The following is a 144,179-nucleotide window of genomic DNA, read 5'->3' on the forward strand; positions in this document are numbered from 1 at the left end:
ACTCTGCATGGGAATGGCAACGGTGCACACGCCAACACACTCACGCCATCACATTCACTCACACACGCACTGACACAGACACATTTACTCACACAAACACACATGCACAATCTTGCACTTCATGTTCTGACGTGTATACATTTCGTGTTTGTCTCCTAGATGCTGCGGCCCTCCCTGCAGCCACCATACCTAGCTTGGGGACCGCAAACAGTATACCCGAGGGAGCGACAGTAGAGAATGGTGTGTTAGCAGATACACAGTAGAGTACCGAAGTGATGGTGTGGCATCTTGGGTTGGAACCAGGTGCAAGCATGGTTTGTAATGATAGCGTTCACAGATATTTGGGCCAGGTGAGGTTGTTTCGAACCAGTTTCCATGGCGATGAATGACATCACACTTTGGTACTCTGAAAGGAGAGGGCAGGGAGTGGTGTTTGCTAGGATGTGGGATAGCCACAGTTTAGGGTCCTGTCTAAATTCCTCAATGAGTTGGTCCAAGAACCATGTTAGGAAAGGGAGGGCAAAGTGAGAGTTTTGTCCTACTGTATGAGCTGAAATTTTCGCAGTGGTTTTCTTTTCGCGAATCGCCTTTGAACCGCGAAAATAACAACACGCGAATATAAAAACTCCCGTATAAGTACAATGTAAGTTCAGTTGGACTCTCGCAACCACGAAATTAACAACACGCAAAAATGTCCTCCAAGTAGCAATTCGCGAAAATATCTGTACACTAAATTTCAGCTCGTACAGTATTCATCAGTAAGGTGGTTCCAAAACGGAACTGTATCTGCCATACAAGGGATCAGCGAAATTAGAGTGTTGTCCAATTTCTCAGTGTGATGATCCAGGAACCCAACTGAGTTTACTACAATTAGGGATGGCAATGTCTGAGTTCTGTTTAAGTCCTCAATGGGGTGGTCGAAGAACCGAGCTGTGTTGGCTACAACGAGGAATGGGCCAAATTAGAGTTTTGTCTAATTCCTCATTGGATGGTCCAAGAGCCGAGCTGAGTTTACTATAATAATTCATAAGGGTTACATGGTTAGATTTCTGTTTATGATCTGTGAATGAAGCTGTATTTACTACTGTAATGGGAAGATGAGGTTTAGTGTTGTTTATAATTTCAGTTTATTTAACTCGTCAGTGGAATAGTCCAGTTACTAAAGGATATCTGAAGGTTTAGATCATTTCTCATTGGGATGGTTTGGGGCCTTACAGTTTTGGTTGAGACCTAATTTCAGGTTTCTAACATTTTTTGGTGACATGATGAGAAACCTCTTATTAAATATGAACGAGCATGTAATTCTACGAGGAATTCAACGTTTATTTGATGAAAATTGGTTTTGAAATGGCCGAGATATCTAAAAAAGAGCGATTCTAATAAAGTGTGGGACCCACACTTTATTATGATCGCTTTGTTTTACTTTGTTTTTGGATGTTTCAGTCATTCCAAACCCGAATTTCATCAAATAAACTTTGAATTCCTCTTAAAATGGTATGCTCTGTACTATATCGTAAGTGTTTTCTTGGTATCTCGCAAAAAGTTAAAAGCCCAATTCCCGTCTCCACCAATACTGTACTATCCCTTTAAGTTACATTTGCTCCAATAAGGTACACCTAGTTATGTTTGTTCCAATAAGGTACAGCTAGTTATGTTTCGTCCAATAAGGTACAGCTAGGTATGCTTCGTCCAATAAGGCATAGCTGTATGAGGTTTAAGATCTGTGTGTGATTGCAGGAAAAGGAACCGCGAAACAAGAATTTGTTCACCACAGTTAAGGATAGCAACAGTTACAAACCTCACAGAATTTGCAGCAGGATGATCCAAAAATCAAGTTATAGGCCTTTGTGCTATAAAGAGCAAAGTTGACACAACTATGGTATCTGAACTCTTGAGGTGATGGTACTGGAACCACAATATGTTTGCCATGATACTGGGAAGCCATGGTTACCATTTTTTTTTTCATCTAAATCTTCCGTAGGACACTTCAGGAGTCAAAGAGTTTTTCCACCATGATTTGGGAGAAAAAGTTAACAAAAATTTTGCCATATGAGCACTATGACCTGAGAATTGAGCTATGATGGGCTATAACCAAGGAGTAGCCATGGTTGTAAATCTGTTTGCATCCTTCGAGCATTAGTCCAGAAACCCAGTTACATTTTGCTATGATACAATGTCCATAATTCCAGATCTGTTTGCTTTCAAAGTAGTATTGTCTATGGCCCCTATTAAATCTTTGCACGATAGCTCTGTGTATCAAGTGTCAATGTTGATCTACCAACTTGTTCTGTTATATATCAAGCCTATTCTTTAGCATAAGTGTGAGTTCCAGATTTACGTATATATTCTTTGTGTATTTGTTTGTGTTTGGTCATTCGCAATGGAATAAAAAATGGAACCCAAGTTGCACGACAAGCATTCCATTAATAGTGCAACTCTTAGACCATATTTTTTAGTCAATGGATCACTGCGTATGGTACTATATTAACCATAGCCCCAAGGCTTCTTGGCAACTGCATCTAATTTTTGTCAGGAAGTGACTGAAAAATGTGTCACATTTGGTCAGATTTGGTCAGAAAATGGAAAGATTTCCTCTGCTGCTTGGCAACATCCACAACCTCCCCCTCTCCCTCCCCACCATTTGATTGCTTGGCACCCTAGCTCATTTCCTGGGGGGGGGGGGGGGGGGGGGGGGGGGGGGAGAAAAGAAAAAAAGGGGAGAGTGTTACTGTGTAAGTCTCCATTTTCTCTTTTGTGGATATGAAAGCATGCTTTAAAATAGCCATTGTTTGGTGTTTAAAAGTGTTCATTATTCTGAGATCAGAGCATTTTTGAGCCCAAATGGTATTTCGTTGATAACAATTGATTTAAAGTTTGTGAATCTGTTTACAACCCTAAAAATAAGATTCCTTTCATGAGCTGGTATAATGTAGAGGTAGGTAATTCAGACCTTACTTCAGAATAATAAAACTGAAAACTTCTTTATTATGGAGGAGGAATGATATTACAGTTTTCCAATGAATTTATTTGGACCCTGAAAAAATTGTAAGTGTCATTCTCGAAACAAAAAGGGAGGGTATTCTCGCATGACATGGTGTTAGTTTTTCCTTTTTTTAAAGACTCCATGGCATATTAATGTAAGATTTCATACACAATGTTGGGAGACGTTGCTCTTCAACCATGCAATATTGTGTGATGTTTGCAAAAGGAATATATGCCCTTTAAAAGCGTTGGTCTGAAGTTTCTACTTCATCTTTCGGGATGGCACGCACTCATCTTATGCTCTAGAGAAACACTGAGTGTTTTTTGTTACAGTGCCCTTTGATGCTGCAGTTTCATATCTCAGTCCCAAATATAGAGTTTCAGTGTACCCTTGTCATCAGGGAGACCACACAGTTGTAACTTCTCAGATATCGTCACATAGACTAGTCAGTGCCCTTGCACCCCATCCATCAATTTCCAATCAACCTCTTTGTTTTGTTTCATTTTTCTCTCCGTTTCGCTTCTTGTTCAAAAGATATTATTTCTATTTCCTCATTTGACTGTATTTCCCTTTCGTTATTTTCTTTCCCTACTTGAATTAAAACCTCAAGAGTGCCACTTCGTGTCTGTCTCATGTAAGTAGTTGCAATGGAATCCCCAGTTTTAAGTGCCATTCTCCACATACATTAGAAATATGTAGAGCAGAACTTTAAAGGCCTTCTGTTCTTTCTGTGTGAGAGGTGGGGAGGGGAGGGGAGGGGAGGGGATTAGTGTGCATTGAATAAAGAGCATCGTAAGAATACCCCATCTCAAAGAGCACATGGAAGATATGTGTCTTTAGCAACTTCATGATAGCAAGTATGGTGTATTGTTGGTTTGTTGTTGTTGTTGGGTCGGGGGGATTGTTTGGTTTGGTTTGGTTTGGTTTTGCATCTGACCGAAGACCGACCGTTCATACATTCAGAGGAGATGTCATGCATGTATGTGTATGTTTATATGTGTGCACTGTCCAGACACTTTACCAAATGTTGAGACATACATCATACATGAAGAAAGGATGTCGGAAGACTGGCTTATCTATTTGCATGTCCTTTTTTCATTAAAGAAACTCAATGGACCAAATCAACCGATAACAGAAATGACACTATCTGTATAGTAATTTCTTTGTTTTTGTCTTTGTTTTTCTCATGAGATGCACAGGCCTTCCTAATGGTGCAAAATAAAGAAAGAAACATTCTCTATTTCAATAAAATAGATGTCTGTTTGTTATCGGAATTTTTGTCCCATAAGTGTAACTTGCCATGACTTCAACCAGTCTGGAGTTGAGCATATCATTTGTTTTGCCCCCCTGTGTTTCTCAAGGCTTTTATTTGCTGTTCTTGTCAAACTTGTGTAGTTGTCACCAGTCAACTCTGTGTTCACCCATATATACTTCCAGAGTCCGATGTCATTGGTGTGTTATTCTACTCTTCAAAAGTAATGGATATATTTCATGTTTTATGAGCTTTCAAAACAGAGAGCACTATCTATACTGCTTTGCGTAAGGTTCTCGCAAGACAGATTCTTTCTTGTTTCTTTCAATTATGCTTGGTGCTGTTGCTCACCAGTTGTAAATTGTCTCTATCTTACATTTGGGGGAACATTTTCTTCAACCAAAGCTGCATGCTGCATAATAAGTTGGAAAGCATTTCATATCGTGTGGTATGATTTGTTCTCATTTTATTCTAACTGCTAAAAAAGGGAAAAGAAAAATCAGTGAATGTCAGTCACGTAAGAATACTGATATCAAATGAAAGCAAGAGATTATTAAGCAGAGGGGTGAAGATATGAGGTATGAGTTTTCTTGCTTTCATTGAATATATGCCTTGTCCACCGTGGACTACTGAACATAGCAGTGTCAGAATTTTGGAGCTTGGGTCTTTGATCCAAGTTCATTGTGTCGCTGCCTGCAGAGCAGTAGGTGACAGGTTCAATTCCCGCTGGTTCCTTTTTCCGACATGTTTGTTAAAAATGTAGATCAGCAGTTGCAATCTTACAAATTACAATGTGTATTTCTACCGAGGACAGACAAACTGAAGAAAACTCATACCTCAATACAAATATCTTGAGGTTAATATATATGTATGTATATATATATATATATATATATATTAACCCAGATAACATGAATTTTACCTCTGGCACAGTGCCATCTCAATATCATGACTATGAGTGCGATGTATTCAAGAGATCTATAGAGTGCTTTATGTGGGGTGCATCCCTGAATGCACATGTCAAGGTTATGTGACTTTGCCTTTCTTTCATCTGCCCCGTCGGTCTACGTTCTGCTCCAGCTCAAGATCAAAGTACTGAGTGCGTGTTGTGTGTTACAAAGACAACACGGGGCGAAACCAGATGCGACTGTTCCGAGAAGAAGAGAAAAAAAAGGAGACCGCAAAATCCTGATCATCAATGTGTGACATCAAATTGTGTGTTCTCTTTTTTTTTTTCTTGTTCTTTTTTGTAATGAGAGAAACTCAAATTTTTTTTTTCAGAGATAGTTGTTCCGTGAATTCTTTGGTTGGTATAGGTGTGTCATTTTTAAATGCTGCTTTCATGCTACAAACTTTCAGCCGTAAAAAAGACTAATCTTATAAGAGACACTGATAGTTGTCAGTGTGTATTGTAGATGTGTACATTTCCATTTAAAGTCGATTCTGTAAAGAACAGTTTCAGTAAAACTTTTAGTCAGTTTCAGTAGTAACAAGACAGCTTTTATGAACTGCATCAATTTCCAGTATATGTATTTTCTAATGGATGTAATTGTTACTGTCTTTTTTTTGTTGGTGGAAGGATTTGCATATTCTATGATTTTCAAACTTTACACTGTTACATATTATATACAATGATCTTGTCAGTTATTACCTCAGCCTGTTGTGTTACCCAACCTCAAATTGATATGTAGTGAAAAAGAAAATATCATAAAAATGTGCACTTGTAATGTTAGCAATTATGGTTATGGGCTGAACAGAAAGTGTTCAGAAATTAGCATTTTTTTTTCTCATCATGAGTAACTTTCGCTAAGAGAGTTTATACCAAAACCTCAGTGTATGGTAGAAATGGAAAACCCCTGAGTAATATTTGGAAGTACCTTGATTTGTGTATGTTGTATCCCTCTTCACACAACCACCACCTTTGATATGACCTTTAACCTGAAATATCATCATCAATACCTTAACCCTTTCTGTGCCAGGGACTTTGGGCAGTGTATACAGTGCTATGGGGTTTTCTGTTCCAAACAGCACTCCAAGCATGCAAAGGGTTAACCCAATAGAGAAGCTGCATCTAGGTCTTCATCTCCTCCTCCTCCTCCTCCTCCTTCTCCTCCTTCTCCTCCTTCTCTTCCTTTCCATGGAATGATTTCTGCCAGGGGCAGCATCTTTTTAGAAGCTGGCATCATCAGCTGACTACACTTTTATCTATTGATCAGGGATGCAGGAGCATCGATGATCAATGCATTCGGTTGTTACAGACAGAGACCTATGGCAAGCAAAAAAAAAAAAAAAATGAGCCAAGATATTGTGGACCAGTTCAAGTGTCAGTCACTCTTTCCTCTGAGTGATTTTGTATAGTAAAGTCAAAGGGCATATTACAAGCTACTCAATGGGTGGCCCAAGGTATGATTGTTACAAAGGACTGTGGGCTTTCAGTGTGGAGACATTATTCTTTGTGTGTGTGTGTGCTGCCCCCATACCTTCACTTGAAGACATGAAGATACTGTACAATGTCTACATGCAATAGGGCAGCCCTGTCAAATATGTCTGTCAGTTGTTGTTGTTTTTATTTTTTTTTCAAGAGTGTCAGATTGAGATGCACCAATGTGGGGCTGTTTTCATTCAGTGCTTGAGCAAGGTTGTGCATGTGTCAGGACAAGACTACAGAGGGAGCCCTTTTTATGTCACAAAGAGTGTTTTATTTACTCTTGCCCCCTGGGAAGTTTTTGTGCATTCCTTCTACTCTTTTCTTGTTTTGAGTTATTGGTGTTTGGGATTGGCCATTGGTTGCAGAGGGCTTGTATACTTAAGCTTATACTTGGGTAACTATACACAACCCTGTCGCTGTGCAGAGTACGCCTTGCTTTGCACAGCATCTTGTAGGGCTAATATTCGGGCTGTCATTGGCATATAAGTTCCCCCCCCCCCCCCCCCCCCCCCCCCCCCCCCCCCCCCCCCCCCCCCCCCCCGGCTGTAAAAAATATGGCCAGCTTTTCTCTCTGCCAAAGTTTATGATCTGAAGATTTCACCAATGTATATCAACATAATTCAAATTTTGGACCAAACTGCGCGTGACCAAGCTTTGTTCTTGTTACCTTGAATTTTCCTCATGGGCAATTGACTATTGCCCAGACCAAGATGGAATATGACTGGACAAGCCCTTGCACAAGAATTTTAGTGGTTATGATGACAATAGAATGTATGATAGTTTTATGAGTAAACGGCTGGACATTAATACAATATGAACAACAACAAAAAAACGGCCTCAAGCAATTTAGTGTAGTGAATGACAATGCAACATCTCGGCTTGGTCATTTGAAAGTAGTAATATGCATGGTTGTGTCCGTTTGGGCATCAAAATCATGTCACATTTAACAGAAGAAAATCAGGCCAAACGAGAATATGACATAACAGAGAGCAGAGGAGCATTAAAAAAAAAATATATATATATATATATGTATATTTTCATATATCGATTTACAGTTACATGCAGGCATTTCATTGTTTCACTATTGAGAAATGATTGTCTATGCAATTCTTTTTTCTACTCACACCCTGTAGTTCATTTTCAGTATCATCTTTGGATAACGACTGAAGATCAAGTGTTGTCAGACATCCATAATGTTAAAAAAATCTAAACTTTATACCCGTGTAAAAGGCACACCATTCTTTTTTGTTGTTGTTGTAAGTGTGCCATATAAAGAAGACTGTAATTCCTTCTGTAATTAACGGAGATGAGTAATTTGCCTTTATGTGCACATCCAGTAATTGTTAGCGTTTCTAAGCAAAATTTTGCATTTGATATGCCATAGTTGAAATTAGCCACTTTATGACATATATTATTTGAGAGTGATTATGAATATATGTAATGATTGAAAACCTGTTGACCTTTTTTTTTTATTTCCCTGGTGCTGTTATGCATATTGTTCATCTGTCACCAGGATTGATTTCAAATAACATGGTGATGGATTTTAGCGGTGCACGGTTTCATGATATTGTTCCGATAGCCATAATTTACTGTTAAGTGGCTGAATTATATCCAATATATCACTGTTTGTTGACGTGCATTGCATTCAAATGTACGTTAGCATATTTTGTACCGCTTCTTTGTACTATGTGCAGATGTGTTTAAGATGATTATGCTTGTGAGGAGCACACCAAATGTGGTACCATTTTTACAAATATGACAAAAAAAAGCATAAAAATTGTATCATGAGACTTAAGAGAAATTCTATTCATGTAAAAATGCTTCACTTTCAGTCAACTTAAAAAAAGAAAAAATCAAGAGAAGGCTTGAAGTAATACTAAAAGTCAATCTTGCCTCATAATTGCCGTCTTGTTTGTCATTCATTTTTACATTGTGTTCGATGCGTGTGTGTGTGTGTGTCTGTGTGTGTGTTTTACATTGTGTTGGATGTGTGTGTGTGTGTGTGTGTCTGTGTGTGTGTGTGTGTGCATGTGTGTGTGTGTTTGTGTAGCTTTACCACAGAGGACAGAAGTAAATTAAATGCCTCAGAACAAAGACTGCTGTGTAAAGTCATTTACATATTTGTTGCAGTATACCCAATTAAGTTTTATGGTTCACAGAAATGTATGTGTAAGTATGTATTACTAGTACGTATATCATGCATATGTATGTATATGTATATATATATATATATTTATATATATAAGTGCAAATTCTTAAATAGCGCATTTCAGATACATTATATATTACTCTACAATAACTATTTCTTATAGTCACATAAGCGGTCATATGTGTGTGTGTGTGTGTGTGTGTGTGTGTGTGTATATATATATATATATATATATATATATACACATGTATATGTATATATATATATATATATACATGTGTGTATGTGTATATATATATATATATATATGTATATATATATGTATATATATATATATATATATATATATATATATATATATATATATATATAAGTTGCTCACAATTTACTTCCTCTCCCTGTCTGTCTTTCTGTCATGTATAAATATAATTATACACATGTATGTGTGTCTTGTGAAGATTTCCAACAGCATTGTACATTCAACACAAAATACAAACAAACAAAAATATTACATCACACACTTTTAGGACATTGCATAGAACGTTGTTAATTGCACATTATGTATGTGTGATGACTGTCTTCATTGATAAATAGATATAAGCATATATATCATATAGGCCTATAATCATATTACTTCATTCATGAAAAAACAAAGGAAAAGCCAATGGGCATTTTGACTTTAAAATCATAGCAATCTGTCTATGCGGTGCACACTGAGATTGCTTGCTTGTAGAGAGGGCACCACTTTTTACAAAGTTCGAAGGTGAAGAGATAAATGTAACTAATTTAAAGCATAATTAGAGATTTTTATCATAAAAACACAGAGATGGAAAAAGATTGATGGGTGTGTAAAAAATAATATCAAATTTTCACTTGCAGAGATTTTATATTTTTCTGTGTTTATCTTGATTTTTCAACAAGATGAAAGTGTGAGTTGGCCAAATCGATACTGTCGCCAATTAGAAACTGATCATGTGATATGGATTTACAATATTTGAACTTGGATAATGACTCTTAGATGATCCCTGTCCATTTTGGCAGATTAATGTATAAAACTATCAGAGAAAAGGGAACAATTTATTATACTTAAAGAAGTAATCCACCCAAAAAATAAACTTCAAAAGAAAGAAAAATATTCCCTAAAAAATTAGACAAAAATTACAAAAATCAGATAAGAAATAAGGAAGATATGATAGTTTGATATTTCAATTTTTTTTTTTTGAAAACATTTCTTGACCAGTCCTTATGAATATTCAAATGAGCAAGTTGATAATGTCATACCCTCACAATTTTTCATGTACTGTAAAAGTGGAAATTTTCACGGTGTTGAAATTTTCGCGCATTTCGCGCAATCCGAAATCAAAATAAAAGCATGCGAATATTTTTGCTTGCCATATATTCTAGTAGTTCATGTCTGGATTCCGTGGAATTAAAAACACGCAAAACTCTTCTTACCCAGGTGAGCACAAAAAATTAGTTGTGCGAAAAAATCCACTTTTACAGTATGTGATACATGTATATGAAATTCAGAAAGAATGTTGTTTTTAGCTAGTACAAATAAAAACATGTTCCCATATACCAAGATAAATCCGAGTTAAATTTGTTCTTTTTTTTTATTTTGGGTGGGTTTAAGACAAGTTTTATATTTAGTACAGCTGAACTATGAGATTTTTGTCATTTCTGTGTATGAAATGAATAAGAAATTGTGAGAGCATTACAACTTGCTGATTTGAATATTCATAAGGACTCGTATTTAAGAAAGAATGTGAAATTTCAAAATGTCATATCTTCCTTATTTCTTCTCTGATTTTTGTCATTTTGTATAAGTTTGTAGCGAATATTTTTCTCTTTCTTTTGAAGTTTATTTTTTGGGTGGATTTCCTCTTTAACATGATCTTTAAAAAAAAAATACATGGAATTGTGATACCAACCATGCAAATGTTTTCCAATAAAAATGTAGACCTTATTCCCCTCGGGATACCAACCCTGGCCACTCAATTTTGCTTTCAGAATTATTCTAAACACAAAAGAGAGAGTCAGATATAGACACTACCATCAAGTAGTAAAGCAACCTTGAGTGTGAAACACACCATCTGATTGCTTATGTGTGTCATTCTAATCAACCAAGTTGTACACAGTAGGCCTTCACTAGCATATTTGATCTTTGATTGAGAGTGCATTGAACTATTGATGTAAACTCAGAGATGCAACAGTTTATGCATTTTTCTTGTAATATTGAGAATCAACAGACAATTAGTTGCTCGAGCAATGGTGTTTGATTTGTGTGTACGTGTGTGTGTTTGAAGCACAGTTATAAAAAAACAACAAAAAACAACAACAAAAAAAACTTGTTTTTCACGCCAGATTTTTATTGCAATATCCGGGCAGTCAAATTATAATGTATGGGGCAGTAATGGTTGCATTTTCTAGCTCAAAACATAAATTTTACAATATTTTTGTGAAAAAAAAACAAACAAACAAACATGGGAAAGTTGTGAGTGGGCATTGCCATCACACATAACCTCATCTGACTAATTCTTCTTCTTCTTCTATCCCTCTTCGGATCCTCTTCTTCTAGCTGGATAGATCTTCTTCATCTCCTCCTCAGTATCTACTCATCAGGGGCTGTCGTGAGGTGGCCTGTGAACTTTTTCTATAACTTGTACATCTGCCACTAATCAAATATCGCTGCTTCATGAAAACATTTGATGACATTACTTAATCATGTAAACTTCCATTATTTTCCTAAATGCCGGTCCGATTTAATGAAACCTCGGCTACTCCGCGTGATTTTACTTTCTTTAAGTTATCACCAAGTTGGTTTGGAATACTGTAGGCCTACTACACTTGAAAAGCATGATGATAGTTGTTGAGCTGTGTTTTTCCGATTCGACATTGCTTGTAGCATTAGTAGCATGTACCCATAGAGATATATACTAAGAACACTAGAGGGCGGACTCCGTAAAATCCCTGTGACCGATAGAAGGAGGCGTTCGCCATTTTGGTCCGGGCAAATTTCGACGAGCGACCGTACCGATAACGTGTAGCGCTAGCGGAGCATGCAGGGAGATCGACGACGGGATGCAACGGCAGTAGGCTAGCATCTATGCCAAGGTCTCCATCGGAGTTTGGAAATCGAAAATTTTCTTAAATTCGCAAATTCTACTTAAAGTAGCATAGATCTATGTTGCAAAATGCCTGGTTTATGTGCTGCTTTTGGATGTAGAAACAGGAGAAAAGAAGGGGAGCGGAGTTCCCTTTCACAAGTAACTAAAATTACATTTATAGTGTGTGTTAAACAGATTGATTCAAGACAAAAAAAAAAGAAAAAGAAAAGTAAAGGTCTTGCAAAATTCGTCAGGGGCACTCCGCCCTCCCTCAGCTATTCTCGATCTATTGCTACTATATAGAAAGCTAATACAGTACATAACTATATGCAAGGTCGGCGGAACGGGGGGGGGGGGGGTGGGGGGGGGGGGGCATTTGCCCCTTTCCAAAATAAAAACAAACACCTCCCCTTTTGAAAGTTTAAAAAGTGCTCTTTTCTAAGTGCCCTATTTGGCCCTTGAGCCCCCCCCCCCCCAAAAAAAAAAAAAAAAAAAAAAAATTGTTCTTCCACCCTTTGCTATACCAGCAGTTAATTTCACTATGGTGATAGTGTGAGAAAAGCTCAGAATAATATATAAAATTATGCCCGGTGACAGAACATATGCTCCGGCATTGATATCTTTCTGAAAATAGAATTAGCATCATGGGTCTGATTGGGCTTTTGGTTCAAGGCAGGGTGAGGATTTAGGGTTAGGTGTTATGATTTGGGTTAGGGTTTATATAAGCTTCAACATTTAATAGCTTTTCGAGCTTGAACATAATATGTCATGGAACCAATATGCCTACACGTACTTCCTATACTATAATACTCGAAGTTGTTGTTGTTGTCGCGGCCTTATGTATTTCCTGTTTTATTTCGGCGTTGCTGGTTTGTCTATCTCCTCCCGAGCCGTGGGCTCCGGGCAGCTGCGACCGGTGCCGTCGGCCGCAGGAGAGTATCCTACATCGAATGGCGCGGGTTTCGTCCCCTCTCCGCCTCCGTGTCGACGTCGAGGACGAAAAAGAAAAATTAATTAGCAATATGCATAATGCATTTTTGTGCGTGACGAAAGAGCCGAGCGTTTCAATATTCACGGTACCTGCGCTGGCCTCCTGCTTTCTCGATCTTCCATCTTTTAGCTTGCAGAGACACTGGGAGATACTAAAGATGATGGTGCAGCGAAATCTCTGACATCTTCCGGCGGACGCGCACGCACACACACAATGTACCTCGCAGAACTCTACACACTCTACACTGTGTGTATAGTTCTGTGATGTACCTTTGCCTCCGCCTGTTACGTGTACTGAATGTATTGACGATGGTTACACGAATCTGTGTGTGCGTGATGATATGAACTACAAGGGCATTTACGTACAGTTCGCCATTATTGGCGTCCCCAAATGAAAACAACGAACGTTGTTATGTAATTGTATTTTGCACAACTGCACAATACTATATGCAGCTCAGGTACGTCATTTAGTTTGCTCGCCGTTTGCTCTCAAGTCCGATGTCATTGTTCGCAGACTGTTTAGGACGCGGCTAAATATATTTGCCGATCGTACCCTTCCATATCAGATTACACTCGCAGCTGTGTCCATTCGTTTACTGCAGAGCTGCTGTAATCATACATATTCATAAGATGAGCGGACGTAGAGGAAAACCTCGCTTTGCCGACCGCCTATTTTTAAAATTGCAAGTGGAAATAGAATGTGTGGTTCTATGGTCTATCAAACCAAGTTTTGGTGACAAAAAAAAGAGGGAGCAAATGAAGACGAATGCAGTGATGTATATATTCTTCTTTCTTCCATAACATGGGAAAAATATTAAAGAAAAAAAATACGAGGTCGTGAGACCCTACTCCCACGGGTGCCTATTAAACCTGATGACTATGATCTCCCCCTCCCCAAATAATAACAATAATAATAATAATAATAATAATAATAATAATAATAATAATAATGATAATAATAATGTAATAGTAACTATAAAAGGAGCAATAATTGTAGGCCTAATATTGATTATGATAATGTACAGTCTGAAGCAGATGTAGTTCTATATGATATATCAAGCCAAGTTTTGGTGATTAAAAACAAGAAGGAGGGAGCAAAATTATGAAGACGAAAATATCTTATTTTTCTCTCATAACGTGGGGAAAAGAAACACGAAAAAAAAAAACCACAAAACAAACCGAGGCCTTGAGACCAGCCGTGGATTCCCGCGGGTGCCCGCGTGGATGCAAGAGCAGGGGGTAATCAAAGTCATAGTGTTAATATCTTCCCGTTTCGACGGGAACAACCTGTGGGCAGAACTTTCGGGGAATCTCATTTGCGTTTTTGGTAATTTTTCCCTGAATGTTTTTGTTTTTTGCCCTGCGGAGGTGGAAATGTGTGTGTGCGTGGGGGGGGGGGGGATGGGTGAGGGGCAACAAGACAACTGTTGGACTTCAACGGGTGCAAATAACCCCTCGAAACTCAAGTTCTATAATAAAAGCAAGTAGTGGCGGGAATGATCCCTACCAATGGACCGGATCGCCGGGCATATACTACAAAAATGCATTATAAAATTTCTGGGAAGGGTGGTCATTTAGAAGACAGCACAATTAACGAAAGAATGAGAAGACTTTTCTTTTTATTTCTTCAATAAAAATGTGCAAAATCGTATTATGAGAAAAAAAAATAAAACCCCTCAGACCCGTGGATTTCCACGGGTGCTGCTAGTACGAAATGATTTGTTATTTCATTTCCACCACCACCACCACCACCAAAAAAAAAAAAAAAAAAAATAGAAATACAATGAAACACTCGAATACACAGATAGGACTATAGAATGCAGTCCCCTCATACAGAAAAAATGTAATAGCAAAAAAATAAATAAAAAAATTGACGCAGTATACTGTATCACAAGGGGCATCCGGCTGTCTAGAGACCAAGAGAACCCTTTGTATTGCATGGACCATATTTCTGGTCGTGTTGGTCGGCTTGAAAGTATTACCTCGTTGAAAATAAACTAATTTTTTTTTATTTTCATTTTCTTTACCACTCATAAGAGATTGCTAGCAACTTAAAATTTTGAGTTGTTTCCTTCTCTCATCCGACCCCCTCATCTTCTTGCTGAAAGCCAATGGTGTTTGAGCGCTTGTTGTACGTGTTTACGTGTCTACCACTACTGCGCTGCCCGGACGCGATGTTTGTTTTTGCCCGGACAAAGATGGCGCGCGGCCTCTTCATCTCGGCACACGAGCACTGCGTACGCGCCATACGCAGTCCGCGCTCTAGTATATTATTAGTATACATCTCTATGCATGTACCACACACGCGCACGTACGTAACGCACCGACGATTTACGTACCACACGCATGTTTCGCGTTTATCGCGCACTCATCACGAGAAGTGAACCCATTTGTTGGACTGCATTTGCCATTAGGAGGATCGTGTGTTTGAATAGAATCTAAATCAAGATGAACGCCCCTCCAACATTTGAATCATTTATTCTCTTCGATGGAGAAAAGAAGTGAGTATATGTTTTGTACGTTGCTCCAGACTCATTTGATAGAGATTCAAGCTTATTTTGATAATGAAGCAATCAATCACTGCTGCTGATGAAATCCTGTTCGTGTTTACGATGCAACATACCATTCTATAGGTGGGACTGTGACAAACTGCCTGGGACTGGTATCCCACATGTTAAATGTTTGACTGTTTCAAAACAAATCGCGTTCATGTAGTTCACAAGGCTTTCCTTTGGCTTCATTTTTTTTTTGTCTTCTCAACTCGTTCTTAACTTCTCTTTGTCACTTCCTCATCAATAACTTAACTACATCGTAGGCGTAGCTGGAGTAAAAACCACCAGTGACCAGTTTTCGGCCACCCACCTTCCAGAATCTGGACACTTTAAATACATTTAAAATAGGCCTAGCTCTTGGTTGACTTTACTTGAAAGATATGTCACATACCAACCAATATTGGATGGCTAAACTTCAGTTCAGTTGTGCAAGCATCATGAGCCGCAGCGATCACTCGCTAAAAGCGAGTTGTTTTGAATGAAGGCATGAAAGTCGGCGTTGGTATCAACATTTCCCAACCACTGATTTGGTTCAAAGTTTTGTGAGTGACTGGAAATAAGCTATGAAGTATTTTCATTGATTTGATGCTATGGTCGAGTGGATTTTTGTAGAATTTAAGTTATGTACATGAATATGAAAATATATTACCACCACTTTTCCTAATCATACTACTGTTAAAGTTGAAGTAAGTGTTTATCAACAGACAAGAACACAGATCTAGAGTTGGGACACTAGATCGACGTCGACTCCTCCTCCTCCTCCTCTTCTTCTTCTTCTTCTTCTTCTTCTTCAAGTGCAGTCCACCATCTGGTGTATTTTCGCACCGTTTGGCGGGTCTGGTGTGGTGTAGTATGTACAGTGCCATGTAGAATAACTAATGCAGCTAAACAACAGCATTCCCCTTCTATTGGAGCTGGAGTTTCTGTACCTCCTGCCTGAAACTGTCAGCAGAGGTACATTTGATAAGGGCTTCTGGCAGAGAGTTCCAAAGCCTAATGGAGTCAGGAAAGAATGATTTCTGGTAGAGTAGGGTTCTTGCAAAGGGTGCTTGAAGCTGTAGTGTTGAGAGTGTCCACAGTTTGATGTTGTTACCAGAAATAGATTGGTATGAATGAGGGATGTCTGTGAGTTCTAGATCTCTAGACCATATTGCACAGAGATGATGACTGTATAATCCAAACAGTGATCAAGGCCACTGCATCATTTACACCCAGACACAGATTTGTAGAAAGTCCATGACTCCATTGAATTGTACTGGATCTACGGCACTAAAAGCCGAGAATTTTAATTGTGACAAATTATCCTATGCATATGACTAAAATTTCTCAGCAGCCTCTAGTACAGAGGCATGGTGTCCCGCTGGTCTAGGTTTCTTGTAAATGATCTCATTTGTTGTTGCACACCTGCTCAATATCTCTGTGTGTAAGAAGTTTGTTTGTTGTTGTTTTTTTATTGTTTTCATCCATTTTCCTCTTCATGTGCCACATACAATTCTTCAAATAGAATCACCATTGAAAAGGACACCAAGGTACCCAATGCAGCCATTTTCACCGTGAACAAAGAAGACCACACACTTGGCAATATTCTAAGAGCGTAAGTTCAAAACAACAACAGTGAGTGTTATGCTGTACTTACATTGTACAGTTACTTAGTAGGGAGGGGAGAATCTTCCAGCATTGTGTAAGAGTCAAGGTCAGTTAAGGTCAGCTAGTACATGGGCTTACCAGTCAACACCACTTAGACTATTCTAATTTGCTCACAAAGTGAATAAGTATTGTAACAACATTCAAGGGGGGGGGGGGGGCAACTCAAATATGCTTTGATCAAGATGAATTCGGGTTTTCCTCATATTTAGTGCAATGTGTCATCATTAGTGTGGAATGAGTGAATGCAGCAATAGTAATTGAATACATCAGTGAAAGTTTGATAAAAATTGTACAATCTGTTCAAAAGTTCTGGATTTTTACAGTTTCAGTGCTGCCATAGTTGGATGGCCTAAACAGTTTGTGATGTCACTGCAGGATGACGTTATGAAGGAAATACAAAGAAAATTCTAAATATTTTCATATATCTAGCAAAATGAAGGAGCACTTGACTTACCTCTGTCAGAAAGCAAGGGAAAAATATGTCGATAACAAGTTGAGGGAATGTGTACTTTTCATTTTGAAGAAAAAAAAATGAGGGGGGGTGTATTGGGGAAATGGTCTTGTTAAGTTTTGTTTCTTCTAGCTCTTCATCAGTAGATGTAGGGTCATGTTAAACAGTTGCAGCGGACGGGTGCAATTAACTCACTGTTTTCATTTTGACCTGACCTCGCTTTCCTCTTGAATGAACACTTTCGCACGAGAACCGCTAGGAAAGTGTCACAGCAAAACTGCTGTAACTTTACTATTTATTCATATTTTTTGATAATCCAAACGGTTATGAAAAGTAGAAACCTCATTTTAACCTGCCATTATGTTTTCTTTTTTATATAACGACGATAAGATATTCCAAAATGGAGCATAACTTCACTCTCAAAACGGAAAATAATTGTCAGAAATCGTTGCTAAAATTTCACATTTTGACTTCGTGAACAACAAAAAACTTAAAGTATGTTACTAAGTATGTATTTCTTTCCGGAACTCTAAAATATCACATTCGAGAAGTCATGCGTCCGGATATGTCTGGAAATAATCGAAAGTGGTGCACTTTCTATACCTTTGTTCCGAGCACGAAATTTCATAGTCATTCGCACACGGGAAGACCGGGTACAGTCCCACGTACCCACATCTTTGTCGCTCTCACGTCACCTGTACTTCAGTGCCGTACGGCACTGCTGTACTCTGATCGTAACTCTTACCGGGAATTCGTAGTTGTAATGTTACTTACTAGTGCAGTAAAATCTGCGTAAAGTCCGAATAATCCAATGTCATGAATTTGCAACTGCATAAATGGTATCATAGCTGATAGGTATTCAAATTTTTGCTACATTCTTTTTAATAGGCCGGTTCTGAAGTGCTCGTTTTTGAGGTGGCGAAGTCCCCAGCACACTGCTACATTGTACTTATCGACACCCCGCGTCCCACTCTCATAGCATGCATGTGCAGTTTACTAAGGCATCCGCAGCAGCCACCTCGCATCGCAAAGTAACAGTACGCTGCATTGCATAGCACAGTAACAGTACGCTGCATTGCATCGACCAATCAGCTCGCTGGATCGAAGCAGCATGGGAAAGTCCATTCATTGCGCAAGCGCAAATCAGTTTTTCTTAGAATATGACGTCATTATTCTGATTTGCTGCTCCTACATTTCTGACAAGATACCTCATTTATTTTCACTTGTAACTTCAAAAATAGGTCTTCGGCAAAGCGAACAGGGCTACTTTAACGTCCGCACATGTCTTCTGAATATGTATGTCAAGTTTCATGAATATTAAGTAGTGCGTACAGATATGTCTGGAAATAATCGGACGGTAGTTTTCCGAGACTGCAAAACATGAAATGTTGAATAACTTAAAAAGTTCTCAATCGTTTCTCGTGATTTTTCGTATGTAGATAGAAATTATGATTTTGCATTGATACTGAAAGTTTGAACGATTTTGGTTAATGTATAGCGGAAATATGAGAAGGTGAAATTTTGGTGAAAATGAGAACGCCCGATTCGCACTGCCTCGATGACGGTTGAAAATTCAAAACGTTTCGTGGGTTTCGGGGGAGTTAATTATAGTCGTCCGCTGCGACTGTAAAGATACATCCATTTTTTGGAACCATTTTTCAATCCCCCACTAGCAGGCCCTAAAATACAGCGTAGATACTGATATTTTCCTTTCACCATTGTGTTTGTGTTGTGAAATGGATTCTTCATCAGTCAGCTGCTGAAGGACCCCCAGGTGCTGTTTGCCGGCTACAAGGTGCCCCACCCGCTGGAGCACAAGTTCATCCTGAGGGTGCAGACCACGCCCGACTACAGCCCCCAGGAGGCCTTCACCAATGCCATCACTGACCTCATCTCAGAGATATCGCTCCTCGAGGAGAGATTCAATGTAAGAGACATACACTGAAAGTGATGAGGGTTTGGGCAGAGATGCCAGCTGTTACTACAATTTTACCTTGTCGCTGATTGACTGAGAATTTACCAGAAAATAAAATTTCTCTTTCATTGATGACTGCATGCAGTGAGCTGATGTTCTTCCTGTTATTTATGTTTTGACCTCAATCAAGAATATAGATACCTGCCTACTAGGTGGTGTTATGTTAATGATAATAGCAGGGTCCTCTGGTTGAACATTGCCAGAACTAATAACGTGATCACGGATGGAGAAGAGGATATTTGTGGTATTATTATCATTGTTAATGTGAATATTTTCCTTTGTAGAGTGGTGATGATGACAGTAATCATTGGAATTGTCATCACTATTATTGTTTCTACTACTATTATCATTATCATTATTTCTACTATTACTACTACTACGTACATCACCATCATCATCATCATCATTGTTATCATCTTCATCGTTGTTGTTACGGTACTGTTTATGTTGTTATCATAATCATCACTAATGTTATTCTTCCTTCCTTCCTTCCCCCCCCCCCCCCCCCCCCCCCCCCCCAGGCTGCTGTAAGGGACAAGAAAGAAGGCCAAGACTGATCCAAGTGGAATTTTTAGTCTCTCTCAAGGAGCAGTAGTGAACTGCTGGACAGTACTAAGTGCTGAAATGAACCTGTTTGGTGGTTTGTAACATGCTGAGACTGCTAAATCCATGACTCAGGAGTGGGGTCATTATGTAACCACCTGTGGATTCCAGACAATGGGAGTGTCCAATTTCTCCCTTTGGATGCCCTGCCATGGAGAGTTGGTGAAAGCGAGGACCATTCCCCCATCAGAGTTATGATGTCCAGAACTGACAGAGTTCCCTATGAATGAATATTTGTGGATTTCTTGTCATAAATATCTCTGATGTGACAAGCTTTCTCTATACAACACAAAGTTCAAAGTTTCTTTGTACTTTAATAATTGCTTTGCATACCATGATGTAACATAAGTTTAAAAAAGAAAAGTGATTCCACCAGTTCCATAGAGCTTGTTAGAACAAGAGGCCAGTTTGTGTGACTGTGGTCAAATGTTCTGTCCATGTTGCACACCATATTCATAGTTTTTATGCCAGGAATTCGGTGTGACTGTGCCATGTATACAAATCTTGGCAGTGCTTCATTTAAAAAAAGATAGCAGTTTGAAAGGATGGCTCTGCCTCAACCAGTCGAAAAGGAAAAAACATGACAGGATTTGTCCTTATGTATAGGTCAAAGGTCAGGTGCCATGGACTGAAACCTGCTTTGTGCCTGGGTCTGAACTAATGTTTTGCATCCACATGACAGTCTGCCTAGTGCCATCGTAAATAATGAGGACTGGTAGGGGAAATAGACTCACTCAAATCACGTCATTTGTTGCTTTTATTATGTTGATTCGTTTTGTTTTTGCAGTTGTTCTTGTACTGTATCTGTTCCTGAAACAACCATTTAATGTCTTGATTTGGTGCTTGTTTGTTTTGTGTCTTCTCCAGGGCGAATAATACTTTACAAATAAAGCTATGTGCAGGCGGGTCAAGGAAATAAAACATAGTCAAAGTCATTTTGTATTAGTAAGATGGAGCTACAGTGCCTGTAATCTGAGCGGTGAAGAATGGTCTTCCTTCTTCTCCAATTTCTGTCAGGACAAACTGTTTCCTTGTTGGAGGAATGGTGTGAGATTTGACACGAGTGCCATTTCAGAACTGCGAAGTATTTGATTTCTCTCCTGTACATGTGGCAAATTTGCAATACCAGACTTACAAGCATTCGCATATTTGTAGTGGGTTCTATACATGTGAGCATAATACATTGAAAGACCCAGAAGTATGGAGATACCATGGAGTGGAAGGCTGGCCTGGGTTAGATATATCTGAGAATCCCCATGGCAAACTGTATACAGTTTTACCACTGATCTCTATGTAAGTACGTGTAGACACATCCTAAGCCGAAGCATCTCAACTGGAGTCAACGGTTGCCCATATGCACATATTCGCTGACCAGTGCCATTTGGGGTTTTCGAATGTACCTCGGTGGGCAGCAAATGATTCATGCCACCCATGAGTCCCAAGGCTTCTTGGTGTTCAAAGCTAAAACGTACCCTGTAGTACTTGCAGGGGCTCAAAATTCATCTTCTACTAATTCAGATATGCTTGTAATATATCGGAAATCTCTGCCAAGAGACTTGTCTGGCTGATGCAGTTTGCCATGACAAGTTATTTTTTGTAGTATTTTGATATCCAAAGTGTAAAATAATTTAAGTCCGTATACCAACTTATATTCCAGAATCGCCCTCCTTGTTCAGCATTGTGGAGAAGTAGAATGTTGCATGTTGATCGATCTTGCCCTTATAATCGTAATCTGCATGTGACTCACGCTAGCTTGGAAGATTGATGGATGTTGCTGTGGTCTGATTTGTCAATTATTCATAATCATGAAAAATTAATTAGCAACTACGACTGGGTAAGTTTGGAGATTGTGGACTTCTTGTGAACCCTATCGGCTAATATTTCACATTTTTGTCATTACACAACTGGAATTTTCCACTTTCCACTATTTCACTCATTTTTTTTTTAAATGCATACAAGTACATTTTAGAGTAATAATCAACACTTCTGCAGGCATACGAGAACTATATTTTGGCGTCAAAGAGTAAATCACACAAAAATTTGTTCCTTAGGCAGCAATAGATAAGAGGATAGCAGAAGCACAATGGCGGAGTGAATGTGTCAAATCTTGCGTGGTGCTTTTATTGTTGACTAGTCCAGACTTTAGTACAAATCTGACTTTTGTGTCAAGTAATAAATATTTGTAAATAAATTTTCAAACTGAACAATGTGACCAGCAGGTGGCTGTTCCTGTGTTTGTAGTACAAATTTTATTTACATTAGATGCTCCTTTATTCTAACAGTTTGAAGAAAAAAAAAACTATTGAGGAACGGTCTTATGTTTGGCTGTGAAAAGATATTTATGACTTCAGTGTATTGAAGTCCTTTTAACAGGTATGTAGTTGAAGATCGATTTGAAGGCAGGATATTGTGTGAATGTGCGGGTGAAATCAAACATGTTAAGAGATGAGAGAGTTGATACTGAAATATCTTGCATGGATTTGTGGATACATTGCAGTTGTACTGCACAGTGTGTATCAGTTAATTTGTCAACACAGGTTAATGTTAGTGACACAATATGGTACACCCATCTGCAATTTTTGTGTACATTGTATTTTTTTTTTCTTTTTCATTTCTTTTTCCCCAAAATTATACTGGGGTTGTGATATTGCTGGTTTTTGTTAATAATTTGTTACATTAGCGAAGTTTTGTAAAATGAATCCTACACAAAGACTACACAAATTCTTTCTCACCATCCACCAGCATGACAATGACTCTTCCAGCACAGATCTACAATGTACACACGAGCACGCACAGTCACAGACACACACACACACACACACACACACACACACACACACACACATACACTCATACATGTACAGCTGTACAATGTGTAACAGACATGGACAAATTATACATGTTTTCTTGAACTGAATGGATCCAGTTTATTCTTCTCAAATTGAGAAAGAAAGAAAGAAAGAGCAAGAGAGAAACAAGAAATATGACGGACCACCTGTCCACAGTCCAAACAAGTTTATTTTACAAAATCAGTACAAGTAATGCTTCCCAGTTCTCTCATGTTGGCAAATGGTGAAAATGCACAAAAGTCTTGGCCAACCCAGCACCTATCGGAGGCCAAACACATTATTCTCCTCCTCCTTTTCGGGCTCAAAAAAACCTTTACCCTACCTGCAGTGTTATCCTCATCTCACAAAATTCTGTACAGTTTGTGAATTAAAAGGACATTCAGATATTACAAAAAATCACTTCTAACTACTTGAAGATACAGAAATTTGAAAAACCTTCTCCTTTTGACTTAAAGCACCATCACATAATGTGACGTGAAACAATGGGGACTTGTGAATTGTCGGCTATCATACACGGAAAGCTACAGACAATAACTAGCAGCAGCAATGGTTGATTCCACATGAACAATGCCGCTCTCTTGTGAGTTATTTTAAGCAAACCATCAGGTCAGAACAAGATTTGTATTAGGATGCTTAGCCACAGCATGTGCTTGAAATTGGCAACTGAGAAACAAAAATCAAATGATGGATGCAAACTCTCGGACTACATGCATCTCGAAGACGAAGAAAGCAACAAGATGTGTAAATAAAAATAAAAATGTGATCTTTTGCTTTGTTCACTGAAGCCAGGTTTGTAATCTACATCAAGCAATATGTACCAATCTCTACTACATGTACATAGTTTAAACTTATTATGGAAAGAAAACAAACTTAAAACGACTAACAGGACCATGTAATGTGCATGGCACAAATTAACCAAATTGACGGGATCAAAAGACAGAATTTCTTATTCTTTTTGAGGTAAAGAGTCCAGGTGGCATATCCCATTTTGTAACTGGTAGCACCTCAGAAAGTACTGTTCTAGCTTTCATATAACAGTGCAATATCTGAAAAAAAAAATAATAACAATAATAATATCACACACATTCGTAATTATATGTGTGAAAAAGTAGAAAAAGGTATTATACATAACTCCTGTCAAACAAGCCGAGTTATCTTTTTGCACAATGCTGCTCACTTATCGAGAGGATGATGACTTTCAGAAATCACAACCTTTTTCCTCTCTGGAATTCACATTTTTCACACTGACATTAGTACAAACAGAAGGCAATTAACATCCTCAGGTTTCAAAACATAATATATCTAGCAAAGGATATTTTAATCCTGATGCAAGAAAATATAGTGAGCCTCTCTTGGAAATCCTTTAATATCCATTTTTTTTTCCAAGTTGGGCATTATGTCTTACAAGAGCACACATTAATTCAGTACTTATCAGTTACCTTAGAAAATCAGATATCAAAAGCATTTCTAAAAAGTTTTTTTTTTTAATCATTTTCCTTTGTTAAGGGCATCTTTCAAACAAAGTTGTTAATGTCATAATCCTAAACTCATATCAGATATCATTACAGCCACTTTTTTGGAATGTAGTTACAAGTATATTACATTGAGACATCATATCCAATATACTTTGATTTCATGCACTGTCCAAGAGACCCTAACCTCTGGTAATTTTGTGACATTGATGGTTCACCCCCCCCCCCCCCCCCCCACCCCAACTGCTTTAAATGTGAATGTGTGTGTTTGTTTGTTTGCTGGTGGGGACATGGTTACACAAAAACACACATACTTAAAAAAAGATTTAGTTTTTATTTTACAATGCACTTCAGCAATTGTTGTTCCAACAGGCCTATAAAGAACTGGACAATCACATTTACAATTTGTAAGTGCTTCCATAACCTCTCATTCCCCCTTTGTAATGTCCATACAAATCAAAAAACTTTGTGTCAAAAATACACACAAAAAAAGTATAGAAACGACATTTTGTCGGACCTGGTATGTTCTTTGATCATTAACAATGCGTTCGTCATGTTTTCTCATAAAGCCCGCAGAAGCAGGCTGCCCGGGGGCAAAAATGTGCGATAGGACATGGATAGTATTGAAATACACATTGCACTGGATGGAAAAGGGAAAACTGCAAGGGGCTTAAAATTCTGACCTATGACCTCTATTTAAAGCTATACTTTAATGAATGACCATGTGACAGATGAGTCTCTTTTTCTACATGTATACCATTATGGTGCATTATCACTTAGTATGACACCACTTTGCAGTAATCTGGGTACCTGTCAAGGCTTTGAATGCTCCCTAAAATCATCCTTCAAAAAATGAATACACATTTCACAGTTATCCACCACCTAATTATTGCCGTTGTGCTGAAAAGTGCTCGGAGGCTAAAGCAGCTACGGTGAAGAAGTGTTTGGGATGTGAGCGTAAAGTACATTCAATTCGCGTCACTGAGCGTGCCCTTCTTCGCACATGTGAGGGAAATATGTGGTGGTGGGTGGCCATCCCACTCGAGTTTGACTCCCTTTACATGGAGGTTGGCAAAACTGACATTAGTTGTTGGTGGTCGGACATTGTTAGTTTATGTCTTTTTCATGGCTCTTTGATAGCTACACAGCCCCTAAGAGACACACGATTTGGAGGGCAATTGTACAACAATAACAAAAAAGGAAAGAAAAAAAAAGAAATCACTAAAGAAAAAATTACCAAAGGCAGTCAATTCATATAGGCTTTATGAGAATGGTGTGACTGCGTCAAAAAAACATATTCCATCTGTAAGAAAATGGTATGTACTTCCATATACATATACACATGTATTTATACACATTTCTTCTTTTTAAAAAAAAATATTTACAAACACTCAACAGGAGCACATCTTGACAAAAACAGAAAGAAAGTTAAGATGCACTTGCATCTGGTGCCAAAGTCGGTCTCCGATCAACACAAACGAAATCCTTGCAAGAACCCTTCCAAGAAGTATTGTATATACAATGCAGGGAATATCTAGCAGAAAATGAGCTGCAAGCTGCACAAGCCTGGCTCAGTTCTGGAAAATTTTTGCCAAGCAAACTGTTCATTCAGAGTGAAAAATACAAAACCCAATGCTGTGCCAATCAAGCACAAAATTACACGCCGTTATGACAACACGACTTCTTGGAGGCTTCCAGCAAATACCAGTATTGCTCTTTAATAAAAACAAACATAAAAACAGCACAGAGGTAATCGTATTTTCGGCAAATATTACTCTGAAAGCAAACTAACCCCGAACAATGGCACAGAGATGATTGTATTTGTTTATGCAGCAGATTGACATTGTTGCAGCAAATGATTAGTTTTGCCTTATTATGCCATGTTAAAAGTGGTCAGACCCTCCTTATCACTGAGTTTTCAGCACACGGAATAATACTGAGGGTTACGTTTGCCCTTACGCATGACATGATCTGTAAATTGCTCTGCAACACAGAACACAGTGCCAGTAGTGCACTAGCAAATGGCAACAACAACAAAATGATATACAATTTCTCATTCAAATGACTAACATCTACAAATAAGTTGCTGTAGATTTTGTACAATTTTTAAAGCTTGCAATGACCCCAATGATCCCTTCCCCTTTGTTTTGTCCAGTTGTATGCTTTATATATCTGTTCCTTTTTGGGGGGTGTTAGTTCGTCATATACAGGCTATAACTGTTGGCTTCTTTCTACCCTACGGATGACAGGTTCATACGGGAGTTGGGTATAAAAACACAAAACCTCTTCATAACACTCAATTTACACTGATGTCGCTTTCGTGACAAATTGACTTCATCAAAGAGTAAGAGATTCCACAGTTAAGGCCATCTCCCTTGGGGATTTTTGTAACAATTGTTCTCTTTTTCTGAACACCAAAACACTAGTGTATGAAAACATTTGCTTTGAATGACGTTCAACATAGATTTGTAATCTTTTGAAAAATTATTTCTTTTTAAACAACTAATTTACAACAGTCCCTCTTTATACATTTTATTTGAAACAATCCAATTTCTTGTAGAATCATGTACATGGAAAACCACACCAAAAAGTGACAAATTACTGGCGGTTGTAAAATTAAAACAAGTCTTAAAACATGGCTCTTTCTCCAGGAAATCTCCAATAGTCTATACTGCAGCAATATGTTTTACTGACGTCACAACACATCAAAATGGAATGGAACATATTGACTATTGACAGGGCCTAGCATATGGAATCTATGCAGCTATTTCCTAAATAATGTTACTTACGACCACACAGCTATTTCTCAGATGATGACAATACTATGATCTCAGAGGATTTGGAAGGGAAGAAATGTCTAGCACAAATGATAAAAATGGGCTAAAAAAGGAAACTTTTTTCAAGTATTTTCCCTTCCCCCCCCCCCCCCCTGAAAAAGAAGGAGAAAAAAAACAGTATGAACTATACCGATAGACCTTACTACACCTTTTCAACTCCAAGAGGCAGTCTACATTTGGACGTAGCTAATAACTATACACTTGTAATTTAATCCAGGGATAGGTATTCTTGCTTTAAATAGTTCTCACAAGCTCACACACACAAAATGCCTCTAAGTCTATTATTTTACTGTTTTTCTTTGACATCCTTTCGTTTACTTTAACTCTGATGATATTTGTTCCCTTTGGTTATCATTTTCATTTCCTAATCATATGAGGAGGCATAAAAAGAATTCCTTCTCTGTAAAAGAAAACAAAACATTTCTGAAGTCTTTTTTGCTGCCTCTTAGCAAAGGTTCTAGTTCCTGTATTTCTGTGCTTCTCTTCTAAAACAATAAAACTTTGGCATGGATACACTGATATCAAATTCAAGAGCAAATACTTTTTACACTTATATCAATATATATATATATACACATATATATCATACATATATTCACATACTCATGATATGTAAACAAAGGAAAGACATTAATGTAGCAGATCTGATTCACATGTCATTCATATAAACTGATACTCCACTGTCACACCATTGCAAAAAAGGCAATTTCACGGATATATATGATGAAAGGAGTCTTGCCCTGCAGTCTCCGTATAGAAACCATCGAAATTAAAAAAGAAAAAAACTATCACACCATACAACGATCACAAAGATTTAAGTTGACTCAGCTCTCTCTGTTTGATTTAAAAAAAAACATCTTTACACACAACCGTCTTTGATAGTTTTTTTGTCTAGCTTCAGGCTTTTTTCTTCTTTAGTTTTGGGTGCAATTTCTCCCAATTTTGTGTCCCACTGGCTCTTGATCACGTGATCTCCTCAACTTAACCTGGCATAATTCTACCAAAAATGCTCACAGACTCTTTGATCTCTGTCAGGGCATTCGTCCCCATATACCCCTTCCCTCTGCCCCACACTCTGCCCCACCAAAAGCCGGCAGAGAAACTCTCTGCACCCAAGCCCCTAAAAGATGGCAAACCAACGCATCTAGGAAACTTCCACAGGAACATACTGTGCTACTGGGTGTTTGTAACATCACAGAAACCTCCTCTATTGACAAATTATGCAGCATTTTGATCCTTTTGTTTGTTTTCTTTTTTACTTGGCTCTTCTGTTTTGTTTTGCTGTCAAAGCAGTAAGTTCATCAATCAATTAATCAACTGCAACAACAAAAGCAATTCTACTCTTTGGTTCCGCTGAAGACTTGTACTCGTGGCTCTATTTCAAAAGCTTGCTAATTGTACACTTGCTCTTTATGGCTTAAATTTTCTAACTATCTCTCTTTTTTTTCTCTCCCCCATGACAAACACGCTAATCCATGTCCGGTGACTATATACACTCTGGTATAATGCCCGGGCTGCAACATGAAAAGGAATGTTTGGGACTAAACCATTGAATACGCACTTTGTCAATGTTGAAAACACACACATTAGTGAGAGACAACCGATTTGACCTCTCTCTTGCACTTGTTGCACATACTATTTCTTGTCTTGTGTTATAGGAGTATAAACCTTTAGAAAAACATCACGAGCTTTCCTTCTTGTGAGAAAATATTCTCTCAGAATTCAAACATCTCTTCTTGTTTTTACTGTTTTCCAAGAAAGACAGCTATCTGGCTATCGAATACTTCTGCCCAGCAGCTAAAAAAGAATGCTTCTTTTTCTTGGTACAATGTACCTACAATGCACCTGCTCAAAACTCTGCACAATGCATAATACTCAAAGTATGCACCTGACACCTGACAAGAAAGCAAGTAGATGTCCATATATTGGTAAATGTAACCACTATGAAATAATACCTGCACGTACACTGGCTTCTTGTGACTGGATAGCGATTAGAGAGATTTCCAGGCTACAATGCAATTATGACCTGGAAATTGCTCGACATACTCTGATAAAAATCTGGATCTCTTAAAAGATGACTCTCTGGAATAAGGCATCTGCTGCTGATATTACCACCATCTTGTCGCAATTTCATCAAGAAAAAAAGAAAAATCTCTGAGTAATCTATGTCATCATAATCATCATAATCACCATCATCATTATCATGAGTAACTTGTATAAAAAAAAAATCCAGGAGACCCAACAAGCAGTGGTTACAATCACAGCGTCCCACCCTTGACATGGTGGCCTCGTTAATTCATCAGAATTACTGGGTACTGCATAATCAGACGCTTGATTACAATTCAATGGATATATCAAAAGCCATTTGCAAACAATAATCTCCAGTTATTGACTTAACTTCTCCTATCAGGCTGAGTAGAAGGGAAATTACTTCAAATGTGTTTAACAACAGAAAAATAAAGAAGAAATCAACATCATAAATATTTGCTCTGCAATGACTTTGTCACCATGGCAACTGTAAGCAAGCTGCAAAACAGAGGAGGAAGGACCCTGGAAAGACAGATAACGACCTCTATGGCAGCACATGCAATAAGATGGGAGAAGGTAATGTCATTTCTAAGAGCGGCTGGCTGCAGATATAACCCATTCCCCCCCCCCCCTCAAAAAAAAACAACAACCAAAAAGCAACTACAACTTGTTGCAAAGTCTCACTTATTCATTATTTGTTGATGTGCATTTTACTGCAAACTTGGAAAGTTTGTGGAAACTAACAAATGTTTTTGTTAAGGTTGACTGTTGTATCACATGACTGGGCAAATACACAGTGATCACAGACTAAAGACCTCCCAATAGATGATGATTGTGTTCTTTGTGGCTCCAAATGATTAATTGGTCTGTTGGACAATGAGTGTAAGATGACCCCCCCCCCCCCCCGTTCAAGTCGTAATTTGGCATGTTCCAGCTCGCTGCGAGCATCACGATGAGTTGCAAATTCACCCCTGCGTCACGTATCGCCAATTTGTATCGCAGAGACGGTATCATTCGTCTCTACAGAGTTGTCTCTCTTTGTGGTGCAACATCGCAAGATCCAGAGGAGGGAAGTGATCAAAGATGGCGCCACGCCTTCCAGTCCACCAGGACTCCTATCTCGTCGCGGATGCACAAATCAATGCAGCAGACGCTTTCCCTCGAGCAGATGTGCTCTTCACAAGAGCAAGTGGGAGGAGGGGGGCCGAGGTGGTAGGTACAGGTTCCCCGCAGGGTGTGGGGTAGGGAGCACAACTTTTGTCGCAGCACTTTGCTTGCCTGACTGTGGATGGTGCACGATCCATAGAGCAGGAAAATATCAAAGGAACAGTCTTCTTCTCTGATAGCGGCCTAAATGCCAGTACTTTCACAAGAGTCTTGGCGACCCGCCAAGCGACCAGCACGGAATGTCCCGATATTATTTCACAGTTGCCTCCGGTTTACTGTCACTACTTGACCTGGAGAGAACACAAAAATAGCAAGAAAGACAAATTTCAGCAATCACCACCTCACAAAGTACAGAGCAGTACTGAGAACATGACCTAGGAACATGAGTATACTGTACTTCCTCAGCATCAAATATATACTGAAATATATATAATTATTCTGTTCATCTTGAGTTATTGCACTCTTACACGATATAAATGTCAGACGCTGGAATCTTCTTCAATCTAATGCTCCTTGCCAACTGGCAATGCTTTAGCTTGTATTGTAATGAATCATTGTTGCAACAGATTTTCAGGCTCCGTGACGCAGATTACTTTCTCTCCAAATGTGCACAGAACAGACGGCACAATGAACTCAAATGGTGCCTACTTGTTTTGCATGTGAGAGGCACCTACAGTGCGCAACACGATCCCAAGCTGCGTGATCAAAAGAATTTCTGCTCATCTCTTCCGCAGCTACGTCTGCCCAATGGCCTAACTTCATACTACAGGAGTGATCAAGCTCTTTTACAAGTACCATTTCCACTTTGATGATAATGACAACAATGACGAGTCCCACTCACCCTAACGATGCCAGCGCAAACCTTCCTTTCCGTGATGATCGGTAGGGATTGTGAAACGACCTCGTCTTCAGCATGTTCTTCACCAAAATCTGTCGGAAAGAGCAGTAGAATATCAATACAAGTACAGAAGGGAATCAATATCCCACATTTCTTTCATTATCCCTTTATCTATTAAAGGGGTGGTACAGTTTTGGTTGAGATGGAGCTTGAGGTTTCCAATGTTTTTTGAGGATTATTTGTTGAGGTATTGAGAAGCTCTTACGAAATATAAAAGAGCTTATAATTCTAGGAGGAATTCAAAGTTTATTTGATGAAAATTGGTTCTGAAATGGCTGAGATATCCAAAACAAAGTGATCCTAATGACAGGGGGGACCCACTTTTTATTAGGACCAATTTGTTTTACTTTGTTTTTAGATACATGTATCTCGGCTGTTTCAAAACCAATTTTCATAAAATAAACTTTGAATTCCTCTAGAATTGTATGCTTTTCAACATTTCATACAGTAGTTTCTAAGCATCTCACAAATAGTTAAAAGCTGGATTCTCACCTCAACCAATACTATACCATCCCTTTAACTCACAAATAATCACTGTCATTACTTCAATAGTGTGTTTTACTGCATGACTAAAAAAAAACAAAAAAAAAACAAGAAACAAACAAGCAAATGAAAGAGACCCTTCCCTGGTTTGCGAATGGCTACATTTTATGTCCAATCTTTGGTGCACTCGGACGTGAAATCTAAACACACAGAGGATATATCAAGGAGTGACCTGATGGACACAAACTGTATTAATATATGTTAACTATACATCATACATTGTGTGAGCAAGGACCACAGACACAAACTCAGTGATAGTCATTAGAACCATCACTGGTCATCGTGTGGATGCTTGGTAGTCTAGTGGATATTACGTCTGCCTAGCAATCAGGAGATCACGGGTCCAAGTCCCACCTGAGTATGTATGCCTATGATTTTTTTATCATGGCTACAACTCAAACACTGAATGTTTTATTTATGTCAATGTACGGCAATTTGTCAGTCAGTTGCAACAAACTGGTTTGTGTGTTTGATCTGCCTCCATGTGTATGCATATCTTTGGATGTATATTCATCAAGAGTATGCAGAATTCATGAGTAGCAATTTATATCTTGCTAAAAATCTTAAGAGAAAAAAAACCCCTCAAAAACCAAAGAGCAAAAGCTGAAATGTGAAATCAAACCCCAAGTAAAGATATTGGTTTGAAGGACATTTGCACTCCAATTTGATTTTGACTGTGATAGAAGGGGAGGTAAATCAAACACACTGCACAATGAAATATGAATTTAAGGAAAAAACATAAGAAACCTGTGGAATTTAGGAATTTTCCATTTTAACACAATAGCAGTAGGAGCAAGAATAGAAGATGCACATCACTTTCTAAGGTGAAGATGTTGCCTCACTCATCTCCCATCAATTTGTACCATGGTTTTTTCGTTTATTTTTTTTTAATAATCCCTTATGAAATGGCAACTGCATTTCCATAGGAAAATCCTCCTCAATTTACATCAAGAAAGTTTTGATGCAGATGGACATCCCTTCTTCTTTTTAGATAAATTTTTAAATAATGCCTCCAGCAACACTTTGTGGCAGGGACATACAAATTCAGCATGAAACCTTGTGCACAAGGTTGTTGAAAACATGTGAGTCAAAGACATTCTAACCTCATCTCATATGCATCACAAGTAATTGTCACTGTTTTTGGAAACATGAAAACAAAGTTTTATTGTTCTGTGATCCGACAAAGGTGCACCATTAACTTTTCAGTGCCACATTGCTGTATCAAATGAAGTCAATTTAAAGACTCCAATATGATAATGCTGTACAGGACATTCCAGTAATGGACAAGAAAACTTTTGTTTTGTTTTGTTTTGTTTTTTTGCTTTTGGTGGTGGCATTGGTAGTGGTAGTGGTGGTGGTGGCAGCAATGGTGGTGGCGGGCTTGAAGTGTTCAATCTACTTGGTCGATGTTCAGGATTACAGCTTTGCTTGGAATGTGATTGGTAGTCTTGTCACCAGTCACGTTGCATTATGACCACCGCGTGGAAAATTCACCTCAAAGAGATCGTTGCCTCAAATGAAAGCACCCACATCAAAGTGGCAGATTTTGAGTGCCAGTCTCATGCAAGAGCAAGTCGCTTTTGCTGGAATGCCAGCAGCACCCTACCGATCATTTTTAAAACAAACTTTGTAGCTGTCTTTGTGACATCTAAAGTGTCCTTTGCACAGCCCTCTTGTATTCCCTTTAACTAAAACCTGAAGTGAATTTTCTCACACTTGCAAAAAACTAGCAATTTTCCTGCTTCTTCAAAAATCTAGATGTGAATAATATCCTTCAAAGATGCATGTTGAGGACACGAGTGAACAAAATGTCACCTTTTAAGATATAAAATTATACCACGCAGATTTTGAAACGTACATTAGACATAGAGTACCAAAAGCAATACTTCTACAGGTACGAAGGACTCACAATAAAATCCTAAACTGAAAACAGGAAAAACTCTTGCTTGAATACTGTAAAACATGATATATTCGCGGCACAAAATTTTCGCGATTAGAGCTGACGGCCTTTTTCGTGGCATGAAATTTTCGCGAATTGCCACTGGCGTTCAATGCATATTGTGTAGACAAGAAATTTCGCACGCATGTTAATTTCGCGCATCTTGGCGGTTGCGAAATTTGCGAAATTAAAATGCACGCAAACGTTTCTCGTTTTACAGCAGTTGATAATCTTTTCGTCTTATCTTTCTATAATATCAACAGTCCCATTTTATCGAAAATTTCACTATCTTGTTGCTTTTCTCTAAACACTTTCACTTGAATGTACAGTAGTATGTATGAATATATCTAGATTGTCTTCTATTTGAGGCACCTTCTCCTAATATCAGCAATGGAGGTCTTTGTCCAAGAATCTGAGATCATGAGATAAAAATTGAGCCAGCAGATAAATTATCAAAGCATCTGCTTTGGGCAAGGGAGGAACATGCATAATACATATGTGCGTCATCATGAGGCCTAGTCCATCATTTGTGACTACATGCCACATTGCTCCATCCTTTAATAACAATTGCACTGCAGCATACCTCCCCATTTTGTAGGGGGCCCCACTCCCATAATTTCCCAAATTTTCCCAGAAGTGGGGACCACTCCCCCAGACAAACGGCTGCAATCACTTTCGCCAGCGGTCGGCTGATTAAGGGTCACATATCCAGCAGACTAATCAGTGTCGCATCCTCGAGAGAACAGCCACTCCTTTGGAATCATTTAAAGGACACTCAACCGCGGAGCACCAATCAAACCTGACAAGCGGAGCCTATTTTAAATTGTACGCGCCACATCCGAGGGCCACATCAAATTGCTTGGCTTGCCAGATCTGGCGCTCTGCTTCAATTAAGAACCCAGCAACATCTTTCCTTCAGACCTAGCACTCTGCATCAATTAAGAACCTAGTAACATCTTCCTTTCTTAAAAAAAAAAAAAGGCTTCCTGCAACTGCAAGAGAAAAGTGTCACATGACTTTCGGCCAATCAGAGTCATGCGAAAATCTGTTTTCCTTTTTTTCTTCCCCTGCAGTAGTTGAACTTTTACAATAACAGCATGGCTGCCCAATTCTCAGCTAGACTCACCAGCGTTTCTATCTTTGGCAGCTGCTTGACGCAGCAGTCCACCTCATCCTGAGAAACTTCCACCAGCACACAGTTCTCCTCTTGGGATGGCATGGGCTCCTCCCCATGCTGGGTCACCCACGGATGTTGCTATGGAAACGAGATGGGAGAGAAGAAAGAAAGGACAGTGAGAAGGCGGGAAAGGAGCTACCACCACAGCGATGCAAGATGCAGCAAGTCACACTGGGCTCACCTCCGGTACCTACTCATGGAGGGGGAGGGGGGAGTAATTTAATTGAAATTTTTGTGTTTCCGATGATGACATTCCACCACTTATTTGTGTTGTCTGGGTGTTGAGGTACTTTTCTTTTAGGAGTAATTCTCAAATTCTGATGAGATAGATCACCAGGGCATAATGTAAACGTGGAAATTTTCGCGGTACATTAATTTTCGCGGATTTCGCGCTACGTTCGGCTAGCGCGAATTCAAAAACGCGCAAATATATCTTCGCAATTTTCTATGCACATTTTGAACGGCCTGAATTGTGTGCGCTTCGTCGATGATACAGCTACGTAGTACAGACATGTTTACGCATATAGCAGTATCATCGCACGCACCGCACGCACCGAGCCCATGGCCGATTGGTGTGCTACATCCCCGCGACTACAGTACTAGTACTAGTACTACAGTACATGTATCGAGTAAAATACACATGTACTACGTAGTTGAGCTCCTGTACTCGCACTCGCGCCGCTCGCTACGTCGCTTATCGTACGCTGGCATCGCTGGAGACTGTGTATTAACCCGCTGCGGAGCGCGAATTTAAGAACCCGCGAATATGTTTTCGAGCCGCTCAGCGCGAAAATATTGACGTTTACAGTATTATATATCGTGAAAATCTGTCACTGTTGCACACCACAACAGTCACACAATCCAAACAATTTGTTCCATTATGAGCTACACAAAATGCCAACCATCATATATTTCAGAAGATGCTGAACAATGAGCTTATAGTAAATGCAATGGGTACTGAGAGAGAATGAGTACTGTTTTCATGACAAGTTTAGATATAGATGTGTTGATAAGGGTGTAGATAGAGATGATAAAGATATAGCCATCATACTTTTCTTCAGAGAACAGACTTGGAGAACAATCTTTGATTATTTGTTTCTTTACTCATTCATTCATTCATTCATTCATTCATTCATTCATTCATTCATTCATTCATTCATTCATTCATTCATTCATTCATCTATTCATTCATTTCTTTACGTATATGTCTATTCATCTATTTCATCTATTTATTCACTTCTTTGTTTATTTGTTTGTTTGTTTATTTGTTTGAGGTAACAAAAAATCACAATGAGGATTTGGTCTCACCTTCATGTCGGGAAGTGTTATTCTCTTCTGCGGGTCCTTCTCCAGCGCCCTCGTAATGAGATCTTTCACCTCGTCTGATACCTCGATGCTACAGACAGACAGACAGACGGACAAAGAGAGAGAAAGAGAGAGAGGATGAAATAAAGAGGAAGATAGTGAGAAAGAGGGGAGGAGATGGAGAAAGAGAGAGAGAAGGAAAGAAAAACAACTTTGTAATCACTCCTCACAGCAAACCCTTTCCCTGCCAGGGACTTGGGACAGTGTGTGCAACAATATAGGGTTTTCTGTGCTAAGCACCACTTATAGTACACAGAGGGTTAACAGAGAAGTGGCATTCATTTGCATGAGAACTAAATAACCTAATCTGCCACCACATCAGATTGAATTACATCCTAGGACAAGAACACTGGCAAATTTTTTTCCTCGCAGCTATTCCGGGAATTTTGAGGAGCAAAAGAAAGGAGAATGCCCCGGAGTCAGGGAAAACATCAGTGTCCCGTTGTCGGGGCAACTTACTCTTCTGGGAATGTGACCGGCTGTGTCCTGATCTTGTTGTGGAGACCGAGGATGAAGTTGTCTTGAAATGGCACCTGTAAAAGTCAATGCAACACAACACCATGTAACCGAGACTGTGAATCAGCTCATGTTAACACTGCCAGCACCACTGGCAATTTCTTTGCACACTACGTCGCTGGTGTGTTTACACGTTAGTACCGAGCGGGTTAAATCAGAGATACAGTACCTGTAATCTCACAGGTTTGTTACACACAGGTGTTTTTTGTTCTTACAGATTTTTTTCCCTGCAAGTTTTCACATCAATCTCAGCATCTAGAATGCAGAAGCATTCTATATGCAACATGGAATGATTTGGGACAGCACAGGCTCATGGTGATGAAATATCTTTACTTCTCACTACTGAGCAATTAAACAGTTTGATAATAATTCTAATACAAAAATAAGCAAATATGGGGGAGGGGGGAGCCCATCTCCTGATGATAAAACAATCCAATAATCCTTCCAATAGCTTCCAAAGCACTCGCTCTGAATTTGAAAGTACATACTTGAGAAGTTGTTCAACATATTCACCATATCACATTGTTATAGCTCAGCTATCGTCACTTGCATTTCAAAATGGCTGATGAACATTAGATAGTAATAATAGCAACGTGTGCATGTGAGTATAATCATCTTTTCCCTTACAAATTTCCCCTTCACATTCCCTCTATTCTAAATACATTTCATAAGATACTATCTATTTACATCAAACTCTTCTAAGGTCCCTCTCTCTCCTTTTTTTTTTTAAATCTCAGACACAAGGTCAAAGGCTGCATGCTGCAGCTTAGACAGGTGTGGAGAGAAGCTCATTAGGGTTGGTTACAAGGATCTCCTGGGCCAGGCCTGGGAGAGAAGATTGCCATATCACAGCCACTTTGAAAGAAAATAAAAATGAAGACTCATAATAGCCTTCAGGCGTGACCACATAATGAGGGGGTACTGAGTGGGAGGTGGAGAGATGGGATGGAGAATTCCACATGCAAAATAAATGGGCTCTTGATTTATGAAGCTTCGTGCAGCAAATGGTCAGACTGACCCCCCACATATGACTGTAGCTCAAGTTTTTCACAGATAAATCAAGTATTTTAATGGATGAAGAATAACGTTACGAAATCTCAGCAACTTCACTTGATTTCGTTTCTGCTTGACTGTTCAACAAGTCTTGAGAATAGATTTGGCATTACTTTTTGTTTTCAAAGGGTATCTTTCAAATGGTTTAACTTTCTATGCTAAAGTACCGTAAAAGTGGATATTTTTGCATAACTAATTTTTTGCACTCAGCAGTGTAAAATGAGTTTCGCGTGTTTTCAATTCCAGGAATCAAGATATCAACTACTGGAACATATATCAAGTAAAAATATTTGCATGCTTTTATTTTCTTGCTAGTTTCTGGTTGCTTGAAATACGTGAAAATCTCAACATTGCGGAAATTTCCACTTTTACATTAGTATCCAGAATACTCCTACACAAATTTTCTGGTGATACGATCCTCAAATTAGCCACAGCAAGGAGCACGAACCTGTCCAAAGAGAAAGCAGTAGAGAGTGCAGCCCATGGCCCAGATGTCCAGGGCCCGGCCCCCATACTTGATGGAGTCTTCCAGGAGGGACTCTGGGGCCATGAAGGCCGGGGTACCCACGGTGTCAGACAGCAGGGCGTCAATCCCCTCAAACTTGTCGCTCACGCCAAAGTCAGCAATCTGAAAGACAACAAAAAATACAACGGATTAGTCTCATTTTTTTGTTTTTGATGATTAATAACTTAATGATTTTTTTATTATAAAGTTACATTGTTCTTTGTACATATATTCATATTTCTTTTATAAATTTTTGTAAATGTGTTCATGCATTTCAACAATTCTTAACGGCAGGTGACAAGATCAAAGGATTTGTGTCTTGTCTATTGGAAAAGCATGTCAAGTTTAAGGAACGGTCCTACCCACATTTTACATTACAATGCATGGTAATTTTGTTTGAGCATGGGGCAATATCAATATATATAGATTACAATGAAGTAAAAATTCAGGTCCCAAATTTATCATCTATATACCCTTTATATACTTTACTAATGTAGAAGTGGATATTTTGCGCGACTAATTTTTCACGCTCAGCTGGGTAAGATGAGTTTCGCGTGTTTTTAATTCAGCGGGATCAAGACATCAACTACTGGAACATATGGCAAGCAAAAGTATTTGCATGCTTTTATTTTTGCGCTAGTTTCTGGTTGCGCAAAATGCACAAATATTTCAACACCGCAAAAATTTCCACTTTTACAGTATTCTGCTATAATAAAATATCGACATGACGAAAGAAAAATGCCTGTCCCGAGGACTTTGTTACTACAGGAGCCGGTTGCATCTCTTCAAGATTCGGTGCATTTTTAATGACCTTATCCAGTTTCATTTCATCTTTTCAAATATATCATAACATGACATAAATTAAATGTGTTATAAGATATGAAGTGTAATTCAGAGTGGCGAATTTGAAGATGACACGACGGTAATATCTGCAGCAAGATCCCTTCGGGGACTGGATGGGTTAAAGCCATTACCACGGCAACCATCTCATCCTCACCTTGACGTGTGAGTCCTCATCTAGGAGGAGATTGGAAGGCTTAATGTCTCTATGGATCACTTTTTGATAGTGCACTGAAGAGGAGGAAGAAGAAATAGAAAATGAAAACATAATCTGGGGAACACATGAAATCCTTCATAAACAATTCAATCCGAATAAATTACAGACATCTGATGCTGCCAAACAATTAATCATAATACTTAGCAGTTTGTCTCATTTTTTTGTTTGTGATACCACATGACAGATTTATTATTGTTTTCAAGAGATTATGCAGACATTTGGTACTTCTCATAACAAGCAATCGTGAGCAAGACTGATTTCATTTTCTTTTTATGGACCTGTAACAAAGACTTCTGAGTTAGAATGTACCCAGCGCAAGGACAGCTACACATGGCTAGTAAAAATCATAATAAACAAACAAACAAAACACAACCTACCCCCCCCCCAATAAAAAAATTAAGTCATGCAATTCAGTAACATAATTGCCCATATTGAATATACCATTTACTATCGAAGAGTCACGTGTCATTAAACGTCAAATGTCACTGACTTGCCCTGGCCCGACCTCTTTTCCCTTCTCTCATGCAAGATTAATCCTTGACATTATCTCGGCAGTAATTACTAAAGAAACAACAGCAACAACATTATATCTATTGCCCCATGTGCATATATATGTCGGATCCCCATCAGAACAAGCTATATATTGTCTAAACATGATCAACAGCCAGTGTGGCGACAGCGAATGGCTAATTGGAGCCATTGATTCAAGGACTGAATCATTTCAGCCTAGCAGGATTTTCCCCCCACACGTCCCCTGTGACTAGCAAGTCCATGAATTATGTATGCACACCCTCAACCAGTGACACACACACAGACAACCCTGGGCCTTCTTGCTTTCACTATTAAGTTTAGAAGTAATATCCCCCGGAATTAGTCTACACGACAACGTGGTTACATTTACCGGAAGTCTATCTACAGAGAGCACAGATTAAACTCTTCAGCACATTTTAACATCAGCAAAAAAATAAATAAATAAAAAATGAATAAATAAATAAAACAATATAGGTGATGAATCAGAATTCAAAAGTACTATCCATGCATCCATCCAGCAAAATGACAATTCTTGGACATCACTTTAAAGATCACAGTACATCCCACTAAAACAAGCCTTTGTGATGATGCAGAACCACTAGGCAGATACTGATCCATATCAGGTTTTAAATTATCCCTCATGCTGAAGAATTGAAGAGTTTGTTTGCAAAAACCGATAAGTCCATTTTTGAAGATTTTGAAGTATAGTCTCTGTCATAAAGTACAAAATGATACCTTTTAAATGATATATTGGTCACTACATATAAAGGTACATTTTTTAAGTTATGGTCAAAAGAAGCAAAATTTTTCTTATTATTCTCTTTATTTTTCTTGACCTCTAATCGCAAATATCTCCATTTAGCAAATATGGACTTACCGGTTTTTGCAAACAAACTCTTCAATCGTACCAAAGAATCTCTACCCCAGTCATACTGTGCAAGGCAGGAAAATATGCACTTTTAGAGAATGGCCACATACAGAACCTTTCTTTATTCCTACAAACAGAGAACAACACACTATGACTTTACAACCTCCAGTACAAAATTTAGAATTCTGAGACAGTTTCAACACTTTACCAATAAAATTTCCTATAGGGCCTACATTACTTCAGAGTAATATTGAAAGGTTGAAAAGAGCTAATCAAACACATCACCATAAAGGCTGAATACCTTTAATGGTTATTGCTTATCAGGATTGCTGCTCTTAAAGTCCTCTTGCAGTACTGTTTTGTTCCAAGAATAAATCATCACTCTTTAGTATGGGAGGATTTCTTGCAAATTACGTACATGTCAATTATACAAATGACTTGACTTCCTTTCTTTTCTTTTTTGTGTCCCTGAATCGCTGCAGTGCATCACCAATGGGATACACCTACAAAGGGAAAACATTTCATACCCTGTATGCAATATGGAACTTAACTCACTGAGGATGAGTCCCGAGAATACTCGTGCAAGTGTCTACGGAAAATATGTGTTGTAGCGTAATCAGTCCGTTCGCAATGGGTTAAGGCATGAAAAAAAAAAAAAAGGGAAATTCCCCTCTCTTCCTCCAATTCTCATTCCCTTCCCGGAGGGGGAAAAAAAAGAAGGCTAGAGCAAAATTGCCACCCACTGGAAATGATTCATCCATTCTTGACAGATTTGGCAAAAGAAAACGCGAGATCTCACATCACCGCATAAAGTGGCCTTTCATGTCTGTGTGATGCCCAATTCAACCGACGCTTTTCATAACAAGAGCTCTCCATTCTACTTGACCATGGTGGCGTGCAAAATTCGATCTTTTGAGAAAAAAATGTCAGAGCCCAATTTTTTATGCTAAATAAAAGACAGAAGAGGTCTTCTCTCTTTTTTAATTTTTAATACTTTTTTTTGCAACAATTATGCCTTACTGAATAAAGTAACTGCATAAAGCATTCCTGTAGCATCTAAGGAAAGTAGTTTAAAAGGTATAGAAGAAACTCTCAGCCTCTTACTGGGCCCTGTTGCATAAAACTTTTTACTTGAGAAATATTCTGGTAAGAAGTGAAACTCAGGTTAGCACGATTCTGCAATGAACTTTAATATCACACTAGAAAAAGCTCTGTTAAAAGTAAGCTGAGTTTTCTCAGGTTAATAGCTTCATGCAATAGGTCCCTGGATCTGAATGATACGACAGAAAGAAGATAGACGACACAGCAGATAGAACAGCCTTGTCGCTAAACTGGCACTCACAGAATTCGATTCCTAGAATGATATCCCTGAAGTACGTCCAGGCCAGCATCTCACTGAGTGGGTTGTCTGAAGGCACCTCCATCACTGGCCTGCCAACCAATCAGAGGAGAGGTCACAGGTTAAAGTTTTATGACTCAAGTTCTCCCAAGAGGATATCACATTTTAGTAATACTGCCAGGAAACAACTTGGAATAATCACATACAACATGACTTCTGGAAGTCAAAATAAGAACCAGACATAGCAAACTTTTGCATTCTTACATTAAAAAAGAAAACAAAATCTGTTAGAAATACCACCACTGTAAACCAGCATGGTAACACAAAGCATGGATGGTGTCACTAGAAATCAAGTTTGAGGGCATGTTAGGATAAAGGAGAGATGGATTAAACATAACAAGAACAAGAACAGGAACAACGGAAATGAGCAGCAAATGAATTGAATATTTATTACGTAAGGACGTAGGGTTGGGAAATTTATCAGGACTATAACATAGGAGACCAGGGACAGCCCAGGAGAATAGCATCAATCTAATGCCAAAGGGGACACACAATCATTTTCCCCCTTTTCCTGGCATTGGGGCCCAGATTGGCTACAACATTCAGAGCGATAAGTTTAATTGACCAAATGCTCACTCCACATGCAATTGTACATGTAGCTCCAAGGTAATTTGCATTGGCCGATAGTCTAGCAAATCACCACACGTACAATATTTATTGGCGTACATGCCCAGGCTCCACATGGGTGAACAAATGTATAGCCTCCACTCAAGTCTTTATCTTATTTGAAGATAACAGACATTTTAGGCACTGATTTTGCTACATATATTGCTCAACTTCTATGAATCACCTAGCTGACTGTCGAAATATTTTTCCTAACTAATGAAATAAACAACCCATTCACCTGAGAACAGACTGCTGGTATCATACCACTATCACCACCATCACAAATCACCACTACAGTCATTTTTTATATCATTATTAGTATGATGATCATTATCATCAGCAGTACTGTTGTCAATACGTTCATCTTGGGGTGCATTTGAGCACTCAAAAACAAACCAAAGTGAAACGAACTGTACCTCCACCAGATTTGGAACGTTCGAGCACTCTGTGGAAAAAGCTTACATCATGAGTTATAATGTAGAAGTGGTCCACACATTTTGTAGCAACAGGGTCATCACCTGGCGTGCTTAAACTACTTACAAATGTCCCAAATACAGTACATTTTGGTACGCTTTTGGAGCACATCTTGAAGTGGTCAACTTTTCACTCCGTACACTCCGGCACGGTACACTTTAGGAGCGTTCGAGCACTCCTGTGGCACAGGTACAGTTCGGTTCGCTTCAGGAGAGCGCTCGAACACACCCTTATTTGCACCTGCATATATCAGTCCTCTTTCATGCTTTGAATCACTGGTCCTCTCAATCTCTTTTCTCTCTTTAGAAGTCATGCCCTTCTCTGCTCATAAACTTCACCCTTACATTTGTGTCAAGTCTATCTCTCCCCAATCCTCATCTTTCCTCTCCCTTTTACCATTCTTTCTCTTCAAAACAAAAACAAAAACAAAACTGTCTAAATTGTATATTGCTGTTCACAAAAGTTGTAGACATTCTGTGCCTATGTCTCTCTCACTCCCTCCCTTCCAAATCTGTAAAGCCTGAATCTATATTCTGGATTTTAACATCCCCCTCCCCCCTTCCTCAAAATCTTCCATCTCTTTTCCATTTTTTTTTTTTACTTCAGATCATGTACCTCCATTGATTCTCTCCAGCAGCCTTGCCCCCATGCCACATTAACAATGTCTGCACTTATTTCTGCCTCTCCCACAGCTAGTGTATGTTCCAACAACTTCCTGTCGGTTCATGCTTTCACATAATGGGAGTCACTCCCAACCCCCCTGGCAGACTAACCTCAAACTCGTTTTATCTATTCCTCTATTAAATATCTGTTTGGAAAGAAAAAAAAGAATGGCATAGCAGCTTTCAAGACTACGAAAAGAAAACAGAAAATGCAAGAACGGTAGAAAAGAAAGAGATAGAGCAGAGCAGCTTCCCAGACTATTACAAACAAACAAAAAATCTAATAGAAAATGCAAGAAAGGTAGAAAAAAACAGAGATAAAGAAAAAAAGAAATAGAGAAAGAGAAAAGAAAGAGATAGAAGGAGGAAGAGAAGTGATAGTTGGCCTCAATGATATTAGATTTCTCTTTTTCTATTTTGCTTCCAACCAAAGCAGGCATCTACGGCTGTGAGGCCCTGCTTTATAATACAGGGAGACACTTCTCGTCATCACAAAAGTCACACTTTGTGTTAGTACTTTTTAGTGCCCTTTGAGTGTGTGTGTCTGTCTGTCTCTGTGTGTGTGTGTGTGTGTGTGTGTGTGTGTGTGTGTGTGTGTGTGTGTGTGTGTGTGTGTGTGTGAGGGATGATGGCATGTAAGGTATTAACCTAGTTACAAAAGGGGACAGTGAAATCCTCGGAAGATGGCGACATAGATGTATCTAGACATAGCAACAAAAGCAAAAAAAAAAAAAAAATAGCGAAGGGAGAAACACGTTGAAGTGATGGATAGTGGGACAGCAAGCCAAGAGATGGCAATATGAAGAAAACAAAAGATGTCAGGAGATATCACTGTTTAGATTACGGGAAGGATGTCATGAGGGGAAGTGATTGTAAAACAATTGTGGAACAAAATGTAAAGTGACACCAACAAGCAGAAAGAAGGCATCAAAGAGCAAAGATGCCACTGATGTATCATAGTACATTGTATATGTATGGAGAGAGAGTATTAGGAAAGCTACAAAGTAAAACTGGAGAAGCCAAAACATTGTTCTTGTATCCCTACAGAACTGTTGATTATTGCTCCCAAATGTATGTATGCATTAGAAATGAGTGAAGTAACTCTGTAGTAACACAATTTCCGTTGTGTAGCGACGAAAATGTGAAATATTTGCCAAAAAATTTTGCCGAAAGACCACAATCTCGTAGCTAATACCCAATCATGGTTGCTACATAATTTTTCATAATCGATCATAAATACATCAAGAAACCGGACTACAGCATTATCCATCGATCTTGATTATGATCACAAGGGCATGCTCAATCATCACGTAACATTCTACATGGAGCCCCACAATGCTGAACAGGGATGGCCCTTCTGGAATAAAAGTTGTATACTTTGATCAAAATTATTCTACACTTTATGATCTCAAAATACTCCAGAACAATTCATCATCCTGGCATATATGGCATCAGCCAGGCATAAGAGTTTCTCAGTAGACCCTTTTGATACACTGCAAGTAAGCTCCAAATGGTGGAAAATAAATTTTGAGTGCTTCTGAGAACTAAGTTTTGGCTATAAAACATAGATGCTACTGTTGATACTGCAAGAAAGATGACTGGGTAGTACATGTTTGCTAAATAATGTTACAATTACAATGTAAAAGGAAAGTGGCCTAAAAGACTGTGTGAAAAGTAAAAGTGATACACATGCGTGGCAATGTAGTTTTATGTCTACAAGAGAAAATGAGCGAGAGGTATGGAGGCAATCAAGAGAATGAGTGTGACAGGGAAGATTAGAGCCTCTCAACTAATTGATGGGAAGGTCACTCGGACAGGACACTTATGAGGAGGTGTCCGGCGAATCACAAGGCCACACCCATCATACTTAATGAAGACAGGACACTCTTAGAGGGAATTATGTGGTATATGTGGGGGAAAAAATCCTTGAGCTGTGTTCGAGTAATTAGACCAGTTTATTTGGATATGTGACCCACCCTGCTCAAAACCCACAAAAAGTCGCAGTTTTGGATTCTCTGCGAATGGATCAAAACACATCATGTGGGTTGACCGACTCAGATTTTTAAACTTTGTCACATTACAAGGGAGAGTAACCTTCTCTCTATCCACTGTCAAAATTTGGCAGCTTAAAACCAAACAGAAATTCAGATATTCAGTTTTCCTGGACCATATTTTTTCCGATGTGAGCTCCTTTCACTGCCATATGGAGTATATTCTCATTGATGCTTCTGCACATCATGCCTGAGTGACCAGGCTTTCCTCTCTTTTCTATAAAACTGCATCTCCTAACTCTCTTTAAAATTTCAGTCACTTTTTGAATGGGTTTGGATGGTCCAATTTTAACTTCTACATCATTTTAAAGCTTAAACTTACTCTTTTAAATTATGTCGAAAAGAGAAAATTCATTTCGGCCGGCCTATGTTCTGTGGTTTTGAGCAGGAAGGTCACGTATACAAATTGCATACCTTCTTTTATAACAAAGGTTGTTCATAGCTACAAAAAAAAAAAAAAAAGCTGACCATAATCCCACTCAGCATGAACGTAAAGTGTGTCATAAGAACTGAAATGTAAAGGAGGTAAAATGACTACCCATACTTCACACTGATTTCTTGCAGTATGCACATCTGTGATCTTGAACAATCGTTTGAGGAGTATCAGACAATTTCACTTTGCTGACTTTACAAACTTTTAAAAAGGGACTGCTGGTGAACCCAACATTTCACTGCGTTGTCAACCAAATCTTACAATTACTCTCATCTCTGCAATTGCATCACTCACACACACAGACATACACAACTCAGACACACACACACACATACCAATACACATATGCATACACACACACTTACATACATACACACAAACACATACAAACACACAAATAGATACATACACACACATGCACAAGCACACAAATGTATACAAATGCACACAGAACACAGACATACATGATAATTTGACGATCATCTGTAACCAGAAAAAATGAAAGAAGAACAGGGTACTCTCAGCAAGCAGTGGTTGATGAGGATGAAATACCAAACAGAGACAGGGAATCGGAAATAGAGAGGAAATCCCATCTATGCTCTAATTGATTTCCTCCCAGGATGGATCGACCCAGAATTGCCCGCCACTGCGAAGCCTATTTATGAGAATTTTCGTCTCAAAAGTCAGAGCGCCATGACTTGAGAAGAAAATCAAATCAGCAAGATTTTTTTCTTCAAATCACATCTCCCATTTTGTTCTGAACATACACATGTTGCTATAACCCCCTCCCCCTTTCCCCACCCACTTTCACAGTATATATTTTTTTCCTCCTCTGGCAAAATGAAATGTATTTACCATATGCTCTTAATGCAATGTCTTTCCTGCATGTCTTTCATACATGCTGTTATCAGTATTTAGATTATCCCTCCCCCCATTTCTAATTTCCTGGCATACACGTATGTAATTCCTGAACAATACGCACTCAGAAGTCTGAATGATGTACACATGCCATATCATTCAAGAACCAGGCAAAATGAGGGAAAACGCACAACAGTAGTGACATCTTTTGGTTGCTGGCAACATAATTTTCAAATAAACCAGCTGAAGTGGTGACTACACGTGATTTTTTTTTTCTCTTTTTTTTTACTAAAAAAGTACAGTGACATATGACCTTTCAACACAGGTTTTTCATGTGATTTTTATTTTTTTTTTTTTTTTAGTAAAAAAGAACAGTGACATATGACCTTTCAACACAAGTTTTTCATGAAAATAATCAACTGTCCACTTATTTCTATCCTTCCAAACAAATCATACTACCACTACACCACTGGACATTCCTAGACAAAGTGACAGGTAAAAAATGTCATTTTCAACTGAAGATAAATGACCTTTTACCTTTCACCTTCTGAGATTTTTCCAAAAATATCATCAGTACATTGCATACTTGGGCCAGGTACAGTACCCCAAATAATCCATTATGCTTTTTTTTTCCTTAAATTGCAATAATAAGATATGACAAAAATTGGACAGACAGATGGATATCTTAAGAGCATTATTTTTACGTGGCCGAGGCATAAAAAACGAAGATAAATGAACCAAAACTGATACACAATCTTGTAACAGCCAACAGAGGGAAGGGGGGGGGGGGTTAATGTTTGTATGTGCATGGGTAGTGTCTGGGAATGCGGAAATGAAGACAATGAGCTGAATGGAGAGACTGACAATGCATTATGAACACAATGACACAGGAGTCCAGTACTGTCTGAACAAAATCCGACATATATTGCTAAAGTTACAGCCATTTTTCATGTACGTCACAGCATTCATAGGGTATCCCAAAACAGGTATTACGCTCACTCAATTTTGGTTTTACTTGTATGACTTCTTGAGTAACTTTAAGTGCCTTGAACATCTCTCTTTCTAAAGGCACGTTGTAGTCTATATCTACAGAGTAAGGTATGCTGTACAATCAAATATCTTACAAAATATGGTGAGTAGTTTCGATCACATATATTCAAAAAGGTATCATCTTGGCCTTGGTTGTGTATGCAGCAAAAGAAGATATCATCAAATTTCTTGTAGTGCAACTTTCTTTTTAAAGTTGACTACTCTGATTCTAGCTCATTCCTACTCATTTCAGCACTTGCATTGAAGGTCAAAGAGACTGAATGAGGATGCCACTCACCCCTTTTCTACCAGTTCAAACACCATGTAGAGATAGTCAGTTGAGGGATCATCCAGAACCTGCCAGGGAATTCAAAGAAGACAAGAAAAATGTCTTGAAGTTGTTCCTTCTTAAAAACTTAAAACTCATCAATATAAAACAATGAGAAGTAGATTAATAAGAGCACACCACTCTCATGCATTTCTCTTCAACAACAGTAATTCTCTACAACATGTCAAGTTTACTTATGATATTAATGAAGCGATCATTCCTCAAGATGATTTTTTTTTTTACTTCTGAATTTTATTTATTTTAATGATAAACACCAGCAGAGACTCCAACTCTCCCGATTTCGACAGGAGATCTCCCGCCGAAAGCCCATTTTTGCAAAATCTCCTGTTCTCCCGCTTGAGATTTCATTTCTCCCGCCCTGGCTCTGTGTCTCCCGCTTGAAATGATTTCTTACTTTAATATCATTGTTTGTTGAAAAATAAGCCTTAGATATCATGAGAGAGCATCTACATGTAGAACCGAGCTTCCAGGGCCCTTTAGCGGGCCCTGGACCCCGGCCGCTCATGATGTGCGCTTTGCGCACATCAAATTGGAGTCTCCCGTTTGATAGGGGTTTCAGGTGGGAGAATCTCCAGATCAGAAGGTGCTTGGGGTTGGAGTCTCTGCACCAGCTCATTTGCAGCAGATCAAAACTGAGATTTTTACGTGTCCCCGAAAATCCCCCACCCAAACTGCAAATTGCAAATGATAGCCGAAAGCTGTGTTTGAGTGAAGCTATATCTGCACATCCTTCCCATCCCAGCACAATCTAAACTTGGAAGAATAATCTGGCTATAAAAAGACTCCATGCAAGGTTACTGAGAGTTTATACAGATCAAACATCTCTACTTGTGGGAACTGCATTCATAAAGTATACATATATTCATAATCTGCATACATGCACAACTGTACCGTATGTCCCCCAAAAAATTACAATGGTACCCTCTGCTAAGATCACTTTAAAAATAGTGAATCAATCCACATACAATTTTAGGGTATGAAACTATGACTCTTTGCCACATCTTTCAGAAAACCCCATTCGATTTGCTTCAGTGGTCAAAGAGAAATGAGAAATTTTGTAGAGCATGTCAGGAATCTCTTCCCTCCAAGTTCTGTCCATTGTGTTCACACACTAATATGCAGTTCCAAGAGCATCCAAGTGCTAAACTTGGAAGAATCAGCCACATAACATGCTTTACAATAATCCACATTTCTCTGTGACTGCTTAACCAAATTGAATGGGGTTTTCTGCAAAATAGAGCTAAGATTATATATTTCACGACCCTGAAGTAGCATGTAGACGGACTAATCATATCGGATGTTATCGATGCGAAAATCCGTTGTAATTTTTTGGGGGGACATACTGTATGTACATCTATATCTTTAAGTTTGAAATACTTCAGCCACAAACATTTTTAGAGCAATGCAAAAGTGAAAGTGGCATACCAATATACATCTTAATGGTCTTTGTGGCATCGTAAAACTCTCAGATTCATTACAGGTATTACACAATTATACTTGTGACTTTTGATTTCACATCTATGGTCTCTCATATATATATATGATGGGAGGGAGAGAGGGGAAATAAAAAGCTGTAAAAAAAGAAAGGGAAAAAAAATCTCATCTGAGCATGGCAGCAGGCCATAGCAAGTTTCTTGTTACACTTTTAATGTAGGTTCAGCTGTAACATAAGTTGTACCCACAATATGCCGTGAACCCTCATACAACCACACACCGACATATCGCTAGCTGAGAACAAGAAGGGCGCTATCGCAATTTTGGGTGGTACTGAGTTATTGATATCGCGTTATTGAGCTCATTCTCCTCTACATTATGGTGTCAACTTTAAATCATTTTCAGTAAAATGTTAAAAATAAAAACCACAAGGGCACTATTTCAACTGATACTTGGAACAATACTTGTATAAATCTACCCACTTTTGATTAAATAAACACATACGTATATCACAAAAATCGATTGTTTCATTTTCATTTCAAATCTTAGAATGCCATAGCGTCCTTCTGATTATCAGCTGACGATATGTGACTGATATTGACAAAGGTGTGATACTCATCACTCCCTCTACCAAGGAAGGAGGTTATGTTTTTTGTCGGCATTGGTTTGTCTGTTTGCAAAGCAACTCAAATAGTTGTGAAGGGATTTGGACAAAACTTACAGGAAAGGTTGATAATGACACAAGTAACAGATGATTTAATTTTGGCAGTGATCTGGGAATTTTTATGAATTTTTAAAGTTTTTTTCTAATCTTTAGGCAAACAGGGTTGATGAACTTTGGAGTATAAGCTGGGCATATTTGAGGTTTGCATATGTACTAAAGCGGGTATTCTAATTGAGGAGCCGCGCAGCAGGAAGTTGAAGAGGTAAAACACTTTGTAGCTTTTTCTCTATGCTTTTTTCTTTTAGCTATCATTGGGAAATTACATGGATTTCAGCATGCATGTTTAATGGGTGGAAATGAGCTGCTTGGCGGAGGTCTGCACTCTCTGAGTGCTGTGGTAGTTACTATTATTACCTCTGCCAAGGGGGGGGGGGGGGGGGGTGGTTATGTTTTCGTTACCATTGGTTGGTTTGTTAGTTTGTTTGTCCCTGTGCAAAATAACTCGAAAAGTAGTTAACGGATTTGGATGAAACAGGAAAGGTTGAGAATGACACAAGTAACAAACGATTAAATTTTGGTAGTGATCCGAGAATTTGGGGGGAATTTATGCAGGAATTTTGATATTTTGACAGGTAGGGTCAATGAACTTGGGAGTTCAAGCTGCACATTTTTGAGGTTTTCAAACGCACACTAAAGTGCATGCTCAACTTTCTGCTAGGGCGAGGCGCGCTGTGCAGCTGAGGGTTTATGACGTAACAAAGGCTTTTATTGAGAAATCGGGTGATTTTTCAGCATGTATAACTATGGGTGGAAATCGCTGATCTCTATGGAAGAGCCCAAAGAGCTTTTCCCCAGGGGTGGAGAGGAGAAAAATCTCTTTGGGAAGAGCAAGGTCATCGGTGGAAAGTAGCTGCTTGGCGGAGGTCTGTGCTCTCAGAGTGCTTTTCTAGTTATTAATGTTATCAATCCATCAAGAACAACAATTTTAACCGCCCCCCCCCCAAAAAAAAAAAAAAAAATGGAGCTGTATAAAATGCTAACCAGTAATTCCTTCACTGTATAAACTTCTTTCAAAGCAGACCCCGACAAATCTTTCTCTTGTTTGATGTTTTTCATTTTTATGTGTGTCTGTGTGTACCAGCTTGGTTTAAAAACTGCAACTTCATATTTGAATTAAATTAAATATTTACTCCAAATAGTGCTTGCACCCTGCCATATAAGCACTTCCAATAATGGACCTGTAAAATGCAAACAGTGTAACTAATGAGCACCAGCTCTGCAGTGAAAATTAGTGCTGCATGATTAACATCCTAATGGCATCAATGTGATAGTCATTTTTCTCTCATTTTTTTTTCTGCTTTATACTGTTCAGGTTTGCAAAACAAGATGGCAACGAAACATGGTGGCTTTTAAAATAAAAGACTGTACTCAGTATTGAGAAACCATGACTATAAAAGAAGTGGTAAAGTTTAGCTTTGCTTAATAATCAAGTCCAAATAGAGAAAATGAAGTAACAAAAGCAGAAGTGCATTTTATGCCAAAATCTCATTGAATGACCACTGTTGCTGCAATCACTATGAGGATTTTCACTGCAAAGATAAAGTTCATTGGTCTAGTTTATCTTAGATAGCAGAAGTATGTAAACTCAGCATTTATGGTTTAATTTTGAGTGGAGAATGTGTCATTTATTCAACCTTTCCACGTCTAAAAAGGGCCATATATTTCATAATGCAATAAACGCTGACTGTGCAGATGCATGTATTCAATCAGAACTAGATTTGAAGAATATATGTCTGGACAATACCATACATTTATGGCAATAAACACTTGCAGTAAGTGTACAAATAGGAGCGAACTGCAATAAAAAAACATACAGTCATCATCTGGTGCCACACTTTGGGGCACTCTCTAGCGCACCGCAGCCACAAAACTCCCAGACCTACCTCGACAAGCTTGACGATGTTGGGATGGTCCAGTTTCTTGAGGATGGCAATTTCCTGGTATACTCTGTCCAGCGGAGTCTTGGGCTGTTTGCTGCCCTTGCCCCCTCTAGGCGGGGGCCGCTCTGGGGAGAGGAAGGGGGTGGGGGGGGGGGAGAGAGAACAAGAGAACACAGAGGATGAGAAAACAAGGCATACAATATTACATCATCACTCAAGCCTGGTACAGATGTCCAAACTACAATACCCTGATTTGGGTATTTTTAGTTTATCTAGACTCAAGAGACTTACAAGCTTGGCTTTATAGTGGAACACTGTTTTCCATCGCTATGATTATTTACTATTTTTGTTGCCATGACAAAGTGCATTGTTTCTTTTTATGACATCATTCGTGCATATACTTTATATTGTATTTGAAAAAAAAATGTCCTTATCAGACGAATGAAAGACAAATTGAAAAATTGTACCACTTTGGATCATGTTCCTTTTTGATGATGGAAATAAATAAATTATTGAATTGAATTCAATTCAATTCAATTGCTTTTCAATTAATTATACACTCCTCCAAAGAAAAAAAACAGTTTGGAAATCCGAGTTTCATCGATTATTTCTCCCTTCTCTCAATAAAAATCAATGCATGCTTGAGACCATCAGAAAGATTATTCAATTCTCTTTAAAATGATATCGTAATTGTTATGATTACCTATGCCATTGGGGATAACGGCAGTATTTTAAGATATGGGAAAAGGTCTATATTGAAGTTGTAAATTGAACATCAGTGGTCACAAAGACATGTTCCTTTGTACGGAGTTATGTCTTTTGTACTCAGCTGGTCGGCCATGAATGCCGATTTCAATAGGCACTTGGCACTTGGGTCATTCACTCAATACTAAGCCCCGATCATACCACAGAAATCAACGAATATTGATGAAGTCAAAGATACCTGTGACAATATAGATGAAAGCCCAGCCAAATCAAGCCCATGCCACTTCAATTGTCTATTACCGGTACTTCATCGTGTTATGCGGTGAAGATTCTGTGAGATTGAATAGTTTGAGTCCGGCATTTAAAAGGCCACATGTTTGTTTGTTTGTTGTTTGCTTGCTTGCACCACGTTTGTTTGTTGTTTGCTCATGCATGGGTTTGTTTGAATCCGTGTTAACGTTGATGTCAGAATGCGTAACAATCAAGAGAGACATTGCGAAACTCACTCACCAACAAGGAAAAAGAAAATGAGCGACTTACCAAACTTGGGTCATTTTGCAACTTTTCAAGTTTGACCTTACCCCACATTTCAAAGCAATGTACCTCCATGTAAAGCATAATCATAACAAGTATGGTATCATTTTACAGAAAATTGAACAATCTTTCTCAGGTTACCAAGCATGCGTCAATCATTACTGAGATAAGAGAACAATAATTGATCAAAGTCAGATTTCCAAATTTTTTTTGAGGAGTTTAGTTTGTCCCAGTTCATGTCTGAAAACTGATTGCAAAAAAGTTAAGGAAACCCATCTTCAGATTAATAATTGTGACAATATCAGCTTTACAGGTATATGAGCCATTTAGGTTGATTTTAAATACCACTGTCATATTCTTCATTAGAACTTATAATTTTCTCATTTAAAAACATTGCATGAAGACATTGATGCTCGAACAGGAGGGAAGCTAAGACATCAAACCTTGGATTTTCTACATAGACTACTTTGATAGATGTGAGCCAAATTTCCTGCGTTTTGCAATTTCCTCAGCTACAGTGTAAGTGACTTTATTGGGGCACTATGGTAATTGGACATATATGATCCATGCTAAACCAGGAAAGAATACTGAAGATGAATACATTAAGACATGTCAGTGCACTATACAGCAGCTATTAGCACACAAGTCTTTTATATTCAAGGTTTGGCTAACATCTCACAAAGTGCTATTTTGTAATCAGGGTCATACAGTGCTGCTGTGTAGCCCCCACCCTACCCCCCCCCCCCCTCCCTACCCCCAAGGCATGAAAATTAGCTCTCCCATAGATTCAAGGGACTCCTCCGCTTCTCTCGACGACGCTCAGTTCGAGATAACTGCATGAAGTGCATAAGTGAATCGTCGCATTAGGACCTTGATTACAGCGTCATGGCATATTTGGCCTGTTGCCGCCAAGATATGATAAGTCCCCCATAAATCTTTGACACACAAGAGCATCCGGTTCCCATAGCCAACAGGGTCGAACATGGCACTGGATACGTAATTGCAATGTTCCGGCGAGCACAATGTCTGCAACCCTCGTGATGAGCTTAAAGTGTGGGCCGTAATATCAAGCTCAAACGTGGGAAACTGATGCATGAAACAACAGCTGATATCCGTGGAAGGCCTATAAAATGGCACGGCTGAACATTTCGAGCAGAAAAAAAAAAATGGTGGGGATGTCGGTGTGTACACTGTTGTTGGACTCCAGTGTATTCATATCTACTGTTGACAGCTGTCACGCATTTACTGTCACAGAGCCCCATAGGGATGTTTGTTTGAAAGTCATTATGATACAGAAACCATGAATGATTGATCCAGAAATGTTTGCGAAAATTTGGCAATTACTAAGCTAAATATGGTCTCTGTAAATGTTTCAGAGAATCTTGGCAATTACACCAGCAAACTACGGCCTCTGCAGTGTTAAGTGAATCTGATATGGCATCGTACCCCTCACTCTCAGTTGTGAATGTTGATATTGATAGCGTGGGAATCCTTAAAATGTTATGGGAATGGAACGTCACCCACGTCACATCTCCTTTTGAAGCCATTAGCAGTAAACAGTTTCTCCACAATTCTGCTAAAAAAAGTATCAGGGATGCGTGATTCATTCTTGGAAATTGTGGCGTCACACAATCAACCAGTCACTTTCACACAGACAAGAGATGGGAATGAGCAAAAACATTGTGGTCCTTGTCCACACAACAAATGAAGAAATACTGTAAATGGCATATAAACTAAGTACTTAACGTGTCTAATTTTTTGCGAATAAGGACTTCCCGACAATTTTGGGAGTGGTTAAATTCGCGATCACGGAGTATGGCAATGGAGAGAGAAACGTACGCGTGCATGTTGCATTCATGCTGGGATCAGAATTAATACTTTTGTGGGTTTTTAAAATTTGTGAATAGCAATCAACTCGTGAAATTGGCGAAAATAAAAACCCTGCAAAATATACGGTGGATACAGAACTCAATAGGAGATAATACACTACATGCCTGCAGCAGGTATTTGGAGTTGCCCATACATCACATCAGTTGATTTCAAACAACAATGAAACAATTATTCGTTTTTTCCCATGTGGTGCCTTATTCATACATTACAGTTTACTGCTTGTTTTCACTGCCCCCCCCCCACCCCCCAATAAACAAACACTCAGAAGACGTCAGAGATATCCCTTCAAAAGTAAAGGAAAAAAATTATCCAGCTGTCACATTAATCATGTCTCTTTAAAAGTCTTCCCTCTCTCTCTCTCTCTCTCTCTCCCTCTCAACATGAAGTTTACACTCAAGTTTTGTTAGCTCTTTGTTGTTGTTGTTTGACTTTATTTCTCTAGTTGTTATTGTTGTTCTTGCAGCTCCCAAATATATTTCTCTCTGCCTTTCTCTCCCCTTTTTCTTTGCCTCTGTCCTCGCATGCCCACTCTTTTCCTGGAGACCGTGCAAGCTCGTCTCGTCACAGATTCGAGCACACCTAATGAGCCGGGCAGCAAAAGTGGAATGATTAGCTCTCGTGTCGTTACTCCACAAGAGACGGGACACAAGAAAGTGGTGGGGGAGGGGTGGGGGGGAAAGGGGATGAAGAAGGGGAGGGGCCAAGAGGTCGAGAGCGATGGTGAGCTGGAAGAAAGATGGCCCCTCGAAACACGCTTCCTGCACGCTCTCAACGTTGAGACACAGCCGGCAGAAGATGGATGGATGGGGGGAGGGAGGGGACACTAGACAACAACGAGGGCAGCAGACTGGCGGAAAGTTTTTCGTACTCGTGTTCGCACACGAAGCACAGATAGTGAAGCATCCACGAAGTAGCTAGTCATGGGACAATACAGGCAAGAGAGGGCAAGAGACCGGGGGGCACTATAAACTTATTTCTGCCTCCCATGATGGCTATATCGGCAATTAATGAGCCACTACGGATCTCCTTTCTTGCGAATGCTAGTAATTGCAAGAATAATGACTCCTACAAATCTTCTACAGTCAGCACCAGCTGGGAGTAATAGACAACTTTTTGTTTTGCTGTGTGACTTTATACTTCCCTTGTCACAATAATTTTGTAAAAAACAAAAAACAAAATGAACACATTAGGAAAGAGGGCTGTCATAACCACACACAGAATTCTAAAAATAATGCCTTTTTCCATCTACACAAAATGACTTTCTTGCATTAACGAGGACAGAATTTGCAATTGCATGGATGCGGAGGGTTTGGTTAAACTATTTTAATATGTAAGATAGTAGCCACTGACATAAAGGAATTAGAAAATGCTCCCTGTGGTACCTCTAATACTTAAAACTTCAACTGCACTAGGACATGTGAGTAGCATCAAACATTCAAGGGGAGAGTAAAATGGAACAATTCCACCACAGTTTGACCTATGACACAAACAACAGAGCGTCATCAGTGGAGATGGTGCACAAACAACAGCAGGGAGTGGGGCCAAATCTGGTCAACGTCTCTCAGACCAAATAACCTCTGAAATATGCACTTTGCCTCTCTTTTTTTCTCTCTCTCTCTCTCTCACTTTCTCTTACTCCCTATCTCTTCATCTATCTTTTTTTCTCGCTCGCTCACTCGGCAAGCCTCAAGGCTCTACCCCTGGTAAGACACGTCTGATAACATTCCCATCATCCGGCTGGCCACTACATCACTGCCTCGCCGCGGAGATGAGAAAGACATCAAAAGTACATACCTAACGAGGCGCTTGGCAGGGAGCAAGGGTGGGGGAAGTACTTACGTGATTAATGTTACGTATCTCTAACATTAAGACTGCCATCTTGACGCTCATTTCCTGCGTATCATGAAAAGGCGCTGAAGATGTTCCTACTTCCTAACAAACTTTCCAAGGTCTGAGAGCGGAGGAAAGGGATGCGGATGTATTTTGTTGATGTTATCAGAGAAGTTCGGCATGATCCCATCCCCACTCCCCACCCCACCATCATCTCCCTCCATCAGTCCTAACAAGCTGGAGGATCACCTAGGATGTAATGAGATGGGACGTCATCGTTTGGGCAGGCATCAATAAGGCCCACGTGAGATGACCATCATCGTGGGGCGCTGTGTTTGCCATCTGCCTCTTAACCCGGTCCCGCTGGTTAACACCGCATCAGTCAATTTGCCCTCGAACTGGTAGACAGCTTACGCAGCTATGTGGGGCTGCGCACTTATCCCCTCTCCCCCTCACCCCCCCCCCCTCCATACAAAAAAAAAGGAAGAAAAGGGGAAAAATTAAATCTATCATCAACACATGTAACTCTTGTTACTCTCTTTACCACCCTCCTCATTTGTGACTGTGACGTGGGGGTGATTTATTGCATCTGCAGCTTCTTCTGACAGAGCTACTTCAAAAACAGGGTCGGAGGAAGGGAAGAAAATGTGTGGGGACAGGAGTGTGCATGGCAAGCCTCTTGTCGGTAGGGCTGTGCCAACTTTTTTTGTCCATCACTAACTTTCCCAATGCCTTCAAACTTTCTGAATGCTGCCCATATGTACAATCATCACAGTCTGGAGAGTTAATTTACTCGAAATTCTGGAAAGACACTGACGAAAAAGGATGTGCTTAACTTGAGATATTTGCTTTAAAGTGTTTGACATTCTTCCATGTTTGAGGCATTTTGAAACTGTGTGATAAAATTGCGAGTGCTTCACTCTTTCTTTGATGTGTATAAAGGTGAAAGCAACTAGATTGTTCTACTATTGTTACACTTACAGTAACACAGAAAGTGTGGGCTTGGTAGGAGCAGTAATACTAAACTGTACCTATTTCATATGATCATGAGAAATATAAATACAGTACATCTCCTGTTATGCGTGTACACCCATTTTCTGGACAGCGAGTCCTTGCTGGATCCGCAAACACAAATCAAAGTCGCCATCACTTTCACAGTGAAATGAGCATGCACGCATTCGGAGATAAAAATCAGCCGAACGAACGGACAAAGGTCCGCCTCCGACATCTGGGCGCCTGCATCACGTGCACTCTCGCTAGATGAAAGGTGACATTCACGCACAACACACATACAGTCGGTACGCCCACACACACGCACACACACACACACACACAGACACACAAACACTTAAATCTCATATTTGGAGCTATCCTGAGCTCTCAAGGGATGGAAAGTGAGAGGGGAAAAAAAATATATGTTTGTGAGGGTGGGGTGGTGGTGGCGGCGGTGGTGGTGGTAAGAAGACAACGGATGTGCGTTTGGGAGGCGTTCATGGATGCGTGGCGACATGAATCATGCAGGCCTCCTTTACCCCCGGGCCCGACAGTACGCATCCATCAGGCAAAATGTCAGCGCACTGAAACATGAAGGACTTTTCACACCGTCGCCCGGCGCCTCTGCCAGCTCCCGCTCTCCCAGCGCCCATCTCCGTCCTCCTCCTTGCTACTTTTGGGAGATGCGTGAGGCGCGCTTCTGCCCCCTCCCGGAATCACACTCTTACCCCGTCAAAGCATGTCCGTGTTAAGAGTCCCACCCATATGTCATGAGTTTACGCAAACCGGTGGACACTTCACTCATTTCATGAAACATTAATGTGTCAATATCTGGGGGGAAATGAAAGGCATGAAGAGCAATTTCTGGCAGATATGAGAGGAGTGTAGATCTGTTCCTTCCCAGCCCCATCACCACTGCAATACCACATTACCTGCACAGATTGATTTGACACCTGAAAAGTCCAAAGAAGAACTCTGTTGTTGTTGCTGTTGTTTCTCCCTCTTTCTCTCTTTAGGAAAGCAAGTGAGCAATGCAATCTGAAGTAATTACCTGGTATCATATCACACAGCCACTGGTTTATGCAATAGTCTTCCCACAAGCAGATTCTTGCAAATTAGGCAAGCATTTTAATTTGTTAGGTAGGTTTTGGACATTGCTTATTCCTGAAAAGAATTTATAATTATATGCATTTAAGTATCTTCAATCAGTAATCAATTCTCTCTAACAGCAGAGCAAATTTCACCCTGTATAACAGACATTAGCGTAAACTGGTTACACTTGTACCCAAGATATTACATCTGTCATTACCTACAAAATTTCTTTTAAAAAATAATAAAAATAATAACAACAATAATAAGAAGAAGAACAACAACAATAAGAATAACAACAACAATCTCATCAAGAAACTCATCAATTTAGTGCTTAGGCAAATTTAGTTTTTCTTTTTCTTCCTTTTCTTTTCTGCAAGTATGCAGCTGTGGGTGGCTTTACCTTCTACTAATTTTGACACACACATACACACTTTTTTTTCTCAATAATCTTTTTTTGATTTCTATAATTTCACATTTAACAAATATTCATCTTGAATGTATGCAAATAATCACACATGTGTATGCAGACATACACAAACAAACACATACAAACACACAAACACATACAAACACACAAATCCATTAAACATCCCACCCCATTCTTTCCTTTCAATTAGGCCTGGACACGTTCTCAGATTACAATGCTGTCACTGCACCTTTTTGGCTAATAGATCACTTTTTTTGTTGTCACCCAAATGAAACTACATTAAATCACAGCAGTATTTGACACATTTCTTATGCAGATATGTGTGTGGGTACATTTCAGAGCAAAAACCTTTGAGTTTTTGCTAGCATATGAGAACTACGTTTTCCCTTGAAACCTATCTGCAGACTCACTTACAACACAAAGCCACAGTCTACACAATAGATCTGAGAGAAGTAATGGTAACAGATTCTGCACGCAGACTTCCAGTATCCCGATTGATCAATTCTTAAGCCACCACAACGAATAACCATGATGGATGTATCAATCCTTTCTCTGTCTTTCTCCTTCTCCTTCTCTCTCTCTATCTATCTATCTATCTATCTATCTATCTATCTATCTCTCTATCTATCTATCAATCTATCTATCTATCTATCTATCTATCTATCTGTCTATCTATCTATATATCTATCTATCTAACTATCTATCTATCTATCTATCAATCTATCTATCTACCTATCTATTTATCTATCTATCTATCTATCTATCTATTTATCTATCTATCTATCTATCTATCTATCTATATCTATATCTATCTATCTATCTATCTATCTATCTATCTCTATCTCTATTTCTCTACATCCCTCTTTAAAAAAAAAGACAAGAACAACCACAAAGAAAGAAAAAAACAAGCATTGATACGTCTCAGAGAACTGCAGAGTTCGGTGAAGGGCAAGAATCTTGGGTTGCACAAGGAGACAGCATTACGGACGAAGAATGCTTCATTATGGAGACATGTATCAAATTACACACACACATACACACAAACACACAAACACAAACACATGCAAACATATCATCCTTTTATACTGTAATACACAAAAACACACAAAATCTCTCTTAAGGCTCGGGGATGGCTCTCGGCATAAGAAGTAGGACAAAATTTTTTTTTTAAAGAAATCTCTCTCGTTCTTTCATCCGGGATAGATCCGAGACGAACTGCTGCATGCACTTGTAAGCAACACCATGCCACGCTGTTTCATATGATTTCTCTTCAACACACTACATACATGTACACTCTTTCCTTCCTTTGAGAAGTCTGCATATGCTGTAGAGATTTTAGAATCCTCCTCTTTTTTTTTCTCTCTTTTCTTTTCCTCTTTTTTTTCTTTCTTAGCCCAAGATCAAATATGTGGAAAAATGATTTGACCTTAAAGGGATTTTGTGCCTTAGTCCCAATCTGACTGGGGAGAGTTTTATGTCGCTCTCATGAATTTTAATCAAGATTTCTCATAACTGCCAGCAGAACCCGACATCTTGCTGGATTTAAAAACCAGGTGAAGCAAGAGACCGGCCAGAAGATGGAAATACATGTATACTGGGTGTGTAAAAATAGAGTGATTCCTTTTCATTTCTTAGAGGTAAAAATTAAAAAAAAAAAATCACTTTTAGACTGCAGTATGGCTTAGCAAGATTTCATCTGAGGTATTTGTGTTCTTGGAAAGAAGAATCGGATGTTGTGATTTTCCCACCATCTGTTTCCATTGAAACAGTAGCACTTACTTACAGGCATCACTGCTTTTCATTATAAGGATATTAATGTTTTCACACATTTACGTGTGCATGCATGCACATTTTGTGTGCATATGTGTGTGTCACATGATAACATTCTAACCTCTCTAAGGCCCACCGCTTTCAAATACCACAGACATCACATGCCTCTCATCTGCCAGTGGCACTGACCGACTTCTACCCAGAGCTTCAGCTGAGCACATTAATATCATGTGTGAATGCCTTCCCTGCATCGGTGCAGCCTCAGTCGCAATTCAGACTTGGCATCAAATTTGTTTCTTTTTATATACTCTCCTTGGAAGGAGGTTCATCGCTGCAAAGTGATTTCTCAGGTCTCATTGGTCCTATATCTGTGCATGCTCCTGTCCATCCAACGCGGTAATCATTCTCTCCTCTTAAATCCCACTCTCACATGTTCGGTCGGCGGGGTTTGCCGACTCTTCGCCAGCCGCCTCTCAAACTTTGGAAGCCTCGAATCCCTTTGATCTTGCTGCACTCCAAATCGACACCAAGGTTTGCCCCAAGCTGGGATCCATTTCTCGCTTCACCATCAGAGGGCGCCGCCACAGCTACAGATCTGGGGAAATCCCCCCCCCCCCTTTTTTTTTCATATTTACACCACTCTCAGCAAAATAGGTGATTCTCCAGCTGACAGTTTTCCTCTGCCGATAGTGTGAGGCACTGAGCTTGGAGAAGGCAGCTGGTAGCACACGCCTGTATTAACGCTGACAATTCATCATCATCGCGACTTTCTCAGTCTACGTGACGATTCATCGAGGCATAGAGTGTGTTGTCAATACCAGTTTCTAGGCTGCATGTCACTTTTTGATCGTTACAGCTGCAGTACGTTCCAAAGAACTCGCTTGCTGTTTATCTCAACAGTTTTTTATGAAATGTGAACATATGCCTAACCATACTGGGCAATTGCACTTGAAATTGAATTTCACAAAAAATGTCCTGGACAACGTCCATCGATGGTAACCAGCTTGTACACAGATATACTTTTATGAAATGGACATTTTCGATTGATAAATTTGCACCGTCTAGTGAATAAAACAAACTTTGCATGCTTTTAGTCTTGATGACTTGTTGTTCCCATGCTGCAAGTATCAAAGAGAATAAATCTTTACACACAAAATACAGACTATAAAGCACTCACAAATTTTCATTTTCAAGCCAGTATTACAACTTGTAAAATGCACTCAAATTTCCACTATGTAGAGTCTTTCATATTTACAGTTGTCATTTTCTAAGAAAACACTTGCAATATACATGTAAGGCTTCTTTTTAAAAAACACACTTTTAAGCTTCTGGGCAATGTTGACAAACTTTGAGGAAATACAGGAAAAAGGAAAACTTGCTGTACTTACTGGCAAATCCTCCTTTCTTGATCAGCTTCTTCTTCGAGAGGATTTTCATTGCCTGAAATGAGGAGGAAACATATAAAATTAAAATTCAGAAAACTATATGAAGCAATGATAACACCGAGCAGGTTGGTAAGAAAATTTGAGCAAATGCTATATTCAGACACTTCCAAACTCAATGCGCAGAATTACGTCATATCTAGAAATGTCAATTACATTGTATATTGAAATAGCTCACCTTTGCAAGACAGATAAAAACAACATAATTCTACATTGTAAATATGCTTGTTATTCTTTTCATACAGTGCACTATTTTTGTTCTATTGTTTGCCATACTGAAGTCCTCATCATAGAAAAGTATATTCAACATACAACTGAACATCTGCAAAGGTTGTGAAATGAATTAATCATTCATGCTTGAATTATCAAAGTATGATTCAAATCTCAGGTTACAAATTTCAGAGTCCAGTCTGTTTTGACATTGCTTTAAAACTTCTAATGTAATTTTTAAAAAATGACTGTCAAATTTTAACAGCAATAACAAGCATGGTGGTCCATAAGGTGTTCGAGCATGTTGCTGCAACATGCTCAAATTGCTGTGCAACATCCTCAAAAGCCAGCAGCAACACACTATGCAACATCCTCAAGAATTGGCAACATGTTCAAAATAAAATGTATCCAAATCTGTGCAAAACTAGAGAACCATCAAACTACTTAGAAAATTGTGTGCAAGACATGAAACAGAACATTGAATGTAACCAGCACGAGAAGTACAGGTGTAAGTCACAAAATATTGCGCTCTACTGGCTCATGATGTGTGCTCTGTACACATAAAATTAATGCAATATTCTCACATTAAGAGCTTACAACATGCTCAAATTTCAAGTTGTGGACCAACCTGAACAAGTACACTTTTTCTCTTTTTTTTTTCTTTTTTTTTTGAAGAGAAGAGTGAACCATGTCATGTAACAATGAGCATAGAACTGACAGAACATAAGAATCATCATAAGTAACAATGGTGGGCCACGGTTCACCATTGTTACTCAAAAAGCCAACACTATTCAAAATCCAACCCTTCCCCCAAAGCTTCCCTAGAGCACAGGAATGTTTTGGCATAGATATCTGTGCTCTAAGCTACAATGCTTCTATGGTTATACTCTCTCATCCCACTAAATGCACATGTAACCACAAAAACAGAGATAAAATGTCTGAATCCATTTCCGTTTGTGAATATTGAAGGAACGAATAGCTTCTTGTTGCGGTGTATGAATGCCCCCTGGCTTCGGCAGATCTTCGACATTTGGCATACGCATCCCGTATCAATCGGGGGGGGGGGGGGCGGGGGCAAATACGGAATACCGAGAGAAATTGAAAGTCAGAAGAAGCAGATTTTACATGAGCTAGTTCCTGATGTTACACGACGACGACGTAATGTTTCCTTGTCACGCATCCCGTTCTCTTGAGACTGTCACTCACGTTGAGATCAAAGGGGGTACAATGCCGCTGACAACTTTTTCCCCACCATGAGAAAAGGTTGCTCGCCCAACAGACGAGTCTCCACCCAGCCCCTTAACCCACTCAGCACCGCCACCTCCAAAGTGCCATTCACACTGCATGCCAGCAGGCCGAGGATGGCAGTGCCAGGGTTAAGTGCCGTCATTGGTATGCGCAGGCTGCAAGATGTTGCCTTCCCGGGGTACTAGGAAACTGCATCAGTATACATCAGCGCCCACGTGATCGCACTTCAGATGTGTTCGCGAGCGCATGGTTGCCATCACAAATTTCAGCGGCCCACTGCGCAAAGCAATCATGACAGGAATTTCTCATGATGGCGGTGGTGGTTGGGGGGGGGGGGAGAGAGAAAATTTCCCCTGTGCACAGCAAATGGATTTCGCAAAAAGCAGTCTGTATCATCTGAAAGGAGCTAGCCAAGACTGCCCTGGACAACCAGCCATAAATGATATATCTAGTCAAGCATAAACCATTCTCATCTCCTGCAAACATACGAAAATACTGATATCGCAACATAATCATTGCAAACAAATTCTGGAGAAAAAAAATCAGATAACAGCATCCATTCCCTTGGAATAACATAAAGCCACAGCTACTCTCAATGCCATGTTAGAACTTGGTAGAAGCAGTATCGTAGAAGTAGCAGATACTCACAAATAATGGGTTTTAATATAGTGGATTCAAAATGCATGTATATTTGAAGGTCTTTGGCCACAATAAACATCTTAAAGTGAGGCAGTCCTCACAAATTTCAAAAAAATATGTTGTTGTTGGTACCTCCAATGAACTACTTTCACCAAAAACAAACTTTCAAATCATCAAATAAGCTCGTAAATTTTGATTGAAAAGTGTGAATCTGCATGGTGAATATGCTAATGAGCAAGTCTTAGCGGAGAGTCAGACATCACCGAGGCACAACTCTTTCCAGCCGTGTTCTGCTCGTCATGCATACGCTCCCTAGTTATTCATAAATTCATGTTTACTATTTATTTTTATATCAATTATACATATAAATAAACTCGAAATATTTTGTTTGAAATAATAAAACCACATATTGACACATTTTATGACAAAATCAGATATGATCATTTTGAACACTTAAATTGGTTTCTGAGGCACGGCTGTCAATTTAGTGAGTTGGGCATCCATGACGTTGCACCTTTTTGCAGGCTCTTACACGATCGCTTGCAGGAATTATTTTTTAAAAATCGCGTACAGAGACAGTGTTTGCTTTCCATGTGTATAAATTGGTGAAAGGTTATATTTTTTACTCTTCTTGATTATCATACAGTGAAAATTCTCAGGACAGCCTCCCTTTAACTTCACATTGATCACCATAAGGGTTTTCTGCCCCCATCTCCAACCACATGACTGCACCAAATAAAGTAGTCAGTGATAACTGTAAAACGAGGAATTTTCGCATGCACTTTAATTTCGCAAATTTCGCTAGCGCCAAGATTCGCGAAATTACAATGCACGTGAAAGTCCTTGTTTACACTATATGCATTGAACGCCAGTGGCACTGCACGAAAATTTCATGCCACGAAACAGGCTGTCGGTTCCAATTCGCGAAAAATTCATGCCGCGAATATATCATGTTTTACAGTATACAATCTATCAACATGTGGTTCTCTTCTCTGTTCTCTCTAATGCCAGGTTTCCACTGTCATGGGATCAGATCCACTTAGCACACCACGACTGGCCATTAGTAGTTGATTGTGGAATTTTTGTGTACATCTATCACAATCTGCGCCACTGTTGAACTTTTGGTCTGCATCGGCAGAGTAATCGTGGTGATCATATCAGATCTTGAGGGTCAGTCGTGGCAATCACAATGATCCGTAGAAAAGTTTTGGATGGTTTGAAATTGTCTACAACTGACCTCAAGATCTGACAAGATTAAATAAGATCCCATGAGTTCACCATGATTACTCCTCGATGCAGATCACAAGTTCAACAGTGGCACAGATTGTGATACACAAAAATTCCACAATCAACTACTAATGGCTAGTCGTGGTGTGATAAGTTACTCCACCGATTCAGACCATGATTCAGACCATGATTCCAATCATGGTGCAAGTTGTGAAAGACATACCTATTTTTCCATGATCAGCTACTAATGGCCAATCGTGGCGTGCATAGGGGATCCCACAACAAGTGAGAACCAAGCATAAGACCACAGAGGTTTAAAAGAGAAAACAGATTTCCTCGCTTTATCAGCAACCACATAAATCAAATAAAACCTACTGTAAACGTGGAAATTTTCGCGGTACATTAATTTTCGCGGATTTCGCGCTACGGCTAGCGCGAATTCAAAAACGCACGAATATATCTTCACAATTTTCTACGCACATTTTGAACGGGATGAATTGTGTGCGCTTCATCGATGATACTGCTACGTAGTACAATGTACAGGCATGTTTACGCTACTAGTACTGTGCGAAGAGACGATACCCTAGATTGCTGTGTACTGTAGCATGCATGTGTGCACCGCACGCATCGATGCTACAGTCCCCCGTGACTACGGTACTAGAGTCACAGCTGTACTACGTATTTGAGTGCTTGTACTCGCAGTCGAGCCGCTCGCTACGTCGCTTGTCGTACGCTGGCATAGCAAGCTATGTAGCAGAGGCTTTGGATGAAAGCAGTGAATGTGTACTACAGTAAAGTAACCTGCTGCGGAGCGCGAATTTAAGAACCCGCGAATACGTTTTCGAGCCGCTCAGCGCGAAAAATTAATCGCGCGAAAATATTGACGTTTACAGTATTTGATTCAATTCAATTCAAACCAATTCAGTCCAATTGAATCCAATTCAATTCAATTCAATTCACTCAATTTTGATTCAATTTGATTTAACTTAATTCAATTCAATTCAATTCAACTTAAAATTTTAAATTCAATTTGAATAAAATACATATATCTCATTCTCAGGGTATCTTTTAACTCCTACAAATGCATCTGGTGGCAAGGAGATTACCCTGGATACATCAAAGTTTGATAATAATGCAGAACTTGCTCCGAAGTTTCAGAAAAAAAAAAGAAGCAAACCTGAGTCTGAAGCTGCAGACTAGTAAACTCCCTTTTGATAGCCATTACACTTTACAGCCATACTTCAAAACCAGCTCATGTTGGCATTGGGAGGCAATTTGCTATGACTTGATCACTGGACATTGAATATATGCAGGTAATGGCCAATCATTCTCACTCTATCAAGGGGCGGTTATTCTTGATCGACCCCGATTCACCTTGAGGGGGACGACAGTGTGCTCCTTTAACGAGCATCGACTTTCTTCTGGTGTCATCCGCATCTGCACCGAAGGGCGGTGTGTGCTCACGTACTGGAATCAATCACGACATCTTTGCAAAAACTTCCACTTCCCATTTAGTGTTTCTGCATGACGTCCCTCGTACTCACACTCAATGTTACTGGCACATTGCCTCATCTGGGGTGGAACTTAAGTGTACCCTGGTCTTCAGAATCTACACCCATAATACCCTGGCGCGGTGGCCCCTGGGCGGGGCACCTGGAAGGGTATTCCCTTGCACAACAGATGTTGAGAATGTTCATGAGATCTGTGCACGATGGTGTACCTTACCTCAGGCGACAGTATGATGCAAGATGACAAAAACTTGGATCCAACTTTTTTGGGGAAGACTTATTCATCTTTTGATGACAATCACTCATCCATAAGCTCTCCCTAACCCACCCCCCACCCCCCCCCCCCCAAGCATCACAAAACCCTTTGACTCCTTTTACAGTGGTGGCATATTTATGAAAGCAAATGGTAACGCCAACAATGACTAACAATGCATCACAACTTTTGAAAAGAAAAAGAAAAGATTAATGACACCGCAGATATCACATACTACACAATGATGACAATAAATAAGCTCTGAAAGGCTTGGCCAACAGAGGCAAAGAGTTTAAAATGTCACAGCCATTATCAGGCCCCTGGAGTTTCCCCTCTACATCTTTCTAGCTGTGTTCTGTACCTTACAATGATCTATAATGAAAAAAAAAAAGAAGTAAATTTTGTTGTGTGCAGATACAGTATTAGATTCCACTAATATACAAGTATTACACACAACACTCTGTCGCACTTACATTGTGTACCTAAAAACCAATCATCTTTTGAACATTTTGGGAATTTGACATTTAACCAACACTTAGCATGGACTGCACAGCATGGTTACAGTTGCAATTATTTTTGTCACTCTAGCAATGTCACACGTGTGGAACAAGGAAGCACTTCTTTTTATTTCAAATTCAGTAATTAATATATTTGTCTACCAAAACATAAGTATGTTCTTATAGATAATACCATATATGGAAGCAAACTCTGAAACTGTTACACTGCCAGTCTGAGATATTCCATTCAAGCAAAATATGAACCAAACTACACTATATGTACTAAAACTACAGACAATACTATACTATCTCTTGTGATGTATGAACAGAAACCTCACATTTTCTGTGGATACTGTCTCCTACAACCATGTCATAAACAGGAGAATATTCCTGTTCCAGTGCTCTGGATTTTACATCACCATCTGCTACCACTAATTTAAACACATGGGGGCATTCAAAAGCAATCGTTACATAACAAGCTAGTAACGCCGCTTCACTAATTGATGAGAGCCAAAATCTATGGCCTGACTCCACTTTAATTGTTGCATGGATGCACAAATGCTGTCGCAACTTGGAGTAGAGCTGTCCTGGTCGAGCATGTGATGTCACAGCTGGTAATGAACCTGGTTTATACCATCACCTACCCACGAGCAATTATGCAAGCAACTTATAATGAGCAGGTCATTTTGTCTGCCTTTGTTTCAGGCTAGTTTTACCTTTGGGTACCTGTAAGACTTTGGAAACATTCCAGTTTTGCAAATGAGAGGGAAATATCCCAAAGCACTAGAGATGGTGGACACCCTTGCACAGATGTGATATGAACAGTGCAGATGGATTGACAGATTAGAATTATAGAAAGATAGATAGATAGATAGATAGATAGATAGATAGATAGATAGATAGATAGACAGATAGATAGATAGAGAGATAGATAGATAGATAGATAGATAGATAGATAGATAGATAGATAGAGAGATAGATAGATAGATAGATACATGTAGATAGATAGATAGATAGATAGACAGACAGATTTATAGATAGATAGATAGATAGATTTATAGATAGATAGATAGATTGATTGATACAAAAGATAGCTGGATTGAAATGAATGAACACATAGTATACGGCTGCGAAAATCAGGGAATTACTCTGACCCTCTATGTGCTTTGAGTGCTGGCTAATACCAAAAATTTCTTGGCATTGTACACACTGTCCAAAGTCCCCGGCAACAAAGAGTTAAAAAGCTCTCAGGGAGATACAACTGTACCTGTGTCTTTACATGCATCTCATAAGACAACAACAATTCCAAAATCAGGAGGATTCTAATTCCCTCGTCAGGAAGTGAAGAGATGGTTAGTTAGTTTTCAAGGAACCTCCCTGCAGAATAATGGAGACTTGGCAGCTCTAAAGACAGACATACACACAGACAGATAGACAGATCATGGCCGGTGCCACATTTTCGAAAAGTGGGAGGGGGGGGGGGGGGGCACCTTCCGGGTTTCATGAGCTAACAAGCAAAAAAAAAAAAGGCCTTCAAAAAAAAAGGTGGGGGGGGTCCATTCAGCCAGTCCTGCAGATATATAGACAGATAGATAGATAGATAGATAGATAGATAGATAGATAGATAGATAGATAGATAGACAGATGGATAGACAGAAAAGATAGATAATTTGATAGATAAACAGAGAGATAGATGGAGAAGATATAAAGATAGATAGATAGAGAGAGAGAGAGAGAGAGAGAGATACACAGACACATAGATAGATATATAGATAGATAGACAGATGGATAGATAGATATATAGATAGATAGACAGATGGATAGATAGATAAATAGATAGATGGATAGATGGAAAGAGAAGATATGCAAATACAGTAGATGGATAGACAGATAAATAGAAAGAGAAAGATAGATAATTAGACAGAGAATACAAATAGATAGACAGATAGATGAATAGAGAAGATAGATAGATGGCAAGGCAGACAAATATTTATTGCATTCTTTACGAACCAAAACCATTGCACTCTGAGAACACTTGCCCACGCATAGGAAGAAATGTGCAGAAAACAACAACAAAGTTTATACATGGCTACGAGTCATCTAGAACACTGAACACATGAAAGCTCCACCATGTGTGTGTGTGTGTGTGTGTATATGTGTGTGTGTGTGAGTATCAAAGTCATCCAGTCCCCTGGGTGTGTTGACTTATGATTCTCAGTTGGTAGGATGATGCCACTGACCATGCGGAAGATTTCAGTCACCATGGCAGCAACATCACTGAAGGGTGCTAGTGGAGCTACTCCCTTCTCCTGAGGATGCTCCAGTGGAGGTCACTCTTTCACCTCAATGCCGAGAGAACGCCGGAAACGTGACGACCACGGGAGACAACTGGCGCTCGCCCTTTTGATATCATCTTCTTTAAGGAGGGATCATGGCTGAGCGATTAGTATCTCGGGTCACATGTAGCAGAATCTTAAGATGTCCTTTGCACTCTACTGCAAAAGCACACTGGGCTGCAGTCCAACATTCCCAGGGCCGCAAAAACTTGCATTTTTTCCAGCATGCATTGAGAACATGCTCTCATATGGATCTGAGATAATGTTGACAGCTCATAGTCTGCCTCTGCTCCCAAACTCCTATCAAAATCTTACGGTAATTGCTCTCATAGCCGCATTCTCTTCATAACTATCAATCATGTCGTCAGACAGCTGCAGAAGAGTTACCGTTGCCACAGTTTTCCGAAATGAGCGAGGAATTAACCTTTACAGCTCCATAGGCACCTGCGGAGCTGCCCTTTTCAAGAGTCACTGGACCGTATGCTGATACCATTAACATGTGTCTGTTGCACATACATATCTGTTGGGTGCAGTGTGTGAATATGTGTATGGGTTGTTTTTTTTTTTCTGTCTGGTTCCTATCATTCCAATTCTACTCTACGCTGCCATTCAATCTGCATCAATACATGGCTGATTTGTTTATATTTTAATCCATGTAAAGTTGTGCAAAATTTCACTGTCTTCTTAGCAAGTGGACATTGACTTCAAGAAAAAAAAATCTACACACTGGAAGGAGTAGGGGTACAAACATGCTCCCCTTGGTAGTCCAATGCCATTACACTTGTTTCTTTTGTTCTCTTTTTCTTTCTGTTTTAGATATACAGTCAAACATGTCTATAGCGGCTGCCCAAGGAAGACGAAAGAGTGGCCATTGTAGACAGGTGGCCCTTACAGGCAGGGTCATTAACATGTCTTTTCTCTTGGGGCTAATTGTGCATAGTGGTGGCATACAGCAGGTGGTCGCTATAGACAGTGGTCACTATACACAGGTTTGACTGTAACTGTGCAGACTGGCGAATCTCAGACTACGGCTACTCACATAGTTTGTATCGTCCTCCTCGTTGTACGCCAGCTTGACGACGCCGTACGATCCCTTCCCGATCTCGTCTTTCAGGTGGTACTGGTTCAGCTGCACATAATTCTGGAAAGGGGTCGGTAAAATAAGTTTTGAGACAATAAGTGTCTTCCGTGCAATGGTGCAGGCTGGCTGGGGGGCATATGGTCAGACATAGTGGAAATGCATATACATTTCTATGCAATGATCAAGAAGGAATATTTTGGGGTGTCTGCCAGCCATTCTGACACAGGTATCACAGTGTACACACCCTGTGGCCACAAGGGAAAATGGAAGAGCACTAGCCCAGCCAGGCAACCCAGTAATTACTTCTTCATGTGAAGTACTTTTCATAACGGCATCAAAACTAATTCAAACTACATGCTTGGGACAATGCCGCAAATAGGACTTTCGCACCCCTGGAACTGAATCGTTTGTATGGGCGATTTTTTTTGTTGGGGGGGGGGAGGAAATTGACATTATTGCTTCTGAAGCAAGGCAGGAGAAAAAAAACATTTGGAGCATAGTCCCAAGCCAAGTAGATTAAATTTCACAGCCACTGATGTTTGATATAAGCTGAGCCTCCTTTAATATTACCTGCAGATTGATATAGCTGTGAATTTTTCTGTTCAAACTCATTGTGCAACACACAAGTCGTATAACACCATCAACGGTAATATAATTCAATATGTGGATCAGGGACTCATGTGTGGAAAAAAAAACACACACACACACATTTTCATGAAATGGAGCCAACTGCCTTTTTTTGCGGCATGAAACTTTTGAGAATTGCCACTGGCATCCAATGCATTGTGTAGACAAGAACTTTCACATTTATTTTAACTTTGTGAATCTTGGCTCTCAAGAGCAAGTGAGAGAGGTATTAATTGGTAAAAGGTAGAAGGGAAACTCTACGGTATTATCAGTACTTCTTCCAAATGTATGTTGTCCTACATACAGGGAACTTCCTTTTCCAATTTCAGGTGCAAAGTACAACTTGCACAATAAAATTTTTCTCAAGCCAAAGATGGAAGACTGTAACAAACAGAGGACATACATGTATGTGAAAAATCACATATCATAGCACTCAATTAACTTCAAAACAGCCTTATGTTTAGCTTCCAAGAGAAATACAAACACACAATGAGTACCAGGGCGTGATTAGTATGTGCTGTAAGACTAGAAACATTCTCGGCATGAAACTTTCACAAATCACAGTGGACAGTCTTTTTCGCTGCATGAAACTTTCGCAGATTGCCAGTGGCATTCAATGTATTGTGTAGACAAAACCTTCTGTCTGTCTGCATTTCACCATTGTCACTCTTGGCTCCTTGCAAAATTTGCATAAGTTTCATGCACGTGAAAATTTCTGGTTTTACAGTATAAGTCTTATTCACTGCAAAACTTCTTTTGTTTTTAGAGGGAGAGCATGACAGAGAGAAATGGTGTGAGAGAGAGAGCAAGAAAGTATTCTTACCAGTTTATCTAAGATTGAAATGGTGCGGGATTCCTTGGTAGGGGGTCGTCTGGTGCGGGGCGAGGCACAGGGGGAGCCAGACGGCGACCCATAGGGCGAGTAGGGCAGCGACGGGTAGATCCGCCGCGTGGCAGGCACTTGTTTGGGGGCACTCTGGCCATTGGGCACAGACAACATGTTAGAGGTCAGGATCTGCTTCGGATTGTCTGCGCTGATGCTCTTGACGACGGTGCGCCCCCTCGGGCTGAGTGGTGGCAGGTCCCGCAGGCCGCAGCTGACCGGCCGCCCCGACACGTCCACCACGGGCATCGCCCCGCTCACCATGTGCACGCCGTGGCTGGAGTGCGTCTCCACCTCCGACTGGCTGTGCGATCGTATCCTGGTGTCGAGCGCGAGGTACGGTCGCCCGTGCACCAGCTCATGGCGCTGCTGCCACGACTGAAAGTTCGACGAGGACTCGTCGTCATCGTCATCCACGCCGGCCGTGAACACCACTTTAGTGTCCGACTCCATCGTGTCCATTTTTTCCTCGTCCTCCTGACTGTCCTTGGTGTGGTCACAGAGGAGAGCCACTCGGGCCGGGTCCTCACGCTCCATCCCCTCTCCGTTCTCTCTCTTTCCTCCCACCTCTTTACTTTCCACCGTGGTCTTGGAATCCATTCCGCGTGCTACTTGTCCCTGCGATATCACTTGTTTCCCATTGCTGTCACAATCAAAAGAGAAAAGAAGGACATCAGAAGAAGTTTAGCTATGTGCAGAGCAGAGCAAGTCGTACTGTGCCAACGGGTATTCCTGTCTGATCTGAGGCAGGTAATGTGAGAGCCTGGATCTTTTGTTCGTTCTGTTTATACATGTGGAACATGAGTTGAGTCATCGACCTATTTAATCAGGAAGAGTTCAAAATCAACCAAGAGAGAGAGACTGACTGGAAGTTGGCATTCTCCTGCACTTTATAGCGATGCCGACGTGCCGAATGAGCACCGTGCAGGATGTGAGTCAGGAAATATTGCTGAACGCTTCTCTGAATTTCTTTACTCTCGATATGATCACCCCAAAATCAAGCAAAACCACACTGCTTTGAATGCATGTCGTCATTCAGTAGAAAGACAGATCATAATCCCTTTTGAGTTTTGTGGGACTTTATCCCCCCCCCCCCCCCCCCCCACCGTCTCTCTTGAACCTGATCGGGATTGGTGGTGTCATGTCACATGACCTAGTGGAAGTGCAGTTCTTAGGATTATTGCCAGCTGTAGATTTTAACTGTGCAAACTGTGAGCCTACTTTCAGTACTCTTTCCCTTCATTGTTCCCACTCTGTACATATTCTGGTTTGGTGAGTCTCCTTTAATATTTCAAAAACAAAGCTAATGCAATCTTTTGAAGTACTTAGCCTATCCGTACCAGACACTGATATGATGAAGTGGTACAAGAACATCTGGCATCTATACAACAACAGCAACCCTCCAAATTTGAAGTGCACAATTTGTTATGAATACAAAATAATCTCTAGCTTGCTACACTATGCCTTTGATATTATAAGCAAATATGATATTATCATTGCGAAAAATGAAAAGCTCAACACAATGTATATTTTGCATTTGGCCAATCTGCTAACATGCAGCCTTCTGGATCAGTTCATAATGCTGCACAAAAAATATATACATATGTTAACCAAAATTTCAAATACATGTACATACATTTAAAATGCATGCTGTTACTACTTCTTGATGCAGTCATATTTTGCCATTACTGAGAATACTGTAAAAGTGGAAATTTTCGCAGTGCTGACATTTTTGCGCATTTCGTGCAACCAAAAACTAGTGCGAAAATAAAAACACACAAATATTTTTGCTTGCCATATGTTCCAGTAATTGACGCCTTGATTCAGCAGAATTAAAAGCATGCGAAACTCATCTTACCCAGCCAAGCACGAAAAATTACTCGAGCCAAAATTTCCACTTTTACAGAATATTGATGGAATCTCCAGATTTCCTTGAATTATCATACAACAGCCCATTAAAGAAAAACTTGTGATTGAATAGAAGTACATATACATATTGATAAAAACAAGTTGAGCAGTGACAAATTTAAGGAATGAGTCGCACAGAACTGAAACTGGGCTAAGTGACACCTACTTTCACATGCAATCTTGACACTAATTTTGAAGAATATACATGAACATACATGGCCAGGCACTGACTAAATCTATCCATTGTAGCAGGAAACCAAACTATGAGTAACATTACTATAGGTTTTAGGTCAAACCAAGTTACTTGAATTACCAGTTTTTCTATAACATTTTCAGCTCATCGTATGCAAACATGCATATTTGCGTATCTCATTCAATTGCAACATCTCTAGAGGATATCTTACAATAAACTTGCTATCTCCCCTACCCTCTTTCCATCTATTTACCCTCTCTCTCTTTCTCTCTCTCTCTCTCTCTCTCTCTATCTATCTATATATATATATATATGTATACATATATATACCCGCCATTTGTTTTGTTTTGTCTTGGGCGTCAACTCACACGTCATCGCAAGCCACTGGGCAGTTGGCCCTTTGTGGCCAAAGAGCTGTAAAACTGAGAAATGACCATCTTCACTCCCTACACTAAAATCTCATTAACACGTCCGCAGATTCTATCCAGGGGTCAGTTTGGATTTTTCTTTTCTTTTCTATAGCAGGTGGCATTTCTGTGGGTGGCGTCCCTTGGGCTATATGAAAGGAGGGTGAAACTGATGGGGACAGATACACATGCACACATGTATTTTAATATCATATATGTGTGTGTGTGTGTGTGTGTGTGTGTGTGTGTGTGTGTGTGTGTGTGTATGTATGTCATTTCTCTTATCGTACTGTATGTTTGAAAAATGATTTAGCAGCACAAGAAAGAAGAATACAGCTGTTTGGTTTTTTTTGTTGGTGGACGTATTAATTTTATTGTTAATATGGATTTGACATTGAATGAAACTCAAATAAAGAATATTCTAAAATAAAAAAAAATGTGCCCTTGTAAGTGTGAGTTACATGATTCAGTACATTCAAAGGATATTTGTTTGGTAAATGTCAATATTTTCTTGTGAAGAAATTGTCAGTAGGGTTGATTTATAATCGAGTTGTTTATGTTGAAGAGAGATGATTTGCAGTATAAATTGACAAATGGATTTGTTTGTGTTTTGAATCGCATTTGTACCTTTTATGTTCATGTTACACCCAGAATGGGTTGATTTCGGAATGATGTAAATGAAATCAATAAAATATCAAGGAAAAACAAAACATGTGTGTGTGGCTACGTAGCTGTTGAGAAAGAACAGACCTTGTAGGCAAACAGGCAGAGGAACAGATAGACTAATAAACAGTAGGCACCTACAGTATATAAACACACACAGACAAACACAGACAAACATAGAGAGAGGGGGGGGAGAGATACTATGTATCTAGATATTTTTTTTCTTTTCTTTTGAATAGATTTACAGTACAGCTGGGCTAAAAAGAATCACTTCCTTGAGTACAGGATTCAGTCAACGCAAAAGCTAGTGGCTTAAAAGAATTACGGAAGCATGGATATCATGGACTGAGTTGTACCTATTTCCCTAGGCTGGGGTTTGAAATTGTTAAAAATGAAGATCAATCTGACATCAGTCTTTTGAGGTGAACTTCAAGTAGATGATTTTAGAATGCAGGGAAGGAATACATATATATCACAGTATAATTTGAAATTTAATACGCTTCTGAAGGAATTCCCACCAGGGAAACATTTCAGAGAGAGAAATGCATCCTGGGAAATATGATCACAGAAGTGACCTCATAATCGGAAACAAAATGTAGATTTATCATCATTTTGGTAGCAGAAGGGCACTATTGAGAGATACTTGAACAGCATTAACAACCCTCTGATTCTAAACTGACAATATCAGGAGTGAAAGTCAAGAACACTGTCAGACTTCCTCCATTGACATGCAGATATTACCATACCATATGGTGTGTATTCCTTGTGGCTCTGTGTCGATCTGCTATGATAAGAGAGCGACGGAACCACAATTGCGGATACGGGAGATATTATAGATCAACAGGCCTCAATTACGACCGCATGAGGGATTATGGTTTTTCCCTAAAACGGGACATTCCTGTCGTGCACAATGGCACTGCACCTCACCTCTGTTTATCCCAGAATTAAAATATCACAGCCACGAACAGGAATGAATGCTCTAAATAGTGAGGTTTAGAGGATAAGACTACGGACTATCAACTATGAGGTCCCTGGATCAAGTCTTTTGACAGCCACATTTGTACCACTTGGCAAAGGCACTTTACTCTCCTTGCCTGGTTCTCTTGATGGGACTGAAAACTGTCTGTCCCATGTTTTGTTTACCTGGTATTTGCTGCTTTCTAAACAGCCATATAAAACAAATCAATTCAAAATCAAATCAAATTATAATGTAATTATAAGACATAGACTATAAAATGATTGGCTGCTGAAATAATAAAACTGATGGCAGAAGGCAACCAGATTGATAAACAAAATGAGATTCTCCCACCATGAAAATGCTTCTTTTAAAATCCCTACCCCATAGCACACACACATCTTTAAAGGGATGGTATAGTTTTGGTTGGGATGGGGATTCAGGATTTAGCTTCATGCAGGAAAATTATAAACCACTTCCATGATATATCAACAAGCGTACAATATTCTAGGAGGAATTAAAAGTTTATTTGATGAAAATCAGTTCTTTGAAATGGCTGAGATATCCAAAAACAAAACAAAGTGGTCCTAATAAAAGGTAGGTCCCACCTTCTCAACCAAAACCATATCTTCCATTAAACAATTTACCCATCATTCTACATTTGTGCTCCCGCATAGATACACAGACACAAACACACACACACACAGTTCAAACACTTTCAGCTCAAGTCAGTGTTGCCAAAGGTTATGTTAATCATAGTTACGTAATTGTATGACACAACATTTATGTTTTGATCATCTGAATCTAATCAAAACCTCAATCTAATTTTCCAGCATCTACTTGCAGCACTGCACACTCAGGTGCGCATCTTGGGCAACCAGAATACAGCCAGACAAGTGTACATTGTAAAAATTGACATTTTCGCGCAAATAATTTTTCACACTCTGCCGGGCAAGATGAGTTTGGTTTGTTTTTAATTCCGTGGAATCAAGACATCAACTCCTGGAACATATGGCAAGCAAAAATATTTGCATGCTTTTACTTTTGCGCTAGTTTCTTGTTGCGCGAAAATTTCAACACCGCGAAAATGTCCATTTTTACAGTTATATTCATCGTACACTTGCAAAAAAGCTATAACGTACATTAACTGAATCCAAACCCCCTGCATTATAGCTTGGGCAATCCAAACTTTCATTACAATCTTTTTCCACATCTCACTCAAGTTGGGGAGACCACCAGTAACTCCATTGGTCAAATCATGGAAGGTGTCATTTTACAAACTTCCAAGGGGCCAGGAGATAGGACGCATTCCCCCATCCTTGATGATTTTTCTGAGGGAAGAAATAGTTTGCATCGCATCATTCCAGGGTGTAGTGGAATTCAAAAGAGAGGCACAGTGGTGGCAGTTTTCGTTTAAAATGAGTTTGCCAGGTGCGTTGATGAAAACAAAGAAGCTATGCGGAATCCTACTGGTACCAATAAAATCATGAATACAGAGAGACCGGTAAGAGTGTTGCCGGCAAGGTGCAAGTTATTTCGCAGTGCAGCGTAACAAATTTCAAATCCACCCATTTCAGACACCAGCAATAAGAATCAAACAAAGCAAGTAAAAAGGCTTTATGCCACACCCCTCCCCACTACTCCCCACCACTCCCCACCCCCAGCACAACCACCACTAATGCATAAAGAATGTGCCAAGGCCTGAGATTAAAACTTATATTCCAACACATATTTCAAGACTACAAAGATGCTGGTAGTTATAAAAAAAAGTCCTTCACACATCCACATTGTATCACACTTCATTTGCACACTCCTTCCATTGTGCTTTTTTAATACAAAGTACTGTAAAAGTGGATATTTTCGCGCGACTAATTTTTCGCGCTTGGCCGGGTCAGAAGAGTTTCGCGTGTTTTTAATTCCGCAGAATCAAGACATCACGCACAAGAACATATGGCAAGCAAAAAATATTTGTGTGCTTTTATTTTCGCGCTAGTTTCTGGTTGCGCGAAATGCGTGAAAATTTCAACACCGCGAAAATTTCCACTTTTACAGTATATTACTGTCTTTTGCTCTGATGAATGCAAATCACTATTAACGGAGTATTTGCAGTGCTAAGAATATTCTTAAATCAGATTCAATAGTAGATACAAAGAATAAATGTGGGAAATGCAAAATCATTGTGCAGCTAAAAATAAAATTTCATACTGTTTAACATCATGCAGTATCTTATCATCTCTGATTTTTGGAGGGGGATAGAGTTGTGGTCTCAACAACTGGGTAATATACAGATATGTGCCATTGTTTATATTACATACTTTATGAATCAGGACTTCTACGCCAACTTTGCAATCGGTTAAATTTGCAAACAAGAACCACTTTGAAGGAATGTCAAGTAAACATCATCCCCTTCCAACAGAAAAGTTGGTGATTTTCCTTGCCTGGAGATGATAAACTATGCATTTATGTTACAGGAGGTATAATATTCTTGCGAGTTGATCATTTCATGACCGTTGGTAGATTAATAATATTTGTGAACATTTAAAACAAAACAAACTGGGGAAATAAACAGTGTACATCATAATTCCACAAGATTCCTATAATTCCACAGCCACTAAGAAACTCAAAAGGGATGCATGACCTTCAAAATCATAATGTGCTGAAAGTATGTCTGCTCTCTGCATCCTATTGCAGTCAATAAATTCAGCCACTGAAGGAAGCCACTGTGTAGGACATCCTTTCATTTCTTTAAATAACTTTTCTGACATCAGAGACCGCTATATTCAGTTTCTTTGCATCAGTAGGGTGGTACGTAAAACGGGATTGATAAACCTCAAGTGCAAGCTGATTGGAACATACTATAAAGGGGATTAAAAGCCATCGTCTATTTATCACGTTCCTTGTGGCATGATGTTTCCAGTGGGTGATGTTATCTGATTTCTGTGGAATTGTGTCAAACAATCGCGCTGTGTTATCGCCACGATGCATTGAAGCGGGCAATGACTTTTGCGATCTACGTGGAAAATGCATTAAATTTCACGGGCTGTTCTCTACGTGGTGATCGTGCACTTAATAGAGAATATATCATTAGATACCGTAGCCTTCACAGCTATGCCATCAGGTAGTGCACCAGCCTTATGTTTCTCTGAAAGGAAGAAAGGTACCATTAGGCCTACATACAGCAAATTCGAAAGAGCTCAAGGGTATGATAAGATGAAGAGATATGTATAAAACAACCAACCCAACAAACTGAGATAAAAAGGAATGAGCATCTAATCTGTGAAAATTGTCCATGCTAAGCATGCATACAGGGTTGATCCTGACAGTAAGACAGATTGCCTGTGGTCTTTTCAACACAGCAACACCCAACGGCACAAACTGGATTCTGCACATTGAATTTTATTCAAGAGGAACCAGTGAAGTGAAAAGCTTCATCCACAAATCCCAAGGGAAAATCATCCCTTGTAAATTTGAATACATTAATAAACTGGCCCATATAAGAATATCAAATTCATTAGCATTACTGCAACAGGTCCTCATTTATCAAAATTCTGAGCAAACAGAATCTATGGATACTGCATACAGTGCATTTATATTTTTGTTATCAGCATCATTCCGAACAGTGAAACTCAACCAGGCATAGCCTGTGTGTGTTTAAGGACTACAGCATCCTTTTTTTTTTTTAACCATCATGAGGAAAATTAATACTCCACACCTACATGATTATGAATATTCATCTCATTAAAGGACAAGTTCACCTTCATAAACATAGGGATTGAGAGAATGTAGCAATATTAGTAGAACACATCACTGAAAGTTTGAGGAAAATCAGACAATCCGTTCAAAAGTTATGAATTTTTGAAGTTTTTGTGCAGTTCCCACTGGATGAGAAGACTACTGCAGTGTATGAATAACTTAGATGTCACATGCGTACAACAATATAAGGAAAATATAAAGAGAATTTCACAAAATTCCATCTTTTGAAAAAAGTACACATTCCCCTGACTCGTTACCGACAAATGTTATGGGTAATATCATTTCCCCTGCCTTTAGAAAGAGGCAAGTCAAGTGCTCTTTTATTATGCGAAAAAAGTGAAAATATGTTGAATTTTCTTTTACATTTTCTTTATACTGTTGTACGCATATGACTCACAAGCTGTAATAGTCTCCTCATCCACCGGTTCCAACACAAAAATTTGAAAAATTCATAACTTTTGCATCGACTGTCCAATTTTCCTCAAACTTTCACTGATGTGTTCTACTAATATTGTTGCATTTTCTCAATCCTTATGTTTATGAAGGTGAACTTGTCCTTTAACAAGTCAGCCTGCATCCTATATCAATGAAGCCACATACTAACTACACAGGGACGGTGATAATATTTTGCCTCATCTGTTTGCTTTTTGAGTGTTTGTTGGGGTTTTACTGTACCCTGATATCCGTATCCCAAAGCTCATCATCTTTTTACATATCCTTTTCAAGAGAAGTGTACTTACACAAAGAAGAAAACATTGTTTGTTCTTTTTTAAAGCATTTGGAGCATGTTGTAATGAACACAACTTTCATTATCATTACTACGATAATCATCATCAACAGAAAGCCAAATAAAGGTGACAAATAGTGACTACCATGGTACTTTAAAGCAAGACATATTCACAGCGTGAAATTTTCGCGAACTTGACCCGGCACCCTTTTTCGTGGCAAATTGCCACTGGCATCCAATACAATGCAGTAGACAAGAACTGTCTCACGCATTTTGATTTTGCGAATCTTGGCTATCACAAAATCTGTGACAATAAAATACACACAAAAATTTCTGGTTTTACTACATGTGATTTGTGCCATCATCTGTGTCTTAAAACCCTTGATTAGTATGAAAGAGGCTAATCTGACCTGAAGCACTGCTAAACCTTGTTTAAAGGTGTATTCCCAAGGAGTTTGTTTGCCCTTGGTTCCTTGTTTACCATGGCATTTTGCATATCAGGAGTACCAAAACTTAGTGTTTGCCCTGTAAGCTGATACACAGTGGTTCATGGATTTGCAAGTACCATTGAGTCACTACTTTGTGACTTGTATACAACTGAATTAGCAAGTGCTCTACTTTTCACCAGCTATGAAGAACAGACTGGTAAATGCTAGATACTCAGTAACTTAAAATGCCAGTTTGATTCATCTTTATTAAATTTTTTATTTTTTTGACCTACAAGTAGATTTGGTAGCCTCTTGTACTGCTTATGCTGGCAAAATCTCAATCAAAGTAGCTGATTTCACATTATCTGATCATCGATGCTTATGCAGATTAGATGAATACAAAACAGAACTCGATCATTAAAAGTTAAAAACTACATCTGGCAAAAAAAAAAAAATCACAAAAGTGGATATGTGGGGCTACTACGCGTGTTTTGTTCATTTACAGCATATCAAATGTCTGTTTAGTGTTATTAGATGGTCAAAATTTTGGTCCACACCAGCATTTGCATCTACACCTTACAAATAGACATGCTGCATTATGAGGTGAAACAAGAAAAGTTTTGAAGTGTTAATCTTTAACTGGTGTGCTTTAACTCCCCCTGGCCTGTTGGTAAAGTGTATGCACCATTGCAGGCTGCAAGTGCTTAATAGCACAGACAATACCAAGTCATGGAATTCAAAGTCCTCAGCAGTTTCCGCTTGAAAGGACGGGTGCAAAGGCAACCAAATCAATTGTTGGCAATCGCCATGGGACCGTCGCACTGTCTGGTTGTACTACCACCCTTGGTACAGCTTGAAAAGTAATCTTTCCAGCGCTGGTCCTTATTGGCAAACCTTAAATTTTTTTTCAACGACTTCTCACTTACAAACCACGACTGGCAACACAGTATAGAAGTATATCCAAAGTAGAAGAAGTATAGCCAAAGACAACAATGCTCTGTGTTAATATGTAAGATCAGAACTTTGCCCGTATTGTCTTTAACAACTTACCAGCTTGCACTTTCTTCCGACGAAAAGTCGTCGATTTCAATCTTCAAAACGAAACGGGGAGTCATGATGTTTCGCTGGTGTTTCGGTCTACAATATCAGATAGCTAGTCAACTGCAGGGCCACGACTTTATAATGTTTGGTTACTGCTCACTGGACGAGAGAAGTAAAAAAGGCAGAGTGAACGGACTAACCAAAAACCCACCTCTTCTCCGTGATTTGGGGCTGGTCCACGCTGCTCCCGGGTGACAAATCCGAGGAGCTGCTCCCGCGAAACTTGTCGCAAATTGTGGCGCTATTTCCTGCGAGTGCGAGAGACAAAAAGACAAAGAGAGAGAGAGGGCAGTGTCAAGGTAAGCCAGCTCGGCGGCGAGGCAGACAGTAGCACGAGACACGTCGCACACGTTCCTTTCGTCTGACTGCCTGCCCCATAAACTCCTCAAGAGCTTGTTTACGCTGGTAGGTTCAGGGGCCGTTATCACTGAATGGTAAACACCTAAGGTCAGGATGATACATCGTGGTAGCACAATGCGAACACATCAGAAGAGGGTTGGGGGGAGGGGTGGGGCACACTCTTAAGGGTAAATTGAGGCCATTTTCTGCGATACATGTATTTGCTCCCTACAAACATTGCATGGTTTTTAAACGCACATCAGTTAGGAGACCCAAATCTTAAAACCAGACTGGTCTACTTTTCGCAATAGTGCAATCACAATCTCTTCGGTCAGCAGCTTGTTTTTCATGGGATTTTTGCAGGTTGCTTTCTTGTGATTATCATTTCATACCTTACTGCTACATATTTGCTCTGCCCTATATTCAGTTTCACCCGGGAAACTGGCAACAGATTTGCAAATGTATTAAAGCGTGCATCTCCAATTGCCCACAAATATTTGACCTGCATAAATTCAACAAGCATACTTATCTTGACCTTTGACCTGTTACCTTTAGAATAGGGAATAATGAGCACAAACAATGATCCTCTGACCACGATATTACAATTGAAAGATGACAACAATTTGGAGGTATTTGTCCTTATTGGTAAGCCCTCATGATTTTTAAAACAATTTGGTCAAGAGGGAATCTTTCTTTTTTTGGAGTGTCCATGTATGTTTCAAATATGTAGGCCTACACATATACCATGGTATTCAAAAGGAATAGTACACATTTCATGCAAAGACAGAACCAGAATCCAGTTCAAATATAAACAAGGTTCACAGCTTTACTGGTACATACATTTCAAAAATAAAGACGACAATTTCAGAGATAGACATACAGTTGTATTCAATGACAATCATTACATTTCAAATCTATTGCATTTTGCAGTACAAATTAAATGCATTTTTTAAAATTTGATGCATCTACTCTGAGCTCCGTAGAGTAGTTTTCCAAATGCTTATCCATGAAAAAGCCTGATTCAACAGATGAATGTTTCATCAGTGTTGTGCACTGAATGCCGTGATGTGCCCTGGCTTGAACTGTCATTTTGCCCCACAAGCAACCCCGTTCCTTTTCCCAGTCCATGACTTGCAAATTGGGGTCATCGCCTCTTGATTAGAGGACTACGTCCCTGGCCAATATTGCCAGAGATGAATCTCAGTGAAATTAAGTGGAGTGGCTATTGCACTCATTTTTCCGCCATCTACTACCAAGAAAAGAAAGAGACTTCTTGATGACAAACAGAAAGCATGAGAGCTAAACTAGTGCTAGTCAATTATCAACAATCATCATATGAAGGGAGGGATATAAGTTTCATGTTAAGCACACAATATCATTTATGGTGTTTAAGCAGCTGAGAAAACAACATCAGGAAAGGGGGATCTTACATAATGTGATTGAGAGCATGCTCTGAAAAGTACCACTGAGGGTACACTACTCTCTGTATCAAATCATTTTCTCTCTATCTGCTGTTATTCCCATTTAATGATATTTGGAACATAATTATGTCTGTATTAATCTTCTGCAGGACCTTGGGCCTTCATTAGTTACAACGCATCATCACAAAGAGACGTGAAAAAAGCAAAACTCATTCTCCTGTTACTGTAAAAGTGGAAATTTTCACGGTGTTGTAATTTTCGCGCATTTCGCGCAACCAAAAACTAGCGCGAAAATAAAATCACGCGAATATTTTGCTTGCCATATGTTCCTGTGCGTGATGTCTTGATTCCGCGGAAATAAAAACAGGCGAAACTCTTCTAACCGGGCCAAGCGCGAAAAATTAGTCACGCAAAAATATCTACTTTTACAGTATTTGACTGCAATCCCAAGCTTTACAATAATTGACATGCTGCTACAAAATGATTACCTTACAAAGTATGTATGCATATAACATGATTATGTAACAGAAAAACAAATATTTGATTTGTTTAAAAAGTGAAACCTTCATGCTTATGCTGTATTCATTTCATCAAAATCATTTTATTGCATTTGCATTACATTGGTGTGCCTGAGTGCGCTGGTATGACATAGAGAAGACCTTACTAACCAATATGAGTCAATATCACTAAGGGCAACTTTATTCCTGAAATGTAAATGTTTTACCAAAATCTACCACTTCCCCCTTAAAATGTTGATCACCGACATTGCCTCTCACACACTGAATAATCCCAGTAGCAGAATATGACGGCACGTGTCGAAGAGAATCTGCGCTCTGCGTCGCATTTATATACGGTACGATCCCCTCCATTCATGTCATCAATTTTCTCCCAGTCATTTTTACACCCACGCTGGGCCCTCTTTAATGCAGCCCTGTCCGTCCATGAACCCTGGGAGCCTCTTTGGTTGGGGGTGGGGGGATACCAACTAACGGGGTGGGGTTGGGGTGGGGCAAAATGGAGGGTACTGCTGCCAGGGGCTTGCCATAGGGTGCTTGGCTGGCTTAATACATGGGGGCAATAACCTTTGGAGCTGCCTCATCACCTCTGTGCCAGTAGCACGTCAGCTTACAGCACACAGATTTGCCAGGACGGAGCTTTAGAGAAATGAATCACTGAAGTGTGTGCTTGCAATGTCTTTGAAAAAAAAAAATTGGCTGAGACATACAACTGATGGGTGATTTTTCCTGCTCTATTTGTTTGCTAAACATCATAAACCCCCTCATTATCTTGTAACTTTTAACATTCAGTTTATCTTTAATGCAGCAAGCGTACACAGTTTTCCTCAAAAAGAGTCGGTGCACGACAAAAAAAAAATGACAACAATGCATACTCTTTTTCAAATTAAAAGCTGTCTGATAATTACTATAAAGCCATTCTCATTACAACAAAAAAAAAATAATGGCATGAAAACTCGGGAAGTTAGCCCCGACTAAAAAGTTGTGAAGTATTTAGAAGAACTGCGTTTGCCCAGTTTACTCATTCAGCACACACAAAAGGAAGAGAGGATGAGGAAATCCTGTGAGTAACTTCACAATATTTCTGCGGTGTGTGTTCTCATCACAAACACCTTACTTCACACCTTGACTTACAAAGTTTTCGCGCAAAGTTTCCTACCAGCAATTTGGTAAAGTTTTTACACAACCTTTGCCCTAACTTTGCAATTTCCTAACTTTGCGAGTTTTCAAGCCCAATAAAATGGCCCTTTGCTTCTAACGGATTCCTTTTATGAAGAGACACAGGCATTCCAGGAAAATGATCAAGAAAACATTTGCCAAAATTTGTTGGTACCCCTCCCTCCCCCCACCAACATCTTGCAGATGTTTACTACGGACACAACTACGGACACAACAGGTGCATGGCTGGACAGTTACGTGTACATCATGTTTGTTATACACCTGTCCATGAGGAAGTTTCAAGGTATCATTTGAAGGCCATTCATTCATGAACCTAGGACAGTAATACAAGCTGTTTCTCCAGCTCATTTTCTGGTATTTTTTCAGTCAGAAGATTAGGATCTCTAATATGAGCTTCCTGGAGGTACACTGTACTCACTTTGTGGACTATTGATGGGAGAAGAAATCCATGTATATTCCTTTGTTTTGCTTCCAAACAGTTCAATAGTGTCATCTAGATAGCTGAACTGATATAGTTCCTTTTTCCAAGGATATTTTCTTGATGTTATTGGGTAGTCAGCTAACTCTTAAAGCAACAATGAATAAGTAAGAAAGATGACGAAATCTATAAGAACATGTTTTATACAGAACTTCTAATATTCTTTGTATTTTCTGCTTATCAGACCACATTTTGTGAGCACATGACTCTTTCTTCCCTTTTAATGACATAAGCGAGTGATTTATAGGTCAAACGAGAGAATCGTCTTTTGAAAAGATAAAGTTATACAACTTTGCTTGCTTTCATGCTAATATTGCTATGCACTATATGTTACATCTCCTGGAAAGTGAATATTGGCTAACATGGTGCTTTTGGAGGAAAATATTAACTGTGCAAATATTTGGATATAGCACATTGTATTCAAATCTAAACTATGTGGCCTATAATGAATGTATGTGCTGTTTGGGCTCAACCCACATGTGTTGATCTACACTGTATCATCTACCGTGCTTCAAAGTGAAATTCTATGTCAAGTAAAAGATAAATTTGTAATTGCAGCTGGGCTGCTCTTGAATCTTTTAAACTGTGACTCATAGAGCAGATTTCATTGACTATTTTTATGTTTTTTGTTGGAGTCATCTTGCATGAACACAATGACATGCAAAAGATAGTATACTTTCAATGCTTGGTCTTGGTATTACATCATAAGCAGGTCAGTGTCATAACTAGGATTAGAATATATTTTTTAACATGCTATCAAAAGGCACAGCCAAACATGCTGGGGAAAAAAAAAAACACAGTTCTGCAACAATTACAGACCAACAGGTGTTTTTAAATCAGAATGTATTTCTCAAGAACTTCAAAATAGCTCAGAATAATTTACAGCATAGTTCCCCAAATTACTGTAACATGAAGATGAACAACTTCATTACAAGAACAGCACAATACATTAATACCTCTAGGCCCGAATTCATGAAGGTGGTCCAATTGAAACCATGGTTTAAACCATGGACAAAGACCGTAGTTTTGTATGGGACGCCAAGTGTTGCATGGCCTATTTCGTTAGACGAAATGAGTGATTTCATAACAAAATACGCCATGCGACACTTGGCGCCCCATACAAAACTACGGTCTTTTGTCCATGGTTTAAACCCTGGTTTCAATTGGACCACCTTCGTGAATTCGAGCCTTAGGGTTCATACTGATTTGCATAATTGATATCTTTTGGTGTTAACTGGTGAACGCCACTTAAGCCAAATAATGTTCATTTTGCATCCCTAATCAATGGAAGTTCGCAAAATCTCTCACCTGCTCCCATTTTGGTGCATGTTCCCCAGTCACGACTCTCGCTACACTCAGGGCTTCTCCGGCGACGTTTCAGCACAGGCACCCAGGCGGGCCACATGCATGCGTCCGCTGCTCCCCCGGCAGCGAGGCTCCTGCAGAGCTCCGGAGCAACGAATATACCAGTCAAGATTCACGGGTGTGTCCTCTCTTCAACTTGCTGGTGATTATAAACCTCACTCTCCTGTGAAAAACAAGATATGGGAAAGTTTGCGTCATAAATAAACACACATAAAGAAACAACAACATAGAATATGGCCATTGGATAAGATTGCAGCGCAGAGATGAAATACAACATAATGTATACAAGTATTGCAAAATATGTCACTGGAGTAACTTCATTTTTAGTACCGGTAGCTTATGGTGATAATGTTCGCCACTCATCACATGCCACATCACACATGAATTATTTCAAAAGAAGGCAAAAAATGCCATCTGAGATGTTCGAGTATGACATACGAACTACCAGAATATATTCAGTGTCTAAGCTTGCCTTCTAGGGAGGGAAGATGCACACTTCCTATGGAATTTGAAAGACTGTCATCTCTGCATTAATGTCTGTATGAACAAGAGGCGCTTGCAAGAGATGAGGTGAGATAGTACTGAAGCAATGCCCAGGCCTAACACCTGAGCAGCAGAGCATGTACAGCAGATCGAGTGATAACGTATGGCGTCCGAGGAGCAGTAGCTACTTTGAGATTCAGGGTATCCATATGCTCCTGAATGGAGCCAACAGCAATGGAATTAAGCCAATGCATCCATTACACAAAACACACACACACACACACACACACACTATCACAAAACATGACTCGGCAGAAATAAAGAAGAAACACACAGAGGCAAACACGTATTGCGCAATCCCAAACAAGCCAACACATCACAGGGCCACATGACAAATCAATCTATATGACGCTCAGGACAAATATATACAGGTAGTCATGTGATAAGGCTCATGACAGAGTCTCTCACACACACACACACACACACACACACATACAGTGTATACAGACACACAAAGAGTGTGTCTTGTCGTATGTGTTTTTGTTCGCTCCTACTGCTGTCAGAGAACTATTAATGTAAAACATCTTTTGAAGGAGGTAAAAGTTACAGTCACATGACTTTCCTAAACTTAAAAATTAGCTCGCAGTTTCAATCTTGATCATAGCAATATTTTAGCCCTGTATAGATACACTCTGAAGTTAGCAAATCTTGAAAATCACTCAATGATTAGAACTACAAGACATCTAAGGGTTTACGCTCTATCCACGAGCTGCAGAGGGTCCACACTCTCACTGTCTGAGTTTACATCGTGTGGACATGATAATCAACGAACTCGAAAGTTAGCATGACCTCTCTGTGAACCCTATTCCTCCTCAGCTTCTGGGTCAACCTCCAGTGCGTGTTGCACACTTTGCTGTAGTGTCGCACATTATCATGCTCATTGCAAGCATTGTATGTATGTACAATATTTCTTCCCATTCTACTGTTTAATCATTAGGTGGTACTCTCGCTCAGAAATTCATTTTTTAACATGTTTTTATTCCATTTTTTTTCCACTTTTAAGATTTCAGTGGACGCACATCATAGTGCAAAACTGCAAGTTACATGTAATCTTCAAAGCTCCCGGGATGGATGTAAGGAACGGTGTCATTCAGGGGCCCTCTTGGTTGTAATAACTGGATTCTGTGCAAAACTTCTTAGAATTTCTGTTTGGCCGAGTACCTAAATTGTACCTGATTTCGATTGTAAGATTTTTCTCCTTTACGTCATAAGTCAAGAAAACAAAGACACCAAAGAGCAAGTTTGGTCAAATTCTACCAAATATATCCAATGATTATTACCAAAAATTGCCACATATAAGCTTGTCGTCTTTGGGCATTTCGCAAATCTAATCCGTATTTCCAATGATACGCTGTGATGTATTCACTAGTACTGGACTTGTAGGACGAAATTTTGCTGTATGCTGATGGTGGTTTCTAAAGTGGACATAGAACTTAAAGGATAAGTCCACCTTCAGACACACATACATGAGGGTTGATTGAATGCAGCAATATTAGTAGAACACATCAGTGAAAGTTTGAGTAACATTGGACAATCCATTTAACAGATATGCATTTTTTAAGTTTCTGCTCAGTCACTGCTGGATGAGAAGACTACTACAGCTTGTGATGTCACATGCATAGAACGATAAAAAGAAAATATAATGAAAATTCAACACATTTTCACTTTTCTTGCATAAAAGAACACTTGACTTGCCTCTTTAAGAGGGCAGGGGGAATAATATTACCTAAAACATACATCAGTGACAAGTTGAGAAAATGTGCACTTATTTCAAAAAATAAAATTTTGTGAAATTCTCTCCATATTTCCCTTATATCGTTCTACGCATGTGACATCATACACTGTAGTAGTCATCTCATCTGGCAATGACTGTGTAGATATTTTAAAAATTAATAACTTTTGAACGGAATATCCAGTTTTCCCCAAGATGTCACTGATGTGTTGTACCAATATTGCTGCATTCAATCAATCCACATGTATGTGAAGTTGGACTTGTCCTTTAATCTCCCTTCAAAGTAAAGAGGACTGGTGATACCATGGAGCTACTAACCAGTTAGCTCCACGCTGGTACTGCCTGGCCCCTTTCTTGCTCAAGGGGGGAATTCCAACATCTGTAACAGATGTGTGATTAATGACCTCTTGTTTCTTGGCGATCTGTCACCCCCACAGTGGGAAGTGCCTTACCAACTGTTGAGGGGTTTTTTCCGCGACGACGGATGGAGAGCGTTTCGGCAGGTTCAAGCTATATACGCAGTTCGCTGTGACACTCTGTGTCTTGTGTCCTCATTTGAGCGGGTGAGCGGGAACACGAGAGCACGTGGGTACAAGGCGCTGGGGGAGGGGGCAGACAATACGAAGGGGGTGTATGCAGGGTTGACACAAATTTGTATGTACCTCACCTGACATTCAAACTCTCGGAGAGCAGGATGACAATCAAACAGGGGTATCTCCCCCTTCCCCTCCCCCCCCCCCCCCCCCCCCCCGATATCAGATCTGTATACCCTCCTTTACGGTCAGACAATGGCTACATTCACACAAACAAAATAGCACGACACAACATTAAGGAACACCATCCAAATACCGAGATTTTTTTTTAACCCGTTCAGATAGACAAAAATCTCCCCCGCTTATTGCCAATCTAAATAATTTGTCAACAAAACTGCGCATGCCCCAAATCTGCCTGAATGGTGACTTTTGCCCTTGTGTTTGTGCACTGTTCAATCATGCATGTTTAGAACGACAGGATAAAAACACAGAAGATTTACTCCCACAACGTCGATTTCTACCCCCACAGTGCGGACTACATAAAGCAAAGATGAATACCCCCACCATGTACCTTGTGCTAGTCCACATACACACATGTACACATAAGCATGTACACCGTATTCACACAAGCAACAAAATGAAACATATGCGTACATACACACACAAAATACATACACTTATCAATATACACACACACATGCACAGAATACACATATGGATACACAAGTACACCCAACACAGAACAAATGGAGACTTACACACACACACACACACACACACACACACATACATATGAAATATCGTATTATACCCATTCCTGCCCTCACCTGTATAATTTTATGTCTTTTTTTTAGCTGCCCAACATGATCCAGATCACCATTAGTCTGCAGCAGGCCAATCTTTCGAGCATACAAAGCCAAACGCACCTGGTAAAATGCAAGAAGAAAAAGAAAAACCAAAACAGATGGTAAAAAATGGAACATGGAGTAGCATTTAATTCTTGAAACAGTTTGTTATCATTTACTCATGCTTATGAATTTACTTTGCTGGGGACTCAGATACAAAGTAGATATAAATTCACATGTAAAAAATGAATACATTTCAGTATTTTGAGCTCAGTTTATTTGTAGCAGTTGTTGAGCTTGCAAGCCTGAGGCAAGCTTTTAAGTCATCAATTTTTGCCGTATAATTATGCATACTGTATATGTATCACTAATATGTTCAGTAATCCCGGCACTGATGTAGCTCATGAATATTCATCAATTCAAGTCAACAATACTCACTGGCGTATGACTATTTATACAGTCTGAACATTGGTAATATCATAAGAAGGCTATCGAAATCTGTGTCATATTCAAGTTTTCATTGAATAGATCATCATGGTTTGACAGCATGTCAAATCAGTGCAATGATTGGAAAATAAATGATGTATTTCCAGAACTACTTTCTTTGACATCATTTTAGGGTCAGAGAAAGGTCAAATATGAAATGACTAATAACACAAACTTTGAGCACTAGTATCAGTCTGACTATACATCCCAAAACAAGATAGAATTGTCTCCTGTATCCTGTATTTTTCTCTCCCTTTTACCAATGCAATGACTCAGTTTATACCATTATGCAAAATGTAAACAATATGAACGTTAGCAATTATTGTGAATATCAAATCTCTTAAAATATACTCTTCTACCCTAAAAGCTTGGTACAGTTTGTATGTCAGATGGGATGGAAATGGGAATTGCACCTGCAGTACAAGTTTCCATGCATGCATTCTTACATCCATGGCAAAGAAACTCAAGTTTACACAAAAAGGAATACAATCAATACAAAAAAAAAAAATCTTTGGTTGAAGATGATCACACATCACTCCTTGGTTTGAGAAAGTTCACAGGAGTAAATGAAAGCTTGCCTACACATTGCTATCAAAGGTTGGTGGAAGCCTAAATACTGTTGCAGAGATACAAAATAGTTCAATAGGCCCATTTACACTTGCTTGGAAAAATCGCGATTTTTCTAAAATCGCGACATTTGGGTGTAAGTTGCTAAGCAACTACACCCAAACGCCCTCAAAACATCGCCAGAAAAATCGCCAGCCGGAGTGCGATTTTTTGAAACATCGCGAAGTTTGAGGCGAAGTTAGCGAGTGTAAACCCAAGCTGCAGAAATATCGCGATTTTTCATCACGTGACTCTCGGTATCGGATTGCACCGGGAGTTTACGCGCGCTCCCGATCCCTCTTTGGAACATGTATAGAGAGCACGTCGGTCACTGGCCAGGAGAGTACTCGTACACGGTATAGACAGCTGTCGGCTCGTGGTCTCTCACCTCCCCCTTTCTGATGAAACTAGTACACTGTACGTGAAAACTACTACTGGTATCAAACCTGAAGTTCTCCAAACACGTATCATCACCCCATGACAACTAAACAAAATAATGTTCTCCCAGAAATGGCCAGAAATGCGTTGATTCAGATTGTGGGAGTGCCCGTACTGCTCTCGATATATATATACGTTGTTTGTGGAATACAGGACTCAGGAGTACGTAACAAGTGGAAGTTCTTGCTGTCGCCTGATAAAATACCAGTCCTAACTTCCAAGTCTTACTTCCCACTTTCGTCATATCGGCGAAATTTCATGATCCTCCTGAATGCTGCTGTAGATGAAGTTTTACACACACCTACTACGTATGTGATCTAATATAGCAAGCTACATAGTTTTACCGTAAGTAAACAGTCTCGAGAAGCACAAATTTATGTGTGCATTGTACTGATGTGATAAAAAGCCCTGGCTCAACGTTCCAACCAGCCAGCTGTGATCAAATATACTGCACTGCAGTGAAAACGAACAGAATAGCGCGCGCTTCCACTCAGCTACCGTGTTGAAAACAGGTAAATTACGCATGCGCACTACCGACCAAAAAATTGCGATGTTTCGTGAAGCTCAAACTTCGCGTGCTTTTGCGCAAGTGTAAACGGTGGACCAAAATATCGCGATTTTAAAAATCGCGATGTTAGTAAGTGTAAATGCGGCTAATGGTAGACACATATAAAATGGTATCAGTGGATGCTCCAGGATTCTTTCCCCATATCTTTCCAAGAAAAAGGTTCCTCTTCTTTCCCCGAAAGACAATGGCAACAAACAAGCAGTGTTGTTATGACTCACCCATGCAATGGTCACTCATTCTCTCCCTACAGAGTCACATCTTCTTCACTTTGTTATGTAACAACCTGCAACTCTTGTAGCATTTAGCAGGAAACTGCACAATGCCTTTCTCAGGGCTGTTGTTACAAGTGCAATTCTCGAGAAAGCACAGGAGGTACTCTACAGGCAGATTAAAACAGTGTATACATGTGTACTACACTAATACCATGGCAAAAAAAAACAAACAGCAAAACTCAGGCATTTCAATACTCCCAACATAAACAGTTCTGGAGAGAAATATCAGTTTTAACAAGAAACCAGCACATCATCAGGGAGATACGGAGAAAATCTGCCCCTTTTGGCATTAATTCAACACACCAACATTGGAACATATAATACATATGTACATACTGTACACACATACAGACACACAATCACAAATAGTGTATCACAGCTCATACAAATGATATCTTCAAGATAACACGTAAGCTCCACGTAGTGTGCACTCATTCCAATATTTGCGCTTAGTCATAGCCATGGACTGATATTTCATCTATGTCATCATCGAGAACAATTGTTCTGCAATATGGCTTTGGAAGACTACCCAGGGAGGCGCTTACCTCCCTTGAATATCTTTATAATAGATTCCTGTACTTTGCTATGAATATCAGGTGATACTGAGTCATATCACTAAGTACTGTATTAAGATTTCTTCTTGCTCACTAAGAGCAAATGTACGGAGCATAGATTCATTTTTCATCATTCTTGTCCTCGAGGTCAACATACGATACGATTTTTATTACATTTATATTTTTGATATTTCCTTGATAAAAATACCTTATGAAAGCATAGGAATAAGGGAGTGTATAATTTCAGTGTGAAAGTTGCATTTTATTCCTCAACATTTTCTTGATAAAAATACCCTATGAAAGCATGGGAAGGTGATGTATCATTTCAGTGTAAGTGGGGTTTCCATCACAGTCATGCGCTTACCCTCAACTTTCTGCATTATTGCATCAGACCCTTTTTTGATAACGTTGGTAATCACGAGGGTAGTAGTTGGGGGGTGGGGGCTGTTGGGTCATTCTTGTAATTTTCTTGTCTTTTTTATAAATGGGCATCAATCACATTCTTGCACAACTTTCTCAATTGATTTCATCATAAGTAATAGAGGAAGTGATGTAGGTAGGTCTCGTCTGAGTCCAATGATGTTATTTGAGAAATCCTTTTTTGGTTCCTAATTAACTCTGGATGTCTGAGCAGAAAAAATATATAGATAAAATTTTGTGCCTTCAAGTCAATATCAGGTACAATATCAACACAATAGGTATCCTCTAAAAGTCCAGCATGGATCATGACTGGTTAAAGGCATAATTTACCAGTTGCAGATGAAACAAAAACCCAGCACTAATGCTTTAAAATAGTTCTTAAATGTGAGCGAGGGATAGAAACTTTAATGCTGCGAATAAGGCCGTCGGCTCCCATTCGCGAAAATTTCATGGCGCGAAAATAGCATGTTTTACAGCATGCGAGATATTAAAGCATCCTCTACAGTGCAGGTTTGCATGACTCCAAGGATGGCCATGGACACTTGCTTCTCACGATGCATCATGTGCAGTCTGGCTTCCTGTTAAGTTGTGAACCCATTAGAGTAAAATCTAGTGGCATTACTGTCTGTAAATCAATAAATTACATCGTCCTAATGGGCTCCTCTCTAAAGGTCAAAGAGCAACATTGCAACACCCCGCAACATGTTAACAGCTTCCTAGAACAGTCAAGGCACTTTTTTATTGGTGGCCCTAATTGGTCTAGAGCCAAGCCTTTTTGACTCACTAGGAATATTCATGCACTTAAGTTCGCTTGGTTTTCACTTTATTCGAAGTGCCGCTTGCAATCCAGCTAATTTTCTTGCCAAGATTTTCTGAAGCATTGTTTTATAAAGAGAAAAAGAGAGCTAAGAGTAAGAGTTCAAGTATGGAATATCTTCGAACTGTATCATTCTGTAGAGTTAAAGGCTCGTCTTAAATGCATAATCTAAGAAAATCCTTCAAATGCATAATCAAAGAATTGTCTTAAAATTCATAATCCAGGAATACTCTGGAGTTTTCCTGAAAGGAATGTGGTAATAGGTTATCATGCTTGTAAGACGATACCTCAAAGTCACAGTTCAGATACAATGTATTGGCAAAAAGGTGACAAGTCTGGCTTTAAATAACTCATCACGAACAATGGGATGTCTCACAAACTTCATGACATATTTCTTTTTTTTTTCAACTGGGGGATGTCTCAAGTTTTCACAATCTAATCAAAAAGCAGTTTCACCTACAGGTTTGAGTTTGGCTGAACGCCATGCACAATGCCATAAAGTAAACCCGGGAACATTTATGGGGGTAGATTGTGTACATATTAAGGGTTTGCTGCAGAAAGAAACAAAATAATAGAATGCGGAATGACTATTCAGCATTGATAGGAATCGCAAAGATGCCACACATCATAACCTTTTCTCCCTTTATACTTGTTGAGATATTCCATGCATAAACTTCCACGCCTCTACACAAATCTATCATCACGTTGCATATATATATATGCACTCATTAAACAAAGGCAAACGTGTCACTCCCACACGCCTTGAACACTTTTTTGTCTCGCAGTCCCTGGATGTCGTTAAAGGAGAGGGGGGGGGGGGATGAGACTGAAATTGCATAGGGGAAAGTACACAAACAAGGCAATTACGGCGCAAAATCATTAGGAACGAGAAAGCGAGTCTGGCGCCAGCAAAGCGCGGCAACGGCAGGGGGACAGGTGAGAGAGTGTGTGGGCGAGCCAGGGTGTCGGCTTGGCATCACAGGTGACTCGAGGGGCATTGGGGAAAAGGGAAAGAAACGAGTGGGCATCATCCCTTAACACGTACAGCTTCAGCTCCATACATCAACTGGTGCCTCTTCTGTTTCGAGTTGGCGAGCAGGAGAGAACGTCAGCTACCGTGGGCTGGAAAGCCATCACACGGGGTGGGACTGTTTAATCAGCATGTGGAATCACCTACAGCATATTTTGTCATATTACATCAACACAAGAAATCAACAGAAGGAATCAGTCTAAATATACATCCTCTGGTTTGTTTGGGGTTTTTTTCTGCAGGCAAACCTTTTGAGATAATATAGCCAATGACATTACCAAAAAAAAAAAAAAAAAAATTAAAGAGTACGAAGAGGATTCACTTTGTTTCTTAAAAGCATGAATTAGATTGATCAATCCCATCAGCAACACAAAACAATTGAACCCACAACACAATATTTCCTGTGTCTTAAAAAAAACCCAAAAAACAAACAAACAAACAAACAAAATACAGCCAGTCCCACATAACTATATCACTGTGGGTACAATTTCATGCACATCATCTTTTTTTTAATAACACAAAGCAAAACGTTTTTTTCTTTTCTTTTCCAATTTGACTATCCATTAGATCGAGTATGAAAAAAAATCTGTACCAATCGGCCCTTAACACATGTACGCTAGAAGTCAGCTGATTTGCTTAAAGACAATTCTCAAGCCCCACAAGCTCTGGGCTCTAAAGTACTTTCTATACAGATTTTTTTTTTTTTTTAAAGATGAACTCTGAAAATAAGATTAGCGGCAAAACAATTCTTTGCTAATGTAACTTTTTTTATTCCACCATATGTCAGCTTGAGAATTAAACTACCAATTCTAGGAAAAATGCATCAGTGAATGTTTTGCCTATTCTTTTTTTTATCTTAATTCTTTCCAGCATAGGCAACACATATGAAGAATATAATGTAATGCCTCATGCAGGTGTGGCAGAGATTGTACAGTGCCGATAAGATTTCTCTATAAAGCGACAACTGCACTTTTGAACATTGTATGAAGAGGGCATGTAGGGGAAAAGAGATTGTGCTTCGATACATTTCTATTAAGAGTCAGACTGCCTGGCTGAAATGATTTCCATCAGTGAATACACCCTCTTTCCCACTCAGCAACCATTAACCCATTGAGGACGGGCTGATTTTGCTACAACACGCATTTCCCATAGACACCTGCCCGAGTACTAGGGACTCGTCTTTAACGGGTTAACACAAATCTGAAGTCCATCAAATAACAATCACGTCCTCTCTGCCTGATTCCCCCTTCAAAAAGACAAAACAAAACAAAGCAAAAGCAAATTGATTACCCCCAAAAAAAAAATGAATAGATTTAATAGCTTTTCCAGGATTCCACAATAGATTTTATCCATTCGGCATCCTTACAGTTCACAATTCTTTAGCCAGGTCTTCTACAATGTAGGCAAACCATCAACACGCCACTGATCATCCCTCCCCCCCCCCCACACACACACACACACACACTCACACGATCACGGCAAAGTTACACAACAGCATGCTGTCCTCGCACTCAAACTGTACTTTCGGTTTGCTTACTGTACAGTGGCAAACCTATTCAGCCTATTGTTGATGTTTAAAAACAGCCTGTTTTCCAGCATTTCCCACAAATTTCTCCTGACACTCAGTTCTAGTTTCTCACACAGTATGATATGCACAGGCAGGCATCCTAAACTACCGTATCTGCATACAATATGTACAAAGTGCAAAATACCTGACATATAAAATCATGCCACAAAATTGACACAAATTGCAGAAGGCGTGGTACTTCCATCACTCTTTTGTCGCTCCAGAAAGCCCTTAGAAAGTAAAGACTGCAAGAGCAGACAAGTCTGGGTCACACAGTAGAGGCTATTCATTCCCTGGGAGGGGACTGACAACTTGCATACGTGAGGAAACACATGCCACACCTGACTCGACAATAGACAGAATTCAGGAAATGTACTTAACAGGTTGCTACGTACTAATGCATTATCCACGATGCGGACACACAGCATGTGCAAAGTGTAAATAATGAATTAGTGATAACATTTAAAGTGCGCCATGGGTAGTAGATGTTAAACCACTGGGCTGAGCTTGTGCACACTACACTCATCTTTGGCAAACCATAGGAGATAATGAATAGGTCCTAATGGCTAACTTTCTTCAATAAGAGTGTACGATGTATCTCTTTTTGCTGGGGGGGGGGGGGGGGCAAAGGGAGGGGGGGCAAAGGTGCAATGCAACAAGATATTGGTATACATAATAAAGTAACAACACCACAAACTAACATTTACAGACCACTAAATGCAGTGTTCCTCAATGTATGTACATAATTCATACATAACAAATGTTGTAAAGGCACAAAAACATTGATTAACTTCATATAATGCATTATATTTGCATATATAAAAACAAGTGAAAAAAAATTAGCCGAGGTACTTCACAGCACAGAAAACAATTACAAATTTCAACATTGCCTGCCTGACAGTATGAATCTTTCTTTCTTTTCTCCCCCCCCCCCCTTTTTTCCTGGGGGGGGGGGGAGGGGAGGGAGGGGCATGATCACAAACAAGCAAACATGTGCATACACACACATCCATAGACAATTGCAACATTAAATTGTGGCATACATTGAAATTATGTGGGTTCTACATTCGTGTGTTCTGTATCAGATTAACACACGACAGCTCCTCCCCTCCCTTCCCCCACCCCCACGTGACTACAAAAACTAACGAGAACAGACAAATTTGTCAGGAAAAGGAAAGAAGAAAGAAAGAAATGAGGAAAAAGACAACAAGAGCAAAGATGAGGCGAAAAAGTAGGAGGGGGGGAGGAAGAACAAAAAAATATGGAGGTGTTAACCGTGCAGCTGCCTTTCACACTCCAGGACAGAACCTGCAGAGACATCATCACCCTCCTCCACAGAAAATTCCTAATCAATTCCCCTGACTCCCTGCACATGCAGTTGCCCTTCACATCAAGTGAGTCAATATAAGGAGAATATTGCCCACACATGCATATAGCTCTCCCTTCTGGGAGATTGGCGGTGCTTTTTTAATGTCATTCACTTCACTGAGCACTGCTGATGTTTTTGAAAGTATACAATCACAGGCTATAAATGCCATGGGTGCTCTGGTAATGCTTGGAGAAAATGCCACAGCATGTTTAAGTCAACTTCAATAAAAAGAGCATTCATTCAAAAGATTTAAAATAGAAAAAGAAAATCAGAGCAGTAAGTTCTCTTGAAAGCTGATATTGAATTTAAAAAATCATGGAAGCTTAAAGTACATACAAGTGTACCATTTAATATTCACACAAAATAATAATGTGGCAGCCAAGCTTAATACATCATCCCCATCCTAAAAGATCATCGTTGCTGAGTAATTACAATTTCTGCAATCATTTGATGAGAAAGATCTAATCATTCTCCTTACATCAACTAAAGAACACAAAAAAAGATAAATCACATATTAACCACTTATGTGCGAAGTTAAAATACAGCATCATGAAATCATCCCCTCATCTAATAAACATGTATTATTGTAACAAATATCACTGTAAAACATGAAGTATGTAAACAATTCTGTAAATAACACAGACGGCAAGAATCTTCAGCTAATTGAAGGAATCAGACTTTGATCTGGACATGAAGTGATAAATATATTTTACTTGATGGATCACCTTACCAATTTGAAGGTCTGATATTTGAAGGTCTGACATGTGAAGGTCTCAATGAAAAACTGCATACTATTGCATCTTTGTCTTCCAACAAGGTCAACGTTCTTCCAGAGAGACAAGTTAACCTTCGACATGGACGTGGCTTTGATGAGATTGGACAAATCACCACAGCTCTCTGGACTGACACATGATGCAACAGACAGCCGATCCTGATTGGTTCGCACAAATAATAATCTCCCCATCCCCTCCATAGACCATACACACATATACACAAACTTAAACAACACACACACACACACACACACACACACACACACAAACACACACACACACACACACACACATATACGTACATATACACAAAAATAAGTACACACAAAATACACAAAAAACACACTCATAGACACACACATCCAAATACCCACATGTGTGTGTGTGTCTGTCTGTCTGTCTGTCCGTGCGTGTCATGCACACACAGTTTGAACAACTGTACTCGCACCTACATCCTCAATTCCAAAGCTGAAAAGGCAATGGCAATGACCTCTTTGAGGTACAGTACTGTACCAACACAACAAATAATCCAACCACAATGTTTAACTTTCTGCTACAGTGTGGTCAAATCCAAATTCCTGGAATATTTTCAAAACATCCTTCTTCCTCCTAGTCTTCAACCATCAGACTTTTCTTCTTACTTTCCCAAAGTCATATACAAACAACGCAGACAATGCAGACGATGCAGGTTTCTTGCTAATCAGCTTTACTGGGAAGGTAATTGTCAAAAGGTATACACTGACATGGATAAATGCTGAGTATCGCCCTCTTTCATCTGTTTTCTTCGGGTAGTTGTGTTTTCTACTTAATCATTTATCATTGATGAGCACAGTTCAACAACATAAATGTCACCGGAGTTTATAACATACAACCATACACCCTTTAAAAACATGCCAAGCCCCAGGGGTTCCATTGCAAAGAAAAAAATACATATATATATATATATATATATATATATATATATATATATATATATATACAATAAATCGATAAAAAAAACATCATTAGAATGAAATACTAACAGTTAGCATTTACAGCTCTCTTTATAGATACTGTATCAATTTTTAGCATGATCTTCTTTTTTGCTAGTAGTAGTAGGTCCTACTCAAAACAATGTTTTGTGAAACACCACTCATTACAAAGCCTACCTTTTTTCTCTCTTTTTTCTTTAACAGCCACAAATTATTTCGTTAGAGATACATACAGTAAAAGTCATGATATACTGAACTTGAAGCAGCATGCCATTGGGGGGAATAGTTGGCAACACATTGTCTTGGGTAGATCAGAAATAGTATCCAACGCTGTTGCAAAGTGTCTACAGTATACAAATAATGAATATTCATGAGTGCAATGGACAGAATATTTCATGAGGTGAAAGATGAAATGATCCATTCAACGATGCGCAGCCTTGTCCAATGGATCAAAGATTTCATCTTTCACTGAATGAAATATTCTGTCCATTGCATGAATGAAAAACATTTATCATTTGTTTTATAGAACGCCTAAAATAGGTCCCTGTCATTTGATGTTTCATGAACTTAGAAACAAGAAAGAATCTGACATCGAGAGAGTGCTCACTTACTGAGCGCTTTACGCTAGCGCGCTGTCGCATACCTACATGTACATTTGTACACTGCAAACACAAGCATTTTACACGCGTAGTGTGCCAGCTCTCGGCATGCGTGCAAATCGTATGGATCCAAAATTGCACGGTAAATGGAGCCGCAATTGCACGGATGATGACGTCATAGTGAAATGGGATGAATGACCAATGTCAAACAACCAATCAAATAACAAGGATCTATTTAGGCGTTATATAATTATGAATATTCGTTGCAAAGAAAGAATACTGCTTGCTATGGGGCCCTTCATTTTGTTCTGATGGGCGGTGATGCCAACCTTCGGCATATGCCATATCATAAGCATTGTGCAAGCATCACAAAAACATGATGCTATTCTGCGAAAAAGGTTGCAGAGGTGGAAACTGAATTTGGGGCCCAATGGAATAATGCAACTACTGTATACCGTCCAACCTCCGTTATCCACCTTGAAAGCGGCCATCTTGATAAGTGATATGGAAGAATAGATGAGATATGTCCTCCAACACGATATATTCCCTGGCAAGTTGTGTTGGGGTACACAAAAGCTGTTGTCCATTTACTACTACCACAATTATTCACATAGCTACACATTTCGTAACTCACATGATTTGGAAATGAAATGAAATTTGAGTAAAAACACCCATTTTTTAGTTTCTTACAGTTTGGTGACAAGCAAAGATAATCAAAACTCTTTTTCTCTTCCCCTCTCCCTTTCTCTTTCCATTTTTCTCCCATCTTCCTGTTCAGATGGTGTGGGGGGGGGGGGTGGGTGGAGGCATATTTTTCCTTCTTGAAGCAACATTAAGGGCAGTGTAGTGGTACATCATTCTACAGGGCTTCTATTTAAGCATCTTTGTCCAAACTTTTTTCACTGTATTTGCAGGAGATTTGGCCAAGATTTTGCACTGAAAACACATGAAATTTCAAAGACAATGGAGTGTTGTCCAATGACTGGATGATAGAGAGGTCTGGAAGTGATGGCTCGAATTTTTGAGGTCAGAGTGTGAAATTATACTTTCTAGATTATCCAAATTCTGTTCCAAATCAAAGCAATATTCTTACCCCAGCTTACTTGGACATGGTGTCATTTAATACCTAAAATGGTAAAGGCAATGCACAGGTGCTTTTGATTATTATTTTTTTTTGATGGTATCAAAAATATTTACTTACATTTGACAATTTTTCTGCTCAACTGAAATGGGAATACATTAATGACATGTAGATTCTAAGGAGATACACCTTGAAAATTTTCTCTCCCACCCTTGGCAAACCTTCAAACCTGACCCCATTGAAGCAATAACAACAATGGTTATAGTCCACTCTCAAAGAGAATCCATCATGTGTCCTTCAAGTGCAACCCAACTGGCATTTATCATCTTGACCTCCAGCGAGATATTGAGGTCATCGTCTATCCAGTAAACAGACGAGGCAAAGTCCATTTGCCTGCCTCATACAATGTAGCTTACAGGATATTGCAACACCAGAAGATGGAGAGTGCTTTTTTATGATAGCATTGTTCTTCAAGGTTCTTACGCTGATAAAATCACACACAATCACACTCATACTACAATATAATGAATGATGTTGTATTCACACCTCCATCTTGAGACTCTTCCCCCTCCCCCTCCCCCTCCCCACTTCCCCTACACCCCAGCTGACAGCACCTGAACATCAAAGTACCCTGACAATCACCTTCCCTCTCACTCTCATTATTCATAATATCCACCTCAAAACGTTGATATGCATTCCTAAGGCCTCATGTGGTACAACAGAAAATCCCAGCCACACAAACACACACACACTCACATTTGACTCAGTGCATCTGAGCAATCGTAAGTTTCCATGAAATTTAGACATGTTTACACAACATTTTTGTAAGCAACAGGTGCGATATCAAATTTACTGCATTTCTCCACCATGCACAGGACATGAATGCTTTGGTAGGAAATCATTCGTTACGCTGTACACGCAGCCTACACAGTTTACACCCAGAAACACATGCAGATGCGGGTTATGACTTCGGCGGAACTACATATACCTCGCCTCCTGCCATCGGGGGATTTCGACGAAAGCCGTTTCTGCACTAGGCGGAATGCGAACAGGATCTGAGGTTAAATCAATAAGAGGCAGGCCCTGCCATAACAGAGCATTTGAAACCTGTTTGAAAGGGGATCAATAACGTTGACCCTTCAATCAACAAGTCTTTCAGTAGCTTTTTCAGAGGCTAATTCGCCTGCGCCATTGACTGTATACGCTATATATTTCGCGGGGGTTTTATTTTCACGAATTTCGCGAGTCGGGAGTTATTCGCGAAATTAACAACACGCGAAAATATTACCTTCCAAAATGAATCCCTTGCCTTGATACGAACATTTCAGTACTAGTACAATTGTATACCATGTCATGGCTTTACGAACAGACCATACTGGCTAAGCTTGTTTCCGCACGTCCACGTCTACTTACGAATACTGTAGAGAGCCAATCCATTACCAAACCAAACCCAAAACCAAACCATTATCGCAACTCGTCAGAAATCTAGCGCGATGGACTTAACCACTTCAAAAATGTTGAATTCTAACTAACTAGTTCGCAGCGTTTAGTGAGTTTTTTTCATGCAGTGTATATCTAGTATCATTCTTATTTGCTAGTAAGTTGAAAATTCACTTTCTTTGCCACTTCATATTTTCTCTGGTCCCTAAGCTCAATCGCGAATTTAACCACTCGCGAAAATGTGTGACAGCGGCAATTCGCGAAAATGTATGTACGCGAAAATTATAGCGTATACAGGAATTCGGTCTTCATTTAGAGGAATCGCTATTGAGCGAGCGACACGTCTGAGTCAGTATTGATTTATGAAGAGTGTATTACATGAGATGATGTGCAAATATTATGGAGGAATTCTGTGAAAGTCTTCTTCATCATAGAAAAAAAAAATTAAGAAAATGGTATTATTCATCTTCCTATGTTTCTCTGCTCAGAAGGCATACAGTGCACACACTAAAACATCCCATCTTTTTAAGATGTCAAAATATGTCAATCATATCATCATAAAACTTTGGAAGTGGAAAAATCCTATGCGCTGCCCCCCCCCCCCCCCCACACACACACACACACATACACACATTATGGGTATGATGATTGCAGATATCATTTGTTTACATAAACGACACACATGTCAAATTTCCTGTATTTCTTTGTACATTCTGTTGAAGAAAGTGAAAATAAAGTTTGAATTATTTGAATCATAAACTACATATATGCTGTATGTAAATGGCTCTATCTGATGGATATCCCAGTATGCATAACATCCCATGCATTGTTTTTTTTCCCCCTCCCCTATCTTCTCTGCCATCCAGGCAGATATTTTCTGGTTCTAAATGAAAGATGAAATGGTATTAAAACTGGTCAGATGCAGCATTCAAACAATTAGGGCATAAATAAAGAGAAAGTCCAAATCATATCTACATGACTGGACCACAGCCCAATGCACTAAAAATACATAATAAATTAACCTGACAAACTGCTGATGTATCAATGTTGTGCCTATAGGCCCTACTGAGATCATGGCAGTACATATGATCGTAATCTTGAAGAAAAAAAATGTGACTGTCTGCTATATTCCTAGATTATTCTGCAAAATATCACGGGTTTTTTTTTCCTCATTCTTGTACACTTTGATAAAATGTAACATACTTAATTTATTCTCATCTACAAAACATGATTAAATCACTATTACTTGCTGGGAGAGATCATTACTGATTATGGTAATGAATTCATGTTGTTGCATTTATCATGGTGACTGCAGGGGTGGTTGATTGGATTTTATTTTTACATAACGTTGCCAATCAGTCTGTTAATATAACGAGGCACAAAGGACAAGACTTTCATATACATGTACCTATTACTATTTTACGATCTAATTTGCATCACAATCTTCAGACATGACAGGCCTGTGTTAACAAATCTTCCCCAATGATGCAGTTCTAGCTGTACAAGTTACCAAAAAGCAACATTGGTTTACTACAGTGTGCAAGAGGAGTCAAACTGCTAAACATCTGGAATCGAGACTACACCCACAGTCCCTGTGTCATTGACCAATGCATTAGAACCACACACTCTCCGCAAAACACACAGCACTACTCAAGGCTTTTCATTCATTTAGTCAATGTTTGCCGACTTTGAGATCTGCTGCATCCTTGCACTAAATTGCATGGGGAAGAAAAAAAAAAGTAATCCACCAAACAAATAAGGATCAATACACCATATATGGCAGTCAATCTACAGTCATTAAAATCATACGTATTGGAGGCAAAAGCAAAAATGTGTCATTAAATCAATACATTTATCAGCCTTGGTACCTTTTATCCCAACACTGGTCCTTCTGTCACATTAAAATCCAAAAGATACCGTAATCATGGAAGTCCTTTCGATAAGACAGCACAACATTGCATCAATGTTGATAATCAAATCTATGCCAGCTTGTATTTGAGAATTTGTCAACTTGTTGTCGATGCAGATACTTGTATGCGTTTATTATCGTATAGTTATACAGATGTGTGACATTTTCGAACACTGAAACAGTCACGCTGATTATTTGCAGTGAGTGACATCCAACACTTAACCACAGCAAGAGAGAAAAAACAAAAAGTCTGTGAAACAGAAAAGAGAAGAAAGAAAGATAGAGGAAGAAACAAGAACAAGACGAAGTCTAAATTCACAAGCGAGGAGAAACAAATAGATAAAGAACAGGAGTGATACAACGCCATGCAGGAGCAGAAAGATTGTCATAAACATTAACCCAGCCATGCAAACTGTCTTAAAAGGATTTACGTGCTGCATGAACTGGTTAAAAGTGGCCGAAGTGAGTCTGCCGAATAAATTTGGAAACCCAAACCCCCGCGTTTGGAACATTGAGCGGGTTGAATGTTGCGACGGGCGGTGGGCGCACACGATAGCTCTCGGGTGTCTCTCCTCATCCCATTAGCGGGGCGAACTGTTGCTCGGCGATTCATAATTGAGCAGGGCTCCGGCAGGAGCGCGCGAGTCCTCCGCACTTTAAAGCTCATTATGGGAGATGGATACCTCAAAGTGGAGCCATCTTTTCTCCATACCGGATGGCTTGAGATGGCTTTGGGGAGAGGAAGAAGATACTGGGGGGAAATATGTGCCAAGAAAGTCAAAGCATAGAGAGCTCCATACATGCAAGCAAAGTGGTTGGAGGGGATACATCATATGAATATGGGAGAAAAAAAAAGAGTATTATATCATAATTTTCAAGTCAGCCATAATCAATGCCTGATCCCCATAGAATTTATCAAGAAGAGGTTTCCAACATACAGGTTACTGATAATAAGAAATTGAGTGGTTTTGCTTCTCAGTAAAGAAAAAAAGAATGACATTGAAGTCTTCAATTAAAAATATCACTCAGTTCATTCACCTTGATACAGTATGTGAGTCTCTACAATTACTGAATGATAACGATAGTAACAATGATGATGATGATGATAATAATAATACTAGCAATAATAGTAATAATAATAACAACAATAATAGATAATAATAATAACAATGGTGAACTCATTCATTACTATACTTTGACAGCATTGAAACAGTGATACCTGACTTCAAATGCATACCTGTATTTCAAAAGCAAGAATAATTTTGTCTATACACAGTGTGAACACCTCATACTGAACTAAAGAAGACACATCTATGACTCATTTTTGTCAGTATAATGTACATGATCGATGAAAAAAAAAAAATACTGTAATGTTTCCAAAGATGAATCAGACGGTTTGAGAGCGACTAAGAATATAATGGAAGGAATGATATCATGTGAGCGAATGGTGCTGACAAGATTGAAATGTAATCGAGAAAGATTGATGGGAATTGCACGCACGCGTCACAGATTATCAATCCAGGACTCAAGGACAGATTTTGTAGGGGGACCGTTCATTGCTCCCTGTGCTTTTTTTTTCTGCTTTTTTTAGGGTAGCGTTCATTGCCCTCCTTTTGCGTTTACTGCTGAATTAATTCTATCAAGAAAATGTACCGAATCATCTCGAAAGGAAATTCAGGGCTAGAACGACGTCACTGTGTTTTGACTGTTCTAAAAGCAGAGGAGCCAAGCTCAGAAGTTGAGGGAAATATTCAGTGAAATTAGACCATAACACTTTATAGGATTTGCCAATTTGACTGTGAAAACATGATTTATAAAACTGGTGACTTCAAGTACACCAAAATTCTGGGTTGGTCTCCTGATGACAATTATCTAAAGAGAACCACTGATCGGTTTCACACAATAAGATATTTTCAGAACCTCAGTTCTAAAATGTTGATCACAAGTAATTTGTATTTTATATTTCAAACCTTTTTAGAATATGATAAAACCATAAATTTTTGCTTGCATTTTAATTTCACAAATTTCGAGAGCGCCAAGGTTCAAAAAATGAAAATGCACCCAACAGATCTTGTCTACACTATATGCATTGCATGCCAGTGGCAATTTGCAAAAATTTCATGCCACAAAAAAGGCTGTCAGCTCCAATTCGTGAAAATTTCATGCCGCGGATACTTTTGGTTTTACAGTAGCACTTCACAAAGAAGTCCAACAAAACTTAATATTGGATACTCTACTGGGACATCGCTTTCTTCCTCTCTTTATCATGCATTCTATATGTTTGAACATTGTCATGTATCCCTGATCTGTATGTTTTTTCATCCTCATCACGTAAATATATACAACCCTCTAATATTCATCTTTGAATTTGAGACAAGACTTGTCAATTCTTCAAATTATTCATAAACAGGATAACTCTGCCTCTTTGTATAAAATGAATCTATTCACATTTTAATAGAGTTAACAATTACTGTAAAACACGATATATTCACGGCATGAAAATTTCGCAAACTGGAGCCTACGGCCTTTCTCACAGCATGAAATTTTCGCGAATTGCCACTGGCATCAAATGCATATTGTGTAGGCAAGAACTTTCGTGTGCAATTTAATTTCGCGAATGTTGGCGCTCGTCAAATTCGCAAAATTAAAATGCACGCAAACATTCCTCGTTTGACAGTGATTGACAAAAGAGTCCTGGTAAACCAGGGTAAAGTATGATCTTTAGATATTATGCAAACAACAAAATTGTGTCTTCATTATTAAACGTATTGTCATTTAATACAATAATGATATCACTATAGTGTGTAGAAGGAAAGGGAAAGTATATATCCTGGCAGGACAGACCACGTCTTGTACCCCAGACATGGTGTAGAGAGAGACAGAAGAGTGGAAACAATGGAGGAGACTTGGGAGGAAACTGGGAAAATGAGGGCAAGAGGAATTATTCATGTAGCAAAGCAGATCACAGATGGGTAATGGCTAGCGACAACATCAGGCAAAACAGAAATTGACACAGTGCTAAGGACTAGTGAGAATGAGATGGAATAAGGGGGGGGGGGGGAGTAGGCAAGATAGAGAGGACTGTGATGATGGGATGGAAGAGAAATGGGAGGAGACTACCTGAAGATGAGATGGAATAGAGATAGAATGAGAGACAGAAAGATAAGGAGAATAGATAGAAAATAGACATAGAAAAATAGACAGAAAATAGAAAAATAGACAGAAAGATGCAGAAGGGGAGAAAGGAAGAGGATATAAGATGGAGATGCAGGGGATGAGAAACAGGAGAAGACTGCAAACCTGAGGAAGAGATGGCATAGAGACAGCATGATCGAGAGGGATAGAGGGAATAGATGAAGGGACAGAGGAAGATATACTGAGAGAGGGAGGGAGAAGAAGAATGATGGAGAGAGGGAGAGACAGTGGGAGAGATGGAAAGAGATAGAGAGAAGAGATGAAAAATGGAGGGAGAGAGGAAGAGAGAGGATAAAAGAAGAGATGGATGGAAATAGAGAGATAGGAAGAGAGAAGAGGAGAATAAGATGGAGAGACAGGATAGATGTAGAAAGAGAGAGATTGAGAGAGATGGAGGAATAAATAGATGGAAAGATACAGACAGAGAGGAAGAAAGAAGGGAGTAAGACGGAGAGAGGGAGATACAGGTGGAGGGATGCAGAGAGAGGAAGAGAGAAGAGGAGAATAAGATTGAGAGGGCGGGAGGAGAAATGGGAGAAGACCGCCTGAGGATGATATGAAATAGAGACAGCATAAGAGAAGAGATGGGGGAAATTGAGGGGGATATAGATAGATAGAAAGAGAGAGAAGATAGTAAGATGAAGAGCGAGATAGGGAGAGACAGAAAAACAGAGAGGAAAATAAGAGAGGGATGGAGGGGAAGAGAGGGAGAGAGAAAAACAGGAACCCTTGTGGCAAGAAGCCTCTTCATTGCATTAATTTGTAGTCACGGTTGCTAGGCGCTTCATAATTTAGCAGGCGCAGCCCATGCCCTGAATACGGAGCACAGATAGAGATTAAAGCAAGCAGCCCATGTCACAGCAGACTCATGGTTGATTATGACGATATGATGTAATACGAAATGAGCGCTCGTTCAGGGTGCTGCAAAAATGTAAAGTGATGGTGGCAAGAGTCGTGTGGAAACTCAACAAAATGTCCCTGGACGAAAATACTTGTGACTAGCACACTCTGCTTAGCACAGGGAAAGAAAAAAAATACAACTACCCAGTAAAAACAGAAAATGGCTTGTTGTGATAGGTAAAGCAACAGCAAGTTTGCCTTGGGCTTCAGAGCTTACGAAACATTTACTCTGAGGTTATAAAGCCACTTCAATTTTCAATGTTACTTTGCAGGTGCTTCCTCAGGACAGCAACAAAAATGGACAATCGATAATTACAATAATAGATATTTCCCTTCCAGAGTTACATCTATGCATACGACTCAGCAAAGAAGAAGGGTAGTCAGGCCGAGTAAATGCCACTTCCACTGCTGTAAAAATTACTACGAAGATTCATGACTCTGGCAAAACCCTTTTCATAGATCACTATTTAAAATGTCATTGACTCCGTACAGCTGGTGCATGTTTTTGATTTGCCGTGGCTGGCACTGGTTGTGGAAGTATGGTACGTCTCTCCACGTGCTTCAAAGACTGCGACTGAATGGAGACTGCATTGTGATTGTTGAATACACTTTTGCATGAATAGACTGATAAAACAAACATACACATTTCAAGTGGGAAAGGGGGGAGGGGTTCAATAATACATATATTGTAGACATGCAGCAAAATGTGTATTTTGGAGAATATTAAACGAAACAACTTCACATGATTCCTTTTTTTTTTGGGGGGGGGGGGAGGGATGCAATGAACTGAGGCTGTGTTTATCATCTTTCCCATGTTTGAAACACATTTCAGTACCCACTATCAATATGCCTTCACAAAGGCCTTTCAGATTGCGTTTCTTGAGTTGTTGCATTTATCAGCTCTATCATGAGTTGATTGGGAGGCTTGTCACTGCACAGCCCCATTGCGCAGTTTGACCCGAGGAGCGGAGATGTATAGTCGGCTGTGGTTGGCATGGGCAGGTCCAAGCTATAAACGGGTTTTAAAACAACTTTGCATTTATCATCTCAAACACATAATTTGTTATTGCACCTTTTTCTGTGTTTCAGAAACATGTTTCTGAGAAATAATCAAAACAGCTTTGCATTTATCAACTGTCCAAATTTCCCTGAAAGCTGTGTAGAAACCTTTAATCCTACACCAAGAGTGAGTCGATAAACACACCCATTAATACCGTCTAAATTCCCAGAGGGACAAATCAAGCCAAGACATAAATATCATTATGAATATAATGCACAATTTTTTGAAAAAGCATGATGGCAGCGAAGGCAATTTTATAACAATACAGTGTGGGGAAAATACAGATTATAATGAATTTGGCTCATGGTCTCAATACAATCTTGAGAATTTTTACCAATACTCAAAAATATGGCAGTAGTACGCCCATAAGTACATAATGGCAAAACCGAACTTCCAAAAAAAAAAGATGTTATTTTTCTTTTTGTTTTTTCTTCTTTTGCTGAGCAGTTTACACAAGCAGAAATCCCAGGGCAGTGGGAATTTGTTTTCCCCTTGACACAGAAGAGGGTTTATAGACATGAAAGTGTACATGTCCTTGTGATGTAGCATGTGAAATCCCCAGATGTATGCAAGATACACATTGAAAAAAACAACAACAACAAAGGTGACAAGTCAAATGAATCTCACGCTTGCATGCACTCACATTAGAAGAGGCATGTGACCCAATACATGAAATATTATACAGATATTGCCCTCATAGAGGTATAACATAACACCCAACGTGTGCGGCGGTGTCACATTCATACTGATGTGTTCACTGAATCGTCACACCTCTGTTAAAACGACCGACCAATCCACTATGGCACTCACAACATCACATAATGTTCTGAATACGCAGCAAATAAAAAAATGAATCACTATTAAAGTAAGTACACTTTGCACACCTGACCACAAAGTTCCATTCCAAAAATTTCGGTCCTGGCTGCAGTAGAGCTCGCTGCTGCTATATAATGCCCTCTTTATCATGTAGAACACAAAATCTGTCCGGAGGTTAATGAATTATGAATATGATCTACAGAGAGCCTTTAGTGAGGCATTGGGTATTTGTTCAAGCAGCATCCTGTCACTGCCATGAACTGGCTTTTGCTCAATGGTAGTGCCACTGCACAATGGTAGTGTTACTGAACAGTACAGTATTATATACCTCATGTATAGATTCCTCTCATCTGATTAGTTAAAAGTGGAGTCATGAAAATAGCTGTGCCCCATTTTTGATCAAAATGACGTCATGATTTACTGTGCCCGGGGCACAGAATCAACTGTGCCCTGTAAATACACATGTAGGTTTGTACGCATCAATGATACGACCGCTGCGCTGTCGATCAGCGTTGATTACGAGTGCTGTAATTTTAAATAGCTTTTAGTCCTTGTTTAATTCAGGTAACCTTTTAACCAATCAGATAAGAAGAATCTATATTTTCGGTATTTCAAACAAATAATGACAGCTTGATATTCAGGGCACAGTTAAAATCATGTAGGCCCTTGGTGATGTGAAAACCATAACTATGCCCTCAGATTTGCTTCAGGCATAGCTATGGTTTTGACATCACCTTGGGCCAATAATTTTAACTGTGCCCCTCATAGCAGTCTTTATTTTTATACTGTAAGCAGTATATGCCGCAGGTTCAAATCCCAGGGTAAATTGGTACGTACTGTAGTTCCCTCCTTTTCAATCGGTGTTCACATCAATACAGATCGAGCAAATGATCTTATTCATGAAGAGTAACAGCAAAAAACAACAAACAACAAACAAATACTCTGAGAGAAATCTTTCTGCCACTTGCCCTATTGAACTCTTTGAGTGCCATGGACAAGATATTTATGTACATACAATCTCAATAGGATTTTAGGCTGTTGTTCTTGAGAGGGTTAAAGGAGAGTATGCACAGGTGGAAATGCATCCAGAAAGAGGTACAGAAATACTTGGCTCCAGAAATAAAAAGAGCAGGAGAACACAGTGCTTGAAGCAGTAAAAGATGAACCCAGCAAAGGAAAGAAAAGGGAAAAAAAAAAAACTTTTTTGAGACCAAAACTTTGACAATGAAATCTACCACAACATTCTAATAAACATGCAGTGAGTTATTTTACATCATTTTAATAGAAAGTTGTCAAAATGACAGCAATATTGATGTACCTTTCAGGAACCCTAGGCCATTATGTACAGCATCTTCAGTTGCTAAAGGGTTAACACTTGTTGCTGGGTAGTACACTAGTTCTTTGGCCTGTTTTCTCCACTCCAATTGCCCTAGAGTTTTGCCAGGCTGTAACAATCAAGAAAATATGCAAGAATCACATGTGTTTACCCATTCTGAAACTAAAAATAGACAAATTGTCTCAGTATTAATATAAAAACCGCCAAAAACAGTACTGAGGCTTTCAAGACCACAATCTTTTAGGAATAGTCAAGGTTGCTTTAATTTGTACGTAGCTTTAACATAAATTTAATAAAAAAACGTTGGGGATGACTACAAATAGTTGGTTTTGCATTTGGGGCACAGCATGGCATTTTGATTACCAAAGGTTAGGTGGATATGCAGACAGACACTGCCTCCGAGCACAAACTGCTCAATTTTGTCGACTTCATCACACTTCCCCCCCTTTCAGCTCAAACCACCGGCTCTGATCTTCCGTCGCCACGGCAACGGAACACTTTTTCGAGCCTCATCGGTGGCGGGTGCAGCAGAAAGACGAGAAATGGCGATGGGAATGCCAATCACGCAGGAAGTAAGAAGGGTACCGAGTGCAGCAACGGACAGACAGGTATGGCATGCAGGTAATGCCTGTGGTACCATGGTGTTACTCGGACAGTTTAATTAACGCAATTCTTTACCCTTCCTTTCATATTCCAAAAGCAGGCTACTCTACAATTATATTGGACACAGTACTTGAAGAGGCAAAGTCACACTTGGAAAGGACAACTTGTAGCTGCCAGTCCTAATCAATGGGGATGTAAATAGGTCATATCTATGATTAATTCATATTCTTTTGGGGTTTCCTTCAGAAGGGGTACTGTAAAACCAGAAATGTTCATGTGCATTCTAATTTCACGAATTTTGCGAGAGCAAAGATACTAAAATGCACGCAAAAGTTCTTGTCTACACTACATTTGTATATGCATTGAATGCCAGTGGCAATTCACAAAAGTTTTATGCCTCAAAAAAGTCCATCGCTCCAATTCGTGAAAATGTCATGCTGTGAAAACATCTTACTATACAATACAGATTCCTTTAACATCCCTTCCTGGATTGAAACCATCCTAAACTTATCTCGTCAAAGTCATACAGAATATTTGGGGTACTAATTCCTTATAAATCTCAGATGTACTTAAATAGCTGGCACTACATTTTATTATAAAAATTATACAAGAAGAGAATTACACACCACTTACTGTGAAATACTTCAGCATCCTCTATCTGACACTCTTACAGATACCGTCGTACCAAGGAGAAAAACTTTCATTTGACAAATGTTAATCATTGCACAATCAGAAATGCCTAACTTCATGGAAACGGCATTTAAAGGTACTTTTTACCAATGGGAGCAGTGATTTTAAAAATGTTCTAGTTATCACATTTGACACATATGTGTAGGTCAGATGTATCACAAAATTTATAAAAATGAATATATCAAAACCTAAAATATAGGGAGATATCACAATTTTTCTAAATAAACCATAACTGTAGACGGTTTATTCTAGAAACAATTTTATCATAACTGTTGTTCACATTTTTTATATTTAACAATACTTCCGGGCAGCGACACTACCACGAGGCTTTCCCTGGTTGCCTTATTTAACAATACTTAACAGTGATTGTCCTAAAAATTTTATATTGGTTGTGTTATGCCTAACTCACATTTTAGAACTTACTATTTTGAAGTACTAAAGCTGGGTCTTTGTTTCATCTGCAAATGATAAATAATGCCTTTAAGATATAAAAATTGTAACATGTGGCAGGGAATGATTGAGGAGGGAAACGTTTATAATTCTTTGAATGCACTACAAACAGCGTAATCAAAACCTGATGGACACCACCCCCCCCCCACAAAAAAAAAAAAAAATGGGCAAGCACCTCTCATGTCACAAAATCTCTTCTTCTCTAAATATGATCTCTTCCAGACAGCCAAAAAAATAATAAACTGGGACTTCTGCACAGTGCAATCTGAGATATAGGCCAATGACACCAGAAATGCTCACATCCAGGGTCAAGGTGATGGGGTTGCCATGCCAACCGCTGTCAACCTCACCTCCAGCCTCCACCTTCACGCATCAGAGGCAATAGACAAATACGCAGATTGACAGGGGCAGATATCATGTGACCATTAATCCCCCCCCCCCCCCCTCATGTCTAACCAAACACAAACACACACACTGCACAAACATACATGAAATGTGAGCTGATCACCATGGAATTAGTATCCAGTCTAATATGACATCTACAGTGTACAAGATTCAGATGTCCATAAATACCTTACATCACTCACTCAGCTAAGCTGATGCAAACCCCTTTGAGACTACATTGTATTTCTTTATCAATGTTTCTCACCCTACTATGCTGGATAATCTGTTGAGAAACCCTTCTGAGATTTTTTTTTTTCCTAGCCCTATTTGGCACTTCTTGCCAGTTGTGAACTTCATCATGTTGCAATCTGCCATGCATCAATAGAGCTGCCTGTACATAATTTCTTTACCACTCATTCAGCTGCAGTGATTTTAGCACTTTGAAAAATTGGAAAACGGTAAAAACCGAGCGAACGTCTAAAATTTGCTGCCACCTCAGAGAATATCTGCAGTATCCCACAAGGGCATGTCAAGGATGTATGTGTGTATCAGTTGTGGTCGCAACACACTTTCTACAGAAACACTCTCCCAATGCAAGGACTTCAATTTTGTCACATATAAAACAAGAAGGAGATCATAATGTACCTACAGATGGCAAAATATCCTTCTAAAAGGCTACAAAATCAGCCACAAGGACAAGTACACAATAGTGCTGTTTCTCACTGCACTCAAATAATCTGTTATTTTGTGAGAATGGACCTAGTGATTTCTCCCTATGGCAAGTTTGTCTTCTTCCCCTTCATTAAGACAGTAACAACATTCCGTAAAATTCTTTATGAGATCACTACATCTTGCTACTACAGTTGCAAATCTTTTGAAAACAAAAATATATATCCATGAGACTACATCTATACAGAAATCATAAAAATATCATACATGGCCATATTCTCAAAAGAAATAAACTTCTACAAATCCCTCCCTCTCCCCCCCCCCCCCCAAAAAAAAAATAATAATAATAATACACAAATGAAAATGATATTCTCATTGCATGAAAAGAAAAAAAATAAGCTTGTTTTCTGAAATTAAGTCATTATTTTCCATACTAGCATGGCTGTCATGAATCTTTGTAGATTATGCAAAATATCCTTGGATCATTCCAGGTACAAGAATCTTTACATCTTTCATTTTTCTTGAGCATCACTTACAGTATCTCATAATGGGAGTAGAAAACACACTTAAATTTGTTTTTCATACCAAGAACCATGTTTACTACTTAGATTATGAGAAACAATCTAAAAAAATGTCAATAATAAACAAGTTCCTTTACAGCCAATCAGAGTCAAGGGTAGAGTTCTTCATTTCAAAGAATATCACTTAAAAAAAAGAAATTATGTTGAAAACAACTTTTACTACACAAGGAGAGAGTGACAAATAAGTCCATAAGTTCCAATTATTTGTTGAGACATCTTTGTTTTCACTGTTGCTGGCACCTTATATATTAGCTGAGGAGGCCAATAACTTTTCCTTGCATTTAGAGAAAAAAAAAATGCACACTAATATTGTGCCCTTTAAAATCTCCTTGCCAGTCATTAAGACATGTTCTGCATAATTTATGGCCTATTGGAAGTGGCATATAGTAATAATAATATGACAACCTCATCAATTTCTCCTTATCTGAAATCCATGTATACTTGTTCCGTATGTTTTTTTTTTCTTCTTCTTTTCTTTTCCTCCCCTCTCCCTTCTCCCCTCTCCCAACTTGGCTATTGGCAGTTCATACTTTCAGGTATAACATAGATGCCAAGTTCAAAAAATTTTTAATGAGTGAGATTTTCATGACTAAGCATCTTGGAGCGCGCATGTGCGTGAGCGAGGGAGCGAAGCGACTGAGCAAGTGGAGGGTGTGGGAGGGGGGTGTCCGCCCTCCCACGGTAGGGAGCTTTTTCAATTTTTAGCTCTTAATGGTACAAGCTGGTGCATACTTAAGGACTGTTTTTTACTTATTTCAAAAGACAAAAGGGAAATACTGGATGCCTTCAATTGCAACTCTCACTTTAATCCTTTAAGCTATGCTCCCAATGCGTGAGAAAAATGGGTGTCATGCGTGAGATCGTGAGACAGATCCTAAATGCTCTGGTATAACACCATGCCGGGCTGACTTTTATTTAAGACATGCAACGTACAATGTACATCCTCACTATAGATTTCATACACACCAAGCAAAAATGCTAATGAGAGGGAGAAACAAGCTTCCACCTTTGAAAATGTGTTGCCGATTTAAAAATAAGTTTTTACTTGAAGTCTTTTGAAATTTTTATATCCAAAGCAAACACTTTTATATGAAAAACAAAGGGCTCAAACACACAAGAGAAATTTTAATCCACTTTTTGAAACACCAAATGAATTGCAGAACACTGTAATACGAAGATACAACTCTGATAGTCACATAAATACTATTTCTGGCACTCGACATATGTTACTCTCATTATTTCCATATTATTTCCCCATAAAATTCTTCCCACCAACAAACAAAATTAAGACCTAGAAACAAAGGATCGATGATATCATACATCACATCAGTAATTGAAGTGAGTAGGTGATTTAACAAGGTAAGATAAGGTCATACACCGTATCAAGTAGGAAGAGGAATAAAGAATGCAATTATTTGCAATGAGATTTTACAGTAAAATGCACATTAAAGGCCATAAAATACAGTAGGTGGGAGGAACCCATAATTCAACAGAGCCGTGAAATGTGGAGGCTTGCAATATTGGCAGTGCTTAGCACCATCACAATTAAGACATTTCAGCTGTGAAATATGGAGGTGTGAAATAATAGCATGACTAGTTATCACTTTGTAGTATAATTAAATGACAGAAGGAATGGCTTCATTATCGCTGTGTAGGTGCATTCACATACGCTGTACTTTGAATACCACAGTATTTGAAATACCAGAGCATTTTGCAAGGTAATGCATTTATTTAAAAGGCAAATATACCATGAAATAGTGCAATATTTAGGGTGGTCACACGAACTTCACGCAAAATACGCATACAAGATTTGAGTGTGATTGTGTCACAAAATACCACTGACCATACAGCGGTGTTTTTCTCATGTGAACTGACACACTTCCTGACTTCTCCCGATATGCACATATATGCACAATGCTTTATACCTGAAATACTATGGTATTTTGTGAACGAGAATGGTACTGAGTGAATTTACCATGTATCCATTACTGTGGTATGTTGCACATCAGAATGTTGCCAACAAACCACCATGGTGATCTAAATGTGAATGACCTATTATTACATGTAATTCATCTATGACAACCACCAATTACAGGCTGTCTTTCACCACATACAATGTACATAATGTACCATGTATATGTACATGACATACACACACATACAGACGCATACAGACGCACACACACACACACACACACACACACACACACACACACACACACACACACAAACTTCTGCTACTGTAGATGCTGGAAATTGCTCAAAATTGACTTTCCTGACAATTTGGGACTTGTAACTGATGAATGCTTTATGTAATTGCAAGCCATCCTTGCATCTGGTCCAAATTTTGATATTATTTCACCCTAATACAAGAATCTGCATCAGGGCAGAGTTCATTCTAGCTCACACTGCCATCTCCAACTTCCAAGTCCCATGGACACTCACAAGTCGCTTTCATACACCGTAGACAAAATAGCACAACGACGATCACGCTCCAAATACATCTGTACCATGACTTTTTTGCACCCATTCAGACGGCCAGAAATATCCAGGTGATTCCCAATCACGTAATTTGTTGACCAAACTGCGCATGCCCGAAATCTACCAAAGATGGTGACCCTTGCCCTTGTGTTCAGGCGCTGTTAAAGCATGAATGTTTTAAAGGACAAGTTCACCTTCATAAACATAAGGATTGAGAGAATGCAACAATGTTAGTAGAACACATCAGTGAAAGTTTGAGGAAAATTGGACAATCGATGCAAAAGTTATGAATTTTTAAAATTTTTGTGTTGGAACCGCTGGATGAGGAGACTACTACAGCTTGTGAGTCATATGCGTACAATAGTATAAAGAAAATATAAAGAAAATTCAACATATTTTCACTTTTTTCACATAATAAAAGAGCACTTGACTTGGCTCTTTCTAAAGGCAGGGGGAATAATATTACCCATGACATTTGTCAGTAACGAGTCGGGGGAATGTGAACTTTTTTCATAAGATAAAATTTTGTGAAATTCTCTTTATATTTTCCTTATATTGTTGTACGCATGTGACATCTAAGTTATTCACACACTGCAGTAGTCTTCTCATCCAGCGGTTACGGCACAAAAACTTCAAAAATTCATAACTTTTGAACGGATTGTCCGATTTTCCTCAAACTTTCAATGATGTGTTCTACTAATATTGCTACATTCTCTCAATCCTTATGTTTACAAAGGTGAACTTGTCCTTTAAATGATTGTTCAAATATCTTGAGATTTTTTTGCTCCAGTGTTCACACAGTCATGGTGGTGCAAATTATCATGCTACTTCTAAAAACATCATGATAATTTCGCAAACAAAAATTATACAAGATTTCCTGGGATTTGGATCGCAATAGTGATCATGCTATTTGGTGAGATTTCCACACAGGCAAACATCTGCAGGTTTGGATTACGAAACAAATCTGAGATTAGTATCCCACCTACTTTTGTATTTGCGTCACTGTGGATCTGAACAATGGAAATCAAATTCAACCCAAAGTCCACAGTTGGCTTTCATGAAGAGATAAACAATATCACAAGATCCCATAATTTTTGTTTTGGTGGTGGATGGTGACATCACAAAAGAATTACAATAAGAATTTTTTTTTTTACACATCCACACATATTCATCCAAACATGAAAATCCCTCACATTGAGCTTTAACAGTACAAAGAGATATATTGTCAATAAAGTCTTACTCAGATGCAATTTTCATATACTGGTGTAATGAAAAAAATACAACAACAAAACAAAATGAGATTTCAGGAAACTTTGCATTTCTGCTCAAAGAGTAAATGCTTTACTTCAATGATTTCATATCAAGTGCTGATTTTGATCTCTTTTTCTGTTTTGTTCATTTTTCAAAGTGGCCAAAAATGTACCTAAATGCCCTATAAAAGCTGAGAAAATGTGTAACAGAAATAATATGCCACTGTCTAAGACTATCAAATTGAAGCTTGACTGGGCTTTTTGTCTCATGACATTTTCAGTGTTGATTTTTGGCATTACATTCTCATTTTTTATCCGACTCTCTTTTCTGTCAATGCTCAAGAAGCGTACAATTCCTAACAATACCTTCTTTTCTATTTGAAGGCCACAAGTTTCAGAAATAGAGGATTGCTGCGGAAAATGTCACAAGGCTCAGTACTATGCTTGACTTACTTGGTTTTACATTGACATTTCTACCATTGATTTGTACATGTATTCCCATTTTTTCCAGATTTACACAAGTTTGTTCTTCACCTTTTCTATTCCAATTTACACAGTGAAGTGCTATCCCCATACAAAATGAATTTGACATTCACTTGGAAACACTACGCTCGATTCAAGTATAAATGCCATCCATATTTACAGCTATTTCAGGCAGATTACTCGTCACAATCTTTCATACGCACGATTGACATTCAAAACGAACACAGACCAAGAGTTTCAAAATAAGCAAGAATAATGCTGTGACACCATCTCATTTCCGAGGTAACATTTGAACGTATCCACAAACACAAAACAAGATATCAAAGCCTGGGTTTTTTTTGTTTGTTTGTTTGTTTGTCTTTTTTATACAACACCTACACAATGTACACTGTATAAACATTCTAGCGATTCAATTTGTTGGCCGCTTGTCACATGATGTGCAGGTAAAAGTACCTTTGCATGCTGTCGCTTTTGGGCGATGCAATTTTCTTCCAGCAAAAATGGAAATCACACAGCTGACGTCACCAAATTACATTGACTCTTGTGCTCAAAGATTCATGATCAATTCACAGTTTTTTGCAACATTGCATGCCTCTCACGTCACAAATAAACATACCTTCGCCGCGTGCGCACTCAAGTGGTTACAAGGGCGCATTACAATGTAAGTTGCTCATTTTACTGTCAACAACTTCAGCCACCACTTTTGCGTACAACTGTCTGTATTGTGCCACCCATATGCTCCCCCCCCCCCCCACACACACACACACCAAATGGTTGCCATTTCTGTACTAAATTCAAGATTCGGTGTGGACCACATCCGTTGACGTCCAAGATGTCTAAAGTTATCAAATAGTGTATGGTCTTATGGTGCATGGTTCAAAATTTCACACCTTCACCACTTCTCTCTCTTATCTTCCTGATTTTTCAACCTTCTCCTTCCCCCTCTTCTCCCAGCATTTCTGGTTCATCTTTCTCCCCGTACCATCTCCCAAACCCTTTACCTGATTCTTACCAGTATTCTACCTTTCTTTCTTTACAGCTGTTCCTGTTTCCTATCCTCCATCTCCCTCAGTACAACCTTAAAGGAGACTTCCGGATGATTTTCAGATTTTTTTAACAACTATAAATCAGTTATACTGAGGACAGAGTTTCAGAATTTATGATAATTGGGATGAAGAATAAGAATATTTTCAAAATTTACAACAAATTGCAATGAACAAGGTTGATGACACGGCAGGGTCACCATAAGAATGTACGAGTTGGGACTCAAGGAAGCAAAACAAAAGAAGAAGGCATGCATAGATTATACACTGGTGAACTCGCAAGCAAGCGGTATTGTAATGGAATTACACTGCTACATGTACATTTCTGAAATATGTGAGCCTCCTATGTCATCATCCTTGTTCAGTGTAATTGTAATTTGTTTGAGGTTTTTCAGAGTATTGTTTTTCTGCTCAAGAACCACAATAAATTCCACAAATCTATACATGGAGCTGTTGATTACTACATGATGTGAAATTATGAAAATCGTCTGGAATGCCCCTTTAACGTGTATCTCACTGCTGCCCTTTTGACTGTCACTACATGTATTTACCTTCCTTACACTCTCCTCACGTTGCCTCCTCTCTTCACTCTCCTCTTTATAGGGCCTTCTTTCTCCAAACAATCAGTCTTTTCAAAGACTACTATACACATGGTGTCACCGCAAACCTCTCTTCCTCCTTAAAATAATGCAGTACATCAAGGTGTTGGCTCCATATCAATTCTCATTGTCAGTTATTCAGTGTAAAATGTATGTGTTTACAAAATGCTCTCATTTGCAAACTTTGGTAATAAAGCAGGCTTTATCATCCCATGAAGTGTTCAAACAGACACATAAGAAATTTAATCAATAACTATATAAATCTGTGTCCGCCCCTTATCTAACTTGTCGCTCCTAGCAGAACACCTAGGTATGTGTTTCAGTCCACACGCATTCACACACAGACACATCACAGCAATACTGCATGTCCCACACACACGATGTTTTGGAGCTGTTTATTCCACACGCTGCGCCACTAACGGCATTACGCACGCTTAGCATTCTGCATGATTGTTTGCAGCGCATCCGATGCTTGTTTTCAACGAGCGCACGGGGGAGTTTCGTCCTCACGATGAACTCCACATCAAAACTCTGACTGCTTCATCCTGCATGGATGTTGTATACCTCAATGCATCCATAAGAAAGCTGTCCTGCGGCATTCAGAGATACAGCTCACATCTCAAGATTATGCATGATATTCTGCAGAAGTGAAATGCATTCAGGATGCTTCAGTCATAAATTCATTCAGTGAAGTACTATGAACATCATCCTCTAAAATGTCAACACCTGTGTTAACCAAAGAGAATTGAAGGACAAATGGACAGGTCATTGTGCTGCCAAGACTTATGAATGCAATGTGCTGTGCATTGCACACTAATGAACCATAGGTATGAAAATGGTTTGGTGAAATCTTCTCCAGGGCTCGCTTAAATACAATTGTGTGGAATTACCAACACCACCAACATTACTATGACGAGATTCCCATGCATGTCAATCATTAAATACACATTTCTTAGGCATTGTTGGTACCGGTATGCATACATTCATATATGTACATACCCTTGTCCAGGTGTACCTCTTGATTTCCGGACCTTGAATTACAAAATGTGACGGTGAAAGGAGCAGCACACCATTTCAATACAACAAAAACTGGGAATTCCTAATGGAATGAGACCTTTTCTTTGGTATTTATAGAAAGAAGCCACAGTGGTCAACAATACGGTCAATGACGGTGGTCAATGACAAAGTCAGGAAAAACATGGAGGAAGCTGACCCATGGCAGGCCTTTGTCCTTGAATTATGGCCTCAGTGTACAGGCTCTGACCTAAATTTTATCACCTTTCAAAGGCTGCATCCGCTGCTACACTACCAGTAAAGATTTGACTACATTCAAAAAGAGGTTTTGGTGCATTTGACTGTAGACAGTAGTCCATGAGGAAGTGTCTACAATGTATACACGTTGGGCAGATTAAAGGGACTGTACAGTACTGGTTGAGGTGAGGATTCAGGTTTATAACATTCCTACATTGTACACGGTTGTAAGTGAGATAATGAGAAACCTCTTATGAAATATGAAAGAGCATGCAATTTTAAGAAGGATTCAACATTCACTTGATGAAAATTGGTTTTCAAATGGCTGAGATATCCAAAAAAGTGATAATAATAAAAGGCGACAGGCCACGCCTTTTATTAGGATCTCTTTGTTTAACCTTGTTTTTGGATATCTCAGCCATTTCAAAACCGATTTTCATCAAATAAACTTTTGATTTCCCTTAGAATTGCATGCTCTTTGACTTCTCATAGAGTGGTTTCTGAATATCTCGCAAAACGTTAAAAGCTAAATTCTCACCTCAACTAGAACTGTACAGTCCCTTTAATCGACAGTGCAAATTCCATGCAGTATTACCTGAATTTCACCATCTAGCAGAAATTGTCTGGTCGCAAAATTGTCGACCAAACCTGTCAGCTCAGAACTGCTGACACAGACTTAACAGACTTGGTTACACAGAGGCTCCTAGTTTGTACATGCCGTACTTAGGACTATGTACATCAAGATAATGCATAGAATATTGAGATGTACACCGTAACTACATGTATTTCTTTTTACCCTGTCAGTAACATGTTGGTCTGAATACCATCACTAGTACTGGTGCTACATTAGGTTTTGAAGGTTTGGGGAGTGTTGCCTCACAGTTGTACCAGCAGAAGAGCAATCATTAATACTTTTCACTTTCAATTTTCACTACTTTTTTTCACTTTCTTTTGTAAACAGTTACCAACAGCAGCTGCAAGCGTCTTACATTGGATGATTACACTGACATGCCATTTCAGATGATCATACACTTTTTGTTGATTCATCCACTTTGCTCTTTGGAAATGCAACTCAAAATGGAAATTTCGGAAATAACCCCCCCAAAAAATCTTAAAGATGAATGTACATGTATACAAATAAATGGACAATTCTGTGCATGACGCAGACGAAAGGGGTAAAACATGGCACTGTGGCAATCGCGTGATATATAAACTGAGTCATGAAAGCTGTTATTGTTTCACATGAAACCAAGCACTGGAAATCACTGGGGAAAAAAAAATGTTCCTGACAGTCTACTGCTCTCCTTCAACCCTGCAATATAACAATGGACAATTAACATCTCTCATAGTATTCTTAAAATTCTTAAAATAGCTCACTCCTTTTTATTTTACACTGTTATATCAACAAAAAGAAGAAGACAATGTATGTAAAATGAACAATGGAAACACACCAAAAAAAAAATGTATCATGTCTATGGCCAAATAGCTGTCTAAAAATATCACAGGGATCAAATGTTGGTTTAATACCAAATAAAAGGCTTTGTTACATGAAAAAAAAAACAAGGGTTCAGCAGAAAATCAAATAAGAGATTCCAAATCACATCTAAGCAAATTTTGATATGTGATATGTGTACAATAGAAATATGATAAACAATTGATTGCTCAGATCAATGATTTTAACACAATGTTTATTTCACAGGAAAGTCAAACCATAGCATGCAAACCAATAGGACGGCCACGCTACTGTTCAAAAACTTGCTGAATACAGCAGGCCTATATAAACTTACAGTCATACAAATCTGATACAAGTGTACCAGTGGTAACCCATGGATGTGTCAACACAGGTGTAATCACTTCCTTAATATGACGACATCGATGGTGTATCATTGACGACGTACATGTAAGCTTGTATTGTGGCCGACAGCAATCACAACCTCAAGCTCTGGAACAGGAATGAATCAGCTTACCTGTCCCATTGCAATCGATACAGGATGCGTCATTATAAAGGAACAACTCAGCACAGAGATCAATAGGTGTCAAAACTGTCTTGTATCTCTGTGTCAGCATTATATGTGAAAGAGGCTTGCAAAAGCAGCTTTAAAGTCTGCGTGTCCCATTTGCAACCCAGAAAATTAGATTCCTTTCATAAGCTGGTATATTGCAGAGGCAGGTAATTTGAACAGACCTTTCATCAGAAAGATAAAACTGGAAAATTCTTAATAATTACAGTGTAGGATGAAACTATGGCTGTACACTACAGATTTCTAGAGAATTTGTTGAGACTGCAACAAAATTCCGACATCCGTTATTCTCAGCACAAAAAGGTAGTATATTCTCAAGTGACATCGGGTTAGTTTTTCTTTCTTTCTTTTTTTTTTTCAAAACTCTGATTAGTACTACCGTATGATTTCTCAAACAATGTTGGAAGACATTATTCTCCAACCATGCAAATTTTGGTGACATTTGCAAAAGGGATATATGGCCTTTAAGCACACTGACAGAGCGTATGTGTCCAAAAGCAGATTTCTGCAAAACAGGATTTGGAACACAAATGCCTGTTCTGTGCCCTAGAAAGGGAAATGTGTTTAAAACCGCAACTACAAACACTGACACATAGTTTGAGAAAACAAGAAAGGATAAAAATACCTGGGCTGATGTCAACTTTTGTGGTCAAATTTGGATCTGTCTGGAGGACATGGACATATCAGCTATTGCAAGTCATTTTCCCCCATAAGGGATGACTACAGTGGTTGTAAGTACTGTAGCCCTGAAAGAGCTTATCAACATCAGAAAAACAGACTAGAAAAAAACATCTGCTTCATCCAACAAGATATCCAACTGCTCCTGCATAGATGCCCTGTTGATAAGTTATGTTACAGAGGAACCATGTTATAGGCCTAATTAGACCATGAAAACCATGACAATTACCTTGTTACACCAGGTTTCTCACTAGACCTATATAAAGGTTAAAAAAAACCCCCCAAAAAACATGGGAATAAAAAGGTTTTGACCTGCAATATCACCTTATCACTGTATATTAAGAAGATACCGGTATGCCGTATCCAACCTCTTTGCAACAAGTTTCCACTCCACTGTATATGGTTATATGCCATCTCTTTAATACAACTTACAAGTACATCTCATAGTGTTTCTCTTCGTGTCCCTACAAAATCAACATTTTGTAGACAATATAAAACATTTTGTGAATTTGCACAAAGGCATTTACAACTTCCATATTGGCTCTGTGCAAACATAATTTCCCATTATTTATTAGCAGAATAATGAAGAATATTCCTCTTAAAATTAGTTATGAAAGTACCGGTACTAACTTCATACATCTGTGCTACAATCTGTATGATTTAAAAAAAGCCCTAGTCCCCTGCTGTCAGCCATACTTACTGTTTACACCACTTTTTTTTTTTTGTGTGTGTGTGAAACGATCTTCAGCTGAACGCCTTCACATGGCTCGCGAACATTGCATAAGTGCTATAAATTTCCATTGCGAAAGCACGTGAAAATAGCTGGCGTACATATGCACCGAATGCAGACAGGGATCGTAATTCTGGCAGTGTTGTTGTCTTTTCACATTTTCCTGCTTTTTTTCAATGGTAACATCCACTTCCAGAAAACAAAATGGCGGCCAACATTGGCTCGCGAAGATTCTATTTCACGTGAGGACATGTTTTCATAACCAAAAAAAATCCAGTTCCCTAGGTAGACCCTTGTTTCTTAACTGTGATGTTAAGAAATACTGAAAATAGAATTTTGGATGCGATATGTTGTCATTTAGGTGACAAAATTTCACTTTTGTTGGAGATTGTGCCCAAATTATTGGTTGTTTATTGTAGATTGGTAGTGTCCTAGTATATGTGTGGTACGGTTAACCCCGGCGCGGGGCGCTGTAACCAGTAACAGCGCCCCGAAGACTTGTATGCAATTTAGTGAAGTAATCAAGTGCACTACGATGCTTGCAATTCAGTAAACAACTCATCGTTCAAAATGACACTTGGATTCGCAACGAAAAGCCACATGCTGTAATACCATATTGTTGAATATTATGTATCACTCACCATTACCTCCAAAAACAAGATTAATCGTCATCATCTTTGAGACCATCTCCGCGAGATGCAAATCGCCATTTTGAACATATCACATAAATAAAATTATCTGCGCATGCGCGAATGAATATTCATTTCAGTTCTCAGCAAGCCATCCTGTTTTTTTTTTTCCACACGCATACATTGTGTATCATAATGTGCTACGTTTTAGCCATACCCAATCGACAGCAAGGCTGTTGGCGCATGCGCTGTGTAAGTTGTACTACAATACGAAGTGCGGAAAGACTAAAACCTTGGATAAAATCTTTCACTGGGCTCTTAAAACAGATCGTATTGTAAATTGATTTCGGCGGCTCTGATTGTAAGTATCTTATCTAACAGTACGGCTATGATTTTCAGTGTAAAACCCTGTATTTTGGTCTCTGGTCACCAAAATGCTCAGCCGTATCAGGCGTTTCTTCGATAGCCATAGGGCTGCCATGCAACCCCGACTCGGTACGGGTTGGGGTCGCTGGTGCAGTTATGGCAGAGACTCCAACTCTCCCGTTTTCGACGGGAGATCTCCCGCCGAAAACCTATTTTTGCAAAATCTCCTGTTCTCCCGCTTGAGATTTGATTTCTCCCGCCCTGGCTCTGTCTCCCAGTGGAAAGGATTTCTCACTTACAATTGTATTGCTATCGTATGTTGAAAAAATAAGCCTTAGATAGCACCAAAGAACATGATCTAGAACCCTAGGAACTTCGCGCTTCGCACACGTCAACTTGGAGTCTCCCGTGTGCTAGGGTTTTCGGGCGGGAGAATCTCCAGATCAGAAGGTGCTTGATGGGGTTGGAGTCTCTGTTATGGTACGGTATGCATGTATGATAGAGTAAAATATTCCGTTTGCGGCAGTTTAAGCATTGTTAAGGGTTTTTCCAAATTGTAAACAAATCAGGCAAATTATTTTCAACCATTTCATATATCATAGACAAGATTATTCATTAACGCAATTGTTTTCATAAAAGAAATTTACCATTGACCAACGCAGTTTTCATGATTTACCAGGGTAAAACCCGGCACAATTTTCGCCGATAAGGGCGATATGCGACGTTTTGTAGTATTTCTGCTTGCCGCACGATGTACAATCCCTATGCAATACGTGCAAGCTCCGCGATCTTTAGCTGAACGCCTTCACATGTCTCGCGAACATTGCGTAAGCCCCAATTCCCATTGCGAAAGCACATGAAAATAGCGGGCGCACATGTATTGGCCGCAAACAAGATCGCAATTCTGGCGGTGTTGTTTATGCCTTTCTCGTGTTTTTCTGAATTTTTTCGATGGTAACATCCACTTTCCAAACAAAAATGGCGGCCCACATCGGCTCGCGAAAGTTCTATTTTATGTGAGGATATGTTTTCAAAATCCATGAGCATCGGAAAAACAACAAAAAATCAAGATTCTTGGACCATTATTTCCTAATCGTTATGTTAAGAAGTACCGAAAATTTTATTTTGGATGCAATATGTTCTCATTTAGGTGAGAAAATTTCACTTTCGTAAGAGATCGTGCCCATTTTATCGGTTGGTTTTTGTTGATTGCTAGTGTGTTAGTATATGTGTAGTGTGCATGTAACAGTGCAATGCTGTGTTTAGCGGTATATTACTGTGTATGTTGTACCTGCCGCGAACGGCTGCACGGCCGCTTACTGACGCAGTTACTCTAGAGTGGGTCGTTGTGTTTAGCAGTATATTACCAAATATGTTGTAGGTTCTACCTGCCATGAACGGGCTCATGGGTGCATATAACTGCGACCAGCCCCAACACGCAGTGTTGGGGCTGCGCATTGTAGCAGACATGATCATGACAGGCGAAGTATAGCGCCTAAAAATCAATATGAAATCGCAAAAATTCCGCAATATGAAGACTTACAGGTGAAGATGTAATGTTGAAGACTGACTGCGTTCAACTTTTGGTTCTGGTAATAGTCCCTTTCTGCTCGGTTTGATGAGTTAAATGCGACTCGGTCGAGAGGAACTCGGGAGAACTACATCTTATACAGTAAATGGATTTGAGATTTGTGCGCATGCGCTGGCCATCAAGTCGTGTAGCTTTGTGGCAAGGCCTTATCATACTGTTGGCAAACCCTCTCGCTGTATATTGCGTTGCTTTCTGGGTGGGTGCGCGCGCGCACGCCTTGTCAGAAGGCTAAACGCATTGCGACTCCGCCAGCACATGAATATTTACGTGCGCAGTGTACTGCATACTGATTTCGAAAATGGTGAATGGGATGGGGAGCAAGGACTACGGACCCGTATATGGCCGTGAAAAAAACGTTTTTTTCAAGATCATTGGACCAATGTGAACAAGAACAAGGTGAACGAAGGGTATTAATTAGATAAGAATCTTATGTATACTATAAAAGTACGTTTTTTCCTCGTGATATTCGAAACCTACGGAGGTGCGAAAATCTGTGACAGACTGTGTATGTTTTTCAAGCTTACCGATATAGCACTCTATTGACTCAGGACGCTCCCACAGTGTGTAACTGTGTATACGGAGCGTCCCGGGGTTAGGGTGCATACTGCTACAATTACTCTAGTAACTAGAGCAGACTCTGTCTCTAGTTTAGAGATGCAGTACATGGACAATTGTAAGTGCATGGATAGCATCACAAATCTGTAGCTTTACATTTAGATTTTAAGTACATTTGCCTTTTAATAAACCACACACAGTTCTATAAAAGTAACGTTAGACCTCAAGTCTAACATTAATCTTACTCTTAGGCTAGTTAGTTGAAATTGCCCTCTGTAGATTCCTACAAACAGTCCTTATAAATTAATGTGATATTACTACTTTATTGGGTGTTGGCCTATGTCACTAAACCTACTGTACTGATAGTGATACACACTTCACTGAACCCAAGTTCGCACACTACGCATCCATTCGCACTTGCAACAGTAAGTGGCAACTGGTCGGGGAAAAGGTGTCTCCCCTTCCCTACTACATACCATATTTCTTCATAATGAACCGCGGAGAAACCGCAGTGTTTACATCCCAACAAAACGTCTACCCGAATAACATCTTACCCGTTGTTGAGACCCGAACTCTTGACCCTAGGCACGAACACGTCTCTTCTTCAGGAACCTGTCCACCTCGATATTCTCGGAGCTTGTTGTTGCCACCCACCTGCGCTAATGACCCTCCGTTATTTTACATGACTCAACCACTCAAACTCCGTCTGTTTTCTTCGTCAGATTGTGAAATTGCTTGAGCGTGTCACATGACTACTCCGTGTGAAAACAGTGCGAAGTCATGATCGCGCCTCTCACGTACCGTGATCCGAGCCTATGCTAAGCGACGGTTCTGTGCTGGCCCAGACATCTCATTCATCACTAATTTCTGCATCAATTTTGACAAAAGAGGGCGGCAATCCCTATCATTATGATACGTGTCTTTCTGTTTCCTGCCGGGAAAATTCTTGCCTATAATGGAAAGGCAAGTGAAAAATAATTGTGTTTGAATAAGCAGGGTCACCTCGGTGTCAACAGGGTTTTAATTTCTGGACACTTGAAAATCAGGTTTCATTGTAGTAGTTGGTTATTGAAACATGTTATGCTGTTGATGAACTTCGAGACTGTTACCCTTTTCTTGTGCCTTCATAACAAGGTCTTGAACAATAAAGATTAAAGAAACCTGAAACTTGCAGTTTGTAGTTCATAATCCTTATTCAGATGACTGAAAGAGTCGAAACTAACAAACTTTAAGACACTCGCCTTAAAAACTGAAATAATAACAACACTTAACCTAGAAATTCCTTACTATCGTTATAGTCTTGATTATTACGGGAAATGTGAAGATTTCTCTAACTCATCTGAAAAAAAAAAGTAACTACATGCGTTGTAAGCAGAACTTTCCTGCAGCTTTATGCCGTTCCCGCACCACTAGAGGGCTCCTTTGAAAAATGTTACTGCAGGAGCGCGTATTAATAATAAGGTCTTATTTACCCAGGGTAGCCTCTTCAGTGTTGCCACTGCTCTACCAGAGGGCCCTGTCATTATTATTACCCCAGCGTTGCCAGGTACCCATTTATACACCTGGGTCGAGAGGGACGTGGTGGGTACAACATCTTGTCCAAGGACGCAAGCACTGGGCGGGACTCGAACTCGGGTCCTCCGATCGGGAGTCGAGAGTCTTATCCACTATGCCACAGCACCCCCACTATGCCACAGCGCCCACACTTAACATGTATTAACATACATCTTCAAGAATAATTACACAGACACAACGACATACTGCGAGCGTAGGCCCGCTATTCGTTTGGTATCCTCTTGTGGAATGGTACGTAATGTGACGAAACAATGCCGTTGTCTTGATTTCAATTATACATGGTAAAATGACCGTAATCATACCGAATTAACGTCAAAGGTAATGTAATATTCCCCTCATAATACGTCAGTAACAAGTCGAGGGAATGTGTACTTTTTCAAAAAGAAATGGAATTTTGCGGAATCCCCTTTACACTTTCCTTATAATAGGCCTATCGTTCTTCGCACGTAACATTAAAAAAAAAATAATGTTTATACTGTAGTTGTCTTCTCATCCAGTAGTGGCTGCGCAGAAAGTTCAAGAATTCATAACTTTTCAACAGATTGTCCGATTTTCCTTTTACTTTTACTGATGTGTTCCACTGACGTCGCTGCATTAACTCGATCTACATGTATGATGTATGTTAAGGTGAACTTGCCCTTTAAATACTCGTAAGCGAAAGTACGAAAGTTAAAAAATCAAAAGATGGGGGATCCAGCTGCCATTGTACGGAGTCAGCGGCCTGCGGCTGCCTAACGTACTGTACATTAGAATAAACAGGATTGTTGATACCACGTGGTTGATATTAGTGGGGAAGTCCCACTTCAGAGCGCGCTTCACCAATACGCGTTGGGCGCGTACGCGTCACGTAACCAGTGTTTCAATGACGTCATACCCATGGATTCTGACGTCACTGCACAACAACATACGAGAGTATCTAACAATGTTTTCATTCTGGGCCACACGAAACAATATCAACAGTGTATTTGACTCAGGCATTTAATTCATTACATCAGGGGAAAATGAAAACAACATGCAAATAACAATAAATTCCATATCAATCGTATGATTTGCATAAAACGGGAAAGTAGGTGGTGTTGACGAAGTTAAACATCCTGGAGCTGATTATACTGGTAAGTAAATACAGTTCGATTGCTTAAGATCATGTCAAGTAATTATGATTCTATGTTTAGCATGTTTAGAGTGTCATTACAAACTTGTTCAACTTGCCCCCCCCCCCCCCCCTCTAATACGCAATAGTTGAAGGATGCTTCTGTTCTTATAGGCAAGGAGTTCAATTCAATTCAATTCAATTCAATTCAATTCAATTCAAATGATTTTATTTCCATATAAAGTAATACAAAGTATATACATAACGCTTACATGCGTACATAACATCAAAAGGAACTTTCAATCTCGTAATTTTCAACAAAACATGAATACAGGTATCATAATGATATCAAGTCTGGTTTGGATAAATAGACAAGTAAGCAATACAATCTTAATTCATAACTTTACATGGACAAGAGGAATTCACGAAAAAAACATAGCTTGTAAAATTTGTGAATTACTCTAGAAGGTGAGGGCATCTCAAGATCCGTCAAGGTCTCCATGAATAGAATTTTGATATCCTGATGTCAGGCGAAATAATCAGAAAATTTAAAAAAAAAAGACTATGACGAGTTTTGAAGGCGTTGACAGTAAGTTTTCAGCACATATAGAATACACTTTGAATGTTTGGTTTTGGGGGGTTTTTTTAATCATGTCACACGGCACTTGGACACTGTCCACAGGCAAATCTTTAGTTACCAAATTACTAACTGCAAGTGTCAATGTTGAAGATCCCACTGTTTAATCAAATAGTGTCAAGTAACTAGCTGGGAAAAGTATGAGTGTATAATCATTTATAAATGCAGTTCGTTGAGTGCTTCGTGTTACGCACTCATGTCATAATCATGGATAACATGTATACATCAGAGTTTCTACTGTCGTCTGAAAACTGTTTAGGATCATAGAATAGGATAATAAAGGTAGTATTAGGAAGTAAGGTCGAACATGCATTATGAATGTCGTAATCACTGCCCGTTATCATGTTTTTTGTTGCTGTCTTGTCTTGAAACGTCGAATGCCCGATAGAACTAGTGATGTAATTAAACGCAGATGGAAATTGCATTATCTAAATTAATTTAGATGACTGAATCACAACTTTCAAGTAATCGACCCATAATGAGTTCACGACTAATAATGTCACCCTGTTAGTTAGCAATCTGTCGCAGTGCTCCGTGGTAAAACTCGATTATGAGACCCTTTTTTCCCCTCTCTTTCCAGTCATTGCACTTTTTCGGACAAGCGCGGGGTCGATACGTGGTATGAGACGCTCCTTTATTTGATTGTCATTTCTATCACGTCCCCGATGTTTACCATGTCTACTCAGATAAATGTAATAATCGTCAAACTTTAAAGGAACAGTTACGTCGAAATGAAATGAAGTAGTATGTCCGGAGTTATGTAGGAGTAGGCTGCGATATGAATGCTCTTTAGATTATATTAACAAAACAAGCAAATACTGTTGTCATTTTGAATGATGGAAACATGAGAAGTGTGTGTTTTCAGTAAGCAGCCCGATAAATTAATATATCTAGCATTGTTTTTTGAATTAATCATTATTACAACAGGTTTCTCAATAAAGAGGATGACAACGTCGTAACAATTCTTGTTAATTTAAGTTCTCTCCTCTCTCTCTCTCTCTCTCTCTCTCTCTCTCTCTCTCCCTTTCTCCCTCTTCTGCACCTCTCCCCTCCCCCTCCCCTCCCCCCCCCCCCCGTAAAAATGGACTAGGAGAGAATCTGGCATAAAATGTCTACAGCTCATTGACTCAACGAAAACCCTCAAGGAAAGGGTACAACGTAATTGAAAACACGCTCTCATTCTGCGGCATGGCAACCGTAAGTTGTACTGGGAAAATATCATGCACTCATTTGCATTTTAGAGAGATGAATATTTCTGTGCAAGCGGTGTTTCCAAATTTTTTAGCAAACTTCTCTTCTTCAAGTTTGACGACCACACTTATGATGGTGGCACTGTGTTTGTGTCGTGGAAAAATATTAGCAATCACATATTTTTTGACGCTATGCTTCAATGAATGAGATTTTTGCACAGATGCATTTCAATTTCAACGCGTTTCAGTTAGATTCAATACAATTCTGTTTATTACGCAGGATGAATAGAACCCTTAGTCCGCAGACTGAAATGTCTTATTAACATACTAACATTAAACATTAATAAAACATAATATGTCAAGATTCTCATTCTTGTATTTTGTTCAATACTGTTGACAATCATAAATGATGGTTGTTCTGATCTCGGTATATGACCTGTTTTGAAGATGGTTAAGGACCTATGAACTTAAATGCGACACAAGTAAATCGCCTTCAATATGCCACGTGCGGTTTAGTACACAGTGATTTTCTTTGTGGATTTTTTACCATGATGCTGATATGATATATCTACTAGAAATGACGCCATCAAAATGGCCAACTCTCCACAAAGATAAGGCTCTTTCTTCAGCGACATATTGCGGAGACTTAATAGTGCATCAAGCACCATGATGTTTGTTACCATTGGTTCTCTTATCTACCGAGTATTCATTCGATTCGTGATCCATTTGATAATAGATTTTATCAACTATATTTTGACAATAGACTTGTAATAATGTCTTTTTGTAGAATAGTTGAATAGTTTCATGAAAACACTCAACTATATCTTGACAATAGACTCGCAGAAAATTTGTTTTTGTAGAAAAGTTGAATGGTTTCATGGAAACATTAAATTATATCTTGACAATAGACTCGCAGAAAATTTATTTTGTGTAGAATAGTTGAATGGTTTCAGAAAAACATTCAACTATATCTTGGCAATAGACTTACAGAACATTTCTTTTGTATAGATTAATGGTTTCATGAAAACATTCAACTACATGTATATACGTATATCTTGACAATAGACTTGCAGAACATTTATTTTTTGTAGAATAGTTAAATAGTTTTATGAAAACTCATGACGCATGTCGATGATGGAATGCAAGAGCAAGATGTATACGTCTTTCCCGACTTCGTTAAAGGACCACACCACCATTGAAGCGGCAGACTGCCGGCGACACGGCTACATCCTTTCCGACAAGACGCTGGGCTCAGGGACCTACGCAAAGGTCAAGTTAGCCCGCGTCATGGAGCGGAAGATGAACCGAAACCCCAAACTGCAGGACGACCTCAGCGCCAAAGGACACAACATGGTATACCTAGTCTTTAAATCATATATACATTCTTGCGTTCCTAACTACATTTTTGTTTAGAATTGTTTTGTTTTAGTATCTTTTTGATGTAAGAGAATAAGCCAGTATAGCATGGGCGGATCCAGGAATTCCGTAAAAGTGTGTGTGTGTGTGTGGGGGGGGGGGTTGCCTTTACAACATTAAAAGGGTGCACGCGCCCCTCTCCATTTTTTTCTTTTTATTTCTTTTGCTTTAACTTAAGATAAAGGGGGGGGGGAGTCTGGTGTGCCCCCGTCTGGATCCGCCACTGATAAAATAATGTATCCATCTGTTCTGGAATATTATTTTCGATTCCTTCTTGTCATTCTCGCTCGATATTGGCCGCATCGATAATTTCATTTCCAACGATATTCGGGGTTTTTTAATGACACAATGATGATTCTCCTTGGACTTTTGATGATGCGATGCTCGAGGGGTGATACAAAGTCTTATATACCTTATAAGTTCATTCGTCAAATTCCAGGAACGATTGTGATAATAACAATATCAGTATAGTGTTCTCCCCTTATAACGAACACAGTTATAATGAAATTCTCGTTACAACGAAGTAAAAGTTAAGTTCCTAAAATCATTATGTACATAATCACTATCTTAATGTACCTAACTGTTCGGATATAACGAAAGAAATCCGCCGGTCCCGAGAACTTCGTTGTATTTGGAGTCCATGATTCTTGTTAATGTCATCTTTCCATTATTACCTATAAGCATGGTAAATCCCCATCACCCTCATCTCAGTTGGCTTGGGTATAGCCCCACCTATAGGCCCAGTATAAATACAATGCACAAAGAAGGCGTCAGACTGTTTTATGAGGATGGATTCGTCAGACAGATTTGAAGAAAGGCTCGTTATTTAAAATCTTCCCGTATGAACGCCAATAGTCATGTCTTCGGTTTGTTTCATTTGTCTTTCTATGTATCTGCAACATTGCAGGTAGCCATCAAGATCATCTCAAAACGTGACGCGCCGTCAGAATACCTGAAAAAGTTTTTGCCACGTGAAATCGACGCCATGAAGCTTACCTACAAACACGCCAACTTGGTCAGTGGAATCGTCAAACGTAGAGTAAAATGAAAGAACATAAAACATACACAAAAACAACCCTCTCACAGATCCCTTACGACCGAGAACAACGATACAACGCTTTGGAGTACCCCAAGCAGTTGATACAATTCAATTATGCAGTATTTACGGGTCATACGAATAAAGTTTGCTTTCCTCTTTTGTAACTGATATCGACTCTGAAGCTGTTTAAAGACGAAAACCAAGTTTAATGACGAAGATGATGTTTAAAGACGAAGATGAAAAAGAAGAATGACTTATAGCAATTCAAAGCATGGCACACTTTTTAATAGCTTGCGCACGTATGTAAACAGCATTGATTTACATTCTTTTTTGTTGACGTTTGATGCTATTCAAGATTCTCATGACGGTCATATACAAACTGCTTTGGTGAAGTAAAATATCATCCTACGTTTCAAAGTATGTATCATATAAAAGTTTGCTATAACTTTTACGAGAACTTTGTGGCTGTCACGTATTTCAAGTTGGACAATTTGATTTCAAGAATCGATTTTGATAGACAACACAATGAATTGTATTCGATTGCAACCTGACCTTTTTCTTCCAACATTAAAGAAAAAAATTAAAAGGGAGATGAGAATGAAACACGGAAATAATAATACCATGATATTGATGTGATATGACACGATAATTGACAGATCCAGCTGTACGAGTTCTTCCGGAGTGAATTTGGCATCTATCTGGTGTTGGAGTACGCCGCCAACGGTGACATCCTGTCCTACATCAACGACAGCGTCCTGGAGACGGGGCTAGCCGTAGACGAAGAGAAAGCGAGGCAGCTCTTTCGGCAAATCATGGGCGGTGTGACGTATTGCCACGGTCTGAATGTTGTTCACAGGTACAGTGGCGTCTCCGCCTTTCTCCATCCTATAACTGTACATCCTCCTTTAAAAGGAAGGAAGAGGGATGATAACACATTGCGGTATAAGCTGTCACCTCGTTGTCTGCTTTTACTTGATGAAACATTTTATGGGGCTTGGATTATGACTTACAAAGGAGGGTCAATTTTTGCGGGATGAATTCCCTATAATTGCAAAAACGTAAATTAATAAAATACATGTGATAATGAGTAACAAAATGAAGAAGACAAAATGAAGAAAACATAATTGTAATTTTTTTAAAGTATATACAAAGAGTGTACATCAGCTGAAGATAGTAACTGAAGATAAAGAAGTGCTTCGTACAGGGAAATGACGATTACCCTTTAACGATTTGCTGGTTGTCTCGAACAGATAAGTGCTGCTTTAGGCTGTGTGCACTTTTTTTTTTGCATTATGACCAATAGACAGTGATATACATTGTACGCTGTACGCTATATAGTCATTTCTCGTCTACGGTAGATAGCATAATGCCAAGATATGAAAAGCTTGCATCCAAAAGGCGCTAAATCCATTGAAAAATGATGTATTTAGCGCCTTCTGGAAGCAAGCTCTTCATTATACTGTTGTCGCTCTAACTTCAGCTCAAGGATGATATTGCATCATCTTCAATTTGTTGCTGTTGTTGTTCCTACTGCTGTCGCATCCGATCGCAGTTTTATTGTTACGTTTGTGTTTTTGCTTGATTTGTTGATGTTTTGTTGGTTTTTGTTTGTTTGTTTGTTTGTTTGTCTGTCTGTTTGTTTGACCAGTGCCAATACCTTAATACCACGGACTATAAGTTGCAATGTTTACAGTGATGGGAGACGTCTGACGAAATATGATATATATAACTGGGTCCCAGTCCACTCTAGTCCTGTTAGAGAGTATTAAAATTCATGCATATCATCTGTCAGCCCTTAGTCGAAAGAATGGACCACAATCTATTAGAAAGCCACATGTAGCTGTAGAGAGACTCAGAATTTGAATGCTTTCTCACTATTTGATGCAGCTCTTAGCTACTTTACATTGTAGATATTCTTGGTTTGTTCGGGTTTGTTTTTTTTCAGAGATCTGAAATGCGAAAACATACTTCTCGACGAGTCCTGGAATGTCAAGATATCAGGTGAGCAAAATTTGAATAATTTTCATTGTTTTAAGGGTAAATTCCCTCTTTTCCGAGGACCCCCTGCTTTTTCATCTGCATATAACTTTCAGCTGGTAAGAGAATAACACTACTCTGGAAACTCGTCTCAAACTTATTCCACAATAAATTGTATAATTGAGTTTGGAGAAAAAATGCATTTCCTAAATGTTGGTTCATTTTTTATTGTCTTCAATTTGATCATTATCATCTCAATTATCGGCTTTGATCAAACCAATTCTGCCTGTCACCCTCGAGATAATGGCGTAGCCTACATCCGATAACCACTTCACTCCTGTCCCTCTCTTATCTATCTATCTATCTATCTATCTATCTTCTCTATCTTTCTAATCACTGTTCCTAATCAACGTGAGCAGATTTCGGATTCGCCTGTCGCTTCCCGTCGAACCGCTGCAACATGTTGTCGACGTTCTGCGGCTCTTACGCCTACGCGGCCCCCGAGATCCTGGCGGGAAGGAACTACGACGGCAAGCTCGCTGATATCTGGAGTCTGTAAGTCATTCGCTGTCCTATAAAATACTGTTCCGACACAAAATTGTAGATTAGAATATAAAAAGTGGGAGGGAACTAAAAGGAAGAAGAAAAAGATGAAGAAGAAGAAGAAGAAGAAGGAGGAGGTGGAGGAGGAGGAGAAGGAGAAGGAGGGGGAGGAGGGGGAGGAGAAGAAGATGATGTTGATGGTGGTGATGAAGAGGTAGTAGTAGTATTAGTAGTAGTAGTAGTAGTAGTAGTAGTATAGTAGGATAGGGAGGGGAAGAAATGTCAACAAGAATAATGATAGTGATCATGATGATGATGATGATGATGAAGAAGATGATGAAATAAATAAGAATGAGAAAAAGAGGGGAGGATGAGATTATCCTCCCCTCTTTTTCTCATTCTTATTTCCGATAAGGAGAAAGAGGAGGTTGTGAACTAGAAACATAAAGGGCGAAGGATAATTTTCCCTCTGCCTATTTACAGTGATGTATGCATCGATCCAGGAAGTTGTGAAGCTCCAACATTTTTTTTCTTTCTCTCTCTATCTCTCTTCACGTTTACTTTCTACTACGTAAGTGGCATCATCCTATACGCCATGGTGAATGGACGGCTGCCATACAACGACCAAAGTCTTCACACACTCTTGGACCAGACGAAAAGGAAACTCAAATTCCAGACGTGGGTCTCGAAAGGTATGAAACAGACGAACCTCCTTAAACAAAGGGACATGAAATTAGTGCTAAAAGAACATGCCTGTTCGAACGAGCACATGCCAATATAATCATGTTATGATTTCCATCGGGCTCAACGGGTCCTGGAATTTAAATTTTATTGCTCCGAATCTGTATGAAAAGGATGCTTAACCCTTTGTGTATTTAATTTGAGTGTCGATTGGCAAAGAAAACCCTATAGTGTTGTACACACGCTGTCCAAAGTCCCTGGCCCAGAAAGTGTTAACCCTGTGTTTCCGCTGAGTGCCGTTTGGCACAAAAACCACAAAGCATTTTACATACGCACTGTCCAAAGTCCCTGGCACTGAAAAAATTAAATCTGACGCTTAATTAGTGTTCTTCAAAAGATATGGCTTAAGCCGTAAGATATAAACTGTGTACGCCGGTCGTATTCCTCGGCAATCGTTCCAATACGTGACCCGTCTTGAACTCTGCGTATATCAAAAGTTTATGACCTAATTTGAGATAAAACTACATAATTACTGCCTGTCGTGAACTGATGCGATTCGAGGTACAGACTGATTTTCTGTATACTACTCACGGAAAACGAGAAGTTTGACGAGAGAATCTAATGCATTCCCTTTGTTTCAATAAGCCAAACAATGATGGCGATCGCTGAATTACACGTTCCGACCATTGTTAGGTATACTGTTAGTTAAAAAAAAACCACCAACATCTTATGACCTTACCCTGGTCAGGAGTGCCTCAGTTTGCTACAAAGTTACTGTTCGAAGTGATTTAAAACAACAGTCAGCCCTTATAGTCTCAAATTCTAAAGAGATGCAATGACTAAAATGAAGGTCAAAATTTAATGAAAGCTCCTATTCTTTGATATACCTATGTGGTATACTAGTAGATCTGACATTATTCATCACGAAACAACATTGATATGATTGTGTGCTGCGATGCTCGGAAAAATGTTATCACTACTTTTAATATGAAATAATGAGAGCATGGGTATTGTGTTCTCCGTAAGATATATTGACAATAAGAGTAGGCCCATTATTTTGTATAGTGTTACTATAATAATGATATTGAATTACAGCGTATATTAATATCCTTGTCGAAGTGCCACAAAATATCAACTACAAACACAATATTGTGTTGTCACTGATGATAATAATAATAATTAATATGTATTGATTTTCCAGAGTGCGTTCACCTCATTAAGAGACTGTTACGTCATCGACCGCTCTTACGCATGCGTGTGAACGAGATCATACAGCACCCGTGGATGCGGCAGGAGCCATTATGTAACGCGTGGCATGAGAGTGCTGTGTCCATGTTCGAAAAAGACCCTACCTTTGCTAAGAAGAAGGTAAGTCTCTCCTTGGGCACCTTTCCATTCTTCTTTTCTGTTTAGATTCGTATATTATGAAACTCTCATCCTCTGTTTCCAAACTACCCACATTATCCCCCACACACACCCCAGACACACACACACACGCGCGCGCACACACACACACACATACACACACATCTCACGCCGATTTTCATAAACAAAAGGCGATGACATCAGCAACTCACTTTTTGTAGACTCATATTGACTGTTCAAGAACTGTTTTCGAGGAGACGAGCGAAATATCACAATTTTGTAATTCT

The 144,179-nt window shown here is 39.2% G+C and overlaps 2 protein-coding genes across 2 annotated transcripts; one reads left to right on the plus strand and one right to left on the minus strand.

Moving 5' to 3' along the window:
- The first annotated feature begins 15,316 nt into the window (after positions 1–15,316).
- LOC139730106 (DNA-directed RNA polymerase II subunit RPB11-a) lies at positions 15,317–20,103 on the plus strand. Its single transcript, XM_071641010.1, has 4 exons — positions 15,317–15,410; positions 16,966–17,055; positions 19,312–19,486; positions 20,056–20,103. The coding sequence occupies exons 1-4, from the start codon at positions 15,358–15,360 to the stop codon at positions 20,089–20,091; spliced, it is 354 nt and encodes a 117-aa protein (XP_071497111.1). The 5' UTR covers positions 15,317–15,357; the 3' UTR covers positions 20,092–20,103.
- A 10,148-nt stretch (positions 20,104–30,251) lies between these two features.
- LOC139730118 (calcium/calmodulin-dependent protein kinase kinase 1-like) lies at positions 30,252–89,565 on the minus strand (the record flags this gene model as incomplete). Its single annotated transcript, XM_071641021.1, has 15 exons — positions 30,252–30,780; positions 31,332–31,420; positions 34,997–35,125; positions 36,356–36,443; positions 36,872–36,945; positions 38,430–38,609; positions 39,484–39,557; positions 42,285–42,373; positions 48,753–48,811; positions 52,845–52,966; positions 63,471–63,522; positions 72,482–72,583; positions 73,974–74,676; positions 84,320–84,416; positions 89,409–89,565. Coding segments are annotated over 15 exons (2,055 nt in total), but the record flags the coding sequence as incomplete, so codon positions are not given.
- Between the last annotated feature and the right edge of the window lie 54,614 nt (positions 89,566–144,179).

The sequence above is a fragment of the Diadema antillarum genome, unplaced genomic scaffold, assembly GCF_040938485.1.
Source record: "Diadema antillarum isolate AM-2024a unplaced genomic scaffold, OU_Dant_1.0 seq00000292_RagTag, whole genome shotgun sequence".
Classification (NCBI taxonomy): Eukaryota; Metazoa; Echinodermata; class Echinoidea; order Diadematoida; family Diadematidae; genus Diadema; species Diadema antillarum.

Coding starts and splice junctions, on each gene's coding strand:
- LOC139730106 (XM_071641010.1), top strand. CDS start 15,358: ATGAACGCCCCTCCAACATTTGAATCATTTATTCTCTTCGATGGAGAA. Junction 15,411..16,965: donor CTCTTCGATGGAGAAAAGAA/GTGAGTATATGT, acceptor TTCTTCAAATAG/AATCACCATTGAAAAGGACA. Junction 17,056..19,311: donor CTTGGCAATATTCTAAGAGC/GTAAGTTCAAAA, acceptor ATTCTTCATCAG/TCAGCTGCTGAAGGACCCCC.